Raw genomic sequence first — 144179 nt, forward strand, 5'->3', positions numbered from 1 at the left:
AGGGCAACACCAGGGAGGGGCAGAAGCCGTTAGTAGGCCCTAACCACCATTTTGTTTTTTAAAAACCACTTAATGAGAGCCGGAAGGTTGAAGCTCAGCTTTATTCAGTTGAGGACAACACCAGGCAGGGGCACACAGACAGACACCTTTAGTAGGCCGGAAAAGCCTATTGCATTTTTTAAAATGGTAATTTGGAGCAGAAGGTTGAAGCTCAGCTTTATTTAGTTGAGGGCAACACCAGGCAGGGGCACACAGACAGACACCTTTAGTAGGCCGGAAAAGCCTATTGCATTTTTTAAAATGGTAATTTGGAGCAGAAGGTTGAAGCTCAGCTTTATTTAGTTGAGGACAACACCAGGCAGGGGCACACAGACAGACACCTTTAGTAGGCCGGAAAAGCCTATTGCATTTTTTAAAATGGTAATTTGGAGCAGAAGGTTGAAGCTCAGCTTTATTTAGTTGAGGGCAACACCAGGGAGGGGCAGAAGCTGTTAGTAGGCCCTAACCACCATTTTGTTTTTTAAAAACCACTTAATGAGAGCCGGAAGGTTGAAGCTCAGCTTTATTCAGTTGAGGACAACACCAGGCAGGGGCACACAGACAGACACCTTTAGTAGGCCGGAAAAGCCTATTGCATTTTTTAAAATGGTAATTTGGAGCAGAAGGTTGAAGCTCAGCTTTATTTAGTTGAGGGCAACACCAGGGAGGGGCAGAAGCCGTTAGTAGGCCCTAACCACCATTTTGTTTTTTAAAAACCACTTAATGAGAGCCGGAAGGTTGAAGCTCAGCTTTATTCAGTTGAGGACAACACCAGGCAGGGGCACACAGACAGACACCTTTAGTAGGCCGGAAAAGCCTATTGCATTTTTTAAAATGGTAATTTGGAGCAGAAGGTTGAAGCTCAGCTTTATTTAGTTGAGGGCAACACCAGGGAGGGGCAGAAGCCGTTAGTAGGCCCTAACCAAAGTTGAAGGCCAAATGCAGTTTAATTTCTGATACTATAGGCCGAAAGCCAGAAGGTGGAAGCTCCGATTTAGACAGTGGAGGACAATTTGAATTAGGGACTGCAGACAGACTTAGTAGGCTGTCCCCTGTGGACCATGCATCCAACACATTAACCCATTGCGCCGTAATGGACACGTAATCTTCCGTGGCCATGCCTACAGGTCCATGCATCTGTTGTCAGGTGCACCTTTGTACTCACAGATTGCCAGAGTGCATGGACAATGCGGTCTTCTACATGCTGGTGGAGGGTTGGGATGGCTTTTCTCGCAAAAGAAGTGTCGACTGGTTAGCTTGTAGCGTGGTACAGCGTAGTCCATCATGGCCTTATTAATAGTAAATAAAATATATAACTAGGCTCTATGAACTTTTAAATAGGTTCCAGGGGTACACGGGCAGCATTGGTGTGGTCAGTGGAGGAGTATTGCAAGTAGGGGCTGCAGACAGGCTATCAAAGGCCTAAAATACCAAACAGTAGGCACTCATGGCAGTTTTACATCGGTTACATGGATACACAGGCAGGCAATCCAGGCAGCATTGTGGTCAGTGGAGGAGTATTGCAAGTAGGGGCCGCAGACAGGCTATCAAAGGCCTAAAATAACAAACAGTAGGCAGTCATGGCAGTTTTACATCGGTTACATGGATACACAGGCAGGCACTCCAGGCAGCATTGTGGTCAGTGGAGGAGTATTGCAAGTAGGGGCCGCAGACAGGCTATCAAAGGCCTAAAATAACAAACAATAGGCTCATTGCAGTTTTACAGCGGTTACATGGATAGACGGGCAGGCAGCTTGGTGGTGAGTGGAGGAGTATTTAAAGTAGGGACCGCAGACAGGCTTCAAAGGCCTAACATAAGAAAATGGGCTGGCTGTAGGCACTTTATAATTGGTTCCAGGGGTACACGGGCAGCAGTGGTCTGGCCAGTGGAGGACTAGTGGAAGGAGGGACCGCAGACAGGCTTCAAAGGCCTAACATAAAAAAATGGGCTGGCTGTAGGCACTTTATAATTGGTTCCAGGGGTACACGGGCAGCAGTGGTCTGGCCAGTGGAGGACTAGTGGAAGGAGGGACCGCAGACAGGCTTCAAAGGCCTAACATAAAAAAATGGGCTGGCTGTAGGCACTTTATAATTGGTTCCAGGGGTACACGGGCAGCAGTGGTCTGGCCAGTGGAGGACTAGTGGTAGGAGGGACCGCAGACAGGCTTCAAAGGCCTAACATAAAAAAATGGGCTGGCTGTAGGCACTTTATAATTGGTTCCAGGGGTACACGGGCAGCAGTGGTCTGGCCAGTGGAGGACTAGTGGAAGGAGGGACCGCAGACAGGCTTCAAAGGCCTAACATAAAAAAATGGGCTGGCTGTAGGCACTTTATAATTGGTTCCAGGGGTACACGGGCAGCAGTGGTCTGGCCAGTGGAGGACTAGTGGAAGGAGGGACCGCAGACAGGCTTCAAAGGCCTAACATAAAAAAATGGGCTGGCTGTAGGCACTTTATAATTGGTTCCAGGGGTACACGGGCAGCAGTGGTCTGGTCAGTGGAGGACTAGTGGAAGGAGGGACCGCAGACAGGCTTCAAAGGCCTAACATAAAAAAATGGGCTGGCTGTAGGCACTTTATAATTGGTTCCAGGGGTACACGGGCAGCAGTGGTCTGGTCAGTGGAGGACTAGTGGAAGGAGGGACCGCAGACAGGCTTCAAAGGCCTAACATAAAAAAATGGGCTGGCTGTAGGCACTTTATAATTGGTTCCAGGGGTACACGGGCAGCAGTGGTCTGGCCAGTGGAGGACTAGTGGAAGGAGGGACCGCAGACAGGCTTCAAAGGCCTAACATAAAAAAATGGGCTGGCTGTAGGCACTTTATAATTGGTTCCAGGGGTACACGGGCAGCAGTGGTCTGGCCAGTGGAGGACTAGTGGAAGGAGGGACCGCAGACAGGCTTCAAAGGCCTAACATAAAAAAATGGGCTGGCTGTAGGCACTTTATAATTGGTTCCAGGGGTACACGGGCAGCAGTGGTCTGGTCAGTGGAGGACTAGTGGAAGGAGGGACCGCAGACAGGCTTCAAAGGCCTAACATAAAAAAATGGGCTGGCTGTAGGCACTTTATAATTGGTTCCAGGGGTACACGGGCAGCAGTGGTCTGGCCAGTGGAGGACTAGTGGAAGGAGGGACCGCAGACAGGCTTCAAAGGCCTAACATAAAAAAATGGGCTGGCTGTAGGCACTTTATAATTGGTTCCAGGGGTACACGGGCAGCAGTGGTCTGGTCAGTGGAGGACTAGTGGAAGGAGGGACCGCAGACAGGCTTCAAAGGCCTAACATAAAAAAATGGGCTGGCTGTAGGCACTTTATAATTGGTTCCAGGGGTACACGGGCAGCAGTGGTCTGGCCAGTGGAGGACTAGTGGAAGGAGGGACCGCAGACAGGCTTCAAAGGCCTAACATAAAAAAATGGGCTGGCTGTAGGCACTTTATAATTGGTTCCAGGGGTACACGGGCAGCAGTGGTCTGGTCAGTGGAGGACTAGTGGAAGGAGGGACCGCAGACAGGCTTCAAAGGCCTAACATAAAAAAATGGGCTGGCTGTAGGCACTTTATAATTGGTTCCAGGGGTACACGGGCAGCAGTGGTCTGGTCAGTGGAGGACTAGTGGAAGGAGGGACCGCAGACAGGCTTCAAAGGCCTAACATAAAAAAATGGGCTGGCTGTAGGCACTTTATAATTGGTTCCAGGGGTACACGGGCAGCAGTGGTCTGGTCAGTGGAGGACTAGTGGAAGGAGGGACCGCAGACAGGCTTCAAAGGCCTAACATAAAAAAATGGGCTGGCTGTAGGCACTTTATAATTGGTTCCAGGGGTACACGGGCAGCAGTGGTCTGGTCAGTGGAGGACTAGTGGAAGGAGGGACCGCAGACAGGCTTCAAAGGCCTAACATAAAAAAATGGGCTGGCTGTAGGCACTTTATAATTGGTTCCAGGGGTACACGGGCAGCAGTGGTCTGGCCAGTGGAGGACTAGTGGAAGGAGGGACCGCAGACAGGCTTCAAAGGCCTAACATAAAAAAATGGGCTGGCTGTAGGCACTTTATAATTGGTTCCAGGGGTACACGGGCAGCAGTGGTCTGGTCAGTGGAGGACTAGTGGAAGGAGGGACCGCAGACAGGCTTCAAAGGCCTAACATAAAAAAATGGGCTGGCTGTAGGCACTTTATAATTGGTTCCAGGGGTACACGGGCAGCAGTGGTCTGGTCAGTGGAGGACTAGTGGAAGGAGGGACCGCAGACAGGCTTCAAAGGCCTAAAATAACAAACAATAGGCTCATGGCAGTTTTACAGCGGTTACATGGATACACGGGCAGCTTGGTGGTGAGTGGAGGAGTAGTGCAAGGAGTGTCTGTCCCAGTACTCCCAAAATATAAATAGATGTTAATGTCTTGCAAAACAACCAAAACAAAAAAAAAGGTGGCATACTTAGGTACAGGGGTGGGCTCATCTGCTGAGTTTCTGACATAGTAATTTGGCAGTAACTATTTAATGGTGCCAATATAGGACACAGACACAGACTACTTTAAGTTGCATCATAGATGTCTACAAATGTGTATTGTCAGTGCCAGACATTGAATGATGTCAGCGAATAGACTAAAGATTGGTGGAGCTGTGCGACATAATTTTGCATGTGGTAGAGCACATTTTGAGCTGGGGTAGGGGGGAACTCTCTAGAGGCCGGCGGGACCGCCCCAGGGCCCCTCATGTTACAACGGTGTGTCTGACGTTGGGTGCGCACCACCACCGCCAGAGACACTACATTGTACTATGAGGGACCCAGTAGCAATGCCGTCAACCAAAAGCGAGCACACCCACCTCTTCAGACAAACAGCAGTCTCACGGGTGCTTGCGCCAAGTCGCGATACCACGGCCCCGTGTGGGGAGTTTGGCCATTTAGGGAGGTGTAAACATGTCGTATGCTGTACAATCAGCTGCAGCAAATTAGACATTAGAAAAGTAATTCACAGGCAAGAGCCTTTCATAGGAAAGCTAGGTGTCGGCCGGGCAAGGTGGGGCAAAAGATTTCGAAATCCAGTTGTGGTTCATTTTAATGAATGTTAGATCGTCAACATTTTGGGTAGCCAGACGAGTCCTTTTTTCGGTTAATATTGAACCTGCAGCACTGAATACTCTTTCTGATAGGACACTTGCTGCCGGGCAAGCAAGCTCCTGCAATGCATATTCTGCCAATTCTGGCCAGGTGTCTAAATTGGAGGCCCAGTAATCAAATGGGAATGACGGTTGAGGGAGAACATCGATAAGGGATGAAAAATAGTTAGTAACCATACTGGACAAATGTTGTCTCCTGTCACTTTCAATTGATGCAGCAGTACCTGTCCTGTCTGCGGTCATAGCAAAATCACTCCACAACCTGGTCAGAAAACCCCTCTGTCCAACGCCACTTCTGATGTGTGCACCCCTAACACTCCTAGTCTGCTGCCCCCTGGAGCTCGTGTGAGAACGATCATGTGCGCTGTGTGCTGGGAATGCCTGAAGCAAACGGTCAACAAGAGTTGATTGTTTGGTTGCTAATATTAGTTCCAAGTTCTCATGTGGCATAATATTTTGCAATTTGCCTTTATAGCGTGGATCAAGGAGGCAGGCCAACCAGTAATCGTCATCGTTCATCATTTTCGTAATGCGTGTGTCCCTTTTTAGGATACGTAAGGCATAATCCGCCATGTGGGCCAAAGTTCCAGTTGTCAAATCTCCGGTTGTGATTGGTTGAGGGGCAGTTGCAGGCAAATCTACGTCACTTGTGTCCCTCAAAAAACCAGAACCCGGCCGTGACACGCAACCAATTTCCTGTGCCCCCGGGAAAGGTTCGGCATTAAAAATATACTCATCCCCATCATCCTCCTCGTCCTCCACCTCCTCTTCGCCCGCTACCTCGTCCTGTACACTGCCCTGACCAGACAATGGCTGACTGTCATCAAGGCTTTCCTCTTCCTCTGGTGCAGACGCCTGCTCCTTTATGTGCGTCAAACTTTGCATCAGCAGACGCATTAGGGGGATGCTCATGCTTATTACGGCGTTGTCTGCACTAACCAGCCATGTGCATTCCTCAAAACACTGAAGGACTTGACACATGTCTTGTATCTTCGACCACTGCACACCTGACAACTCCATGTCTGCCATCCTACTGCCTGCCCGTGTATCCTCCCACAAATAAATAACAGCACGCCTCTGTTCGCACAGTCTCTGAAGCATGTGCAGTGTTGAGTTCCACCTTGTTGCAACGTCTATGATTAGGCGATGCTGGGGAAGGTTCAAAGACCGCTGATAGGTCTGCATACGGCTGGCGTGTACAGGCGAACGTCGGATATGTGAGCAAAGTGCACGCACTTTGAGGAGCAGGTCGGAGAACCCAGGATAAGTTTTCAATAAGCACTGCACCACCAGGTTTAAGGTGTGAGCCAGGCAAGGAATGTGTTTCAGTTGGGAAAGGGAGATGGCAGCCATGAAATTCCTTCCGTTATCACTCACTACTTTGCCTGCCTCAAGATCTACTGTGCCCAGCCACGACTGCGTTTCTTGTTGCAAGAACTCGGACAGAACTTCCGCGGTGTGTCTGTTGTCGCCCAAGCACTTCATAGCCAATACAGCCTGCTGACGCTTGGCAGTAGCTGGCCCATAATGGGACAACTGGTGTGCAACAGTGTCATCTGCCGATGGAGTGGTTGGCAGACTGCGTTCTGTGGAAGAGCTGTAGCTTCTGCAGGAGGACGAGGAGGAGGAGGAGGAGGGGGTGCGAACGCCTACAGCCAACTGTTTCCTAGACTGTGGGCTAGGCACAACTGTCCCTAAATTGATGTCGCCTGTGGACCCTGCATCCACCACATTCACCCAGTGTGCCGTGATGGACACATAACGTCCCTGGCCATGCCTACTGGTCCATGCATCTGTAGTCAGGTGCACCTTTGTACTCACAGATTGCCTGAGTGCATGGACGATGCGCTGTTTAACATGCTGGTGCAGGGCTGGGATGGCTTTTCTGGAAAAAAAGTGTCGACTGGGTAGCTCGTATCGTGGTTCAGCGTACTCCATCAGGGCTTTGAAAGCTTCGCTTTCAACTAACCGGTAGGGCATCATCTCTAACGAGATTAGTCTAGCTATGTGGGCGTTAAAACCCTGTGTACGCGGATGCGAGGATAAGTACTTCCTTTTTCTAACCAGAGTCTCATGTAGGGTGAGCTGGACTGGAGAGCTGGAGATCGTGGAACTTTCGGGTGTGCCGGTGTACATGGCAGACTGAGAGACGGTTGGAGACGGTATTGTTTCCGCCGGTGCCCTAGATGCAATATTTCCTCCTACAAAACTGGTGGTTCCCTGACCCTGACTGCTTTTGGCTGGCAAAGAAACCTGCACAGATACTGCCGGTGGTGCAGAAAATGGTGGCCTTACAGTGACGGAAGGGATGTTGCGTTGCTGACTAGCTTCATTGGCCGAGGGTGCTACAACCTTGAGGGACGTTTGGTAGTTAGTCCAGGCTTGAAAATGCATGGTGGTTAAGTGTCTATGCATGCAACTAGTATTTAGACTTTTCAGATTCTGACCTCTGCTTAAGCTAGTTGAACATTTTTGACAAATGACTTTGCGCTGATCTGTTGGATGTTGTTTAAAAAAATGCCAGACTGCACTCTTCCTAGACTCGGATCCCTTTTCAGGGATTGCAGACTGAGCTTTAACCGGATGGCAACGCTGTGCTCCAACAGGTTTTGGCTTTGACACGCGTTTTGGGCCAGATACGGGCCCGGCAGATGGAACCTGTTGCAATGTTGATGCCTGCTGCGGCCCCTCCTCCACCTCCGCTTCTGAACTACTGCCGCCTGCACCCTGTTCCCCCAATGGCTGCCAATCGGGGTCAATAACTGGGTCATCTATTACCTCCTCTTCGAGCTCGTGTGCAACTTCGTCTGTGTCACTGTGTCGGTCGGTGGTATAGCGTTCGTGGCGGGGCAACATAGTCTCATCAGGGTCTGATTGTGGATCTGTACCCTGAGAGGGCAATGTGGTGGTCTGAGTCAAAGGAGCAGCATAGTACTCTGGCTGTGGCTGTGCATCAGTGCACTCCATGTCAGAATATACTTGTAATGGGCATGGCCTGTTAAATGTTTCACTTTCTAAGCCAGGGACGGTATGTGTAAAGAGCTCCATGGAGTGACCCGTTGTGTCGCCTGCTGCATCCTTCTCTCTTGTTGTAGTTTTTGCTGAGGAGGACAAGGAAGCGACTTGTCCCTGACCGTGAACATCCACAAGCGACACGCTGCTTTTACATTTACCAGTTTCGTAAGAGGAGGCAAAAGAGCTAGAGGCTGAGTCTGCAATGTAAGCCAAAACTTGCTGTTGCTGCTCCGCCTTTAAAAGCGGTTTTCCTACTCCCAGAAAAGAGAGCGTTCGAGGCCTTGTGTAGCCTGACGACGAAACTGGCTCCACAGCTCCAGACTTAGGTGGAATATTTTTATCCCCACGACCACCTGATGCTCCACTACCACTACCATCATTACCAGCTGACAATGAACGCCCACGACGACCTCTTGCACCAGACTTCCTCATTGTTTTAAAATCTTAACCAAAGTAACTTTATTTGTTGCTGTCAAACAACTTACACGGTGAGCTATAACTTCAGTATGATTTCAATATCCCTTAACAGGTTGGTGAGACCACAAGGAAAATCAGGCACAATGTTACACACTCTGTTTTCTGTGGCACAAAATCACAGAGATGACACACACGCAGGACTGTCACTCAAGCACTAATGTCAATATTAATCTCCCACCTAATTTATTTATTTTTTTTTCTCAGGGAGACTTTAGAAACCAGATAATATTAAAAAAAAAAAAAAAAAAAAGGCTTTCTATGGCCCACAATTAGAGAGAGAGAGGTGGCACACCCAGGAGTCAAGACTGGCACACAAGCTGAAAGGGCAATATTACTCTCCCACTGTTTTTTTATGTATTTTTTGTTTTTTAAGGGAGACTTTAGAAACCCAATAATATTTAAAAAAATAAATAAATAGGCTTTCTATGGCCCACTGAATGAGAGGGAGAGAGGTGGCACACCCAGGAGTCAAGACTGGCACACAAGCTGAAAGGGCAATATTACTCTCCCACTGTTTTTTTATGTATTTTTTGTTTTTTAAGGGAGACTTTAGAAACCCAATAATATTTAAAAAAAAAAATAAATAGGCTTTCTATGGCCCACTAAATGAGAGGGAGAGAGGTGGCACACCCAGGAGTCAAGACTGGCACACAAGCTGAAAGGGCAATATTACTCTCCCACTGTTTTTTTATGTATTTTTTGTTTTTTAAGGGAGACTTTAGAAACCCAATAATATTTTTAAAAAAAAATAAATAGGCTTTCTATGGCCCACTGAATGAGAGGGAGAGAGGTGGCACACCCAGGAGTCAAGACTGGCACACAAGCTGAAAGGGCAATATTACTCTCCCACTGTTTTTTTATGTTTTTTTTTTTTTTTTCAGGGAGACTTTAGAAACCAAATAATATTAAAAAAACCAAAAAAAAAAATAGCCTTTCTATGGCCCACTGAATGAGAGAGAGAGGTGGCACACCCAGGAGTCAAGACTGGCACACAAGCTGAAAGGGCAATATTACTCTCCCACTGTTTTTTTATGTATTTTTTGTTTTTTAAGGGAGACTTTAGAAACCCAATAATATTTAAAAAAAAAAAATAAATAGGCTTTCTATGGCCCACTGAATGAGAGGGAGAGAGGTGGCACACCCAGGAGTCAAGACTGGCACACAAGCTGAAAGGGCAATATTACTCTCCCACTGTTTTTTTATGTATTTTTTGTTTTTTAAGGGAGACTTTAGAAACCCAATAATATTTTAAAAAAAAAATAAATAGGCTTTCTATGGCCCACTGAATGAGAGGGAGAGAGGTGGCACACCCAGGAGTCAAGACTGGCACACAAGCTGAAAGGGCAATATTACTCTCCCACTGTTTTTTTATGTATTTTTTGTTTTTTAAGGGAGACTTTAGAAACCCAATAATATTTTAAAAAAAAAATAAATAGGCTTTCTATGGCCCACTGAATGAGAGGGAGAGAGGTGGCACACCCAGGAGTCAAGACTGGCACACAAGCTGAAAGGGCAATATTACTCTCCCACTGTTTTTTTATGTATTTTTTGTTTTTTAAGGGAGACTTTAGAAACCCAATAATATTTTTAAAAAAAAATAAATAGGCTTTCTATGGCCCACTGAATGAGAGGGAGAGAGGTGGCACACCCAGGAGTCAAGACTGGCACACAAGCTGAAAGGGCAATATTACTCTCCCACTGTTTTTTTATGTATTTTTTGTTTTTTAAGGGAGACTTTAGAAACCCAATAATATTTAAAAAAAAAAATAAATAGGCTTTCTATGGCCCACTGAATGAGAGGGAGAGAGGTGGCACACCCAGGAGTCAAGACTGGCACACAAGCTGAAAGGGCAATATTACTCTCCCACTGTTTTTTTAGGTTTTTTTTTTTTTTTTTCAGGGAGACTTTAGAAACCAAATAATATTAAAAAAACAAAAAAAAAAAATAGCCTTTCTATGGCCCACTGAATGAGAGAGAGAGGTGGCACACCCAGGAGTCAAGACTGGCACACAAGCTGAAAGGGCAATATTACTCTCCCACTGTTTTTTTAGGTTTTTTTTTTTTTTTTCAGGGAGACTTTAGAAACCAAATAATATTAAAAAAAAAAATAAAATAAATAGGCTTGCTATAGCCCACTGAATGAGAGATAGCACACACAGCAGTGACACACAAGCCCTGACTGAGGCCAATATTTTTCTCCCACTGATTGATGTAGTGTTTTTGTGTTGAGGTAGAATTTAGAACACAAATCACGGAAAAAATAAATAGGCTTTCTATGGCCCACTCAGTGAGAGATGGCACACACAGGGATGGCACTGTAGCAGAAATGCCAATCTTAATCTCCCACAAAAAAAACAAAAAAAAAACAGGGACTGTCCTACAATTACTATCTCCCTGCAGTAATCTAAGCCAGGTATGGCAGGCAGCAATAGGAGTGGACTGATGCACAAATTAAATAAAAAGTGTGGACAAACAAAAAAGATAGCTGTGCAGAAAGGAAGGAACAAGAGGATATGTGCTTTGAAAAAAGCAGTTGGTTTGCACAGTGGCGTACACACAGCAATACAGCTATCACGGAGCCTTCTAGGGCAGCCCAATGAGCTACAGCGCTGAGGGGAAAAAAAAAAAAAAATAGCTTCCACAGTCCCTGCACACCGAAGGTGGTGTTGGACAGTGCAAATCGCTGCAGCACAAGCGGTTTGGTGGTTAGTGGACCCTGCCTAACGCTCTCCCTGCTTCTGACGAAGCGGCAGCAACCTGTCCCTAAGCTCAGATCAGCAGCAGTAAGATGGCGGTCGGCGGGAACGCCCCTTTATAGCCCCTGTGACGCCGCAGACAGCAAGCCAATCACTGCAATGCCCTTCTCTAAGATGGTGGGGACCAGGATCTATGTCATCACGCTGCCCACACTCTGCGTTCACCTTCATTGGCTGAGAAATGGCGCTTTTCGCATCATTGAAACGCGACTTTGGCGCGAAAGTCGCGTACCGCATGGCCGACAAGCACAGGGGTCGGATCGGGTTTCATGAGACGCCGACTTAGCCAAAAGTCGGCGACTTTTGAAAATGATCGACCCGTTTCGCTCAACCCTAGTGTTGAGCGATACCATCCGATACTTGAAAGTATAAAAGTATCGGCTGATACCGGCAAAGTATCGGATCTAATCCGATACCGATACCCGATACCAATACAAGTCAATGGGACTCAAGTATCGGAAGGTATTCCTGATGGTTCCCAGGGTCTGAAGGAGAGGAAACTCTCCTTCAGGCCCTGGGATCCATATTAATGTGTAAAATAAAGAATTAAAATAAAAAATATTGCTATACTCACCTCTCCGACGCAGCCTGGACCTCACCGAGGGAACCGGCAGCGTTTTTTGCTTAAAATGCGCGCGTTTACTTCCTTCCGTGACGTCACGGCTTCTGATTGGTCGTGTGCCGCCCATGTGGCCGCGACGCGACCAATCACAGCAAGCCGTGACGTAATTTTCAGGTCCTGACTGCCTAATTCTAGGCATTCAGGATTTTAAAATTACGTTCCGGCTTGTGATTGGTCGCGTCGCGGTCACATGGGCGACGCGACCAATCACAAGCCGTGATGTCACGGGAGGCAGGAAACGCGCCCATTTTTAAAATTACGTCACGGCTTGTGATTGGTTGCGTGCCGCCCATGTGACCGCGACGCAACCAATCACAAGCCGGAACGTAATTTTACGTAATTTCAGGTCCTGAATGCCTAGAATTAGGCAGTCAGGACCTGAAAATTACGCCACGGCTTGCTGTGATTGGTCGCGTCCCGGCCACATGGGCGGCACACGACCAATCAGAAGCCGTGACGTCACGGAAGGAAGTAAACGCGCGCATTTTAAGCAAAGAACGCTGCCAGTTCCCTCGGTGAGGTCCAGGCTGCGTCGGAGAGGTGAGTATAGCAATATTTTTTATTTTAATTCTTTATTTTACACATTAATGTTGTTTCGATACCGATACCCGATACCACAAAAGTATCGGATCTCGGTATCGGAATTCCGATACCCGCAAGTATCGGCCGATACCCGATACTTGCGGTATCGGAATGCTCAACACTAGTCAATAGCCATGATCTGACTATGGACCATACAGGAACTATGGTAGTGATGACACCCAGTCAATTTCCCAAATAAACATATGCATCCAGGTACTCTAAAGGTAACATCTCCTTTGACTGATTTGTTCTCTTTCTTTTTGTCTCCATCTTGTCCAGGTGCCATGATGACTTTTCCACAGGTCGTTTTTGAAGACTTGGCTCTTCTTTGGTCTTCTGCAGCATGCCCCGACATGATGACATTAAAAATTAGAGTGGAATTAAAATATTTACCAGAATATGTCATAAATAATTCCCTTATGGTATTTGGCCTCCACATTGTCTGCCCTTATGAGCTACATCTGCCACACTGTCCATCTTAATGAGTGTAGTGCAGCGGGGTTGGGGCAGTGCGACAGATAGGCATTGACTACAGAAAAGTTTAAAACAAAGTGTCTTTAATGTCGAATTTAACTCACAAATGGAAAACAAATGATATCCTCCAGACCACAGCCAGGGCGTCAAGTCCGTCTGTATCCAAGACTGGTTGCCATGGGCGACTGAGCCACCGTGTCACACTGAGGGGTGCCAGGCATTTTGGCTTCACTTGGCTCCGTGTTGCTTCACACAAGCCCAATCTTGCAGAGCCACCTGCTCTGCAGTTTGCAAACCAAGACTGACACACCAAAACCTTTGCTGCAGGATTTTTAAATGTAATCTGTGGAAACGGTCTGGAGGGAGCAAACCACTACATTACCATCCTGTAGTTCACTCAAAAAATAAAAGCCCTTAACGTTTTTTCCTAATAATTGCCTTGGTCAAATAACTCGACCAGGTCCACACTTACTTTCATTTTGCACTGCAGCCACAGCTATATCTATGACTGCAATGCACTCCAACAGGTTTAATAAGACTCCATTCATATCCTGGGGGACACATATCAATCCTCAAATATGATCCCCCTCACTGCCTCACATACCCCCTGTTCAAATTTGTGGGGTTGAACACTTGTCACCATACAGGGCGCCCGGGACAGGGCATCCGCATTCCCTTGCGCCTTCTCTGCGTGTTTTTCCATGATGAAATTTTGAAAGGACAGGAACTATCTGGTGACCCAAGCATTCCTTTCCTTTGCACTTCGCATCCAGACCAAGGGTGAATGATCTGTCACCAAGTGAAACTATTGACCGAGCAAATAATAGCATAGGGACTCCAAGGCCCACTTAATGGTCAGGCACTCCTTCTCCACTATGCTATAATTTTTCTGAGTTTCCAACTTAGGTAGAGGAATGGATGTTCTTTACTGTTCACCTCCTCCTCCTAGGCCAATGTTAGATGCATCTGTCTACATGATGAAGTCTCTCTTGAAGTTGGGGCTGATGAGGACAGGCTGTTCGCACAGCACCACCTTCATAGATTGGTATGCTTCCTCTGCTTGAGAGTTCCAGCTCACCATGACCTACAGTACAGACCAAAAGTTTGGACACACCTTCTTATTTAAAGATTTTTCATGACTATGAAAATTGTACATTCACACTGAAGGCATGAAAACTATGATTTAACACATGCGGAATTATATACTTAACAAAAAAGTGTGAATCAACTGAAATTATGTCTTATATTCTAGATTCTTCAAAGTAGCCACCTTTTGCTTTGATGACTGCTTTGCACACTCTTGGCATTCTCGTGATGAGCTTCAAGAGTTAGTCACCGGGAATGTTTTTCACTTCACATGTGTGCCCTATCAGGTTTAATAAGTGGGATGTCTTGCCTTATAAAACGTGTTGGGACCTTGAGTTATGTTGTGCAGAAGTCTGTTGGCTACACAGCTGACAGTCCTACTGAATAGACTGTTAGAATTTGTATTATGGCAAGAAAAAAGCAGCTAAGTAAAGAAAAATGAGTGGCCATCATTACTTTAAGAAATGAAGGTCAGTCAGTTTGAAAAATTGGGAAAACTTTGAAAGTGTCCCCAAGTGCAGTGGCAAAAACCCTCAAGCGCTTCAAAGAAACTGTCTCACATGAGGACCGCCCCAGGAAAGGAAGACCAAGAGTCACCTCTGCTTCTGAAGATAAGTTTATCTGAGTCACCAACCTCAGAAATCGCAGGTTAACAGCAGCTCAGATTAGAGACCAGGTGAATGCCACACAGAGTTCTAGCAGCAGACACATCTCTACAACAACTGTTAAGAGGAGACTTTGTGCAGCAGGCCTTCATGGTAAAATAGCTGCTAGAAAACCACTGCTAAGGACAGGCAACAAGCAAAAGAGACTTGTTTGGGCTAAAGAACACGATAGTTCACTTCCCCCATATTTCCTGAACCTCATATGGACCTTGCCACTTGGCCATAAATTTACTCTCCGCGATGGGCACTAGCACTAATACCCGATCCCCTTCTTTAAAGGATCTGACCATGGCTCTTTTATTATATGTGTGTTTCTGCACTGCCTAGCCATCCATTAGATGGTCTTTTATTATGGGCATGACTGCCGCAATCCGGTCCTGCATACTTGCCATGTGCTTGATTACACTCCTATGCGGTGTCGGCTCTTGTTGCCACGTCTCCTTGGCTGCAACTAGCAACACCCTTGGATTCTTACTGTACAATAGCTCAAAAGGGGAGAAGCCCGTAAAGACCTGTGGTTCCTTTACAGATAGTGAACATCAGATAGGGCAATAACATGTCCCAATCTCTCCCATCCTTGGAAACCACCTTTTTCAGCATCGATTTAATGGTTTTATTAAATCTTTCCACCACCGATGTGTGCAGCTGTTTAATCCGGAGCAGTTTACATAACTTCCTTGTCACCTTGGACATAAAAGGAGTCCTGGTCTGTAAGGATCTCCTTTGGTAGTCCAAGGTGGCAGAACATTGAAAACAGCTTGCGGGCAATCAGTTTTGCCAAAGTGTGGTAAAGTGGAATTGCCTCTGGATAGCAAGTGGCATAATACACCACGGCTAGGATATGCTGGTGGGCCACAGGTGGACTTGACTATAGGCCCACTAGTTACATTGCTATCTTCTTAAAAGTTATCTCTATAACAGGCAGAGGTACCAATGGACTCCGGAAGACTGCTGCAGAATACATTTTTGGGCTTCCTTTACCCCTAAGTGCCCCCCCAGCATTTGGGCGTGTGCCATTTCTAGCACTGCTAGACAGTATGTCTGGGACACTACCAGCTGTTCCACCACTTCATCAAGGATTTTATCTTCCCTGTATAACAAATCATGGTGGATAACCATGTGGGAGAAAACTGTCTCTGCACCCGGGTGCTGAGCCACCCCATTTGTTTCTATCACCCTTTCACATGCCTGGGCCAGAGTGGGATCCTGAAGCTGAGCGCTCCTGAACATACCAGGTGGCACTTCCAGCTCAGGGATCGGTGACGTCTTCTCGACCTCTCTTGCCAATACCTCTAGGGGAAACCTATCAGGGTTACACTCTGTCCCTAGGTTGGCGACCCCTACGGCAGGTATCCCTCAGGATCTTCAGGTTCCAAGCTTGGAATAGAATTTACCCTGGGAGGGTTATTCCAGGCTCCTCGGCTGGCAGTGTCTGATGTGACAGCCGAAGTGAAGCAGTGTCCCGTATAAAGTCATTAGTGGCCATATACCACTCAATCAGTCAAACCACATGGTCCAGAGTGCCCAGGTCCCCTTGCCCCACCCAATGCTGTATGGCTGCTGGAAGAACCTTCACCAGCTGGTCGACCACCACCCTCTCCACCATCTGGAAAAGGGTTAAGGTCTCAGGCTGAAGCCATTTTTTTAACAGCTGCAGCAAGTCATATGCCTGAGACCTGGTGGGCCGAGTCTTCACAAAGGACCATTGGAACACCTTTTGTGTACGTACATATGTGTTAACCCCCAGTCGGGCAAGGATCTCACCTTTCAGCTTCCCATATTCCAGGATGTCATCCCGACTGAAATCCAAGTAGGCTTTCTGGCATCTACTGTCAGGAAGGGGGCCACCACTTTAGCCCTCTGGGAAAGCAGCAAGCTCTCCTGCTCTGCTGTGTGCTCGAACAAGGTAAAGAAAGCATCCATATCATCCTCAGGTCTCATCTTCCTCAGTGCTGACCAGATCTTGTACCGGTCCTCTTAAAAGATCAGGGTCACAGATGATGGCGCCTCTCGCAGGGCTGCAATCTGTTGCAGTATCAAACTGTTGGTCTGCTGCTGCTGGTACAACTCCTGCTACTGCCGCTGATGAAGGACTAAGTGCTTCAGTAGCACCTCCATTTTGTCAGTAGTTTTGGGCTGCAGCATTGCAGGCCTAATAATCGACATGCAGCGGGCTTTGTGTAAGCCTCAGTTCACACTGCCCACATTCTCCAATCATATGTAGTGCAGTGGGGTTGGTGCAGCGCAGCAGATAGGCATTGACCACAGGAAAGTTCAAAACAAAGTGTCTTTAATGTCCAATGTAACTCAAAAATGGTAAACAAATAGTATCAGCTGCTGGGGTGTCAAGACAGTCTGTATCCAAGACCGATTGCCGTGGGTGAGTGTGTCACGCTGAGGGGTGCCAGGCGTTTTGGCTTCCCTTGGCTCCATGGTCCTTCACACAAGCCAAATCTTGCAGAGCCACCTGCTCTGCAGTTTGCAAGCCAAGACTGACACACCCAACCCTTTGCTGCAGGGTTTTTAAATGGGATGTGTGGCCATGGGCCACTTGTAAGACCCAGCTGGAGAGAGTGAACTGCCCCTCTACCATCCTGTAGTTCACTCCAAAAATAAAAGCTCATGCTGGGTTTTCTTAAATGTGTCTTGGGCAAATAGCTTGTCCAAGCCCGCACTTACTTTTCTTCTGCATTGCAACCACAGATAGATACATAGTGTCCCTCGCATATAATACCTGTCACTGCCTCACAAAACCTAAAGCACATTAGAAAAAATTATAATTTAATTTGTAATTATAATATTACTGTGCTCCTACTGGAAATGCAAGAAAGAAACAGAGTTAACTTTCACACGCACCTAGCCCAGATCAGCTAGGACCCCTGCACTGCACAACCCATAGGCCCAGTATGTTCTATCTAGTACACTATAATTTGCCTGACCTATGGTTCTGCCTAATTCAGTAACCGGGAGTTATTCAGAGCAAGATTGTAATTAGATGAGTGCAAGAGGCGGCCCCTGCAGTGGTGCAGCACAGAGATTCACAAACTTAACAATTCTCTAAAATTACAATTCTGTTATGCTATCTATACACAGGCTCATCCACTGAGTGGAATATCTAGCTAAGGTTCACACAGCCCTCTTAGCAAACAATGACTCTAACTGAGAATTTAGGTTTGGAGTTAGGGTACTGTCACACAGTGGCACTTTTTTCGCTACGACGGTACGATCCGTGACGTTCCAGCGATATCCATACGATATCGCTGTGTCTGACACGCAGCAGCGATCAGGGACCCTGCTGAGAATCGTACGTCGTAGCAGATCGTTTGGAACTTTCTTTCGTCGCTGGATCTCCCTCTGTCATCGTTGGATCGGTGTGTGTGACACCGATCCAACGATGCGTTCGCTTGTAACCAGGGTAAACATCGGGTTACTAAGCGCGGCCCCGCGCTTAGTAACCCGATGTTTACCCTGGTTACCCGGGGCCTTCGGCATCGTTGGTCGCTGGAGAGCGGTCTGTGTGACAGCTCCCCAGCGACCACACAACGACTTTCCAACGATCACGGCCAGGTCGTATTGCTGGTCGTGATCGTTGGAAAGTTGCAGAGTGTGACAGTACCCTTAAACTTTCTTTAAAGCCTGCGTGCATTCACCCACCGGGATCCCTGTGTTGGGGCCTGAGCTCAGGACTTACCAGCTATTAACTGAACACAGAAATGGCTGTCTAATCATTTGAATGGCCGATTAGCTGCGAGACCATGGAGTGGAGCCTGGGCTTGTTACCTGGAGAACAGTTTTTGCCTTACAGGCTACCAGAAGGCCATTCACTTCACAGTTGATGCTTCGGGTGGAATCCAACTCTGCTCTGCATCCAACCTTAGTCGCCTCCCCAACGTGATTCTTCTTCTCTGACAGGAATCACAGGGACAGTTGCACCTTTCCTCAGTAATCTGACCAGCTCCTGTCACATATGTCTCTTACTAACTGCAACCTAAGATGGCCGCTTGCAACTCTCAGTCATCCTTCAGTTTTTCCAACTGTCTCTAGGGGCGGCTCAAACTGGTTATTTCCCGGTGTGCCAACTGACATACAGGTGACAGTCATATAAATCTGCAAACCGCTGCCATCTAGTGGCTAAAACACCAATAACATCTTTTATGTTTACACAGGTAATCATACAGTTGTGCTCAAAAGTTTACATACCCTGGCAAAATTTTTGATTTCTTGGCCTTTTTTCAGAGAATATGAATGATAACACCAAAACTTACCAAGTTATCAGCCCGGAAGCTGCGCATGGGACATACTTGAATGTTTCAATATAACAACGATCCAAAACACAAGGCCAAGTTGACCTGTCATTGGTTACAGCAGAATAAAGTGAAGGTTCTGGTATGGCCAGCTCAGTCTCCTGACCTCAATTTCATTGAGCCACTCTTGGGAGATCTAAGCTCACAGCTCACGCTGGACAGCCCAGAAATTTAAAAGAACTGGAAGAATTTTGCCAAGAAGTGTGGGCAGCATTACCATATAAGATCATCCACAACTACCACAAAAGACTTTAAGCTGTCATTGATGTCAGTGGGGGCAATACACGGTATTAAGAAATTTGGTATGTCAACTTTTGGTCAGGGTCATTTGGATGTTTTGGGTTGTCATTATGATTTAAAAAGAGAAAACACAGTAGTTTGACAATAAATGGCTTCACCCAGCCACTAACCATGAGTGGAGAAAATGTTTTGGTGTTATCATTCATATGGTCTGAAAAAAAGGCCAAGAAAGCAAAAATTCTGCAGGGGTATGTAAACTTTTTAGCCCAACTGTTTCTTTTAAAACAGCTTTAGAAGGGGTGTGGAGTGGGATTCTTCAACCTCCCCCTCACACATGACTGATTTCTGCTGTACCTTGTTACAATTTGTACTGTTGGTGAATTGAATCGACTTTCCTGGTGTCTGTTGCTCCTTTGATGTGTTTTGTCAGCTTTTGGGGTCATTAGAAGGTGTTGTGCATGCGTTTGTTTTCGCCTCTCATTAACTTGAATGATGTATGGCTATGTTCGGCGCATATTAGACGAATAAATCTTTAAATACTGCAAATTCGGCGATCAAAAAGCGAACCGAACATTGAAATATTCGCTCATCTCTACTCATGAGTAGAGATGGGCAGACACCTGTATGTTCAGGTCCAGTGGATTCTGCTGAACAGTTACAAAAAGTTTGGGTTCGGGTACCAGAACAGTACCCAGACCTGAACCCGTACCTGGACCACATTTAATTTACAGTTTTGCAATTTTTTTTTTCGCTCCCCTCCTTCCCAGAGCAATACATTTTTTATTTTTCCATCAATATGGCCATATGATGAGGGCTTATTTTTTGCAGGACGAGTTGTACTTTTGAATGACACCATTGGTTTTACCATGTCGTGTACTAGAATACAGGAAAAAAATTCCAAGTGCGGTGAAATTGCAGAAAAAGTGCAATCCCACGCTTACTTTTTGTTTGGCTTTTTTGCTAGGTTCACTAAATGCTAAAACTGACCTGCCTTTCTGATTCTCCAAGTCATTATGAGTTCATAGACACCTAAAATGACTAGGTTATTTTTTATCTAAGTGGTAAAAAAAATCCAAACTTGGCTGAAAAAAAAAATTGCGCAATATTCCGAGACCTGTAGCATCTCCATTTTTCATGATCTCGGGTTGGGTGAAGGCTTATTTTTTTGCATGCTGTGCTGACGTTTTTAATGATACCATTTTGGTGCTGACACAATCTTTTGATCGCCCGTTATTGCATTTTAATGCAATGCTGTGGCAACCAAAAAACAATTCTGGTGTTTTGAATTTTTTTCTCGCTACGCCGTTTAGCAATCAGGTTAATTCTTTTCTTTTATTGATAGATCGGGCGATTCTGAATGCGGCGATACCAAATATGTGTAGGTTTGAATTTTTTTATTGTTTTATTTTGAAAGGGGCGAAAGGGGGGTGATTTGAACTTTTATTTATTTATTTTTTTCATATTTTTAAAAACATTTTTTTTTACTTTTGCCATCTAATATATAATTGCCTAGAATACTACTTCCTGCAATTTGTGCCAACTTCCGTGGCTTTGTCCGGAGCTAATGTCCGGAGCTAATGTCCGGAGCTAATGTCCGGAGATAATGTCCGGAGATAAGTGACGTCACCAGTGTCCTACACCCAGGCAGAGCACAGGGGCCCCAGGCAGCATATGGGGCCCCAGGCAGAGCACAGTGGCCCCAGGCAGAGCACAGGGGCCCCAGGCAGCATATGGGGCCCCAGGCTGAGCACAGTAGTCCCAGGCAGAGCACAGGGGCCCCAGGCAGCCTATGGGGCCCCAGGCAGAGCACAGTGGCCCCAGGCAGCCTATGGGGCCCCAGGCAGAGCACAGTGGCCCCAGGCAGAGCACAGAGGCCCCAGGCAGCATATGGGGCCCCAGGCAGAGCACAGGGGCCCCAGGCAGCATATGGGGCCCCAGGCAGAGCACAGTGGCCCCAGGCAGAGCACAGGGGCCCCAGGCAGAGCACAGGGGCCCCAGGCAGAGCACAGGGGCCCCAGGCAGCATATGGGGCCCCAGGCAGAGCACAGGAGCCCCAGGCAGAGCACAGGGGCCCCAGGCAGCATATGGGGCCCCAGGCAGAGCACAGGGGCCCCAGGCAGCATATGGGGCCCCAGGCAGAGCACAGTGGCCCCAGGCAGAGCACAGGGACCCCAGGCAGAACATGGGGCCCCAGGCAGAGCACAGGGGCCCCAGGCAGAGCACAGGGGCCCCAGGCAGCATATCGGGCCCCAGGCAGAGCACAGGGGCCCCAGGCAGCATATGGGGCCCCAGGCAGAGCACAGTGGCCCCAGGCAGCATATGGGGCCCCAGGCAGAGCACAGTGGCCCCAGGCAGAGCACAGGGGCCTCAGGCAGCATATGGGGCCCCAGGCAGAGCACAGTGGTCCCAGGCAGAGCACAGGGGCCCCAGGCAGCTTATGGGGCCCCAGGCAGAGCACAGTGGCCCCAGGCAGAACATGGGGCCCCAGGCAGAGCACAGTGGCCCCAGGCAGAGCACAGGGGCCCCAGGCAGAACATGGGGCCCCAGGCAGAGCACAGGGGCCCCAGGCAGCATATGGGGCCCCAGGCAGAGCACAGGGGCCCCAGGCAGCATATGGGGCCCCAGGCAGAGCACAGTGGCCCCAGGCAGAGCACACACCAAATCGGAGGCCGAGGGGCCAGGCCAACCAAATCGGAGGCCGAGGGGCCCCGCCAACCAAATCGGAGGCCGAGGAGCCCCGCCCACCAAATCGAAGGCCGAGCGGCCCAGCCCACCAAAGCGGAGGCCGAGGGGCCCGGCCCCGCCCACCAAAGCGGAGGCCGAGGGGCCCCGACCACCACATCGGAGGCCGAGGGGCCCCGCCCACCAAATCGGAGGCCGAGGGTCCCCGCCCACCAAATCGGAGGCCGAGGGTCCCCGCCCACCAAATCGGAGGCCGAGGGTCCCCGCCCACCAAATTGTAGGCCGAGGGTCCCCGCCCACCAAATCGGAGGCCGAGGGGCCCCGCCTACCAAATCGGAGGCCGAGGGTCCCCGCCCACCAAATCGGAGGCCGAGGGTCCCCGCCCACCAAATCGGAGGCCGAGGGGCCCCGCCCACCAAATCGGAGGCCGGGGGTCCCCGCCCTCCAAATCGGAGGCTGAGGGGCCCCGCCCACCACATCAGAGGCCGAGGGGCCCTGCCCACCAAATCGGAGGCCGAGGGTCCCCGCCCACCAAATCAGAGGCTGAGGGTCCCCGCCCACCAAATCGGAGGCCGAGGGTCCACACCATCCAAATTAGAGGCCGAGGGGCCTCGCCCACCAAATCGGAGGCCGACGGGCCCCACCCACCAAAGCGGAGGCCGAGGGTCCCCGCCCACCAAATCGGAGGCCGAGGGTCCCCGCTCACCAAATCGGAGGCCGAGGGTCCCCGCCCACCAAATTGGAGGCCGAGGGGCCCCACCAACCAAATCGGAGGCCGAGGAGACCCGCCCACCAAATCGAAGGTCGAGGGGCCCCGCCAACAAAAGCGGAGGCTGAGGGTCCCCGCACACCAAATCGGAGGCAGAGGGACCCCGCCCACCAAATTGGAGGCCGAGGGGCCCCGCCCACCAAAGCGGAGGCCGAGGGTCCCCGACCACGAAATCGGAGGCAGAGGGTCCCCGCCCACCAAATCGGAGGCCGAGGGTCCCCACCCACCAAATCGGAGGCCGAGGGTCCCCGCCCACCAAATCGGAGGCCGAGAGTCCCCGCCCACCAAATCGGAGGCCGAGGAGCCCCACCCACCAAATCGAAGGCCGAGCGGCCCCGCCCACCAAAGCGGAGGCCGAGGGGCCTGGCCCCGCCCACCAAAGCGGAGGCCGAGGGGCCCTGCCCACCACATCGGAGGCCGAGGGGCCCCGCACACCAAATCGGAGGCCGAGGGTCCCCGCCCACCAAATCGGAGGCCGAGGGTCCCCGCCCACCAAATCGGAGGCCGAGGGTCCCCACCCACCAAATCGGAGGCCGAGGGTCCCCGCCCACCAAATCGGAGGCCGAGAGTCCCCGCCCACCAAATCGGAGGCCGAGGAGCCCCGCCCACCAAATCGAAGGCCGAGCGGCCCCGCCCACCAAAGCGGAGGCCGAGGGGCCTGGCCCCGCCCACCAAAGCGGAGGCCGAGGGGCCCTGCCCACCACATCGGAGGCCGAGGGGCCCCGCACACCAAATCGGAGGCCGAGGGTCCCCGCCCACCAAATCGGAGGCCGAGGGTCCCCGCCCACCAAATCGGAGGCTGAGGGTCCCCGCCCACCAAATTGGAGGCCGAGGGTCCCCGCCCACCAAATCGGAGGCCGAGGGTCCCCGCCCACCAAATCGGAGGCCAAGGGGCCCCGCCCACCAAAGCGGAGGCCGAGGGGCCCGGCCCCGCCCACCAAAGCGGAGGCCAAGGGTCCCCGCCCACCAAATCGGAGGCCGAGGGTCCCCGCCCACCAAATCGGAGGCCGAGGGGCCCCACCAGCCAAATCGGAGGCCGAGGGGCCCCGCCCACCAAATCGGAGGCCGAGGGTCCCCGCCCACCAAATCGGAGGCCGAGGGTCCCCGCGCACCAAATTGGAGGTCGAGGGTCCCCGCCCACCAAATCGGAGGCCGAGGGGCCCCGCCCACCAAATCGGAGGCCGAGGGTCCCCGCCCACCAAATTGGAGGCCGAGGGTCCCCGCCCACTAAATCGGAGGCCGAGGGGCCCCACCCACCAAATCGGAGGCCGGGGGCCCCGCCCACCAAATCGGAGGCCGAGGGGCCCCGAACACCACATCGGAGGCCAATGGGCCCCGCCCACCAAATCAGAGGCCGAGGGTCCCCGCCCACCAAATCGGAGGCCGAGGGTCCCCGCCCACCAAATCGGAGGCCGAGGGTCCCCGCCCACCAAATCGGAGGCCGAGGGTCCCCGCCCACCAAATCGGAGGCCGAGAGTCCCCGCCCACCAAATCGGAGGCCGAGGGGACCCGCCAACCAAATCGGAGGCCGAGGGGCCCCGCCAACGAAATCGGAGGCCGAGGAGCCCCGCCCACCAAATCGGAGGCCGAGGGTCCCCGCCCACCAAATCGGAGGCTGAGGGTCCCCGCCCACCAAATCGGAGGCCGAGGGGCCCCGCCCAGAAAATCGGAGGCCGAGGGTCCCCGCCCACCAAATCGGAGGATAAGGGGCCCGCCCACCAAATCGGAGGCCGAGGGGCCCCGCCCACCAAATCGGAGGCCGAGGGTCCCCGCCCACCAAATCGGAGGCCGAGGGGCCCCGCCAACCAAATCGGAGGCCGAGGGGCTTCGCCAACCAAATCGGAGGCCGAGGAGCCCCGCCCACCAAATCGGAGGATAAGGGGCCCGCCCACCAAATCGGAGGCCGAGGGGCCCCGCCCACCAAATCGGAGGCCAAGAGTCCCCGCCCACCAAATCGGAGGCCGAGGGGCCCCGCCAACCAAATCGGAGGCCGAGGGGCTTCGCCAACCAAATCGGAGTCCGAGGAGCCCCACCCACCAAATCGGAGGATAAGGGGCCCCGCCAACCAAATCGGAGGCCAAGGGGCCCCGCCCACCAAAGCGGAGGCCGAGGGGCCCGGCCCCGCCCACCAAAGCGGAGGCCGAGGGGCCCCGACCACCACATCGGAGGCCGAGGGGCCCCGCCTACCAAATCGGAGGCCGAGGGTCCCCGCCCACCAAATCGGAGGCCGAGGGGCCCCGCCCACCAAATCGGAGGCCGAGGGGCCCCGCCCACCAAATCGGAGGCCGAGGGTCCCCACCCACCAAATCGGAGGCCGAGGGTCCCCGCCCACCAAATCGGAGGCCGAGGGGCCCCGCCTGCCAAATCGGAGGCCGAGGGTCCCCGCCCACCAAATCGGACGCCGAGGGTCCCTGCCCACCAAATCGGAGGCCGAGGGGCCCCGCCTACCAAATCGGAGGCCGAGGGTCCCCGCCCACCAAATCGGAGGCCGAGGGTCCCCGCCCACCAAATCGGAGGCCGAGGGGCCCCGCCTACCAAATCGGAGGCCGAGGGTCCCCGCCCACCAAATCGGAGGCCGAGGGGCCCCGCCTACCAAATCGGAGGCCGAGGGTCCCCGCCCACCAAATCGGACGCCGAGGGTCCCCGCCCACCAAATCGGAGGTCGAGGGTCCCCGCCCACCAAATCGGAGGCCGAGGGTCCCCGCCCACCAAATCGGAGGCCGAGGGTCCCCGCCCACCAAATCGGAGGTCGAGGGTCCCCGCCCACCAAATCGGAGGCCGAGGGGCCCCGCCCACCAAATCGGAGGCCGAGGGGCCCCGCCAACCAAATCGGAGGCCGAGGGGCCCCGCCCACCAAATCGGAGGCCGAGGGGCCCCGCCCAGAAAATCGGAGGCCGAGGGTCCCCGCCCACCAAATCGGAGGATAAGGGGCCCGCCCACCAAATCGGAGGCCGAGGGGCCCCGCCCACCAAATCGGAGGCCGAGGGTCCCCGCCCACCAAATCGGAGGCCGAGGGGCCCCGCCAACCAAATCGGAGGCCGAGGGGCTTCGCCAACCAAATCGGAGGCCGAGGAGCCCCGCCCACCAAATCGGAGGATAAGGGGCCCGCCCACCAAATCGGAGGCCGAGGGGCCCCGCCCACCAAATCGGAGGCCGAGAGTCCCCGCCCACCAAATCGGAGGCCGAGGGGCCCCGCCAACCAAATCGGAGGCCGAGGGGCTTCGCCAACCAAATCGGAGGCCGAGGAGCCCCGCCCACCAAAGCGGAGGCCGAGGGGCCTGACCCCACCCACCAAAGCGGAGGCCGAGGGGCCCTGCCCACCACATCGGAGGCCGAGGGGCCCCGCCCACCAAATCGGAGGCCGAGGGTCCCCGCCCACCAAATCGGAGGCCGAGTGTCCCTGCCCACTAAATCGGAGGCCGAGGGTCCCCACCCACCAAATCGGAGGCCGAGGGGCCCCACCAACCAAATCGGAGGCCGAGGGTCCCCACCCACCAAATCGGAGGCCGAGGGTCCCCGCCCACCAAATCGGAGGCCGAGGGTCCCCGCCCACCAAATTGGAAGTCGAGGGTCCCCGCCCACCAAATCGGAGGCCGAGGGGCCCCGCCCACCAAATCGGAGGCCGAGGGGCCCCGCCAACCAAATCGGAGGCCGAGGGGCCCCGCCCACCAAATCGGAGGCCGAGGGGCCCCGCCCAGAAAATCGGAGGCCGAGGGTCCCCGCCCACCAAATCGGAGGATAAGGGGCCCGCCCACCAAATCGGAGGCCATGGGGCCCCGCCCACCAAATCGGAGGCCGAGGGGCCCCGCCAACCAAATCGGAGGCCGAGGGGCTTCGCCAACCAAATCGGAGGCCGAGGGTCCCCGCCCACCAAATCGGAGGCCGAGGGGCCCCGCCCACCAAATCGGAGGCCGAGGGGCCCCGCCCAGAGAATCGGAGGCCGAGGGTCCCCGCCCACCAAATCGGAGGATAAGGGGCCCGCCCACCAAATCGGAGGCCATGGGGCCCCGCCCACCAAATCGGAGGCCGAGGGGCCCCGCCAACCAAATCGGAGGCCGAGGGGCCCCGCCAACCAAATCGGAGGCCGAGGGTCCCCGCCCACCAAATCGGAGGCCGAGGGGCCCCGCCAACCAAATCGGAGGCCGAGGGGCTTCGCCAACCAAATCGGAGGCCGAGGAGCCCCGCCCACCAAATCGGAGGATAAGGGGCCCGCCCACCAAATCGGAGGCCGAGAGTCCCCGCCCACCAAATCGGAGGCCGAGGGGCCCCGCCAACCAAATTGGAGGCCGAGGGGCTTCGCCAACCAAATCGGAGGCCGAGGAGCCCCACCCACCAAATCGAAGGCCGAGCGGCCCCGCCCACCAAAGCGGAGGCCGAGGGGCCTGGCCCCGCCCACCAAAGCGGAGGCCGAGGGGCCCTGCCCACCACATCGGAGGCCGAGGGGCCCCGCCCACCAAATCGGAGGCCGAGGGTCCCCGCCCACCAAATCGGAGGCCGAGGGTCCCCGCCCACCAAATTGGAGGCCGAGGGTCCCCGCCCACCAAATTGGAGGCCGAGGGTCCCCGCCCACCAAATCGGAGGCCGAGGGTCCCCGCCCACCAAATCGGAGGCCGAGGGGCCCCACCAACCAAATCGGAGGCCGAGAGGCCCCGCCCACCAAATCTGAGGCCGAGGGTCCCCGCCCACCAAATCGGAGGCCGACGGGCCCCGCCAACCAAATCGGAAGCCGAGGGGCCCCGCCCACCAAATCGGAGGCCGAGTGTCCCCGCCCACCAAATCGGCGGCCGAGGAGCCCCGCCCACCAAATCGAAGGTCGAGGGGCCCCGCCCATGAAAGTGGAGGCCGAGGGTCCCCTCACACCAAATCGGAGGCAGAGGGACCCCGCCCACCAAATCGGAGGCCGAGGGGCTCCGCCCACCAAAGCGGAGGCCGAGGGTCCCCGACCACCAAATCGGAGGCCGAGGGTCCCTGCCCACCAAATCGGAGGCCGAGGGTCCCCGCCCACCAAATCGGAGCCGAGGGTCCCCGCCCACCAAATCGGAGGCCGAGAGTCCCCGCCCACCAAATCGGAGGCCGAGGGGCCCCACCAACCAAATTGGAGGCCGAGGGGCTTCGCCAACCAAATCGGAGGCCGAGGAGCCCCGCCCACCAAATCGAAGGCCGAGCGGCCCCGCCCACCAAAGCGGAGGCCGAGGAGCCTGGCCCCTCCCACCAAAGCGGAGGCCAAGGGGCCCCGCCCACCACATCGGAGGCCGAGGGGCCCCGCCCACCAAATCGGAGGCCGAGGGTCCCCGCCCACCAAATCGGAGGCCGAGGGTCCCCGCCCACCAAATCGGAGGCCGAGGGTCCCTGCCCACCAAATCGGAGGCCGAGGGTCCCCGCCCACCAAATCGGAGGCCGAGGGTCCACGCCCACCAAATCAGAGGCCGAGGGTCCCCACCCACCAAATCGGAGGCCGAGGGGCCCCACCAACCAAATCGGAGGCCAAGGGGCCCCGCCCACCAAATCGGAGGCCGAGGGTCCCCGCCCACCAAATCGGAGGCCGAGGGGCCCCGCCAACCAAATCGGAGGCCGAGGGGCCCCGCCCACCAAATCGGAGGCCGACGGTCCCAACCCACCAAATCGAAGGCCGAGAGTCCCCGCCCACCAAATCGGAGGATAAGGGGCCCCGCCAACCAAATCGGAGGCCGAGGGTCCCCGCCCACCAAATCGGAGGCCGAGGGTCCACACCATCCAAATTAGAGGCCGAGGGGCCTCGCCCACCAAATCGGAGGCCGACGGGCCCCACCCACCAAAGCGGAGGCCGAGGGTCCCCGCCCACCAAATCGGAGGCCGAGGGTCCCCGCTCACCAAATCGGAGGCCGAGGGTCCCCGCCCACCAAATTGGAGGCCGAGGGGCCCCACCAACCAAATCGGAGGCCGAGGAGACCCGCCCACCAAATCGAAGGTCGAGGGGCCCCGCCAACAAAAGCGGAGGCTGAGGGTCCCCGCACACCAAATCGGAGGCAGAGGGACTCCGCCCACCAAATCGGAGGCCGAGGGGCCCCGCCCACCAAAGCGGAGGCCGAGGGTCCCCGACCACCAAATCGGAGGCCGAGGGTCCCCGCCCACCAAATCGGAGGCCGAGGGTCCCCACCCACCAAATCGGAGGCCGAGGGTCCCCGCCCACCAAATCGGAGGCCGAGAGTCCCCGCCCACCAAATCGGAGGCCGAGGGGCCCCGCCAACCAAATCGGAGGCCGAGGGGCTTCGCCAACCAAATCGGAGGCCGAGGAGCCCCGCCCACCAAATCGAAGGCCAAGCGGCCCCGCCCACCAAAGCGGAGGCCGAGGGGCCTGGCCCCGCCCACCAAAGCGGAGGCCGAGGGGCCCTGCCCACCACATCCGAGGCCGAGGGGCCCCGCACACCAAATCGGAGGCCGAGGGTCCCCGCCCACCAAATCGGAGGCCGAGGGGCCCCGCCCACCAAATCGGAGGCCGAGGGTCCCCGCCCACCAAATCGGAGGCCGAGGGGCCCCGCCAACCAAATCGGAGGCCGAGGGGCCCCGCCCACCAAATCGGAGGCCGAGGGTCCCAACCCACCAAATCGAAGGCCGAGAGTCCCCGCCCACCAAATCGGAGGATAAGGGGCCCCGCCAACCAAATCGGAGGCCGAGGGTCCCCGCCCACCAAATCGGAGGCCGAGGGTCCACACCATCCAAATTAGAGGCCGAGGGGCCTCGCCCACCAAATCGGAGGCCGACGGGCCCCACCCACCAAAGCGGAGGCCGAGGGTCCCCGCCCACCAAATCGGAGGCCGAGGGTCCCCGCTCACCAAATCGGAGGCCGAGGGTCCCCGCCCACCAAATTGGAGGCCGAGGGGCCCCACCAACCAAATCGGAGGCCGAGGAGACCCGCCCACCAAATCGAAGGTCGAGGGGCCCCGCCAACAAAAGCGGAGGCTGAGGGTCCCCGCACACCAAATCGGAGGCAGAGGGACCCCGCCCACCAAATCGGAGGCCGAGGGGCCCCGCCCACCAAAGCGGAGGCCGAGGGTCCCCAACCACCAAATCGGAGGCCGAGGGTCCCCGCCCACCAAATCGGAGGCCGAGGGTCCCCACCCACCAAATCGGAGGCCGAGGGTCCCCGCCCACCAAATCGGAGGCCGAGAGTCCCCGCCCACCAAATCGGAGGCCGAGGGGCCCCGCCAACCAAATCGGAGGCCGAGGGGCTTCGCCAACCAAATCGGAGGCCGAGGAGCCCCGCCCACCAAATCGAAGGCCAAGCGGCCCCGCCCACCAAAGCGGAGGCCGAGGGGCCTGGCCCCGCCCACCAAAGCGGAGGCCGAGGGGCCCTGCCCACCACATCCGAGGCCGAGGGGCCCCGCACACCAAATCGGAGGCCGAGGGTCCCCGCCCACCAAATCGGAGGCCGAGGGTCCCCGCCCACCAAATCGGAGGCTGAGGGTCCCCGCCCACCAAATTGGAGGCCGAGGGTCCCCGCCCACCAAATCGGGGGCCGAGGGTCCCCGCCCACCAAATCGGAGGCCGAGGGGCCCCACCAACCAAATCGGAGGCCGAGGGGCCCCGCCCACCAAATCGGAGGCCGAGGTTCCCCTCCCACCAAATCGGAGGCCGAGGGGCCCCACCAACCAAATCGGAGGCTGAGGGGCCCCGCCCACCAAATCGGAGGCCGAGTGTCCCCGCCCACCAAATCGGAGGCCGAGGAGCCCCGCCCAGAAAATCGAAGGTCGAGGGGCCCCGCCCACGAAAGTGGAGGCCGAGGGTCCCCTCACACCAAATCGGAGGCAGAGGGACCCCGCCCACCAAATCGGAGGCCAAGGGGCCCCGCCCACCAAAGCGGAGGCCGAGGGTCCCCGACCACCAAATCGGAGGCCGAGGGTCCCTGCCCACCAAATCGGAGGCCGAGGGTCCCCGCCCACCAAATCGGAGGCCGAGGGTCCCCGCCCACCAAATCGGAGGCCGAGAGTCCCCGCCCACCAAATCAGAGGCCGAGGGGCCCCGCCAACCAAATCGGAGGCCGAGGGGCTTCGCCAACCAAATCGGAGGCCGAGGAGCCCCGCCCACCAAATCGAAGGCCGAGCGGCCCCGCCCACCAAAGCGGAGGCCGATGGGCCTGGCCCCTCCCACCAAAGCGGAGGCCGAGGGGCCCCACCCACCACATCGGAGGCCGAGGGGCCCCGCCCACCAAAGCAGAGGCCGAGGGTCCCCGCCCACCAAATCGGAGGCCGAGGGTCCCCGCCCACCAAATCGGAGGCCGAGGGTCCCCGCCCACCAAATCGGAGGCCGAGGGGCCCCACCAACCAAATCGGAGGCCAAGGGGCCCCGCCCACCAAATCGGAGGCCGAGGGTCCCCGCCCACCAAATCGGAGGCCGAGGGGCCCCGCCAACCAAATCGGAGGCCGATGGGCCCCGCCCACCAAATCGGAGGCCGAGGGTCCCCACCCACCAAATCGGAGGCCGAGAGTCCCCGCCCACCAAATCGGAGGATAAGGGGCCCCGCCAACCAAATCGGAGGCCGAGGGGCCCCGCCAACCAAATCGGAGGCCGAGAGTCCCTGCCCACCAAATCGGAGGATAAGGGGCCCCGCCAACCAAATCGGAGGATAAGGGGCCCCGCCAACCAAATCGGAGGCCAAGGGCCCCCGCCCACCAAAGCGGAGGCCGAGGGGCCCGGCCCCGCCCACCATTGCGGAGGCCGAGGGGCCCCGACCACCACATCGGAGGCCGAGGGGCCCCGCCTACCAAATCGGAGGCCGAGGGTCCCCGCCCACCAAATCGGAGGCCGAGGGGCCCCGCCCACCAAATCGGAGGCCGAGGGGCCCCGCCCACCAAATCGGAGGCCGAGGGTCCCCACCCACCAAATTGGAGGCCGAGGGTCCCCGCCCACCAAATCGGAGGCCGAGGGGCCCCGCCTACCAAATCGGAGGCCGAGGGTCCCCGCCCACCAAATTGGAGGCCGACGGTCCCCGCCCACCAAATCGGAGGCCGAGGGGCCCCACCCACCAAATCGGAGGCCGGGGGCCCCGCCCACCAAATCGGAGGCCGAGGGGCCCCGAACACCACATCGGAGGCCGATGGGCCCCACCCACCAAATCAGAGGCCGAGGGTCCCCGCCCACCAAATCGGAGGCCGAGGGTCCCCGCCCACCAAATCGGAGGCCGAGGGTCCCCGCCCACCAAATCGGAGGCCGAGGGTCCCCGCCCACCAAATCGGAGGCCGAGAGTCCCCGCCCACCAAATCGGAGGCCGAGGGGACCCGCCAACCAAATCGGAGGCCGAGGGGCCCCGCCAACGAAATCGGAGGCCGAGGAGCCCCGCCCACCAAATCGAAGGCCGAGCGGCCTCGCCCACCAAATCGGAGGCCGAGGGGCCCCGCCCACCACATCGGAGGCCGAGGGGCCCCGCCCACCAAATCGGAGGCCGGGGGTCCCCACCCACCAAATCGGAGGCAAGGGTCCCCGCCCACCAAATCGGAGGCTGAGGGTCCCCGCCCACCAAATCGGAGGCCGAGGGTCCCCGCCCACCAAATCGGAGGCCGAGGGTCCCCGCCCACCAAATCGGAGGCCGAGGGGCCCCACCAGCCAAATCGGAGGCCGAGGGTCCCCACCCACCAAATCGGAGGCCGAGGGTCCCCGCCCACCAAATCGGAGGCCGAGGGTCCCCGCGCACCAAATTGGAGGTCGAGGGTCCCCGCCAGGGCCGGACTGGCCATTGGGCACTTCTGGCAAATGCCAGAATGGCCGGTCCCTCTAATGGGCCGCTCGATCACCTCCACTCCCTCTTCAGCGTGCATGTCGGGCAGGCGCAGCATTAGCTTGCCTGCACACACAATCACGCTGCACTGATGAAACCAGCAGGACCAGGAAAGGGCGGCACTGTGCTGTTCTGTGCCGCCCCTTGGCTCTGCTGATTTCAATTCTGCAGCGCGATCATGCACGCAAGCAGGGGGCGCTGTGCAGGTCTGCCCCGTGCAGAAGTTTTAGGCCTCCCGGCACTGTACTGTACCATCAAGTTGTACAAGTGCCGGCCCGGAGATCCCAGGATTGCAGACACACCACATGATGGAGGGTGGACGTCACCTGAGAGCCGGCTGGGCTGAGAGGAGCTTCAGTGATGAGGTCAGCAGAGCAGGGGGCCGGGGCAGGAGGTCTCTGACAGAGTCGGATCTTGTCTTGCCGTGGTGACTGCAGTCAAGCTGAGGCCGGTGAGATGATTTATTGTCCAGCTTGAAGCTTGACACAGATGGGGTCGCGCTGTCAGTGGGGTCATCAGCTCCAGTGTGTCCTGATCTGTGTGCAGGAACAAGCTGCAGCAATAACTCCCAGCAGACAGCTGTATACAGGATCATAGGCTGACTGCTCCTGAGCCTGGCTGCAGGACATCATACACTGTATATATATATATATATATATATATATATATATATATATATATATAGATAGATATAGATATATATATAGCCACTGTATATTATATCATGTATGTCCTGTGGCCCGATCCAGGAGCAATCGGTCAATGCATATATCATAATATACAATACACAGTGCACATAGTACACATACTGTACAGGAGAATATGTCACTCATATCCTATACTATGTGCACAGACATCTGATCTTATATACAGGATAACATGTGATGATATAAGATCTGATGTCTGTGCCCATAGTGTAATATACAACATGACATATAATCCTGTATATAGCATCTGATGTCTGTACACATAGCATAGGATATATCAGAGATATGATATAAGTGGTGCACAGACATCGGATGTTATATACAGGGAACTATGTGACTGGTGTAACGTCTTATGTCTGTAGCCACAGTATACAGCAGCTACCAGGGTGCAGAGTGGACGGTTACCCTGGGCCTCAGGGGGCGCACCCAAAGCTGCACAACCCTTAATTAATCAGCATGTATAATGTGCATATACAGTTGAGCCCTGCAGTAGATCTCCCTGCACTACCGCTCTCTGTTCTGTAGACCGCAGATCACTTTATGCCTCAGGTCTACAGAACCACCAAGGCACCGACGCACACTGCGGACGTCAGAGTCCTGGCGCATGCTACACTGCGTTGCCTTGCCACTGGACTTGTCAGGATCCTGGGTTAGATGAGTATATGATTTTTTTTTTAATTAAAACTTGTGATGTGATGTGGGGGCATCATAAACAATGGGAGACCCTTCTACGTAGTGTGTGGGACTCTGATACTTTGTGGGGGGGCCTCATACAATTCAGGGACTAATTCAGCATCTGTTATACAGCTTGTGGACTAATGCAAGGGTCACTATACAGCTTGGGGACCAATGCAGGGGCCATTATACAGCTTGGGGACTAATGCAGGGGCCATTATACAGCTTGGGGACTAATGCAGGGGCCATTATACAGCTTGGGGACTAATGCAGGGGCCATTATACAGCTTGGGGACTAATGCAGGGGACATTATACAGCTTGAGGACTAATGCGGGGGCCATTATACAGCTTGGGGACTAATGCAGGGACCATTATACAGTTTGGGAGCTAATGTGGAGGAACATTATAGTGTACAGTTTGTGAGCTAATGTGCGGGAGCCATTATGCAGTTTGGTGACAAATTTGGAGGCCATTATACAGTCTGAGGGCTACTGTGGTAGTCAGTATTTTGGGGGAGCAGTGGGGACATCATACTCTGTATAGCGGAGCTGTGGGCCCAATATACTGTGTATAGGGGAGCTGTGGGACCACCATACTGTGCATTGAGAAGCTGTGGGCCCACCATACTGTGTATTGGAGAGCTGTGGGCCCACCATACTTTGCATTGAAAAGCTGTGGGCCCACCATACTGTGTATTGGGGAGCTGTGGGCCCACCACACTATGTATAGTGGAGTTTAAGGCCCATAATGCTGTGTAGAGGGCAGTTGTGGGAACATCATATTGTGTATAGAGTAACTGTGGGTGTATTATACTGTATATAGGGGAGCTGTTTGCCCATCATAATGTATATAAAGGAGTTGTACATTGGGGACTCAGGGGACTTTAGTAGATGTTAACTGGACACTTAAGAAGCATCATTGTTATAGGGGCACTCAGAGTATTATGGCAGTCATGTGCACAAGGGGCATTATTACTTTCTAGGGGAAAAATGTGGATACTGTTTTCAAGTGCATTTGCACAGTGCATTAATATTTTCTAGTGGGGGCAATTTTACCATATAGAGGGCACAAAGGCATTATTACTATTTAAAGGGCACAGTGGTGGCATTATTATGTAGGGCAGTAAAAGGAGTGCTGTTTTTGTACCACACAGCAGGTGCAGTAATAGGGACACATATGGCAGCAGCGGCTCAGTATTGGAGTATCAGGTGCAGTAATAGGGACACATACGGCAGCAGCAGCTCAGTATTGGGGTATCAGGGGCAGTAATAGGGACACATACGGCAGCAGAGGCTCAGTATTGGGGTATCAGGTGCAGTAATAGGGACACATACGGCAGCAGCGGCTCAGTATTGGGGTATCAGGGGCAGTAATAGGGACACATACGGCAGCAGCGGCTCAATATTGGGGTATCAGGGGCAGTAATAGGGACACATACGGCAGCAGAGGCTCAGTATTGGGGTATCAGGGGCAGTAATAGGGACACATACGGCAGCAGCGGCTCAGTATTGGGGTATCAGGGGCAGTAATAGGGACACATACGGCAGCAGCGGCTCAGTATTGGGGTATCAGGGGCAGTAATAGGGACACATACGGCAGCAGCGGCTCAGTATTGGGGTATCAGGGGCAGTAATAGGGACACATACGGCAGCAGCGGCTCAATATTGGGGTATCAGGGGCAGTAATAGGGACACATACGGCAGCAGCGGCTCAGTATTGGGGTATCAGGGGCAGTAATAAGGACACATACGGCACCAGCGGCTCAGTATTGGGGTATCAGGGGCAGTAATAGGGACACATACGGCAGCAGCGGCTCAGTATTGGGGTATCAGGGGCAGTAATAGGGACACATACGGCAGCAGCGGCTCAGTATTGGGGTATCAGGGGCAGTAATAGGGACACATACGGCAGCAGCGGCTCAGTATTGGGGTATCAGGGGCAGTAATAGGGACACATACGGCAGCAGCGGCTCAGTATTGGGGTATCAGGGGCAGTAATAGGGACACATACGGCAGCAGCGGCTCAGTATTGGGGTATCAGGGGCAGTAATAAGGACACATACGGCAGCAGCGGCTCAGTATTGGGGTATCAGGGGCAGTAATAGGGACACATACGGCAGCAGCGGCTCAGTATTGGGGTATCAGGGGCAGTAATAGGGACACATACGGCAGCAGCGGCTCAGTATTGGGGTATCAGGGGCAGTAATAGGGACACATACGGCAGCAGCGGCTCAGTATTGGGGTATCAGGGGCAGTAATAGGGACACATACGGCAGCAGCGGCTCAGTATTGGGGTATCAGGGGCAGTATTAGGGACACATACGGCAGCAGCGGCTCAGTATTGGGGTATCAGGGGCAGTAATAGGGACACATACGGCAGCAGCGGCTCAGTATTGGGGTATCAGGGGCAGTAATAGGGACACATACGGCAGCAGCGGCTCAGTATTGGGGTATCAGGGGCAGTAATAGGGACACATACGGCAGCAGCGGCTCAGTATTGGGGTATCAGGGGCAGTAATAGGGACACATACGGCAGCAGCGGCTCAGTATTGGGGTATCAGGGGCAGTAATAGGGACACATACGGCAGCAGCGGCTCAGTATTGGGGTATCAGGGGCAGTAATAGGGACACATACGGCAGCAGCGGCTCAGTATTGGGGTATCAGGGGCAGTAATAGGGACACATACGGCAGCAGCGGCTCAGTATTGGGGTATTAGGGGCAGTAATAGGGACACATACGGCAGCAGCGGCTCAGCATTGGGGTATCGGGCAGTAATAGGGACACATACGGCAGCAGCGGCTCAGTATTGGGGTATCAGGTGTAGTAATAGGGACACACGGCAGAGGCTCAGTATTGGGGTATCAGGGACAGTAATAGGGACACATACGGCAGCAGCAGCTCAGTATTGGGGTATCAGGTGGAGTAATAGGGTCACATACGGCAGCAGCGGCTCAGTATTGGGGCATCAGGTGCAGTAATAGCGACACATACGGCAGCAGCGGCTCAGTATTGGGGTATCAGGTGGAGTAATAGGGTCACATACGGCAGCAGCGGCTCAGTATTGGGGTATCAGGTGTAGTAATAGCGACACATACGGCAGAGGCTCAGTATTGGGGTATCAGGGACAGTAATAGGGACACATACGGCAGCAGCGGCTCAGTATTGGGGTATCAGGTGCAGTAATAGGGACACATACGGCAGCAGCGGCTCAGTATTGGGGTATCAGGTGGAGTAATAGGGTCACATACGGCAGCAGCGGCTCAGTATTGGGGTATCATGGGCAGTAATAGGGACACATACGGCAGCAGCGGCTCAGTATTGGGGTATCAGCAGGATGAGGAGTTTGCAGTTTGGGAATAGATGGTGATGGGGCTGGAATATGAGAAACGTGTCTTTGGTGTATTCTCTGCAGACGAGTTGTGGCTGGAGAAGTTGTCATGTCGGTCTGGGCCAGATGGAAAAGATGTGAAAAGTGAACGAGTCAATCAGAAAGAAAGTAATCTGTAAGTCATTATCTGTAACTGTGCTGTGATCTCTTATATGTTATGCAGAGCAGATATCTAGTGCTATATGGTAACGATATGGCGCTAATACAGATCTTGGCCTTTGTAGAGATTTTTGGTGGCTCAGTGGTTAGCACTGTTGCTTTGCAGCGCTGGGGTCGTGAGTTCAAATCCCACCAATGACAACATCTGCAAGGAGTTGTATGTTCTCCCCATGTTTGTGTGGGTTTCCTCCGGTTCTCCGGTTTCCTCCCACATTCCAAAGACTCATAGGGAATGTAGATTGTGAGCCCCAATGGGGACAGTGATGATAACGTCTGTAAAGACCTGTGGTGCTATATCAGTGAGTAAAATAAATACATAAATATTAGCTCATTGGTATCTGACCCTTTGCATCACTGTCCATCAGCTACTGTGTATGAAGAGGCCGCAGCACCATGTAGAGCGCAGCATCATCTTCATTATCTATGAGACCCCACTCTGTGTGTAAAATAGCAGTTTTGCCCGCTCCTGCACCTAAGAGCAATAAATAGGACTGAGCTGTAATACTGGGCACAGCTGTGATTATATGTTATATAGTCGTGTTACACTCCCCTCACTTCTTGTAACCTACAAGTGTACAAAGATATTACATATTCACCATGTGACAAGTGGGCCTGTGTACCTTCAAATGCCAGGGCTGAATTTTAGTCCCAGTCCGGCCCTGGTCCCCGCCCACCAAATCGGAGGCCGAGGGGCCCCGCCCACCAAATCGGAGGCCGAGGGGCCCCGCCCAGAAAATCAGAGGCCGAGGGTCCCCGCCCACCAAATCGGAGGATAAGGGGCCCGCCCACCAAATCGGAGGCCGAGGGGCCCCGCCCACCAAATCGGAGGCCGAGGGTCCCCGCCCACCAAATCGGAGGCCGAGGGGCCCCGCCAACCAAATCGGAGGCCGAGGGGCTTCGCCAACCAAATCGGAGGCCGAGGAGCCCCGCCCACCAAATCGGAGGATAAGGGGCCCGCCCACCAAATCGGAGGCCGAGGGGCCCCGCCCACCAAATCGGAGGCCGAGAGTCCCCGCCCACCAAATCGGAGGCCGAGGGGCCCCGCCAACCAAATCGGAGGCCGAGGGGCTTCGCCAACCAAATCGGAGGCCGAGGAGCCCCACCCACCAAATCGAAGGCCGAGCGGCCCCGCCCACCAAAGCGGAGGCCGAGGGGCCTGGCCCCGCCCACCAAAGCGGAGGCCGAGGGGCCCTGCCCACCACATCGGAGGCCGAGGGGCCCCGCCCACCAAATCGGAGGCCGAGGGTCCCCGCCCACTAAATCGGAGGCCGAGTGTCCCCGCCCACTAAATCGGAGGCCGAGGGTCCCCACCCACCAAATCGGAGGCCGAGGGGCCCCACCAACCAAATCGGAGGCCGAGGGTCCCCACCCACCAAATTGGAAGTCGAGCGGCCCCGCCCACCAAAGCGGAGGCCGAGGGGCCTGGCCCCGCCCACCAAAGCGGAGGCCGAGGGGCCCTGCCCACCACATCGGAGGCCGAGGGGCCCCGCCCACCAAATCGGAGGCCGAGGGTCCCCGCCCACTAAATCGGAGGCCGAGTGTCCCCGCCCACTAAATCGGAGGCCGAGGGTCCCCACCCACCAAATCGGAGGCCGAGGGGCCCCGCCAACCAAATCGGAGGCCGAGGGGCCCCGCCCACCAAATCGGAGGCCGAGGGGCCCCGCCCAGAAAATCGGAGGCCGAGGGTCCCCGCCCACCAAATCGGAGGCCGAGGGGCTACACCAACCAAATCGGAGGCCGAGGGGCCCCGCCAACCAAATCGGAGGCCGAGGGGCTTCGCCAACCAAATCGGAGGCCGAGGAGCCCCGCCCACCAAATCGGAGGCCGAGGGTCCCCGCCCACCAAATCGGAGGCCGAGAGTCCCCGCCCACCAAATCGAAGGTCGAGGGGCCCCGCCCATGAAAGCGGAGGCCGAGGGTCCCCGCACACCAAATCGGAGGCCGAGGGTCCCTGCCCACCAAATCAGAGGCCGAGGGTCCCCGCCCACCAAATCGGAGGCCGAGGGTCCCCGCCCACCAAATCAGAGGCCGAGAGTCCCCGCCCACCAAATCGGAGGCCGAGGGGCCCCGCCAACCAAATCGGAGGCCGAGGGGCTTCGCCAACCAAATCGGAGGCCGAGGAGCCCCGCCCAGCAAATCGAAGGCTGAGCGGCCCCGCCCACCAAAGCGGAGGCCGAGGGGCCTGGCCCCTCCCACCAAAGCGGAGGCCAAGGGGCCCTGCCCACCACATCGGAGGCCGAGGGGCCCCGCCCACCAAATCGGAGGCCGAGGGTCCCCGCCCACCAAATCGGAGGCCGAGGGTCCCCGCCCACCAAATCGGAGGCCGAGGGTCCCCGCCCACCAAATCGGAGGCCGAGGGTCCCCGCCCACCAAATCGGAGGCCGAGGGTCCCCGCCCACCAAATCAGAGGCCGAGGGTCCCCGCCCACCAAATTGGAGGCCGAGGGTCCCCGCCCACCAAATCGGAGGCCGAGGGGCCCCGCCAACCAAATTGGAGGCCGAGGGGCCCCGCCCACCAAATCGGAGGCCGAGGGTCACCACCCACCAAATCGGAGGCCGAGAGTCCCCGCCCACCAAATCGGAGGATAAGGGGCCCCGCCAACCAAATCGGAGGCCGAGGGGCCCCGCCAACCAAATCGGAGGCTGAGAGTCCCTGCCCACCAAATCGGAGGATAATGGGCCCCGCCAACCAAATCGGAGGATAAGGGGCCCCGCCAACCAAATCGGAGGCCGAGGGGCCCCGCCCAGCAAAGCGGAGACCGAGGGGCCCGGCCCCGCCCACCAAAGCGGAGGCCGAGGGGCCCCGACCACCACATCGGAGGCCGAGGGGCCCCGCCTACCAAATCGGAGGCCGAGGGTCCCCGCCCACCAAATCGGAGGCCGAGGGGCCCCGCCCACCAAATCGGAGGCCGAGGGGCCCCGCCCACCAAATCGGAGGCCGAGGGTCCCCACCCACCAAATTGGAGGCCGAGGGTCCCCGCCCACCAAATCGGAGGCCGAGGGGCCCCGCCTACCAAATCGGAGGCCGAGGGTCCCCGCTCACCAAATTTGAGGCCGAGGGTCCCTGCCCACCAAATCGGAGGCCGAGGGTCCCCGCCCACCAAAATCGGAGGCCGAGGGTCCCCGCCCACCAAATCTGAGGCCGAGAGTCCCCGCCCACCAAATCGGAGGCCGAGGGGCCCCGCCAACCAAATCGGAGGCCGAGGGGCTTCGCCAACCAAATCGGAGGCCGAGGAGCACCGCCCACCAAATCGAAGGCCGAGCGGCCCCTCCCACCAAAGCGGAGGCCAAGGGGCCCCGCCCACCACATCGGAGGCCGAGGGGCCCCGCCCACCAAATCGGAGGCCGAGGGTCCCCGCCCACCAAATCGGAGGCCGAGGGTCCCCGCCCACCAAATCGGAGGCCGAGGGTCCCCGCCCACCAAATCGGAGGCCGAGGGTCCCCGCCCACCAAATCGGAGGCCGAGGGGCCCCACCAACCAAATCGGAGGCCAAGGGGCCCCGCCCACCAAATCGGAGGCCGAGGGTCCCCGCCCACCAAATCGGAGGCCGAGGGGCCCCGCCAACCAAATCGGAGGCCGAGGGGCCCCGCCCACCAAATCGGAGGCCGAGGGTCCCCACCCACCAAATCGGAGGCCGAGAGTCCCCGCCCACCAAATCAGAGGATAAGGGGCCCCGCCAACCAAATCGGAGGCCGAGGGGCCCCGCCAACCAAATCGGAGGCCGAGAGTCCCTGCCCACCAAATCGGAGGATAATGGGCCCCGCCAACCAAATCGGAGGATAAGGGGCCCCGCCAACCGAATCGGAGGCCGAGGGGCCCCGCCCACCAAAGCGGAGAACGAGGGGCCCGGCCCCGCCCACCAAAGCGGAGGCCGAGGGGCCCCGACCACCACATCGGAGGCCGAGGGGCCCGCCTACCAAATCGGAGGCCGAGGGTCCCCGCCCACCAAATCGGAGGCCGAGGGGCCCCGCCCACCAAATCGGAGGCCGAGGGGCCCCGCCCACCAAATCGGAGGCCGAGGGTCCCCACCCACCAAATTGGAGGCCGAGGGTCCCCGCCCACCAAATCGGAGGCCGAGGGGCCCCGCCTACCAAATCGGAGGCCGAGGGTCCCCGCCCACCAAATTTGAGGCCGAGGGTCCCTGCCCACCAAATCGGAGGCCGAGGGTCCCCGCCCACCAAATCGGAGGCCGAGGGTCCCCGCCTACCAAATCGGAGGCCGAGAGTCCCCGCCCACCAAATCGGAGGCCGAGGGGCCCTGCCAACCAAATCGGAGGCCGAGGGGCCCCGCCAACCAAATCGGAGGCCGAGGAGCCCCGCCCACCAAATCGAAGGCCGAACGGCCCCGCCCACCAAATCGGAGGCCGAGGGTCCCCGCCCACCAAATCGGAGGCCGAGGGTCCCCGCCCACCAAATCGGAGGCCGAGGGGCCCCACCAACCAAATCGGAGGCCAAGGGGCCCCGCCCACCAAATCGGAGGCCGAGGGGCCCCGCCCACCAAATCGGAGGCCGAGGGTCCCCACCCACCAAATCGGAGGCCGAGGGGCCCCGCCCACCAAATCGGAGGCCGAGGGGCCCCGCCTACCAAATCGGAGGCCGAGGGTCCCCGCCCACCAAATTTGAGGCCGAGGGTCCCTGCCCACCAAATCGGAGGCTGAGGGTCCCCGCCCACCAAATCGGAGGCCGAGGGTCCCCGCCCACCAAATCGGAGGCCGAGAGTCCCCGCCCACCAAATCGGAGGCCGAGGGGCCCCGCCAACCAAATCGGAGGCCGAGGGGCCCCGCCAACCAAATCGGAGGCCGAGGAGCCCCGCCCACCAAATCGAAGGCCGAGCGGCCCCGCCCACCAAATCGGAGGCCGAGGGGCCCCGCCCACCACATCGGAGGCCGAGGGGCCCCGCCCACCAAATCGGAGGCCGAGGGTCCCCACCCACCAAATCGGAGGCCGAGGGTCCACGCCCACCAAATCAGAGGCCGAGGGTCCCCGCCCACCAAATCGGAGGCCGAGGGTCCCCGCCCACCAAATCGGAGGCCGAGGGTCCTCGCCCACCAAATCGGAGGCCGAGGGTCCCCGCCCATCAAATCGGAGGCCGAGGGGCCCCACCAACCAAATCGGAGGCCGAGGGGCCCCGCCCACCAAATCGGAGGCCGAGGGGCCCCGCCCACCAAATCGGAGGCCGAGGGTCCCCACCCACCAAATCGGAGGCCGAGGGTCCCCGTCCACCAAATCGGAGGCCGAGGGTCCCCGCCCACGAAACTGGAGGTCGAGGGTCCCCGCTCACCAAATCGGAGGCCGAGGGGCCCCGCCCACCAAATCGAAGGCCGAGGGGCCCCGCCAACCAAATCGGAGGCCGAGGGGCCCCGCCCACCAAATCGGAGGCCGAGGGGCCCCGCCCACCAAATCGGAGGCCGAGGGTCCCCGCCCACCAAATCGGAGGATAAGGGGCCCCGCTGTTGTGAAATTGGATTTTGGGCTCCCCCGGTGGCCACTGGTGGAATTGAACTTGTGTGCATCATCCCCTCTGTTCACCTGTTCCCATCAGGATGTGGGAGTCGCTATTTAACCTTGCTCCTCTGTCACTTCCATGCCGGTCAACATTGTAATCAGAAGCCTTTCTGTGCATGTTCCTGCTACCAGACAACTTCCAGCTAAGTCGGACTTTTGTCCTTGTTTGTTTTTTGCATTTTGTTCCAGTTCACAGCTGCAGTTTCGTTTCTGTGTCTGGAAAGCTCTTGTGATCTGAAATTGCCACTCTGATGTTATGAGTTAATACTAGAGTCTTAAAGTAATTTCAGGATGGTGTATTGATAGGGTTTTCAGCTGACCATGAAAGTACCCTTTCTGTCTTCCTGCTATCTAGTAAGCGGACCTCGATTTTGCTAAACCTATTTTCATACTACGTTTGTCATTTTCATCTTAAATCACCGCCAATATATGTGGGGGCCTCTGTCTGCCTTTCGGGGAAATTTCTCTAGAGGTGAGCCAGGACTATATTTTCCTCTGCCAGGATTAGTTAGTCCTCCGGCCGGCGCTGGGCGTCTAGGGATAAAACGCAGGCTACGCTACCCGGCTACTGTTAGTTGTGCGGCAGGTTTAGTTCATGGTCAGTTTAAGTTTCCATCCTTCCAAGAGCTAGTTCCTATGTATGCTGGGCTATGTTCTCTTGCCATTGAGAACCATAACAGTTTGACCGGCCCACAAAGGGTTAAATTAATTGGCAGAGAAAGGAGAGAAAAAAGAAGTCTGCTGAAAATTTTTTTTTTTTTTTTTTTTCCTTCAGTTCTGAGTGTGCTTTCAATTGAATCACTTGCAAGTCTGCCTATATTGCAGCCTTCCTCTCTCTCTCTCCTTCTAATCCTGGAATGGCTCTGTGTTCACCTGTTTAAAATGGATATTCAGAGTTTAGCTGCAGGTTTGAATAATCTCACCACGAAAGTTCAAAATTTACAAGATTTTGTTGTTCATGTTCCTATATCTGAACCTAGAATTCCTTTGCCTGAATTTTTCTCGGGGAATAGATCTTGCTTTCAAAATTTCAAAAATAATTGCAAGTTGTTTTTGTCCCTGAAATCTCGCTCTGCTGGAGATCCTGCTCAGCAGGTCAGGATTGTGATTTCCTTGCTCCGGGGCGACCCTCAAGATTGGGCTTTTGCATTGGCTCCAGGGGATCCTGCGTTGCTCAATGTGGATGCGTTTTTTCTGGCCTTGGGGTTGCTTTATGAGGAACCTCATTTAGAGCTTCAGGCGGAAAAAGCCTTGATGTCCCTATCTCAGGGGCAAGATGAAGTTGAAATATACTGCCAAAGATTCCGTAAATGGTCTGTGCTTACTCAGTGGAATGAGTGCGCCCTGGCGGCAAATTTCAGAGAGGGTCTCTCTGATGCCGTTAAGGATGTTATGGTGGGGTTCCCTGTGCCTGCGGGTCTGAATGAGTCCATGACAATGGCTATCCAGATCGATAGACGTCTGCGGGAGCGCAAACCTGTGCACCATTTGGCGGTGTCTACTGAGAAGACGCCAGAGAATATGCAATGTGATAGAATTCTGTCCAGAAGCGAACGGCAGAATTTTAGACGAAAAAATGGGTTGTGCTTTTATTGTGGTGATTCAACTCATGTTATATCAGCATGCTCTAAGCGTACTAAGAAGCTTGATAAGTCAGTTTCAATTGGCACTTTTCAGTCTAAGTTTATTCTATCTGTGACCCTGATTTGTTCTTTATCATCTATTACCGCGGATGCCTATGTCGACTCTGGCGCCGCTTTGAGTCTTATGGATTGGTCCTTTGCCAAACGCTGTGGGTATGATTTAGAGCCTCTTGAAACTCCTATACCTCTGAAGGGGATTGACTCCACCCCATTGGCTAGTAATAAACCACAATACTGGACACAAGTAACTATGCGAATTAATCCGGATCATCAGGAGATTATTCGCTTTCTTGTGCTGTATAATCTACATGATGTGTTGGTGCTTGGATTGCCATGGCTGCAATCTCATAACCCAGTCCTCGACTGGAACGCTATGTCTGTGTTAAGCTGGGGATGTAAGGGGATGCATGGGGACGTACCTTTGGTTTCCATTTCGTCATCTATTCCCTCTGAGATTCCTGAATTCTTGTCTGACTATCGTGACGTTTTTGAAGAACCTAAGCTTGGTTCATTACCTCCGCACCGGGAGTGCGATTGTGCCATAGATTTGATTCCGGGTAGTAAATACCCTAAGGGTCGTTTATTTAATCTGTCTGTGCCTGAACATGCTGCTATGCGAGAATATATAAAGGAGTCCTTGGAAAAGGGACATATTCGTCCTTCGTCATCTCCCTTAGGAGCCGGTTTTTTCTTTGTGTCTAAGAAAGATGGCTCTTTGAGGCCGTGTATTGATTATCGGCTTTTGAATAAAATCACGGTTAAATATCAATATCCGTTGCCACTGCTGACTGATTTGTTTGCTCGCATAAAAGGGGCCAAGTGGTTCTCTAAGATAGATCTCCGTGGGGCGTATAATTTGGTGCGAATTAAGCAGGGGGATGAGTGGAAAACCGCATTTAATACGCCCGAGGGCCACTTTGAGTATTTGGTGATGCCTTTTGGCCTTTCAAATGCCCCTTCAGTCTTTCAGTCCTTTATGCATGACATTTTCCGTGATTATTTGGATAAATTTATGATCGTGTATCTGGATGATATTCTGATTTTTTCGGATGACTGGGACTCTCATGTCCAGCAGGTCAGGAGGGTTTTTCAGGTTTTGCGGTCTAATTCCTTGTGTGTGAAGGGTTCTAAGTGCGTTTTTGGGGTTCAAAAGATTTCCTTCTTGGGATACATTTTTTCCCCCTCTTCCATCGAGATGGATCCTGTCAAGGTTCGGGCTATTTGTGATTGGACGCAACCCTCTTCTCTTAAGAGTCTTCAGAAATTTTTGGGCTTTGCTAACTTTTATCGTCGATTTATTGCTGGTTTTTCTGATGTTGTTAAACCATTGACTGATTTGACTAAGAAGGGTGCTGATGTTGCTGATTGGTCCCCTGCTGCTGTGGAGGCCTTTCGGGAGCTTAAGCGCCGCTTTTCTTCCGCCCCTGTGTTGCGTCAGCCTGATGTTGCTCTTCCTTTTCAGGTTGAGGTCGACGCTTCTGAAATCGGAGCTGGGGCGGTTTTGTCGCAAAGAAGTTCCGACTGCTCCGTGATGAAACCTTGTGCTTTTTTTTCTCGTAAATTTTCGCCCGCCGAGCGGAATTATGATATTGGGAATCTGGAGCTTTTGGCCATGAAGTGGGCTTTTGAGGAGTGGCGTCATTGGCTTGAGGGGGCTAGACATCAGGTGGTGGTATTGACCGACCACAAAAATTTAATTTATCTTGAGTCCGCCAGACGCCTGAATCCTAGACAGGCGCGCTGGTCGTTGTTTTTCTCTCGGTTTAATTTTGTGGTGTCATACCTACCGGGTTCTAAGAATGTTAAGGCGGATGCCCTTTCTAGGAGTTTTGAGCCTGACTCCCCTGGTAATTCTGAACCTACAGGTATCCTTAAGGATGGAGTGATATTGTCTGCCGTTTCTCCAGACCTGCGGCGGGCCTTGCAGGATTTTCAGGCGGATAGACCTGATCGTTGCCCACCTGGTAGACTGTTTGTTCCTGATGATTGGACCAGTAAAGTCATTTCTGAGGTTCATTCTTCTGCGTTGGCAGGTCATCCTGGAATCTTTGGTACCAGGGATTTGGTGGCAAGGTCCTTCTGGTGGCCTTCCCTGTCACGAGATGTACGAGGCTTTGTGCAGTCTTGTGACGTTTGTGCTCGGGCCAAGCCTTGTTGTTCTCGGGCTAGTGGATTGTTGTTGCCCTTGCCTATCCCGAAGAGGCCTTGGACGCACATCTCGATGGATTTTATTTCGGATCTTCCTGTTTCTCAGAAGATGTCTGTCATCTGGGTGGTGTGTGACCGTTTCTCTAAGATGGTCCATTTGGTTCCCCTGCCTAAGTTGCCTTCTTCTTCCGAGTTGGTTCCTCTGTTTTTTCAAAATGTGGTTCGTTTGCATGGTATTCCGGAGAATATCGTTTCTGACAGAGGAACCCAATTCGTGTCTAGATTTTGGCGGGCATTCTGTGCTAGGATGGGCATAGATTTGTCTTTCTCGTCTGCTTTCCATCCTCAGACTAATGGCCAGACCGAGCGGACGAATCAGACTTTGGAGACATATTTGAGGTGTTTTGTGTCTGCAGATCAGGATGATTGGGTTGCTTTTTTGCCTTTAGCGGAGTTTGCCCTCAATAATCGGGCCAGCTCTGCCACCTTGGTGTCTCCTTTTTTCTGTAATTCGGGGTTTCATCCTCGATTTTCCTCCGGTCAGGTGGAATCTTCGGATTGTCCTGGAGTGGATGCTGTGGTGGAGAGGTTGCATCAGATTTGGGGGCAGGTGGTGGACAATTTGAAGTTGTCCCAGGAGAAGACTCAGCTTTTTGCCAACCGCCGGCGTCGGGTTGGTCCTCGGCTTTGTGTCGGGGACTTGGTGTGGTTGTCTTCTCGTTTTGTCCCTATGAGGGTTTCTTCTCCTAAGTTTAAGCCTCGGTTCATCGGCCCGTACAAGATATTGGAGATTCTTAACCCTGTGTCCTTCCGTTTGGACCTCCCTGCATCTTTTTCTATTCATAATGTTTTTCATCGGTCATTGTTGCGCAGGTATGAGGTACCGGTTGTGCCTTCCGTTGAGCCTCCTGCTCCGGTGTTGGTTGAGGGCGAGTTGGAGTACGTTGTGGAAAAAATCTTGGACTCCCGTGTTTCCAGACGGAAACTCCAGTATCTGGTCAAATGGAAGGGATACGGTCAGGAGGATAATTCTTGGGTGACTGCCTCTGATGTTCATGCCTCCGATCTGGTCCGTGCCTTTCATAGGGCTCATCCTGATCGCCCTGGTGGTTCTGGTGAGGGTTCGGTGCCCCCTCCTTGAGGGGGGGGTACTGTTGTGAAATTGGATTTTGGGCTCCCCCGGTGGCCACTGGTGGAATTGAACTTGTGTGCATCATCCCCTCTGTTCACCTGTTCCCATCAGGATGTGGGAGTCGCTATTTAACCTTGCTCCTCTGTCACTTCCATGCCGGTCAACATTGTAATCAGAAGCCTTTCTGTGCATGTTCCTGCTACCAGACAACTTCCAGCTAAGTCGGACTTTTGTCCTTGTTTGTTTTTTGCATTTTGTTCCAGTTCACAGCTGCAGTTTCGTTTCTGTGTCTGGAAAGCTCTTGTGATCTGAAATTGCCACTCTGATGTTATGAGTTAATACTAGAGTCTTAAAGTAATTTCAGGATGGTGTATTGATAGGGTTTTCAGCTGACCATGAAAGTACCCTTTCTGTCTTCCTGCTATCTAGTAAGCGGACCTCGATTTTGCTAAACCTATTTTCATACTACGTTTGTCATTTTCATCTTAAATCACCGCCAATATATGTGGGGGCCTCTGTCTGCCTTTCGGGGAAATTTCTCTAGAGGTGAGCCAGGACTATATTTTCCTCTGCCAGGATTAGTTAGTCCTCCGGCCGGCGCTGGGCGTCTAGGGATAAAACGCAGGCTACGCTACCCGGCTACTGTTAGTTGTGCGGCAGGTTTAGTTCATGGTCAGTTTAAGTTTCCATCCTTCCAAGAGCTAGTTCCTATGTATGCTGGGCTATGTTCTCTTGCCATTGAGAACCATAACACCCCGCCCACCAAATCGGAGGCCGAGGGGCCCCGCCCACCAAATCGGAGGCCGAGGGGCCCCGCCCACCAAATCGGAGGCCGAGGGTCCCCGCCCACCAAATTGGAGGCCGAGGGGCCCCACCAACCAAATCGGAGGCCGAGGAGCCCCGCCCACCAAATCGAAGGTCGAGGGGCCCCGCCCACGAAAGCGGAGGCCGAGGGTCCCCGCACACCAAATCGGAGGCAGAGGGACCCCGCCCACCAAATCGGAGGCCGAGGGGCCCCGCCCACCAAAGCGGAGGCCGAGGGTTCCCGACCACCAAATCGGAGGCTGAGGGTCCCTGCCCACCAAATCGGAGGCCGAGGGTCCCCGCCCACCAAATCGGAGGCCGAGGGTCCCCGCCCACCAAATCGGAGGCCGAGAGTCCCTGCCCACCAAATCGGAGGCCGAGGTGCCCCACCAACCAAATCAGAGGCCGAGGGGCCCCGCCAACCAAATCGGAGGCCGAGGGGCTTCACCAACCAAATCGGAGGCCGAGGAGCCCCGCCCACCAAATCGAAGGCCGAGCGTCCCCGCCCACCAAATCGGAGGATAAGGGGCCCCGCCAACCAAATCGGAGGCCGAGGAGCCCCGCCCACCAAATCGAAGGCCGAGCGTCCCCGCCCACCAAATCGGAGGCCGAGGGGCCCCGCCAACCAAATCGGAGGCCGAGGAGCCCCGCCCAACAAATCGAAGGCCGAGCGGCCCCGCCCACCAAAGCGGAAGCCGAGGGGCCCGGCCCTGCCCACCAAAGCGGAAGCCGAGGGGCCCCGCCCACCAAATCGGAGGCTGAGGGTCCCCGCCCACCAAATCGGAGGCCGAGGGTCCCTGCCCACCAAATTGGAGGCCGAGGGGCCCCACCAACCAAATCGGAGGCCGAGGAGCCCCGCCCACCAAATCGAAGGTCGAGGGGCACCGCCCACGAAAGCGGAGGCCGAGGGTCCCCGCACACCAAATCGGAGGCAGAGGGACCCCGCCCACCAAATCGGAGGACGAGCGGCCCCGCCCACCAAAGCGGAGGCCGAGGGTCCCCGACCACCAAATCGGAGGCCGAGGGTCCCTGCCCACCAAATCGGAGGCCGAGGGTCCCCGCCCACCAAATCAGAGGCCGAGGGTCCCCGCCCACCAAATCGGAGGCCGAGAGTCCCCGCCCACCAAATCGGAGGCCGAGGGGCCCCACCAACCAAATCGGAGGCCGAGGGGCCCCGCCAACCAAATCGGAGGCCGAGGGGCTTCGCCAACCAAATCGGAGGCCGAGGAGCCCCGCCCACCAAATCGAAGGCCGAGCGTCCCCGCCCACCAAATCGGAGGATAAGGGGCCATGCCAACCAAATCGGAGGCCGAGGGGCCCCGCCAACCAAATCGGAGGCCGAGGAGCCCCGCCCAACAAATCGAAGGCCGAGCGGCCCCGCCCACCAAAGCGGAAGCCGAGGGGCCCGGCCCTGCCCACCAAAGCGGAGGCCGAGGGGCCCCGACCACCACATCGGAGGCCGAGGGGCCCCGCCCACCAAATCGGAGGCCGAGGGGCCCCACCCACCAAATCGGAGGCCGAGGGTCCCCGCCCACCAAATTGGAGGCCGAGGGTCCCCGCCCACCAAATTGGAGGCCGAGGGTCCCCGCCCACCAAATTGGAGGCCGAGGGGCCCCGCCCACCAAATCGGAGGCCGAGGGTCCCCACCCACCAAATCGGAGGCCGAGGGTCCCCGCCCACCAAATCGGAGGCCGAGGGTCCCCGCCCACCAAATTGGAGGCCGAGGGTCCCCGCCCACCAAATCGGAGGCCGAGGGTCCCCGCCCACCAAATCGGAGGCCGAGGGGCCCCACCAACCAAATCGGAGGCCGAGGGGCCCCGCGCACCAAATCGGAGGCCGAAGGTCCCTGCCCACCAAATCGGAGGCCGAGGGGCCCCGCCAACCAAATCGGAGGCCGAGGGGCCCCACCCACCAAATCGGAGGCCGAGGGGCCCCGCCCACCAAATCGGAGGCCGAGGGTCCCCGCCCACCAAATCGGAGGATAAGGGGCCCCGCCCACCAAATCGGAGGCCGAGGGGCCCCACCAACCAAATCGGAGGCCGAGGAGCCCCGCCCACCAAATCGAAGGCCGAGCGGCCCCGCCCACCAAAGCGGAGGCACAGGGACCCCGCCCACCAAATCGGAGGCCGTGGGGCCCCGCCAACCAAAGCGGAGGCCGAGGGTCCCCGCCCACCAAATCGGAGGCAGAGGGACCCCGCCCACCAAATCGGAGGCCGAGGGGCCCCGCCCACCAAAGCGGAGGCCGAGGGTCCCCGCCCACCAAATCGGAGGCCGGTCCCCGCCCACCAAATCGGAGGCCGAGGGTCCCCACCCACCAAATCAGAGGACGAGGGGCCCCACCAACCAAATCGGAGGCCGAGGAGCCCCGCCCAACAAAAGTAAGTGCGGCCCCAAAAGTAAGTGCGCCCCCGGGTGCAAAAGTAAGTGCGCCCCCGGGTGCAAAAGTAAGTGCGCCCCCGGGTGCAAAAGTAAGTGCGCCCCCGGGTGCAAAAGTAAGTGCGCCCCCGGGTGCAAAAGTAAGTGCGCCCCCGGGTGCAAAAGTAAGTGCGCCCCCGGGTGCAAAAGTAAGTGCGCCTCCGGGTGCAAAAGTAAGTGCGCCCCCGGGTGCAAAAGCAAGCGCGCCCCCGGCCCCGGGTGCAAAAGTAAGTGCGCCCCCCAGTCCCGTGTGTGAAAAGTGCTGCTGTAAAGCTGGTAGCGCTGTTCAAGCACCATGTATTTCCTTCAGGAAATGCCCATCTAATATATAATTGCCTAGAATACTACTTCCTGCAATTTGTGCCAAGAAAGAACATACCAATATACATAGTTATTGATACATATTATTTATTATTTACATTATTGTTCTTAAGCATAGAACCGTTGTTGTGGCATTTGCCACAACACGCAAAGTTGTCGTCTGATGTCTTTCATCCCTCTCCTCATAAGCATGTTCATGGATCCTGTGTAACTGTACCTTAAATAACAAGAATTGTCAAGAGCTGGTGAGTGCAGCCATTTTTTGTTCTTTCTTGCTATTATTTATTAATTGTATTATTCTTACATTTGAATAAATAAAGTATATATGGATTCTAGACTCCCGATTCTTTAGAATCGGGCTGCCATCTAGTGCTTCAATAACCTCCATGGGCTAGAAGCTGGCATAACCTGATTGGCTCTGCTACATAGGGACGATGCTCAGATCGTCCCTATGTAGCTGAATTACAGCATTGCTATGAGCGTCGACCACAGTGTGGCGTTCACAGCAATATGGCATCAACAACCATAGAGGTATACAGGAGACCGCTGGTTGCTATGCCGACGCATCACTGATCCCCGATCATGTGACGGGGTCAGTGATATGCGCATTTCCGGTCGGATGGCTGGAAGCGCTTGTTAAATGCCGCTGTCAGAGTTTGTCAGAGGGCATTTAACTGGTTAGTTAAGGTGTGGGCGGATCGTGTTTCCACCCGCGCCTATTGTGGGCACATGTCAGTTCTTCAAAACCGGCTTTAATTTGGGCTCACGGCCGGAGCCCACATCAAAGCGGGGGTTCTGCCATCGGACGTACTATTCCATCCAAAGGCAGAAAGGGATTCAAAATAACAAACACAGTTATTTTACCTGACCCCCATTCTATTGAATCCTAATGCTCCTGTAATAAAACAAAAATAAAAAACAATGTCCCTCACCTGACCATCATTCTGTCCCATGCCATAATCCATTTGTGGGGGATAAACAGTTTTCAAATGAGACAGCACCAAGATGTGACCGTCCAGGCTGAGAACCACTGATGAATGAACTGCCTTGAGCTCAGCGCTAGTGACCACAGAGACTGCATTCCCAGCCGGGCATGTGGATGGCTTCAGGTAGGATTGCTATACATTACAAACAAATGTAAACTCACTTTTCAGTGCCAATGTAGAGAGTCAATTTAACGTCTAGCATGAGATGTCTAACAAGCCTCATGAGTGATGATCACTATGCTTGGGGACTTATTTTAGAGCATTCCTCATATGTATGAGATGCTAAATGATTGCAGTACTCACGTGATGCAACTGTCATGGTCCAGGCCGGCTTTTGAGTTCTGTTTTCCCTTTTTCCCTGGCTGGTCATATCAAGAGTTAACCTTTCTCAGTCTCTGTCTGGGTTCAGTTTGGCTTTTTGGAACTGCTGCTTAGTGCAGGCGATGTCAGTTATAATTTTTGTCCTGCTGCATTTGCTGTCTGAAACCGTGTCTCTGTTCTCCACTACTCCCGTCTTATCTCAGTGTTTCCCTTTAGTGTGCAGACTCAATGGTTTTGACTCGGCTTGTATCCTGACCTGTCTCTGGTCTTTGTCTTTTGGCTTATCCACTCCTGACTGTTACTGACCCCCTGGCTTGTCTCTGACCGCAAGTTTCTTATTCCTTTGGTACTGCGTTACAGTCTAGGATTTGACCCGGCTTGTTTGACTATTCTGCTGCCACCTGTGGTAGCCTCACTGCTGCACTACAGGTCAGCTCAGTTTAGGTGCAGACTTGCTTCCTCTCTACTGCCATCTAGTGAAGCCTGCACCTACCTGCATTGCAGCAGCATGACAGTAATCATATCATGTGAGCCTCAGGAGATGGTGATGTAGGGGAGATGTAGATCAATAAATGAGGGCTGTCTCATGTTAAAAATTAAAGTTACCCTTTACCCTGGCACTGAAAAGTGCATATGCATTTGTATGTCATGTATAGTCACCCTAATCTTGGCTCCCATTGCTTCCTCCACTGCAATTCACATTTTGGTCCTCCACCATCCAAGATAGCTTTGGCAGTGGCATGGAATACACAGTGGTGAGTCTAAACCATGCTTCAGCTGCCTTTCCTATGAAGGCTTGATTTAAACTTATTACTGCTCACTATGCTCTTGTGGCAGCCACGTTGAATGCAGAAAATGTTGAAAGCAGATTTCAGCAGAAGAGTCAGTCGGAACTAAATGTCGGGCACCAGGTTGGGTGATTATTTGACAAATGTATAGTCCCTTTTCACTTCCAGTGTGTAGGGTCACATTAATGCCATATTTTTAGAATATTCAATTAATGTCCAACAGCTTTGACATCTACAGATCACTCAAATGAAGAAGCATTGGGAATTGGAAAGCAATATGATACTCATGATAATTTTACGTTTAGACAGTCATTATACAAAGTGACCAATGACTTGGCCTCTGGAAAAATGTACAACTGCATCAGAGGGTTTTGGTATGATATTAAGCAGATTTGGTATAATATTAAAATATTAAGAGTGTTAAAGAAGCACTCCCACTAACATTTGTATTCATTAAATGTGTGGATATGTGCATTTAATGTAGAGTAAGTGTATTAATATACTCACCTACCACCACTCCCTCCAATGTCCAGTGCCATTTGTCTGTGCTTCTTAGTGAAATAAATGATATTGCAACTAGCCAACTCTCTCTATTTTCTATGCTTGAGATGAAAGTCTCTTTTACAGTTAAAGCCTATGTTGCCTCATTCTGACGTTCCATAGACTTACATTGTAAAAGTCACTTCTGAGTCACGCAGAATAACACATGACCTGGAGAGCCTGCAGAGCGGTGACATCACTGAAAAACACAAGATACCGGAGAGAGGAGCGGTAGGTGAATATATTAATTGCGCTACATTATCTGCACATTTACACATTTAATGGATAAAAAATATTAGTGGAAATGCTTCTTTAAATTTGCTAAACGTAGAAAATAATGCAGATGCTAAAATATGGCACTCCCAGTGCAGAGACTGCCTCAGTTATTTTACAGTATATTAAGATCTATTTTATGATGTGCCTTTATATTGGATTGTTTATCCTGCAGAAAGCTTCTATATGGTCAGTTACTTCCATATGTGCTAGATGTGACTTTTCTCTTTTTCTCTGGTTGTTCTGGAAAAGGATTACAAGCCTCAGTACATTTTTCTCCACTGATTAGCTGTTAAAGGTTCAATGTTTTATTAAGGTCAGTGGTTCTGAAAATTGCTTTGGGTTTGCCCTTTAGAGAACAGTAATCTCAATAGGGATTGATCCTTTGGTTTCATGTCATAAATGTAAGTGTTTTGCCCTAACTTAACATATGTTTGTTATTTGTTTTTGTTTTTTTATTTTGGCAGCTTTTACTATTATATAAGTATGCGTCATGACAGAGACTTTTGTTTCCAATCTCATAAATCAAAAAAACAGTAAGTGTTGGGCTCTTCAAAATTCATAAATAAACTCAATCAGGTAGGGGGTCACCTGTTATGATCCTAGTGGCAAGGATCGCAGGTCGGACTAGCTAAGTAACTGAACAGACTACTAGCTCTGGGGAAGTGGTAACTAGATTGACCGCAACCTGATCCTATCCGCAAACAACTATAGGCAGCCGTGGAACGTTACTTAAAAATCATAGACGTCTCGTCACGGCCTGAGAAACTGACTATTCCTGGAGGGAAAGTAAGTCCTCACTTGCCTCAGTGGAAGACCCCAAAGATATAGAATAGCCCCCCACAAATATTAACGGTGAGTTAAGGGGAAAGCACAAACGCAGAGATGAAATCAGATTTAGCAAATGAGGCCCGCTAATACTAGATAGCAGAAAATAGGAAGGAAACTGTGCGGTCAATAAAAAACCCTATTCAAAATATCCACGCAGAGATTGCTCGAGCCCCCGCACCAACTAACGGTGCGGGGGAAGCAACTCCGTACCCCAGAGCTTACCAGCAAAAAGAAATCACATGTTAGCAAGCTGGACTAGACTCATCATACACAGAAATCATATTGCAGGCAGATGAGCAAAAAATATTCAAACAGAACTTAGCTTATCCTGAAGAGGCAGAAAACGAGATAATCAGGAGTAATCAGAATAGCACTGAATACATTGACAGCCGGCAACAAGTGGAAGTGAAGCAGAGCTAAATAGGAGCCTCCCTGGTGAATAACAAGGCAGCTGATCCAGCAGACCCGCAGGATAATAAACCAAACCACCAGGGGGAGCCAAAAAACCAAAGTCACACAATACCATCTGTGACCACAAGAGGGAGCCTGAAAATGGAGTTTACAACAGTACCCCCCCCCCCTTGAGGAGGGGTCACCGAACCCTCATCAAAACCCCCAGGGCGATCAGGGTGAGCCACATGGAAGGCACGAACCAAATCGGCCGCATGAACATCAGAGGCGACAACCCAGGAATTATCCTCCTGACCATAGCCTTTCCACTTAACCAAATACTGAAGCCTCCGTCTAGAAATATGAGAATCCAAGATCTTCTCCACCACGTATTCCAATTCTCCCTCAACCAGCACAAGGGCAGGAGGCTCAACCGAAGGAACCACAGGCACCACATACCTCCGCAACAACGACCGATGGAACACATTATGAATAGCAAACGATGCCGGGAGGTCCAAACGAAATGACACAGGGTTAAGGACTTCCAAAATCTTATAAGGACCGATAAACCGAAGCTTAAACTTAGGAGAGGAGACCTTCATAGGAACAAAGCGAGAAGACAACCACACCAAATCCCCAACGCGAAGTCGGGGACCCACACAGCGACGGCGGTTGGCAAAGCGCTGAGCCTTCTCTTGTGAGCTTCAAATTGTCCACCACATGATTCCAAATCTGATGCAACCTATCCACCACAACATCCACTCCAGGACAGTCAGAAGACTCCACCTGACCCAAGGAAAAACGAGGATGAAATCCTGAATTACAAAAAAAAGGCGAAACCAAAGTAGCAGAACTAGCCCGATTATTAAGGGCAAACTCGGCCAATGGCAAAAAAGTCACCCAGTCGTCCTGATCAGCAGAAACAAAACATCTTAAAGAGGTTTCCAAAGTCTGATTAGTGCGCTCGGTTTGGCCATTCGTCTGAGGATGGAAGGCCGACGAAAAAGACAAATTAATGCCGATCTTAGCACAAAAGGTCCGCCAAAATCTAGACACAAACTGGGATCCTCTGTCGGAAACAATATTTTCAGGGATCCCGTGCAAACGAACCACATTTTGAAAAAACAGAGAAACCAACTGGGAGGAGGAAGGCAACTTAGGCAAGGGCACCAAATGGACCATTTTAGAAAAACGATCACACACCACCCAAATGACCGACATTCTCTGAGAGACAGGGAGATCTGAAATAAAATCCATGGAAATGTGCGTCCAAGGCCTCTTCGGGACAGGCAAAGGCAACAACAAGCCACTGGCACGAGAACAGCAAGGCTTAGCCCGAGCACAAATTCCACAAGACTGCACAAAGGAACGCACATCCCGCAACAAGGAAGGCCACCAGAAGGACCTAGCCACCAAATCTCTGGTACCAAAAATCCCAGGATGGCCTGCCAACACCGAAGAATGAACCTCGGAAATAACTCTGCTGGTCCATCTATCCGGGACAAACAGTCTCTCCGGCGGACAACGGTCAGGTCTATCCGCCTGAAACTCCTGCAGCACTCGTCGCAAATCTGGGGAGATGGCAGACAAAATCACCCCTTCTCTGAGGATACCAGCTGGCTCTGAATCACCAGGAGAGTCAGGCACAAAACTCCTAGAAAGAGCATCAGCCTTCACATTCTTCGAACCAGGCAGGTATGAGACCATGAAATCAAAACGAGAGAAAAACAACGACCAACGAGCCTGTCTGGGATTCAGCCGCTTGGCCGACTCGAGATAAATCAAATTCTTGTGATCAGTCAAGACCACCAAACGATGCTTAGCTCCCTCGAGCCAATGTCGCCACTCCTCAAATGCCCACTTCATAGCCAACAACTCCCGATTACCAACATCATAATTCCACTCGGCAGGCGAAAACTTTCTTGAAAAGAAAGCACATGGCTTCATCACAGAGCCATCAGAGCTTCTCTGCGACAAAACATCCCCTGCTCCAATCTCAGAAGCATCAACCTCGACCTGGAAAGGAAGGGAGACGTCTGGCTGACATAAGACCGGAGCCGAAGAAAACCGGCGCTTCAGCTCCCAAAAGGCCTCCACAGCCGCAGGAGACCAAATAGTAACATCAGAACCCTTCTTGGTCAAATCCGTCAATGGCTTAACAACACTAGAAAAATTAGCGATGAAGCGACGGTAAAAATTAGCAAAACCCAAGAACTTCTGAAGACTCTTAACAGATGTAGGCTGAGTCCAGTCATGAATAGCCTGAACCTTGACTGGGTCCATCTCAATAGCAGGAGGAGAAAAAATGAAACCCAAAAAAGAGACCTTCTGGACTCCAAAAAGACATTTTGAGCCCTTCACAAATAAAGCATTGGCACGCAGGACCTGAAACACCATCCTGACCTGCTTAACATGGGACTCCCAATCATCCGAAAAAACCAGAATATCATCCAGATACACAATCATAAATTTATCCAGATATTCGCGGAAGATGTCGTGCATAAAGGACTGAAAGACAGAAGGAGCGTTAGAAAGTCCAAAAGGCATCACCAAGTACTCAAAATGGCCTTCGGGCGTATTAAATGCAGTTTTCCATTCATCACCCTGCTTAATACGCACAAGGTTATACGCACCACGAAGATCTATCTTGGTGAACCAACTAGACCCCCTAATGCGAGCAAACAGATCAGATAACAATGGCAAAGGATACTGAAATTTGACCGTGATTTTGTTTAGAAGGCGATAATCAATACAAGGTCTCAAGGAACTATCCTTCTTAGCCACAAAAAAGAACCCCGCACCAAGAGGGGAGGAGGAGGGGCGAATAAGTCCTTTCTCCAAAGACTCCTTTATATAACTCCGCATAGCAGCATGCTCCGGCACTGACAAATTGAAAAGTCGTCCCTTAGGAAACTCACTACCAGGAATCAAATTTATAGCACAATCACAATCCCTATGAGGAGGTAGAGAACTGAGTTTGGGCTCATCAAATACATCCTGGTAATCTGACAAAAACGCAGGGACCTCAGAAGGAGTGGATGAAGCAATTGACACCACAGGAGCGTCGCCATGAATTCCCTGACAACCCCAACTTGACACAGACATTGCTTTCCAATCCAGGACTGGATTATGAGTCTGCAACCATGGCAGGCCCAACACGACAACATCATGCAAATTATGCAATACAAGAAAGCGAATCACCTCCTGATGAACAGGAGTCATGCACATGGTCACTTGTGTCCAGTACTGAGGTTTATTCGTAGCCAATGGTGTAGCATCAATTAGTGGAATAGGGAATTTTAAAGGCTCCAAAACAAAACCACAGCGCCTGGCAAATGACAAATCCATCAGACTCAGGGCAGCACCTGATTCCACAAAAGCCATAACCGGGTAAGATGACAGGGAACAAATCAGGGTAACAGACAAAATAAACTTAGGCTGTAAAGTACCGATGGTGACAGATTTATCAATCTTTTTTGTGCGCTTAGAGCATGCTGAGATAACATGAGCTGAGTCACCACAGTAAAAGCACAACCCATTTTGCCATCTATAATTTTGCCGTTCACTTCTGGTCAGAATTATATCACATTGCATAGACTCAGGTGTCTGTTCAGAAGACACCGTCAAATGGTGCGCAGGTTTGCGCTCCCGCAAACGCCGATCAATCTGAATGGCCAGAGTCATTGACTCATTCAGACCTGCAGGCGTAGGGAATCCCACCATGACATTCTTAATGGCTTCAGAAAGGCCTTTTCTGAAATTTGCAGCCAGGGCACACTCATTCCATTGAGTAAGCACCGACCATTTCCGAAATTTCTGGCAGTACACCTCTGCATCATCTTGCCCCTGAGAGAGGGCCAACAACGCCTTTTCAGCCTGGTTCTCAAGATTAGGTTCCTCATAGAGCAATCCAAGGGCCAGAAAAAACGCATCCACACTGAGCAATGCAGGATCCCCTGGAGCCAATGCGAAAGCCCATTCTTGAGGATCGCCACGCAAGAAAGAAATAATAATCTTAACTTGCTGAACAGAATCCCCAGAGGAACGAGGTTTCAAAGAAAGAAACAACTTGCAATTGTTCTTAAAATTCAGGAACCTAGATCTATCTCCAGAAAACAACTCCGGAATAGGTATTCTAGGCTCTGACATAGGACTGTGCACAACAAAATCCTGAATACTTTGTACCCTTGCAGCAAGATGATCTACACTGGAGGCTAAACTCTGGATATCCATATCATCAGCTGAACTCAGAGCCACACCAAGATTAAGAGGAGGAGAGAAGCCAGACACACAGCAGCTAGACACACGGCAGCAAAAAAAAAAAAAAAAAATCTCCAAGCTTCTTTTCTCCTGCTTCTGCCATGCAATTAACACTTTATAGGCTGGCTGTACTGTTATGATCCTAGTGGCAAGGATCGCAGGTCGGACTAGCTAAGTAACTGAACAGACTACTAGCTCTGGGGAAGTGGTAACTAGATTGACCGCAACCTGATCCTATCCGCAAACAACTATAGGCAGCCTTGGAACATTACCTAAAAATCCTAGACGTCTCGTCACGGCCTGAGAAACTGACTATTCCTGGAGGGAAAGTAAGTCCTCACTTGCCTCAGTGGAAGACTTCAAAGATATAGAATAGCCCCCCACAAATATTAACGGTGAGTTACGGGGAAAGCACAAACGCAGAGATGAAATCAGATTTAGCAAATGAGGCCCGCTAATACTAGATAGCAGAAAATAGGAAGGAAACTGTGCGGTCAATAAAAAACCCTATTCAAAATATCCACGCAGAGATTGCTCGAGCCCCCGCACCAACTAACGGTGCGGGGGAAGCAACTCCGTACCCCAGAGCTTACCAGCAAAAAGAAATCACATGTTAGCAAGCTGGACTAGACTCATCATACACAGAAATCATATTGCAGGCAGATGAGCAAAAAATATTCAAACAGAACTTAGCTTATCCTGAAGAGGCAGAAAACGAGATAATCAGGAATAATCAGAATAGCACTGAATACATTGACAGCCGGGAACAAGTGGAAGTGAAGCAGAGCTAAATAGGAGCCTCCCTGGTGAATAACGAGGCAGCTGATCCAGCAGACCCGCAGGATAATAAACCAAACCACCAGGGGGAGCCAAAAAACCAAAGTCACACAATACCATCTGTGACCACAAGAGGGAGCCTGAAAACGGAGTTCACAACAGTCACCACAGCTGACAAGAAGTGAATCCAAACCAAATCAAAATAAAACAAATGTATTTTTAATAAGTTAACAAAATGTAAAAATAGTTTAAAAAAAGAAAAGGCAAAAAAGACCTCTAATTGAGGAGGGGAAACACCACATACAATTACCAAAAGATGTAAGCATGACTGGGAAGGCAAAGGGAAATAAAAGGATGGGGGTCTTTAGATTTATGCAATCTTATTTCAATGTAAGTGGAAAGCTAACAAAAAGTGTAAAAGGAAACAGGAGTATACCAGAATTACCAGTGGAATTCCCTGTAAATCATGGCCCTGAATGGACCAATCCTATTTAGTAATGTAAATCAATGCAGTGATTGTTGTTATGATCCTTAGTGGTTGAGGATCACAAATTACTCCAGCTAAGTAACAAACATAGGACAAGCTCTAGGGAGGTGGTAAACTGGACTGACCGCAAAACTGAACCTATCCAAACACACTAGAGATAGCCGGTGAATGTGCCTAAAAATCCTAGACGTCTCGAGCCAGCCTGAGGAACTATCTACCCCTAGAGAGAAAGAAAGACCTCTCTTGCCTCCAGAGAAATAATCCCCAAAGATAGAGAAGCCCCCAACATGTAATAACGGTGAGGTAAGAGGAAGGCACATATACAGGGGTAAAAACAGATTCAGCAAATGAGGCCCACTAATACTAGATAGCAGAAAATAGAAAAGGGGTCTGTGCGGTCAGTAAAAAACCCTTACAAAATATCCACACTGAGATTTCAAGAACCCCCGCACCAACTAACGGTGTGGGGGGAGAAACTCAGTCCCCTAGAGCAACCAGCTGCTAGTGAGGGGTTGATCCTCTATGGCGTCTCCCAGAAGAAACGCATGTGGAACCTTTATTCCGGAAATGAAGAGGTGGGTTCTTTTGGATAAATGGTGGAGACAAGAGCGGCGGCAGACCGCAAGACGAATTCAAATAGGAAGGCTGTTTATTCCCTGTGAGGAAAACACCTTCTCCCCGAGTTGGCAGTTTATTTATTCCTCCCCTGATGATGAAAGGAAACGCGTCGGGAGGCCAGGGGGTTAACAATTACCTCGAGTTGAGGATCCAACTGGTGGGTTGAAATTTGGTGGTGTGCACGTCCATCCCCCATCTGTGGACCAACAGAGGAATTGTATGGAGCATTTCTCGAGACTAGGAGAGTCTGCCGAGCATGATAATCGGGTGAGACTGTTCCATTTTTTATAGATGCTTCTTTGTATGAAATTAATATCACCATGCGGCAATTTATTTAGCAATATGGTTCAGATTTAACATAAACAACATTTCTACATGGTGCCAATTGACAGTTGTAGACTATTGGAAATATCTGGTACAATCACATATGGTTCAGTAAGAATCAGCATGGTGAAAAAGAGCATCTGTCTTTATATTGCTTTGATATATTACATATGAGGTTATCTTCTGAGAGATAAAAAGTACTCAATTAAGCAATATTAGTGCCCACACCTACCATTAATGATTGGGCATAGTGGGTGTCTTCTATTTTTATGTTTGTTGGTTTGTTGTTCTTGTCCTAATTGGTTTTAAATAATATAATTAAAAGTTACTTTTTAGCCCAATTTATTACCACTACTACCTTGCTGGCAGCTAATTTTTGGATTGGTAGAAAATCATTTCAAATTATAAACCCCTAGAGCAACCAGCAAGCGAGGAGATCACATTTTAGCAAGCTGGACAAGAAACATGATGAATGCTGATAATCAAAAAATGAACAAACAAAAACTTAGCTTGTCTTGGAGAGACTGGGAGCAAGGTAGTCACAAGGAATCTGAAGAGCACTGAATACATTGACAGCAGGCAAGGAACTGAGTATCCAGGTGAGCTAAATAGGAAACCAACCAAGGATAACGAACCAGCTGATGCAGCCAACCTGCAGAAAGACAACACTACACAGTACCGCTTGTGACCACTAGAGGGAGCCTAAAAATAGAGTTCACAACAGATTGTATAGGGGAGTGTATCATAACAGAGAAATTCCACATTGAACATGTGGCTTCAAAAAAACCCCATCTTTAACCCAAATCTATGTTGAATTGAATGTCCATACTTTACCAACACAAGGAAAGTCACAGGGCAGAGTGCGGCGTTCCCCTCTCAGCCCCATGACTTTCCTTGGGTAGGTACAATATGGACATTCAGTCCAACAAAACCTGATACATGCATTTTTAGATGCGTTTTTGCACTTACCCATTGCTTTCTATTGGTGAAAAAATTCTGAAAGATGTGGCATGCTGCAGTTTGTAAAAACGCAACATTTTTCCAAATCAGGAAAAAAAAAAACAACGTGTGTGCATGAGGTTTCTGAAATATCATACCCTTTCCTGATACTGAAAAATGCAGCTTAAAATTTGCATGAAAAACCGCAGTAGCAAAAATGCAACATGTGAGCATACCCTTATTCTAAAAGCATAGGCATTAATATGATGTTTGTCCCACTTTGAAATTAAAACAACTTTGGCTCTTCTAAGAAGGCATTTTACAAGATTTTTAAATGTGTTTGTGTGAATTCATGCCTGTTGATCTATAAGAGTATTTGTGATATCAGACAATGATGTTGGATGAGATGACTTGGCTTACAATATCCATTGATAGTCTAGTTTGCAATGGGGTTGACATCATGGCTCTGTGTGACCAGTCAAGATCTTCCACATCAATCTCATCCAACCATGCTTTGATAGAACTTGCTTTGTGCACTGGGAAGCAGAAAGGACATGCTGGAACAGAAAAGGCCCTCCCAAAGCTGGATCTGAGGGCCTTAATCAACCATTGGAAAAACAAGCCCCACAGCATTATCCCTCCTGCACCAAACTTTACATTTACATTCTCCTGGCATTCAACATATGCAAACTTTTCCGTCAGACTTCCAGCAAGGTAAGCATGATTATTCACTCTACAGACCATGTATTTACTGCTTCAGGGTCCAACGGCGGCATGCTTTACGCTACTCTATTCAATGCTTAGCATTGTTGTTAGTAATGTAAGTCTTGCCTGATGCTCCTGACATACACCTCGTGCTGATAGTAATACCAGTGGAGGTTTGGAATTCTGCAGCCATGAAGACAGCAGAGCATTTGCAACGTTTACTCACAATATGCCTCACCACTCGGTGATCCCACTCTGGAACTTTACATGATCTTCCACAGTATGGCTGAGTTCCTAAAAGATTCCATTTTTCAATAACAAATAGAGCTGAACATGGTATGTTAAGGTGGGAATTAATTTCACAAACTGACTTGTTACAATGGTGACATCATTCTACAGGACCATGCTCAAATTCAGTGAGCTCTTTATAATGACCCATTTTTTCATTGTTTGCAAAGCATATTGAATGGCTAGGGACTAGATTTTTTTGTACCTGTGGTAATAAAAAACAATGAGTGCAATAATTAAGGGTGATTTTACATTAAATTCTTGCCCACATTCAGTGTTCCCATTGGGGTTTGCATCCAACCCCCAGCAAAATGGGATTCAAGCGTTTGTGCCAATGGGCCATAGACTATCATTATGTCGACACAGTCAACGTGTTCTCTGATCATTTTTGATTGCATATGCCTACTAAAAGTGGACACTCAGACAATCTACTACATCTGAGTGTCTGCCTACAGTAGGTGTAAATGCATGAAAATGATGCACGTTAAAGTACACATAGACCCTGTCGGCACCATTATAGCATATCGCACTGTTAGCGCATACGCCTGAATCCCATTTTGTGGGGTGTTCAGAAGCAAGCCTCAATGAGATCACTGAATGTGGGTGTAACAAGGTGTACCGGGTGGTAGTCCAGACCAAGCTCACCCACTAAACACAGTTTGTAGACACCCCGACTCCTTGTGCATGCAATCTGGGATGGATTCAGCTTTCCTCCAAAAAAGAGTTACATTCTCTGTTCTGGTCGCAGCAGTGCAGGCGATTAATGTTCCAGAAAGACAGCTGTTCTCCAACAGGGAAAAACGATACTTTTAATAAACAGGAATGGAGTAGAATAGCAGAAGCATAGAGCTCTGGATTCCTGATCTCTCCCTGGCATGCTTCACAGTTGCACAAACAGCAGCTGTAGCAGCCACAGATAGACAGTAGTCCACAGTCTGGGATTACCCCTTCAGAAGCGGGGGCCGTTCCAGAGTTCTAGGGCCCGTGTTGTGATCTTCAGTGCTTTGATCCTTCCATCCGGGGAGGTCTGGCAGTGCCCCATCTGACAATCATGTCTGCCCTGGCCAGAGTCCCAGGCAGTTCTGATGAAGCATCAGCTTCCTCTCTCCTATTGGCTGCAAGTCCAGCCTCCCTGCTGCTGCTGGACCAGCCCCTATCTTTAACTGTTGCTTTCCCTAAGCTAACAACAGTAATACATATTGAACATTACTGACATGGCAAAAGGTTACAGGGCAAACACAGCACAGCATATTACATCAGGAACAATGCCAACATTACATTGCATGACGAGCTTCACATTACAATACAAATACAGCATAATGAGTGACACATAAAACATACAGGCAATTAACATATGTACATGAGGTGCAGGGGGAGTCACACGGCAGAAGGAGAGGGTGAAACTGAGGGGACCAGCCACCTCCTTACATGGGCAAGAACGCAATGTGAAAGGAACTAAGAAGCATGTCAATACTTTTCTCTATATAGTGAACATTTATATATCATTCATTGGTGGTCCTTGGGTAACTGAGTAGATCTAATAAAACATAAACATTTTATTGGTATGCAATAACTACTCTGTTCTATTTAAATATTATTTCATTATGATTCGTGCTAAAGAGGTTAGTATGAATTTGTCTTCTTAGATCTTAAGGCTGATTTCAAAGGTGTGAACAGAACATAAAAGCCTAATGCAATTTGAAGTCAGTCAAACCACTGATACCAGAAGCCTTCCAACTCAATTACTGGTCCCTTTTGTTTTCTGGAAGATAAGCCACTGTCACAGCTTTTTGGCAGAGGCTTTCTCCTTTTTGCTCATTGAAAACATATGAATGTGTGTGTGTAATGTATAAAAGAATCAAATGCCCATTTCTTCTCTCTCCAAAAATCATCTGTCAGGTGAGTATCAGGAGACCCCCATGCATGTTAGATGGTGGGTCTGCACAACCACATTTACTCTAATGAGTAAAGGAGTAAAGGAACTAATAGGGTTGATTTACATAACCATTAGCAGAGAATGCAGTACATGTTTTTAAATTAAAGTTTTCTTAAAATCATTTTTCTTGGGACTATCAGTGAAGCATACTGTATGAGATATTGGGGGAACAATTTTATTTTAACATCAGAGAAGCAGTGCTGGTTATATGTTAGAAAATTGCTGCATATGCACTACCCTAATACACAATAAAATGTAGGCAAATCTAAAAATGCACATTATGAAATGCTGACATGAAAAAAGCAATAATTCTAGAAAATAAATACAATAGTAAAAAATAATAAAATTCTCTTGATTACTTTAGCTCATCTGTTTAGATGAGCATTAGATATTCATGAATATCATGGCATGACATGGAGTTATAATACTAAGCATTATAGTTATGTACTCAGCATTCCAGACTTCATGTTGGACTGAAAAACAAATTCTCGGTGGAGAAGACTCATGAATAAAAGTGGCTGCCATATTGACTTTCCTCTGGGCACATTAAATGAAAGCTACACTAAACAAATTGGAGTTAAATGCTTTGAGACTCGTGATGAAATGTGTTTTGAGACTCCCAGAATGACTATAAATAAGGCAATGGATGAGTAGCTGGAGACATAAAGAGAAAACACATTAAATGTTATATGGAAAAGGAGGATGGGGATGACACATATGATCAAGATTTCATATTGAATTAATAATTTCTTTAAAAATACAAGCAAATTAAGCAATATGGCTAAGAAGGTTTATGCTTTGGAGATTTTCTTCTAACTGGCACAAGCTCCAGTGAACAGCTGCAGCCGCCCCTTTGTGATGATAATATTCCGCACTACTCCAGCAGAAAGATATTTAAGAATAATAACAGTTGGGATGGCAGATTTCTCTATGTAACCAATAATCAAATCATGCGATGTTTTAGCACTTTTCAGGCCAGCGAAATTCCACTGTGGTCTATTAAAATAGGTTAAACCAGTCTTAGTAGACTAACTACTTTCTAACTGTAGAACGCCAGTTCACATCTCACCAGAGTGCATGGTTTCCAGAGGTAATTTTTGGATTTTGTCCTTGCCTAATTATCACTGGGATAATTTTGGATGTGGAACATAAGGGTCTTTTTTCTAAATCATCTCCCTTTTTTGGTTGGAAATAAAAGGGCATGTTTAATACAGAGTATTTGCAATATAATGTCTATGCAGAAAAAGACAATACGATGCAAGTAAATGAGCTTTAGAAAATCAATTTCTTATGTAGTAGTATTTGAGATGATTTATAAACTACCGTATTTTCCGGCGTATAAGATGACTGGGCGTATAAGACGACCCCCCAACTTTACCAGTTAAAAAATAAAATCTTCTTAAAAGTCGGGGGTCTTCTTATACACCGTATGTCGTCTTATAGGGCCGGTGAATATGTGCCTTTTGGGGGGGGGGAGTGATCCTGATGACGACGAGGGGGCGTCTCACAGGAAAGTGAGTATCCCCCATTACCTTATCATAGCGCTGCAGCGTGGGGTCTCTGTGCTGGGAGCGGCGGCTGCTGTGCTGTGGTGCGGCGGCTCCTCTTCTGCAGTGTGGGGCCTCTGTGCTGTGGGGTGGCGGCGGCGGCGTATCTTTATGCAGTCGGGGCTCCTCCGGCATCTCATTAAAGCCTGGAGGCCCTGCCGGCAACTCCATCGGTACAATGCGGTGGCCTCCGGGAAAATAGCCGCTGCTCAGATTCAGATCTCGTCCCGAGATCTCGGGAGACGAGATCTGAATCTGAGCAGCGGCCATTTTCCCGGAGGCAGCTCAATAGGTGCGATGTGGTGGCCTCCGGGAAAATGGCCGCTGGGGGCTGCGCATGCTCAGATTCAGATCTCGTCCCGAAATCTCGGGACACGAGATCTGAATCTAAGCAACGGCCATTTTCCCGGAGGCCACCGCATTACACCGATGGAGTTGCCGGCGGGGCTTCCAGGCTTTGAGATGCCGGAGGAGCCCCGACTGCATGAAGATACGCCGCCGCCACCGCCCCACAGCACCAGAGGCCCCACACTGCAGAAGAGGAGCCGCCGCACCACAGCACAGCAGCCGCCGCTCCCAGCACAGAGACCCCACGCTGCAGCGCTACGATAAGGTAATGGGGGATACTCACTTTCCTGTGAGACGCCCCCTCATCGTCATCAGGACCATTCCCCCCCCACCCACCATATACACCCAGCGTACAAGGCGATTCCCGGCGTACAAGACGATCCCCGACTTTTAAGAAGATTTTCAGGGGTTAAAAAGTCGTCTTATACGCCGGAAAACACGGTACTCTGTTTGAAAGAAAAAATCGTGGCACATTTATCACAAAATATGCATGTCTATAGCGGTTGTATATGCCTTAAAAGGCATCTGTCAGTTGAATTAACCCTCCTAAGCCATCTATATGGGCATGTAGGTCATAGGAAACTGAATAAAATGGTACCTGGATAACTGAGGTCAGATGTCTTATTCCATAAAAAATCCATCTTTTTCTTAATATGTAAATGAGCCGTTAAGATCTATGAGCCGGACACAGATCTCCCTGAGAATTTGCCTTCAGAGCTTATTTTAATTTTGAAGGTGTGAGACATGAAATGCCTGACAATCTGCTCTCCTGATCTGTGTTTCTCATACTGATAATGGCCATGAATAAGGGTACCGTCACACATTGAAATTTTCATCGCTGCGACGGCACGATTCGTGACGTCGCAGCGATCGTATGATTATCGCTCCAGCGTCGTAGACTGCGGTCACACGTTGCAATCACGGCGCTGGAGCGATGCCGAAGTCCCCGTGTAACCAGGGTAAACATCGGGTAACTAAGCGCAGGGCCGCGCTTAGTAACCCGATGTTTACCCTGGTTACCAGCGTAAACGTAAAAAAACAAACCGTACATACTCACCCGTCGGTGTCCTTCAGGTCCCTTGCCGTCTGCTTCCTGCTCTGAGTGCAGCCGTACAGTGAGAGCAGATCGCAGCACCGCTGCGCTCTGCTCTCACTTTCCGGCCGGCACTCAGAGCAGGAAGCAGACGGCAAGGGACCTGAAGGACACCGACGGGTGAGTATGTACTGTTTGTTTTTTTACGTTTACGCTTGTAACCAGGGTAAACATCGGGTTACTAAGCGCGGCCCTGCGCTTAGTTACCCGATGTTTACCCTGGTTACAAGCGAAGACATCGCTGGATCGCTGTCACACACAACGATCCAGCGATGTCAGCGGGTGATCAAGCGACGAAAGAAAGTTCCAAACGATCTGCTACGACGTACGATTCTCAGCAGGGTGTCTGATCGCAGTAGCGTGTCAGACACAGCGATATCGTAACGATATCGCTAGAACGTCATGAATCGTAACGTCGTAGCGATGGAAATTTCAATGTGTGACGGTACCCTTAGACGCTTGTCGAAACGCATAGGCTCATGCTGTTATAGTGCAATATGCTGTGATATGTTGATGTGGTATTTTTTGTGGTGCTCCATGAAAATATTTTTAAATGATATGGACTAATGAAAGTTTACACTTTATGGAAGCACTTTTTCCCTGCTGGATCGTTCTTCATTGATTTTTTTGTTAATTATTATAATTTACTGAGATAATGACTTTGGGGTTTTCATTGGCTGTAAGCCATAATCATTAGTGATGAGCGAATGCATTCGACACTATTTGTTACTCGCACAACTAGTACTCTATTAGGGTTATATGTTAATCCGCGAATAATTTGGTATTCGCCTCGGCGACCCGCTCAGCATATTGGGTGCTTTATTTGCTTGCCAATCACAGTGATGCTGGCACCATCTTTGGTGTGGCATTACTGTGACTGGCTGTCCGAACACAAGGTGTTGTTGTGCTGTCATGTACATGACAGCACGGCAAACACCGCTACTGATCGGTGGTGAAATCATCCCCGCCAGTCAGAGAGCAACGGTTTCCATGCTGTCAAAAAACAGTGTGAGAGCTCAGCTGTGATCGTAGGTATAAAGCTTACCTCCGGTCAATTATGTCAGCTGATGGGAATACAGTGACAGCAGGAGCAGCTGATGGGAGGAATCAGCAGCAGCTCCTGCGCTGTAAATAAATAATTTTAAAAAATTGGCATGGGTTCCCCAGTATTTTTGATAACCAGGGAGGCAAAACTCACAGTTGGGTTCTGCAACTCTCAGCTGTCATCTTCAACAAGGCTGGTTATCAAGAATTGAGGGGTCCCCACTGTGTATATTTTAATTATTTAAATAAATAATAAACCAGCGTGGGATCCCCCCATTTTTGACAACCAGCTTTGCTAAATCAGATAACTGGGGGCTAGTATTCTCAGGCTGGTAAAAGGCCATGGATATTGGCCCCCCAGCCTAAAAAAAGCAGCCCGCAGCCACCCAGTAAAGGTGCATCTATTAGATGTGCCAATTCTGGCACTTTGCCCGGCTTTTCCTGCCTGTCTTGTAGTGGTGGCAAGTGGGGTTCATATTTGTGGTGTTGATGTCACCTTTGTATTGTTTGTGACAACAAGCCCACGGGTTAGTAATGGAGAGACACCTATCCATTACTAATCCTATAGTTATATGGTAAATAAAGACAGCCAGAGTAAAATCTTTTATTTGAAATAAAACAAAACACAGTATTCCTTTTTTATTTAAAAATAATTTGCTGCTGGATCATTTTTTTTCTCATAGACTTGTATTAGCGATGGATTGTGACAGATGGTCTTCCGTTTCATCCGCCGTTTGATGGATCTGTTGTAAATTCTGTGTCCGTCGCCCAGAGACAACGGACATAGTAACGTTTTTGTGTATGTCAAAAAATCATACAGCGACGGATCCTGCACTGTCCGTCATTGGCTATAATGGAAGCCTATGGATGCAGGATCCGTCGCTGTCCGTCAAAAGACGGAATCCAGCGTTGGACTCCGTTTTTTTAAACTGAGCATGCCTGGAAGAATTTCTAATTCCTGTAATTTAACCTATTTCTACATTCAGGGAAAAATCTCTCTCTCTCTCTGTCTCTATCTCCAGAATTTTGTTCCTTTTTGCGCTCCCGCAACCGCCGGTCGATTTGAATAGCCAGGGCCATAGAATCATTCAGACCTGTGGGAATGGGAAAACCCACCATCACATTCTTAATGGCTTCAGAAAGACCATTTCTAAAATTTGCAGCCAATGCACACTCGTTCCAATGTGTCAGCACGGACCATTTCCGAAATTTTTGGCAATACACTTCAGCCTCGTCCTGGCCCTGAGACATAGCCAGCAAGGCTTTTTCTGCCTGAATCTCAAGATTGGGTTCCTCATAAAGCAAACCGAGCGCCAGAAAAAACGCATCTATATCAGCCAATGCCGGATCTCCTGGCGCCAGCGAGAAAGCCCAATCCTGAGGGTCGCCCCGTAAAAAAGAAATAACAATTTTCACTTGCTGAGCGGAGTCTCCAGAGGAACAGGGTCTCAGGGACAAAAACAATTTTCAATTATTCCTGAAATTTCTAAACTTAAATCGGTCTCCGGAAAACAGTTCAGGAATCGGTATCTTAGGTTCTGACATAGGATTTCTGGTAACATAATCTTGTATGCCCTGCACACGAGCAGCAAGCTGGTCCACACCTGTAATCAAGGTCTGGACATTCATGTCTGCAGCAATCACAAGCCACTCAGAGGTAAAGGGGAAAAGAAAAAAAAATGAGAGAGAGAAAAAAAAAACCTCAGAACTTTCTTTCTTATAATCCCGCTTCTGCAATGCATTTAACATTTAATACTGGCCTGGCAAACTGTTATGACCCCAATGGCGAGGGTCTCAAAGATATCAGCAAGTCTGCGAAGTACAAAAATCCAGCTCATAGGGCAGTGGTAACTGGGTTGACCATATATCTACTCCTAACGCCAACACTAGAAGTAGCCGGGGAACATGCCTACGTTGGTCGCTAGATGTCTCGCGCCAGCCGGAGGACTAACTACCCCTAGAAGATGAAAACAAAGACCTCTCTTGCCTCCAGAGAATAGACCCCAAAAGTTGGATACAAGCCCCCCACAAATAATAACGGTGAGGTAAGAGGAAATGACAAACACAGAGATGAACTAGGTTTAGCAAAGAGAGGCCCACTCACTAATAGCAGAATGTAGTAAGATAACTTATATGGTCAACAAAAACCCTAACAAAAATCCACACTGGAGATTCAAGAACCCCCGAACCGTCTAACGGCCCGGGGGGTGAACTCCAGCCTCCCTAGAGCTTCCAGCAAGGATAGGATACAGATTATGTACAAGCTGGACAAAAATGCAAAACAAAAACAATAGCAAAAAGCAAGAAAGCAGACTTAGCTTAATCAAGCAGGAACCAGGATCAGTAGACAAGAGCACTACAGATTAGCTCTGATATCAACATTGCCAGGCATTGAACTGAAGGTCCAGGGAGCTAATATAGCAACACCCCTGACCTAACGACCCAGGTGAGAATACAAGGGATGATAGACATACCCAGAGTAAAAACACTAGTAGCCACTAGAGGGAGCCAAAAGGTAAATTCACAACAAATTGGTCATGTCATTCCATGCGCCCATCGGCTCGCCTTTTACGTGATCATGGGATGCTGATGGGTTGCTATTAGTGTTGAGCGATACCTTCCGATATCCAAAAGTATCGGTTTGGATCGGCCGATATCCAAAAAATATCGGATATCGCCGATACCGATAGCAATGCAAGTCAATGGGACACAAATATTGGAATGGAAATAAGCCCTTTCTGTCCTTCTACATCCTGTTCCGGAGGGGGGAAGAGTGTGGGCGGTGCGTGGGCGGACACTGTGCGTGTCTGTGTGTGCGGGCGGAGTCTGTGGGGCCTGCCTGGGCTCTGTGCGTGCCTGCCAAGGATCTGTACGGGCCTTCTGGGAATCTGTACTGGCCTCTTGGGGGTCTGTGCAGGCTGCCGGGGGTCTGTGCGTGCCTGCTGGGGCTCTGTGCAGGCTGCCAGGGCTCTGTGCGTGCCTGCCGGGGCTCTGTGCAGGCCTGCCAGGGCTCTCTGCATGCCTGCCGGGGCTCTATATGGGCTGCTGGGGCTCTGTGCGGGCTGCCGGGGCTCTGTGCGGGCCTGCCGGGGCACTGTGCTGCCAACCGGGGCTCTGTACGTGCCTGCCAGGGCTCTGTGCGTGCCTGCCGGGGCTCTGTACGGGCTGCCGGGGCTCTGTGCGTGGCTGCTGGGGGTCTGTGCGTGCCTGCCAGGGCTCTGTGCGGGCTACCGGGGCTCTGTGCGGGCTGCCAGGGCTCTGTGCGTGCCTGCCGGGGCTCTGTGTGCCTGATGGGGCTCTGTGCGTGCCTGCCGGGGCTGTGTGCGGGCTGCTGGGGGTCTGTGCGGGCTCCCAGGGGTCTGTGCATGTGTGCAGGCATCGTCTGATGGGACTACAAGTCCCATCGGACAATGCCTGCTACAGTGACAGTGATTGACGCATTAGCCAATGATGGGACAGTAGTAGTCCCATCATCCGGCTAATGTGTTGAATGTAAAAAAAAACATACATACATATATACATACTACATACATACTACATACATACATAAATACATACATACTACATACATACTACATACTACATACATACTACATGCATACTACATACATACTACATACTACATTCATACATTACATACAATACAGTACATTCATACATTACATACAAAACATACATACAGACATACAGTACATTAAACATAGATTTCATACTCACCATTACTTGTCATTTTGATCCCCGAAGCCAGTGTCATCTGTAAAAAATATTAAAATAACAAACAACCAATATACTCCCTGATCCACAGAAATCGACGAGTGTCCCACGACGATCTCCCGTGGAGAACAGCAGCATCAGTTAATGCGACCGCTCTCCAGGGGCTCCAGGAACACAATGATGGGAGGAAGGCATCCTTCCGCACTGTATTCCTCCGCCACTGTAAAAAAATAGTCCCTAGTCTCACTTTTGGCATTGCTGTGTGAGAATTTTTCCCACGCAGCAATTGCCATAAAGTGAGACTTTGAACTATAGTAACCTCAGTTATGCACTGCAGGAGCCATTGTCTCCTGTCAGTGTGTCACTGAGGGTCCTATAGAGCAGTGACATCACCTGATGTCACTGTTCTATAGGGGAGATCATCGTGGGACCCTCGTTATTAATTGGACTACGGTGGACAGGTAGTATATGGTTTATTATTTTACGTTTTTTGCAGGCGCTGAAGTATGGTAAGTATGGTTAAATGAAGAATATTAAAATACTTTTTTTCCTAATGTGAATGTGTGTTTTATTAACCCTTTACTAGTATTGGATTAATAATGGATAGGCGTCTTATAGACGCCTCTCCATTATTAACCCGGCTTAATGTCACCTTACAATAGCAAGGTGACATTAACCCCTTATTACCCCATATCCCACCGCTACACGGGAGTGGGAAGAGGGGGCTAAGTGCCAGAATTGGTGCATCTTACAGATGCGCCATTTCCGGGGCGGCTGCGGACTGGTATTGTAGCCGGAGGGGCCAATGTCCATGGCTGCATAGCCTTTCTGGCAATAAAATATAGGGGGACCCCACGTCATTTTTTTGGGGGGTCCCCCTATTTTAATAGCCAGTAAAGGCTACACAGACAGCTGTAGGCTGATATTCATAGCAGGCTACAAATATTGGCCCCCGACTGTCGGCTTTCCCCCTCTGGCACAGAAAATTTTCGCCGGAGCCCACACCATTTTTTTCCATTTTTCTTTTAAATTCAATGCTCATTAAGGCCTCTTTCACACTTGCGTCGGTATGGGTCCGTCGCTATGCGTCGGGCCGACGTACCGATGCACGTTGTGAAATTCGTGCATGACGTGGGCAGCGGATGCAGTTTTTCAATGCATCCGCTGCCCATTCTGAAGTCCGGGGAGGAGGGGGCGGAGTTTCGGCCGCGCATGTGTGGTAGAAAATCGCGGACACGACGGACAAAAAAACCTTCACTTGAATGTTTTTTCATGCCGATGGTCCACCAAAACATGACAGATCCGTTGCACGATGGACGCGACGTGTGGCCGTCCGTCGCGACCCATCGCTAATACAATGCTGGGTTAATAACGGAGAGGCGTCAATAAGACCCCTATCCATTATTAATCCAATAGTAATAAAGGGTTAATAAAACACACACATTAGGAAAAAAGTATATTAATATTCTTCATTTAACCATACTTATCATACTTCAGTGCCTGCAAAAAATGTAAAATAATAAACCGTATACTACCTGTCCGCCGTAGTCCAATTAATAACGAGTGTCCCACGACGATCTTCCTTATAGAACAGTGACATCGGGTGATGTCACTGCTCTATAGGACCTTCAGTGACACGCTGACAGGAGACAATGGCTCCTGCAGTGCATAACTGAGGTTACTATAGTTCAAAGTCTCACTTTATGGCAATTGCTGTGTGGGAAAATTTCTCACACAGCAATGCCAAAAGTGAAACTAGGGACAATTTTTTTACAGCAGCGGAGGAATACAGTGCGGAAGGATACCTTCCTCCCGTCATTGTGTTCCTGGAGCCCCTGGAGAGTGGTCGCATCAGCTGATGCTGCCGTTCTCCATGGGAGATCGTCGTGGGACACTCGTGGATTTCTGCAGACAGGGAGTATATTGGTTTTTTGTTGTTTTAATATTTTTTACAGATGACACTGGCTTCGGGGATCAAAATGACAAGTAATGGTGAGTATGAAATCTATGTTTAATGTACTGTATGTCTGTATGTATGTATTGTATGTAATGTATGTAATGTATGAATGTATTGTATGTAGTATGTATGTAGTATATATGTATGTATGAGGTATGTATTTAGTATGTAGTATGTACTGTATGTAGTATGTATGTATGTTGTATGTATGTAGTATGTATGTAGTATGTTTGTTGTATGTATGTAGTATGTATGTAGTATTTATGTATGTAGTATGTATGTAGTATGAATGTAGTATGTATGTAGTATTTATGTAGTATGTAGTATGTATGTAGTATGTATGTAATATGTATGTAGTATGTATGTAGTATGTATGTTTTTTTCTTTTTTCTTTACATTCAACACATTAGCCGGATGATGGGACTACAACTGTCCTTTTTTTGGAAGTGCATTTGAACAGCAAGGTGGATTGCTGTTGAGGGGAAATAGAGAAAAAAAATCTATAAATCTTCAGCATAGCAAGTGTGAGCGAGCTGAGTGTGACCTGAGCGTAAGTGTGACTTGTGATTCAGTGAAGAGGTATTTGGAAAGCCTTTAACAAATACCTGTGTGAATTGGTGTGGGTTGCTGAATTGGGAGTAGCTATATTCACAAGGGGTTAACTTAGGGTGAGGGCTAATAATTAAGGGGTTATAAGGGGAAGCTGTTTGGGGCTCAAGTTCTATTTGGAAGTGCATTTGAACAGCAAGGTGGATTGCTGTTGAGGGGAAATAGAGAAAAAAAAATCTATAAATCTTCAGCATAGCGAGTGTGAGCGAGCTGAGTGTGACCTGAGCGTAAGTGTGAATGGCAGTAAGTGTGACTTGTGATTCAGTGACTTTGGAATCAGGGAGTTTCCAAGGGAGGAATTGCTGTCTGTTTTTTATTAATACTTTGTATTTATTTTTTATTTAACGTTTCTGTGTGGTGCAATCCCCATTAGGAAATGTGCTCCACTATTGTTAATGCCATCCAGTGCACATCTTGCCACATGTATGCAATCCTTGATCAGCCGGTCGAGGGTGCATACTGCTGTGCGAGATGTGAGCATGTTGAGCATTTGGAAGCCCAGATTCTGGATCTAAATGTGCAGCTGGCAACTGAGATCCATTGACAACATGGAAAGGAGTCTTCTGCTCACTGAGCAGACGCTCAATGGGATAGATGAGGGGGGGATGGTAGGATAGAGCTGTAGGACAGTGAAGTAGCAAGCTGGGTGACATTTAGGAAGCAGGGTAGAGGGAAGAGTGCCAGGGAGGCTAGTCCTGATCTGGCACACCCTAACAAGTTTGCTAAGTTGGCAGATGAGGGGGATGCCAGTACAGGGGTAGCACTGCTGCAGCCAGGCATGTCCTCTGAAAGCCCGAGGAGTGACTGCTCCAGTAAGGAGGGAAATAGGAGAGCAGGGCAGGCCAGACAGGTGCTGGTAGTGTGGGACTCAATTATTAGGGGAACAGATAGGGCAATCTTTCACAAAGACAGGGATCGTCGAACGGTGTGCTGCCTACCTGGTGCTCGAGTCCGACACATCGCTGATCGGGTGGACAGATTACTGGGAGGGGCTGGTGAGAACCCAGCGGTCATAGTGCACATGGGCACAAATGACAAAGTTAGAGGTAGGTAGAAGGTCCTTAAAGATGATTTCAGGGAATTAGGCTGCAAGCTGAAAGCAAGGACCTCCAACGTGGTATTTTACGAAATACTGCCTGTACCACGTGCCACGCCAGAGAGGCAACGGGAGATTAGGGAGGTTAATAAGTGGCTCAAGAATTCCCGACGCATGTTTCGGAGTTGTCCTTCTTCAGGGGGCGTGTCATGACATTTCCGCACATATAATATATAGCCGTCAAAATTAAGGACCGACCAATAAACCATCACCCCACAATCACACGGCACACAGGTCGGCACCTGGAAGGCACGGGCCCATGCAATCCGGCGCCAGACCGCGATCCGGAAGAGAGGGGGCGGAAATTGGGAGTGCGCATAAACGGCTATATATTATATGTGCGGCAATGTCATGACACGCCCCCTGAAGAAGGACAACTCCGAAACGCGCGTCGGGGTGGGTCTGGAGTGGACACGTTTCCCGCATCATCCGCCGGTATGATATGCATTTAGGTGACTACTCTTTATATTCTTAACTATACATGATTTCATTATCTTTACCTACATGCTCCTGCTTTGTTATTTTTACTATTACAAATGGAGCAGGCTGTGATTACTATATGGCCTGTGGTCCCTAATGCACTGCACTCGGCCGTTGGTGTGGGTTACTCTGTCTGACTCCATGCGGTTTATACGCTGTGTTTGCAGTTTTTAAACTCACCATTACTTTCATTCCTTGTATTATTTCATGCATATTTAATAAAGATTTTGTATTTTTATACTCTTGACTATTGCACCATTTTTTGAGTGGATTGCTTTTGAGCATTTGGTGTGTCTTACACTATTCCATCCACATTATCTGCTATTTCTTTTATGTCTCTTTATGACAATATGATCAGAAGATATGCATATTTTTGCCTGTTATGTTTTCCTTGTTTATATCTATTATAATTATAGATAAGCGAGGGGGAGGGGCGTGTCTATATGTAAAATCGTCCTTAAAACCCATCCTGCTTGATAATATAGGTGAATTTAATGAAAATGTAGAGTCCCTGTGGGTGGAGATAAGGGGAGGGGGAAAAATAATAAATTACTGATAGGGGTTTGTTATAAATCTCCAAAAATAATGGAAGCAATGGAGAATATTCTCGTAAAGCAAATAGATGAAGCTGCGACTCAAGGAGAAGTCATTATTATGGGGGGACTTCAACTACCCTGAAATAGATTGGGGAACAGAAACCTGCAGTTCCAGCAAAGGTAATCGGTTTTTGACAACTATGAGAGACAATTACCTTTCACAACTGGTTCAGGACCCAACAAGAAGGGGGGCACTGCTAGACCTAATATTAACCAACAGGCCAGACCGCATATCAAATATAAGAGTTGGGGGTCACTTGGGGAATAGTGATCACAAAATAATAAGTTTTCGTGTATCCTTTAATAAGATGTGTAGTAGAGGGGTGACAAGGACACTAAACTTCAGGAGGGCAAATTTCCAACGGATGAGAGAGGATCTTGGTGCAATTAACTGGGACGATATCCTGAGACACAAAAATACACAATGAAAATGGGAGACGTTTATTAGCATCCTGGATAGGACCTGTGCACAATATATACCGTATGGGAATAAACATACTAGAAATAGGAGAAAACCAATATGGCTAAATAGAGCTGTAAGGGGCGCAATAAGTGACAAAAAGAAAGCATTTAGAGAATTAAAGGAAGTAGGTAGTGAGGAGGCATTAAATAAATACAAAAAATTAAATAAATTCTGTAAAAAGCAAATCAAGGCAGCAAAGATTGAGACAGAGAGACTCATTGCCAGAGAGAGTAAAATAATCCCAAAATATTCTTTAACTACATAAATAGTAAGAAATAAAAAAAATGATAGTGTTGGCCCCCTTAAAAATAGTCTGGGTGAAATGGTGGATGAGGATGAGGAAAAAGCCAATATGCTAAATGACTTTTTTTCATCAGTATTTACAAAAGAAAATCCCATGGCAGACAAAATGACTAGTGATAAAAATTCCCAATTAAATGTCACCTGCTTAACCCAGCAGGAAGTACGGCGGTGTCTAAAAATCACTAAAATTGACAAATCTCCGGGCCCGGATGAGATACACCCTAGAGTACTGCAGGAATTAAGTACAGTCATTAATAGAGCATTATTTTTAATCTTTAAAGACTCCATAATAACAGGGTCTGTACCACAGGACTGGCGTGTAGCAAATGTGGTGCCAATATTCAAAAAGGGGACAAAAACTGAACTCGGTAATTATAGGCCAGTAAGCTTAACCTCTACTGTGGGTAAAATCCTGGAGGGCTTTCTAAGGGATGCTATACTGGAGTATCTGAAGAGGAATAACCTCATTACCCAGTATCAGCACGGGTTTACTAGGGACCGTTCATGTCAGACTAATTTGATCAGCTTCTATGAAGAGGTAAGTTCCGGACTGGACCAAGGGAGCCCAGTGGATGTAGTGTATATGGACTTTTCAAAAGCTTTTGATACGGTGCCACACAAAAGGTTGTTACATAAAATGAGAATAATGGGGATAGGGGAAAATATGTGTAAGTGGATTGAGAGCTGGCTCAGGGATAGGAAACAAAGGGTGGTTATTAATGGAGCACACTCGGACTGGGTCGCGGTTAGCAGTGGGGTACCACAGGGGTCAGTATTGGGCCCTCTTCTTTTTAACATATTTATTAATGACCTTGTAGGGGGCATTCAGAGTAGAATTTCAATATTTTCAGATGACACTAAACTCTGCAGGGTAATCAATACAGGGGAGGACAATTTTATATTACAGGATGATTTATGTAAACTAGAAGCTTGGGCTGATAAATGGCAAATGAGCTTTAATGGGGATAAATGTAAGGTCATGCATTTGGGTAGAAGTAATAAGATGTATAACTATGTGCTTAATTCTAAAACTCTGGGCAAAACCGTCAATGAAAAAGACCTGGGTGTATGGGTGGATGACAAACTCATATTCAGTGGCCAGTGTCAGGCAGCTGCTACAAAGGCAAATAAAAAAATGGGATGCATTAAAAGAGGCATAGATGCTCATGAGGAGAACATAATTTTACCTCTATACAAGTCACTAGTTCGACCACACTTAGAATACTGTGCACAGTTCTGGTCTCCGGTGTATAAGAAAGACATAGCTGAACTGGAGCGGGTGCAGAGAAGAGCAACCAAGGTTATTAGAGGACTGGGGGGTCTGCAATACCAAGATAGGTTATTACACTTGGGGCTATTTAGTTTGGAAAAACGAAGGCTAAAGGGTGATCTTATGTTAATGTATAAATATATGAGGGGACAGTACAAAGACCTTTCTGATGATCTTTTTAATCATAGACCGGTGACAGGGACAAGGGGGCATACTCTACATCTGGAAGAAAGAAGGTTTAAGCATAATAACAGATGCGGATTCTTTACTGTAAGAGGAGTGAGACTATGGAACTCTCTGCCGTATGATGTTGTAATGAGTGATTCATTACTTAAATTTAAGAGGGGACTGGATACCTTTCTGGAAAAGTATAATGTTACAGGGTATATACACTAGATTCCTTGATAGGGCGTTGATCCAGAGAACTAGTCTGATTGCTGTATGTGGAGTCGGGAAGGAATTTTTTTCCCCAAGGTGGAGCTTACTCTTTGCCACATGGGTTTTTTTTGCCTTCCTCTGGATCAACATGTTAGGGCATGTTAGGTTGGGCTATGGGTTGAACTAGATGGACTTAAAGTCTTCCTTCAACCTTAATAACTATGTAATATCATTGGCTAATGTGTCATTCACTGTCATTCTAGCAGGCATCGTCTGATGGGACTTGTAGTCCCATCGGACGATGCCTGCACACACGCACAGACCCCCGGCAGCCCGCACAGAGCCCTGGCAGGCACGCAGAGCCCCGGCAGCCCGCACAGAGCCCCGGCAGCCCGCACAGAGCCCCGGCAGCCCACACAGGCCCCGACAGCCTGTACAGATCCCCAGCAGCCCGCACAGACCCCCGTCAGCTCGCACAGAGCCCCGGCAGGCACGCACAGAGCCCCGGCAGGCATGCACAAACCCGGCCCATACACACAGACCGCACCCGCACACACACACGCAGTCTCCGCCCATGCACTGCCCACACTCCATTATCCACTGTCATTCTAGCAGGCATCGTCTGATGGGACTTGTCGTCCCATCGGACGATGCCTGCACACACGCACAGACCCCCAGCAGCCCTCACAGAGCCCTGGCAGGCATGCACAGAGCCCCGGCAGCCCGCACAGAGCCCCAGCCCCAGCAGGCCGCACAGACCCCTGGCAGCCCGCACAGACCCCCGGCAGCCCGCACAGACCTCTGGCAGCCCGCACAGAGCCCCGGCAGGCATGCACAGAGCCCCGGCAGGCACGCACAGACCCCGCCCGCACACACACACGCAGTCTCTGCCCATGCACCGCCCACACTCCATTATAGTGCATAATTACACTATAGGAACTTCCGATTCCGGTATCCGATATCGCAAAAATATAGGAACTCGGTATCGGAATTCTGATACAGCGAATATCGGCCGGAATGCTCAACACTAGTTGCTATGATAGCCGGGGGTCTGCTGAAGACCTTCATGTTTGTTATAATGATTCTACGGTGAAAGCCAGCAGTTAGCTGGCATTCAAAAGAAATGGTGATTTTTTTTCTATGCATAGCAGTGCTGATGCACAGTTACTATATGTAAAGTTCATTCCCGTCTTTTGAATATTTGTGATTAGTAAAGTGAAGCAAATTCTTGGTGTATGTGATGTTTCTCTGAGCACACCTGGTGACGTGGATTCGCCAAGCCCTAGGTCAGGGAGTTGACACTGACCGGAGGTATTGATGCAATGTAACCAGATGATACATCAAACAGCAAGGACACTATAGCTTCATATACAGAATGGCAGGTGGCTCAGCAGAGCTAGAACTATTATGTTTAGCAGGGCCAAATTTATGGACAGCATCTGGATGCAGGAGTGCACATAGCATAGAGGAACAGCAGATTTGAGTGGGCAATCCACTCAACCTTGTTGTTGAAGTGTCGATTGCACATAGAAACAGCAGAGATGAGTATCTGTCTGTCTGGACAAGCGAAAAGGACATAGACTGCAAGATATGACCACTAGTGACGTGAGCATAATTTACATATCAATAAAAGCTGAATTTCAGTGCAATGGCGCAACAGATATTTTCTTAAACGGTATCTCTGATAATATTCTCCACTGCCCTATCTGTATTACATCAACTTACATATGGAAAATGTTACTGACAGGTTCCCTTTAAAGTATATAAACATAATAGGAGACCAACAGGTAAAATGTGAACAGTAACATAACATTTGTCACTATAATCAAGCTAAAGGAGGATTTCTATTCTGCGACTGTAGTTACCTATTGTTACCCCTTCATAACCGGAAGTATTTTCATTTTTGTTTTTTAAGCCCCTTCTTCTCAGAGCCATAACTTTTTTTATTATTGGTCAACATGGCCATGTGAGGGCTTGTTTTTTGCAGGACAAGTTTTACTTTTGAACAATTGGTTTTAACATATCGTGTACTAGAAAATGGAAAAAAAAATCTCAAGTGCAGTGGAATTGAAAAAAAATGCAATTCCACACTTGTATTTTATTTTGTTTTTTTACCATGTTCACTAAATGCTAAAACTAACCTGCCATTGTGATTCTCCAGGTCATTATGAGTTCATATACACCAAACATGTCTAGGTTCTTTTTTATTTATGTGGTGGAAAAAAAAAAAAACTTTGGTAAAAAATGGTGCCATGTTCCAAGACCTGGAGCATCTCCAATTTTGTGATCTGGGGCTGGATGAAGGCTTATTTTTTGCACACTGAGCTGACATTTTCATTAATATCATTTTGGTGTAGATACGATCGTTTGATCGCCCACTATTGCATTTTATTGCAATGTAGCAGCGACCAAAAAACTGTAATTCTGTCGTTTTTAATTTTTTCTTGCTACATCATTTAGTGATCAGATTAATTCAATTTTTTATATTGATAAATTGGGCGATTCTGAAAGCGGCGATACCAAACATCTATATATTTGATTTTTTTTTGTTGCTTTATTTTGAATGGGGCAAAAGGGGGATGACTTGAACTTTTATATTTTTTTTATATTTTTAAAAACATATTTTTTTTTTGCATGCTTCAATAGTCTCCATGATCAGGTGATGATCAGATTGCCTGTGTATAGCAGAAATGACCTCTGGTTGTAATACCGACTCATTGGTGACCTGCGATCATGTGACAGGGTTACCGATGGGCGGGATTTCAAAAGCGCTTCCGGAAAGTGTGAGTTAAATGCAGCTGTCAGAGATTGAATTTAACAGGTTAACAGCCGCGGGAAGATCACGATTCCACCTGCGGCTGTTAGAGGCACATGTCAGCTGTTCAAAACAGCTGACATGTGCCAGACAGTTGTGGGCTCAGTGCCAGAGTCCACATCAAAGGGAGAGATTCCGACATGGGCGTATTATTACGCTCAACATCGGAAAAGGCTTAAAAATATTATTTTTGGCCACCTCTGAACATTTATTAGTCCATCTAATTTTTTTCTTTCAGATTCCATATAACAAATGTTTATGCCTTAATATGAAGTTAATATTTTTAGGTATTGTATATCTGTTCTGCACAACTCAAAGGATGTGTGGAGACATAATACAGTTGTGTGCATGAAGTCTTAGTCTGCAGCTTATATTTACAGAATGTCTATTTTTTTATTCATGTAAATATAGTTTTTGTAAGAAAAATATTTCACTTGAATTACAGTACTTGCTTGAGATTTTTTTGTTAAAGCACAAGAGCTGAACGAAAAAAAAATATACAAGAATATGGCTCCAAATGTAGGTCAAAAGTGTCAATGTGATTCCATTTCAAGTCAGAACTTTTATGTTGACATGGAGACTAGAAGGGGTGAAAAACTGAATGTTAATACATCTCAGAGATATTAGTGTTAATGAGAAAAGGAGTTCTGCAGTAAGACATGAATTCAATGCATTTGGGATATGCAAAATTATTGAAATTCATAAGGACAGCAGATCAAGCTAGGGATCAGAATAAGTGGCTTGGAAAAATGCTGAGGAAGCTTTAAATTCAATAGATTTATAAACTGTATACTGAGAAGCCCTATGGAACTAGGGAATTTTCTGCTCAGCACTTTTTAGTCTAGAACTAATGTCTACACATTGATCGCTGTGAAAAAACATTTATGATACATTTCTGCTCTATGGACAATAAAATTATTGTGTATTCTTAGGACTTTAGTGTGTAATTTAACAAATTAATATAAAATATATCAATGTCATTCAAAAAATTGTTTACTGAAATAATTCACTGTATATTTTTTATTCCTTTGGGCCTGAAATTTAAAATGTTTCCCAGTGAAGCCGCTCACTATTTAATTAAGCAGTAATATATTGTCAAGATGTCATCCTCTTAATATATTTCAATTATCATATTATATAGCACCGTGTACTTACAATTGCTAACTTTTTCCCAGTATATTTACTCAGTAAATTCTTCTCTTTCCCATTAAGTTTATGACATCACGCGATTAAAAACAGACTAGCTGAAACATGCTAAGCTCTGTAGAAAAAGAAAGTCAATTTTCCCTGCAGGAGTCATGAGTCACGGCAAAAAATCCTGACTGAGGGAGGAGGGAGCAGCTGAGTCAGGAGTTGAAGAGTGGTACAATTTTGGCGGGGAAAAGAGACTTCCTAATTCTACATAGAGCAGAGAAAAGAGAAGAATTAGCTGAGTAAAAAGGCAAAATGAGCAATTGTAAGTACACAGTGCTATATAATATGATGATTACAAGATTTTACGAGATTAAAAAGTTTGATTGCAGTGCTTCTTTAAGGGACATTCCATGACATTTGACTATTGTGGGCAATGCCCCCTGATATCAAGCCTCTTGACTCTACCCAGACAGATAACAATAAGGAGAGAGATCAAACATGTTCAATTTTGTTTGACAATCCTTTAATTCTCTGGGAACCAGAGCCACTATTGTAGACGTCTGCCAGCGGCTCTCTCATAAAAAAAAAAAAAACAACAAGCGCTCTCAGATAGGCACTCCTGTTTGGATGAGCTTTAACAAGCAGCTATTCACTGAACAATCATCAATGATAAGCCATCAATATCAGATCGGTAAAGCAATGACACTCATCACAACAGTTTGCAGCTCCCAAGGAGGTCTGATGTACAAAGTGTACAGAGCCAAAACAGCACACTGTAGTAGCCATTCTCAGGTGTTGCAGTTCATATCATATTCACTTCAATAGAAACTAAGCTACAGCACCCAAAAACAGACACTACACAGTGTACGGCTACATATACTGGTACAGCGAGAGCAGCAAAAAGCTGATAGGTGGAGGTCCCAGATACGTTTAAAGGGAACCTGTCACCAAGTTTGGCTGATTTGAGATGCGGCCACCGCCTTTCAGGGTTTATATACAGCATTCTATAAGCTGTATATAAGCCCCCAACCCAACCTAGAAGAACTGAAAAATAACTTTTATTATACTCTGGAGTCTGGACAATTCTTGGACCGGATTGCCCTGCAAGTGAGTATAATAAAATTTATATTTCAGCTCTTCTAGGTCGGGCTGGAGGCAGATATACAGCCTTATAGAATGCTGTATATCAGGCTTGAAAGGCAGTGGCCGCATCTCATATCTGCCAAACCTGGTGACAGGTTCCCTTTAAGAGAATTGTTTTTGCATTGTTTTTCTCCTCAGTGAAGAGAGAATATGAAATGTATTAATTGCTACAGAACCAAATGGCAAAAATACTAATGTCACAGGCCTAACCTTCCATTGCTTTTTCAAAAATATTTATTTTTACCTTTCATGCCTGTGTAGGAGTGGTGGAGATGATGTTCTACTCTCTAACACCCCAAGTGGCTAAATGTATTTTATAATAATGTATGTTATCTGAAAGTAAAACCCTTTGGTGCTGAAATTTAGCCCAGACAGGGCTTACTTTGATGGCCAGCCCAGATTGGGAAGGGGGAACTGAGAATTAGTGCCAAATTCAGAAAGTGTCAGGTTCAGTTAGAGAAAGTGTGGTGAAGTAGCAGCAGTGGTCATAGGCAGTAGGCCGCTAAGGTCAACGTGAGCCTGTTACTTGGGGAAATGGATTTCCATAGAACCCTTCTGTGGAAATCCATCTGTCTGCCTAGGAACCTCCAGATGGATGTCGGGGCCCATGGGCACACATAGCCAGCTTAGCTGCAGAGAAAGATGAACTTAAACTCTCAGAGGAAGGAATTAATGGAATGCGGATACACTGCTTGAGGTAGAGAAGAATTCCTAGTGCTAGGGGAGTTAACAAGAGGGATGCTCTTCCCATACCAAGAACTATGGCTGAAGTTATGTCCGATACCTGTGAGAAAGGCTAATCCATTGGGCCCTATTTTATATGCTTTACTGTAATGATTGTAATCTGGCAGGAAAAAATTTGACTTTTTTAGCTAATTCAGTGTCCCCTGGATTGTTTGCTGTGAAGGTTTTGGAAGATGAAAGCCTGGAGCCAGTGGATGCCTATGGGCCAATAATAAGTGTGATGTACCCCACACATAGCAGTACACCGGGATTAGGACAAGATTTTCCTGTAAGGTGCCAGAACGTGCAGAAGCAGCACCTTGCCCATGACTTCCTCACTCAGGCACCTTATATTGGGCACATTCGGCAGGATGTGAGCTCCTCAGACAAGAAAGAGAGGTAAGGAAGACCCGTGGCACCAATGGAAGATCACCGGAATATGTGCAACCCAAGATGGCATCCAGAAGCATGGATTCAAAGATGGCAACGGCGGCAGTGAAATGAAGAAAAAGGACTGCCTATCATGAGAATGGACGTTACCCGAGAGCACGAATATATACCCATCCGTCAAGAGTGTTAGCTTGAAAAAGGACATGCCCTGCAGCCAGGATCCAGCCCAAAATGGGAGGTGCATTCTGGAAATTGACGCAATGCAGCATGAAGCACAGCCCATCGGGTGGTAGACGACAATGACGAGGCCAAAGGTGCAGTTGCCAGGAGTAAAGCATGACTTGACAATCACTTCAGAAGTCCAGCCTAGGAAGAGGCGGAGCTGGACACATAGGAAGTGCATCATCGGGGAGCAACGGCGCTATTTTCTTAACACACGAGGAGTGATGGCAGCCAGTGTTCAACTCTGAACTATGATTAAGAACCAGTCAGTTTGAAATGCGTAAGGCCATGAGTTTCCTGGGTCACTTGCCTGTTTTCTAAACTAATGGTTTTATACCATAATTTTAACCATGTTATACATTAAAGATTCTTGTTTTTAAATAATTATTCACAGATGGATTTGTTGCTGGATACCTTTCCTTCTTCAACCCAGAGACCGCCAATATGGGAAAAAACTCCCTGAAGAGAGCAAACATGCCCTAGCCTGGTGGTTCCCCATTACGGTCCCTGCCAGGAAGGTGCCTGTGGAGGAGGTAAAGCAGGTCAGGTCTGACATCAGCATGGCAGAGGTAAGGCAGGATGAGAGGAAGGTCCCTCATATTAACTGGCAGGATATAGACAGGAACTTCAACTCACCACTGACCGACAGCCCACCTGACTACCAACCAAGGTGCTTGACTGAACGTTCACCCAAGATGGATGACTTGTTGACCCTTAAGAAGTAGACAGATATTTAGCTCAGGAGGTGGCTGGAAGGGTCTAACAGTGCCCAACGGGAGGCAGTGAAAGATGCCCAGACCAGAGATCGAGTGATAGAATTCGACATCAAGAGGGGATTCAGGTTCCTGGAAGAAGAGTGTACTGAGCACAAGGGCTATGTGAGCCACGATGTGGTGAAAAGGAAATATCTGCACTTCCAGCTCCAAAAGCTGACGTTTATTTCATCCTCATTTTTGTTTGTTTCTGTTGTGCCTGTTTGTTTTTCTGATATCCTCAATAACAGAGACTGTGCATTTTCTGGACTCTGTCACTCACAAATATTATCCTCAAGAGACTTTTTGAGGACTGTGCCCTTGGACAAAAGGGCTACTGTTGTGTTGGCCTACAGGCCCCAGTTCAAAATACGGACATGGACACTTAGCTTCCAGGGTCCTTACAGAGAAGTTCTAAGTTATGGACTACATCGCTTGCTGTTCTGAGGCCCTTAACCAAGAAGTGCCAGGTATCCACTAAGAAGAAGGAGATGTTGGGACAAGATTTCAGCCAAATGTTTGTTTGCAAGTTTTTGTGATATATGCACTAAGTCTTCCTGTAAGGTCTAGTATGGTTGAGGACCACCATAATTAAAGTGTGGGGAACTGTAGGTGGGATGGAAATGATGTTCTACTCTATGTCACCCAAAGTGGTTAAATATATTCTATAGTAATCTATGTAATCTGTAGTTTTGGCCAGACAGGGTTAACTGTAATGGCCAGCCCAGATTTGGTAGGGGGAACTGAAAATTAGTGCCAAGTTCAGAAAGCGTCAAGTTCAGTTAGAGAAAGTGTGGTGAAGTGACAGCAGAGGTCATAAGCAGCAGGCTGCTAGGGTCAACGTGAGCCTGTTACTTGGGGCAATGTATTGCCGTATAACCCTTCCGTGTGAATCCATCTGTCAGCCTAGGAACCTCCAGATGGATATAGGGGCCCATGGGCACACATAGCCTGCTTAGCTGCAGAGAAAGATGGACTCAAACTCTCAGACGAGGAAATTAATGGAATCTGGGTACACTGCTTGAGGTAGAGAAGAATTCCTAGTGCTAGGGGAGTTAGAAAGAGGGATGCTCTTCCCATACCAAGAACTAGGGCTGAAGTTATGTCCGGTACCTGTGAGAAAGGCTAATCCATTGGGAACTTCGAGATGGATGTCAGGGCCCTTGAGCACACTAAGCCCGCAGAGCTTCAGGGAAACATGGATTCAAACTCTCAGAGTAATATTGCATAAAAAAGCACAAACTGAATAAAGTCCTTTTATTGAAAGAATGATGCAGGTTTAAGGAATCTAAATTAAACCATACTCATGTCATCCCCCAGTCCATAGAAGACAATGTCTCCTGTAACAGAATTAAAATAATAAACAATATTACTCACCTGTCTGCAGAGAAGATAATAATCAATTTGTCCCGTGACAGATCTAGCTCTGCTACATCTAGATGGCAGGCTGCATTGTTGCATGATGCGACTATACAGCCTGCCATCCAGCAGAGACACTGAGCAGAAAGATCTCATGCTCATGGTGTCATTAGAAAGATCCTGGGAGTTCACAGCCAATTAACTCAGTTCAACTCATTGATGTCAGATAGTCTGTTTTTTTGAACTACCACATTTGTACACCTGTAGCAGGCCAATTTTGTTTTTTATTTCAAACCAATGAAATTGCACAAAAAGCAGGTTTCACATTATATTAACAATAGTAAATTTTTTGAACAAAAATATTTTGTGAACTGTTCCAAGCCAAGCAGTGTTTAACAATTTGAGCCCACCATAATTTTAAGCAAAGCGCGTTAAACTGTGTGAATGACTAATTGAATTCTTATAAAAATTTGGAAGGATTTTTGGAGTTTTATATACCACCGTGATATAACAATAACCACTTTAATCTGTATAGATGAATAATTGAGTCCATCAAAATTTTTATAACCACCTTAAAATGTATGGATGACTAGTTGAATCTAAAAAAAATTGAAACTTTTTTTTGGAGTGTTATATACCATAGTAATTTCACACAAAGCACGTAATTCTGTGTTGATGAGTAAGTGAATCCAGACAAATTTTTCAACACTTTTTTGGAGAGTTATTCAAACCACCGAAATTTAACAGAGCACACATAATACTCTATAAATGACTAACTGAGTCCAGAAAAATATTTAATAGATGTTTTTATAGTCTTATATACCACCCTAATGTAACAGAAAGCACCTAGCACTCTATAGATCAGGGGTGTCAAACTGCATTCCTCAAGGGCTGCAAACAGGTCATGTTTTCAGGATTTCCTTGTATTGCACAGGTGATCATTTAATCACCTGCACAGAATGATTCCAGCACCTTGTGCAATGAGAAGGAAATCTTGAAAACACGCATGGTTTGAGGCCCTCGAGGAATGCAGTTTGACACCCCTGCTATAGATGACTAACTGAATATAGACAATACTTTTTTTGTAGTGTTACATATCACCAAAATGTAACAGAAAGCACCTAATACTCTATGGATAACTAATCTAATCCAGACTCATTTTTAAATGTTTTTTTCAGTGCTATATACCACCCTAATGTCACAGAAAGCACATAATACGCTATGGATGGCTAATTGAATCCAAATTTTTCAGTGCTTTTTTGGAGTAATATATACCCCCTAATGTCAGAGAAAACACCTAATATTCCAAGGATCCTGGCTCCCATATCTGCAGTCTTCAAGAACCCAAGGGGTGAAACAAGAAACATTTTACAACACTTTTTTTGTAGTGTTATATACTACCAAAATGTATCACTCAGCATGTAATACTGCATGAATGAGTAATTGAATCCAGAAAAAAATTTCACCACTTTGAGTGTTATAAAACACAGAACTGTATGGATGAGTAATTGAAACAAGAAACATTTTTAAACGCTTTTTTGGAGTGTTATATACCACAAGAATGTACAGCAGAGCATGTAATACTAACAATAATATTACAAGTAATACTAGTAATAATAATATGGGGGAGTAATTGAATTAAAATAAAGGACTCTGATTTGTTATACTGTGCATACTCACAGTAATGCTAATACCTAGATGGCTATGGCATTACAGTGACAATCCCCACATGATTATTGGCTGTGTAACAGTCGTTAAACATGAGGGGCAGGGATTTGAACTTCAAATTTTAGCAAGTGCTGAGTATATCTGAGCACCCAGATACTCGAGTGATATCTGAGTAACACTAAGGACGTTCGCTCAACCCTAATAAAGGTACTGAGATCCCTGACGCTTGTTGCTATTTCTTGTGGGTCCCTGAGTAGGGGTTATCTCTGTAGTGCTCGTATAGAGCTGTTAGTGAGTGGTGGCAGCGGTTGGATTTGGCGCTCCTGTCGATGACCCGGGTGTGACATCACCGCCGGTCGGCGTCACGTGACGCTGGTTCACACCCACATCCGACACATCAGGATGAGGTGGCGAGTCAGCAGCAACACAGACGCGTCTCCACCATGGCGACACTATGCACTTTATGTAGTCTCTGTACTGACATGTATAACCCATTGTGTATGTTCAGCAGCTTCTATTTATAGCACAATTAGGAATAGCCTTGAGTATATTATATATATATATATATATATATATATATATATATATATATATATATACACAAACTGGTGGCAAATTTACTTTTTGAACATTAGACTCATAGAAAACCAACTTGCCTTTAGGAGTACCACTCGTTATCAACAAATCTGGATTTATATATTTCATGGATGTGATGTGTGTCACGCTCACGCCCTGACTGGTGGGTGTGAGCTCGGGGGGTTTGTGGCCCCACTGTGCCATGAACCAGACTAGAGCAAAAGAAAATGGAGTAAAACAGTCCAAAGTAACATAATTTAAAAAACAAGTACAAAATTTATTAATCAATAACAATTACATCACAAACACATATGTATATCTGCTGTATGCAATATATACCAAACAGGAAAATGAAGTAGGGAGAACATGACGGTACGTCAGGTGGCATGTGGTTTAACAGGAAATCATCCCTAGAAGATACACACAGTGTAAAACTATATCAATGGGTCAAGGGAATAGCAAACAGCTTAACAAAGCATCAATGGCACATCAGACTATTCCAAAAATAATGACCATACAACGCATAGTTGCGCTATCAATTGTGCATACTTACCGATAAATCAGAGGGAAACCTGACCACACTGCACCTGACTGCCCCGGACGCATGGGTGCGGCATGTGCCCCGTCGTATGCAAATTGGACTGTTTTACTCCATTTTCTTTTGCTCTATTATTTCTGGAGTTGTCCAATTGTGTGCATGCCCTTGGGGCATTCGGGGAGAGTTTTATACTCTCAAATTGACTATAGATTGGTGCTTTCTGATTATGTTTATATACATGAACCAGACTACCCTGGAAGAGGCGTGACTATGACAGATGCCTGGGTTTTCGTTGGAGCCTCTGAAGGTGAGGTCATGATTGTGCGGCAGGCAGCTGCCAGGTGCTACTCCAGGGTGGTGTCTGGCTTTGACTGCAGATCCCACTAGGGAGGCAGGAACACTAGGATAGGTGCGGGCGACTGGCAGATGAGCACTGCTGAAACTTGGACGAGTAGCCAAGTAGGCATGGCAGTGAACACAGGGCTGGCAGACACGGTAGAGAACACAGGGCTGGCTGGTGTGGTGTATGAAGGAACAGGTAGGGACCTGTTCACACAGGAAGTGCAGATACGAATATGAAGTATGAAGGAACAGGTAGGGATCTGTTCACACAGCAGATGCAGGTAAGGAAACAAGCTGGAAGGAAAGGAGTATGAAGAAACAGGTTGGGACCTGTTCACACAGGAAGAGAACCACAAGGCTGCAGATAATAGCGGTAGAGCAGCAAGAGAAAGAGCAGAAACAGAAGCTAGGCAGAGCGGAACCGCAAGGAATGCGGTGAGGAGCTGCAGTGAGAGATCTGCAGCAGCAGGAGCGGAGCAGAGTAGAACAGAGCAGAACCGCAGGAGTGCGGAGCAGAGGCAAAGCCGCAGAGAGACAAGGGTAGAACCACAAAGTGCAGAGCCAAGAGCAGAGTGAAGGCACAGAGTGCAGAGCCAAGGGCAAAGCAAAGGCACAGAGTGCAGAGACAAGAGCAGAGCAAAGTCACAGGTTGCAGAGTAAGAAGCAAAGCTAGGTCGCAGAGTGCGGAGCCGAAAGCAGAGCAGAGAGGCACTGCAGGGAAAAACCACAAACAAGGAGATAGAGATAGGACAAAGTTCAGACAAGGTAATGGAACAAGACAAGGTATAAGAACAAAGACACAGAGACCAGGATATACAGCCCCCTGGAGGGCAGACAAACAAGATACAAGGTAAAGCAAGGAGAACAGCCTTCAGAGAAGGCAAGACAAAGAGCAAGGCCTGGCAGCTCAGAAGCAAAACACAAACTGAGTTAACACATTGCACAGGCCCAGTCCACAGGGTGGAACTGCCCTAAATACTGGAGGCCTCTTGGTAATTGGTCAGGAACAGATTAGACAGGTGCGCCCTGATTCTATAAAAACCAGAGAGTTCTGGCGCCGCCCCCCTATGCACACAGTCAGGAAGCATGCAGAGAGCAGAGACACAGACTATGAAGCTGGCAACAAACAAAAACCACAACATGACCTGGAGCAGTGGGTAAGATAGTGTGAGAGATGAAAGGCCATGCCGTGATGCCAGCAGAGTTGTTACAATGTGTGCCTAAAATACCTTTCTTCTATACTGTCTTGAGGCATCCTATATCTGAATAAGCTTTGAATATTCCTTTAAGACCACTGTGGCTTATTAGGAACTGGTATATCTCTCTGGTAGACAGTCTTTTTGTAATTCTTTTATTTTTTGTATTTTACTTTGGCCTATGCTTCCTTGTTCTGTTTTGGATTGGTAAAAATTAATCCAGTTTGTCGCTTTAATAACATTTTTTTATGCAAAATAAACTTTCAAACTTCATAGGTAATATTACAACGGCAAGATGCATAGATTGTTAGAATAGGTGTGCAGTAAATATGAGATAATAAAGTAATAGAAACTCAAGCAGATAAGGAATACAATTACGGCCGTCAAAATTTCTGGTTATGCATTGTTCTCTAGGTAACAAATATATTGCTCATTACTTACTTGCTCGTGTTAAGCTGACAAAAATACATTTTGTTTCTTTATTTCTAAAAATACGACTGATAAGAATGGACCATTATAAAAATATAACCACAATGGAAAGTTTAATTCATCAATTACTGGCAAAAATCAATGGGAGTGTATAATATGTATTGTTAAAAAACAAAGCGTTTACTAACAATGATAAATATTTCATTTTTTGTTACTTTTTGCAATTATTATTTTATTATAAATCAAATTTAAAAGTATCTTACATTTTCTATGTTCTTCTGCCAATAGAGGAAATTATAAAAATACTGCTAGGTTAATTGCTCCTACATTTTGGGATGGAGGATTGAGTCCATTGAGTAAAGGAACTCATGTGAGTTATAAGTCTACGTTCACATTAGCGTTCGGCGCCGCATGCGTCATGCGCCCCTATATTTAACATGGGGGCGCATGGACATCCGTTGTGCTGCGTTTTGCGATGCATGCCTTTTTTTGGCCGCAAGCGTTGGGCGCAGGAAACGCAGCAAGTTGCATTTTTTTTGCGTCCAAATTTTGGCCAAAAAAGACGCAAAACGCAGCGTTTTAGCGTGCGTTTTGTTGCGTTTTTTGTTTGCGTTGTGAACGTAGAGTTACACAGTCACTAGAGTGCAGCAAAATATGTTGGTTCTGTAGATAACAGGAGGGTAAGAAATGCATAACACGGTTTCTGCTTCTTGAAACACATAGGTTGACACATGACTGCATTCGAGCCAACGAAACAGAGTAGCGCAGCCAAGGGGTGCGAGTAAGAAGAGATTAGGGGCTTTGTAAGGGCTGTTGCTGCTTTAATGATAGTGCACTGAAGATAAAAGGAGATTTGCAAGTTACTTTCAACCTGAATAACATGGCATACTACTGAAGAGTTCACAAAGTGACCATGCAGTGGTAAAAACAGGTTACATTCACAAGTAGCAACCATGATGAGATTAAAAAAAAATGCCAAACACTTTAAATGGGTTTTTCCAGGAGCGTAGTTACCGGTAAGGGGGAGGGGGAAATGGGGGCAGTCACCCTGGGCCTTGCATTCTGAAGGGCCCACCGGAGCTACGCTACTGATAACTGTATCTGAGGTCAGAGCTTGCCCATACAGTTAAGCTCTGCAGCAGAGCAGGGAGACTTGACCTCCCTGTACTGCAACCTGGTTGCTATGGGGCCCGTGAGAGAGAGAAGCCTGGTGTCTGGCGCCCGTCATCGCAGGTTCAACTGGATCGGCTGAATGCTGATACAGTTTAAAGCAATGATAAGAGAGGGAGCATTACGCTCTATCTCCCATCATTCCCCCTCTGCATCTGACGTTGCTGATGCAAACACTGACAGTGGGAGCTATGACGTAAGTAAATAGCGCCAGCTGTGCTGAGATATGCAGGTGCGCGGAACAGCGAGGGAAAGGAGAAAAGGTGAGGTTTTTATGAGGAGTGCATTATACTATATAGAGACCTATGGGGAGTGCATTATACTATATAAAGGACTATAGGGACTGCATTATGCTATATATAGGCCCATGGGGAGTGCATTAAACTATATAGAGGATTATGGGGAGTACATACTATATATATATATATATACATATATATGTATATATATATATATATATAGGCCCATGGGGAGTGCATAATACTATATAGAGGCTTATGGGGAGTTCATTATCCTATATAGAGTCCTATAGGGAGGGCATTATATATGGAGGGCTATGAGGAGTGGATTATACTATATGGAGACCTATAAGGAGTGTATTATAATACATTGAGGCCTATGGGGAGTGCATTATACTTTATATAGGCCTATGTTATGAATTATAATTTAGGGGCCTATGGGGGTGCATTATACTATATAGAGGCCTATGAAGTGAGCATTATACTATAAAGGCCTATAAGGAGTGTATTATAAAATGTAGAGGCCTTTGGGAAGTATATTATACTATACAGAGGCCTATGGGAGAGCAATATACTACATAGAGGTCTATGGGGAATGCATTATACTTTATGGAGTACTATGGGGACTGCATTATACTATATAGAGGCCCATGCAGAGAGCATTATACTGCATAGAGGACTATAGGGAGTTCATTTACTACATAGAGGCCTATGGGGAGTGAATTATACTATACAGTATTAAGTCATATAGGGAGTGCATTATACAATATAAAGGCCCATGAGGAGTGTATTATACTTTATAGAAGCCTGTGGGGAATGCATTATACTATATATATATATATATATATATATATATATATATATATATATATAGGCCCATGTGGAGTACATTATATATTGAGGTCTATGGGGAGTGCATTACACTATAAAGATGCCTATGGGGAGTGCATTATACTGTGGAAACCTATGGTGAGTGCATTGTACTATAGAGAGGCCTATAAGAAGTACATTATACTATAGAGAGGCATATGGGGAGTGCATTATACTATAGAGACCTATGGGGAATGAATTATACTATATAGAGGCCTATGAGGAGTGCATTTTACTACATGTATAGGGCTATGGGGAGTGCATTATATATAGAGGCCTATTAGGAATGCATTATATTATAGCTTAAATTGGTATAATGGTATCAATACTCTGTATGTATTGATCACTAGGCTATATCAATGCATGCAGGTAATCTTAGGTGCAGGAACTATTTTGTAAGCAGCGTGAGTGGTTGGGAAAAAGTGCATGTGCATGTGTCTACATGGGGAGTCCAAGGTCACAGAAGGACCGCTGTGAAGATATACTTGGTATATGTCATAAGGATTGCCCACAGGCTATATCCAGTAATATTCATCAAATAGGACCCTTAATGGACTGTACCTGTATGGCAAAGAGGAGTGAGTGTGGCGATGAAGCATCTTCCCCGATGTGCACTTCGGCGTCTGCCTTCATCAGTGGGTGTGCGGTGGCAAGTGGGGTAAGAGTTGTGGGGTTGATTTCAGCTGTTTTATGTTCATTGACAGGGGTTAGCCATTCCAAACCCCATATTCAAATTTAATAGAGACACAAAGTCCTTTAATTGAAATAAACACTAGTGTTGAGCGATACCGTCCGATACTTGAAAGTATCGGTATCGGAAAGTATCGGCCGATACCGGCAAAGTATCGGATCTAAACCGATACCGATACCCGATACCAATACAAGTCAATGGGACACCAAGTATCGGACGGTATCCTGTATGGTTCCCAGGGTCTGAAGGAGAGGAAACTCTCCTTCAGGCCCTGGGATCCATATCAATGTGTAAAAGAAAGAATTAAAATAAAAAATAGGGATATACTCACCTCTCCGACGCAGCCTGGACTTTACCGCCGTAACCGGGAGCCGTTGTACCTAAGAATGCGCGCTTGAAGGGCCTTAGATGACGTCACGGCACTCTGATTGATCCGTAGCGGTCGCGTGACCGCTACGCGACCAATCACAAAGCAGTGACGTCACCTAAGGTCTTTCAAGCGCTTGAAATACCTTATTCTTTCTTTTACACATTGATATTAATCCCGATACCGATTCCCGATACCACAAAAGTATTGGATCTCGGTATCGGAATTCCGATACCCGCAAGTATCGGCCGATACCCGATACTTGCGGTATCGGAATGCTCAACACTAATAAACACTCTTCGACCCTCTTTTACCCATTTATTCACCAAAAACAAAGTTACACTCAACCTTTCCACTGATAATCAATTAATGACCATGTCCTATGATGATCTGGATGGTTTTGTAAGTGGTAACATCAGTGATGCAACTGTGAAACACACCAGCCGAAACACATTGAGCTGAGCATAAGACCTGCTTCCTGTGACCGGCGGTAACCTTAAAGATGTCACCTCCGGTCACATGCAGCCACATTTTCACACTCAGTTGTGAGCTGATATCAATAGCCTTGGAACTTTTATGGCTATTGGCCCCTTCCCAGAATATTAACATCAGCCCCAGCCATCAGCTTTCCCTTAGCTGTTTTAGAGAAATTATGGGGGACCCCACGTCATTTTTTAATGTATTTACTTTAGCAATGCATACAAGTACAGGAAAATAAGCAAGCAAAGCACTGATTAGAAATCACACTGACATACAAACATATTTTTTCTGTTTTACTAGTAAAATTTTACATCCATGCACACAATAACAGTACAGATCCCTGTTGCAAATGCTGGCTTTTTAGTCATGTAACTACTTAGCATTTCTTATTTTGTCATTTTGGGGGGTACAGTAATTGAATTTTGGTGAAAAAAATAGAAAAAAATGTTGATATTTAGCTGTGCCTGTATGTTTTTGCACACCTGTTTTACTAGTGCAATTTGCCAACTGTACACACCTATAATGCAGCGTGCTGCTATATTTTGATTTCTGTACATGTACCTATGCGGCGCCCCCACTGCCGCAGGGCCGAGGGGCACCCGGTACCGGGCCTCTGAGTCTCTGTTCTGGGGTTGTCACGGTGGCTAGACCTGGTCCGTGACCCTGCTGTGGGGCGGCCAATGAAAGGTGTGGATGGTGATGATGTTATGGTGCGGTGCAGGTCGCGGTAAATAACGAGGACACCAGGTTGCAGTCTCTTTACCTCTTTACTGAAGGCTCCGGCATCCTCAGTCCGGAATATGGTTAACCGGGCTACGTAAGTCCGGCCGGTCCGATGGCACCTCCAGAGTTCCCTTTGCAGGTGGAAATCTGTGCCTACCTTCTAGCGCTTGTGTGTTGCAGTCCTTCCCTGCTGTGCTTACGGGATAGTCCTCACAACTGTTGTGTCTGTTTCTGAAGTTCCCTCACAACTCGATTGTGATGTTTTGTTTCGTCCCCCAGATGATATGGCTAGGACGCACCCGTATGACGGGTGGGCTCGGAGATCTTCCGGGACCCTAGAGTCGCCCCTCTCCAAATGTTGCCCCCTGTGTCTGCTTAGGTGATTTTGGGGTGAGACAGCCCGCCTATAACTGACTGTCCTGCCGTGGGTTTGAAGTAAGGCCTGGAGCTCAATACTTCCTCGGCGTTCCGGCCACCGGCTACGCGCCTCAGTAGGATGTTGCCTCGTCTTACAGCATGACTCCTACTGGTGTTTCTCCTTGTTGCGTTGATCTCGTTTCTCACTCAGCACAATAAACCTCGCTTCTTGTCCTTTCTTGGGGTACCGCCGCGATGAAGTGCAGGCGCGGTCCCGTAACGTTCTTTCTGTTCGCTAGGCCTCTGTCAGGATCCCACCCCTGAAAGGGACCCCCCTGAATCTTCCCCTGCAACACCCTCTGCCACAGGATGTTGTCTGGTTCCAACCCAGTCAGCTTCTGTCTAACTTCCTATCTAACCCCCAGTTTTACCAGATTGTGAGGAGTGGCCTAATACATAGCACCCTTAGCTCCCCCTGGAGGCCAGACTGTGAAGTGTATTGGTGTCTGTGATTCCTGGTCAGGTGAACTCCTTCAGTGCCATCAGACGTACCATAGCCCCCCCTTAGCGGCGGAGCGTCAGTACTGCAACGACCAGGACTCTGGGGCGCTGCACTCCCCCCGGTTAAATCCAGTACTCCTGGACTGGGAGAAAACAACAATACATGTCAGCAAAAAGACATACAATTTTTGAAATGCAATAACAATAAGCAGATTTGAACAGAGCTTCCCTTTATGGGAGGTGGGGACACTTGAACGTTACAAACATGGTTAAATATTTTAAATAACATACTATAAATAACTTCTCTTACCCAACCGGGTATTCTACTTAGTGCAATTTCTGAACAATAATTTAACATTGCCTTTAAGGACGTACACACTGAATCCACTAAAGACCTTCTTATAAAACACTATAAGGCTAATCAACTTTTCTTCATTTTCCATCTTTACATCTGCAGGACCGCCTGTCTATCTGCTCCAGGCCTACTGCCTCTCGCTCTGTTGCAGGACCGCCCCTTTCTGCCCGGGCCTATTGCCCTTCTGCTACTAAACACAGTATAGAACTTATCTTCCTTCTCTCAGTTCAAGATCGCTGAGCCATCTCTGTATGGCTCCTAGGAGGACTCACCGACTAACCCCATCCGGGTTGTAGCAGCGAGAAGACACATAAAATGACGGACAGTTAACTATATACAAATGATGAGGCTTTCTTGCTTACTCAGGTTCTGGCTGAGCAGGTGGCGGCCTCCTTCCGGGTCTCACCTGGCAAACGGGTCGTGGTGGTGTAACAAGGACCGGTCCTGGATTCAACAACGACAGGATTCCTCGTCGGGACACCCTCCTCGCTCGTGGGTGCGCACGACCTGTAGCTACACGGTGGGCCTGGATTCCCTGGGGTTCCGCGGGGGCAGGTTCCAGCACCTTCCCTGCAGGAGGCTCGTCCTCTGACATTCCGGCAGCGGCCTGGAGTGCGACGCACCGCTGGACGCCCCGAGCTATACAGCCAACCTCCCTCCTCTACCGGGTGTAAGTCACTGCATCACCGGGCTCCAGGTCGCGGTCATACCTTCCTCTGCCGAGCTCCACTTCTTCCCGATCCACACGGACCTGCAGTGGCTCTCCAATTTCTTGTATAACTTCCCGTCCTTCCTGGGATTTGAAGAACACCACCACACCCCAGTGTGACGGGGGAACCTCCTCAGCATCCATCAGGTCGATCTGGACCACAGGTTGGGGTCTATTCCTCCACGCCGTCATCAGGCGTCGCAGATGTTCTGCCTCCGGCAAGATCCTCAGGCCCTGTGCCTGCAGCTCGCACTCTGCCACGGCCGGGATGGAGGAATCAGGGGACACCGGTGTTAGGCGGACCTCCGTAGGCTGGCCCAGCCGAGTGGTCACACAAGCGTCGGCCTCCCGGCGGCGTGCTATCTTCCGGGCCTCGGCTGCGGCCACACACTCTTCAGACGGTGGCCAGTTGGATCTGCCCATCGGTGGCTCCGTAAGGGCCAGTGCCTGCAACGATGGCGCATCTGGGGCTGTGTCGGGTGGTGCAGCCTCATGCTGGGTCAGGTCGTCCCCACGCGGTGCTCCCAGCGTCGCCATCTTTGCTTCCTCTCCAGTGTCTTCTTCCCGCGGTCTCTTTCGTGGGCGGCCCCGTCTCCATGGTCTCCACCCTCCAAAGAGGATGAGAAGGCGGACCTCGGCCGCTGACGGACACGTACTCTGGATGCAAAAATATTTAGATTGGGCGGCCATTGTCCTTCGCGCTCTTCAGCTTGTCTACGCCCACTTCCACGCCCTTCTTCTTCTCCTGCACTCTCCTTAGCGCTGTAATTGTGGCGGTTTTAGCGGAAACTTTTGGCGGCAAGTGGCAATGCACAGTCTTTGCAATAAGTCACAGTCCAAGTATAATAAATCACAGTTCCAAGGCACACATGACCTGATTCTTCAGGCTTAAGTAGATCCTGTTCGTGACGCCAAGGTGCGGCGCCCCCACTGCCGCAGGGCCGAGGGGCACCCGGTACCGGGCCTCTGAGTCTCTATTCTGGGGTTGTCACGGTGGCTAGACCCGGTCCGTGACCCTGCTGTGGGGCGCCCGATGAAAGGTGTGGATGGTGATGATGTTATGGTGCGGTGCAGGTCGCGGTAAATATCGAGGACACCAGGTTGCAGTCTCTTTACCTCTTTACTGAAGGCTCCGGGATCCTCAGTCCGGAATATGGTTAACCGGGCTACGTAAGTCCGGCCGGTCCGATGGCACCTCCAGAGTTCCCTTTGCAGGTGGAAATCTGTGCCTACCTTCTAGCGCTTGTGTGTTGCAGTCCTTCCCTGCTGTGCTTATGGGATAGTCCTCACAACTGTTGTGTCTGTTTCTGAAGTTCCCTCACAACTCGATTGTGATGTTTTGTTTCGTCCCCCAGATGATATGGCTAGGACGCACCCGTATGACGGGTGGGCTCGGAGATCTTCCGGGACCCTAGAGTCGCCCCTCTCCAAATGTTGCCCCCTGTGTCTGCTTAGGTGATTTTGGGGTGAGACAGCCCGCCTATAACTGACTGTCCTGCCGTAGGTTTGAAGTAAGGCCTGGAGCTCAATACTTCCTTGACGTTCCGGCCACCGGCTACGCGCCTCCGTAGGATGTTGCCTCGTCTTACAGCACGACTCCTACTGGTGTTTCTCCTTGTTGCGTTGATCTTGTTTCTCACTCAGCACAATAAACCTTGCTTCTTGTCCTTTCTTGGGGTACCGCCGCGATGAAGTGCAGGCGCGGTCCCGTAACGTTCTTTCTGTTCGCTAGGCCTCTGTCAGGATCCCACCCCTGAAAGGGACCCCCCTGAATCTTCCCCTGCAACACCCTCTGCCACAGGATGTTGCCTGGTTCCAACCCAGTCAGCTTCTGTCTAACTTCCTATCTAACCCCCAGTTTTACCAGATTGTGAGGAGTGGCCTAATACATAGCACCCTTAGCTCCCCCTGGAGGCCAGACTGTGAAGTGTATTGGTGTCTGTGATACCTGGTCAGGTGAACTCCTTCAGTGCCATCAGACGTACCATAGCCCCCCTTAGCGGCAGAGCGTCATTACTGCAACGACCCGGACTCTGGGGCGCTGCACCTACCTAGCATTTTTTATTACATCATTTTTGCCAAGAGTTCAATAATTGGGGCGAAATAAAGTATGGTAAAAGAAAGTGCCAAAATAAATAAGAACCTGCAATGGCTGAGAATGTCAGAGCCACTAGCAGCAGCAAATGCACCACCACTGGCACCAGTCAAATTGCAGTTATACTATCAAATGCAGACCACAATACGCATCCTTTGGCTCCAGCAAATGTATTAGTGAGAAAGAAAAGAAAGGGCATTTTGGGATATTTGTAACATCACATCACTCATCTCAAAACAAGATGATGTTATCACTAACGGCGACTCTATTAGTTTGAGTATATGTTCTACACAAAACCATCTGCTTATTCACAAATGACTATGAGGGATAATTTTTGGACCTTTTTTAATTTTAAACACCATTAAAAGTGTGTCAGTACACTGTGTTTTTAAATAGGCTGCTGTTTACTTCCAAGTTAACATCTGTTTCTATGGTGAGGTCACCTTGACATTACTAATTATGTGTTTGCATTAAAGAGATTAAAATGGGATGGATACAAATCTGAGACCTCAGAGTGTTATCCATATCTTTTTAGGCAATTGGAGTACTTGTGGTTTGAATAAAATTAATTTTTTATAAGTTGAGTTAAAAAAAAAAAAGCAAAACTTGACGAACTTGAATTTCAAAATGTGATCATCTCTATTAGCTATTCTACATTGTTAAATATTTTTCACCAACTGAATAAAAGTCTGCTTACTGCAAGAAGCAGATAGACTATATATACTGCATGACACATTGCTGGAATATATCATTGACCATAAACAAGGCAGTCAAATATCTCCACATAAATACAGCAGGCACACATTCAGTTTATTCATGGCATTAAAAATACTTTAGTACATGCATATATTAAATAAGAATTATGCATGCATGTCATATAAGTAACTGCTAAGCACTCTGAATATTATAGCCTCTGCCAATAATAAACGACCGACCTACTACAGGGTAGTTTATTTGACTGTCTAGCTTCTTATCTATTGTATTGAAAGAGAAGCATTTACAACTAGGATAACAAAGTGCTGCTGCAAGCAAATATCAATTATTTGTAAAATACGGAAAGTGACTCTATAATCTTGAGATTTGGAGTATGATGAAGAAAGCTTATCTATTTTTGCATTGTATTTTTAAAGATTTACAGCTACTGCATTTTGGAAATAAATCAATTTAAAAAAAAAATCAAAGTAAAGTAAAAATTAATAATTTGTTAGAGGTGTAGTAAAGATGAACTTATCAATTTAGCAGAGAGGAGTTGAAAGTAGAAAAAAAATCCTCAAGTACCCAAACGAAACTCCACACAAAAAGATCTGCATAAAAATGAGAAAGAAAGCCTAAAGGTACCTTCACACTAAACGATATCGCTAGCGATCCGTGACGTTGCAGCGTCCTGGCTAGCGATATCGTTTAGTTTGACACGCAGCAGCGATCTGGATCCTGCTGTGATATCGCTGGTCGTTGAACAAAGTTCAGAACTTTATTTGGTCGTCAGACCGGCGTGTATCGTCGTGTTTGACACCAAAAGCAACGATACCAGAGATGTTTTACACTGGTAACCAGGGTAAACATCGGGTTACTAAGCGCAGGGCCGCGCTTAGTAACCCGATGTTTACCCTGGTTACCAGTGTAAAATGTAAAAAAAACAAACTACATACTCACCTTCGCGTCCCCCGGCATCCGCTTCTCACACTGACTGAGCGTCGTAAAGTGAAAGTGAAAGTACAGCACAGCGGTAACGTCACCGCTCTGCTGTTAGGGCCGGCGCTCAGTCAGTGCAGGAAGCGGACGCCGGGGGACGCGAATGTAAAGGCCCCGTCTCACATAGCGAGATCGCTAGCGAGATCGCTGCTGAGTCACAAGTTTTGTGACGCAACAGCGACCTCAGTAGCGATCTCGCTATGTGTGACACGTACCAGCGATCAGGCCCCTGCTGTGAGATCGCTGGTCGTGTCGGAATGGCCTGGACCTTTTTTTGGTCGTTGAGGTCCCGCTGACAGCGCTGAATCGGTGTGTGTGACACCGATCCAGCGATGTCTTCACTGGTAACCAGGGTAAACATCGGGTTACTAAGCGCAGGGCTGCGCTTAGTAACCCGATGTTTACCCTGGTTACCAGCGTAAATGTAAAAAATAACAAACAGTACATACTCACCATCTGATGTCCGTCAGGTCCCTTGCCGTCTGCTTCCTGCTCTGAGTGCCGTACAGTGAGAGCACAGCACAGCAGTGACGTCACCGCTGCGCTCTGCTCTCACTGTACGGCACTCAGAGCAGGAAGCAGACGGCAAGGGACCTGACGGACATCAGAAGGCAAGTATGTATTGTTTGTTATTTTTTACATTTACGCTGGTAACCAGGGTAAACATCGGGTTACTAAGCGCGGCCCTGCGCTTAGTAACCCGATGTTTACCCTGGTTACCCGGGTGCTGCAGGGGGACTTCGGCATCGTTGAAGACAGTTTCAACGATGCCGAAGTCGTTCCCCTGATCGTTGGTCGCTGGAGAGAGCTGTCTGTGTGACAGCTCCGCAGCGACCACACAACGACTTACCAACGATCACGGCCAGGTCATATCGCTGGTCGTGATCGTTGGTAAATCGCTATGTGAGACGGGGCCTTTAGTATGTACTGTTTGTTTTTTTTACATTTTACGCTGGTAACCAGGGTAAACATCGGGTTACTAAGCGCGGCCCTGCGCTTAGCAACCCGATGTTTACCCTGGTTACCCGGGGACCTCGGCATCGTTGGTCGCTGGAGAGCGGTCTGTGTGACAGCTCTCCAGCGATCAAACAGCGACGCTGCAGCGATCGGCATCGTTGTCGCTATCGCTGCAGCGTCGCTTAATGTGAAGGTACCTTAAGACAAGCGTGCCATTTAGTCAGATGCTGCATATGAGGAGGAACTGTTCAGAAGAAAAAGATGTTTTAGCTCACATGAGTAAGTGATAGATTAAAGGAAATGGGTATTCTATACAGATCATGGAAGGGGCCAGACATAACACTTGTCAGTCAGTTTTCCAAGCGATGCTACAGATTGCTTGGAAAACTTTAGCATTCTGCAAGCTAATTACGCTTGCAGAATGCTAAAAAAACGCGAAAAAAAACGGAAAAAAAACGCAAAAAAAAAATGCGGATTTCTTGCAGAAAATTTCCGGTTTTCTTCAGGAAATTTCTGCAAGAAATCCGGACGTGTGCACATACCCTTACACAGTATTTTAGATAGTATATCAAAATCCAAGTAGAAAAGAGAAGCAAATGCCAAAGGATAAAAATGAACAGTTTTATTAATTCAAAAACTAAAATGGTTAAACAACCACATAAAAAATGGAGTAGCAATACAAAAAATGTATATAGGACAACCCTATCAAATGGTACAACCACAATGCGTATTGAAAAAATAAATAAAAAATGGAGACATAGGCAAAATAATCCTCGATAATGGCCTTATGTAATGAATGAATCAAATTATATATCAGAGTAGTCTCACACGTATTTTATGCCATATAAAGGGTTAGTGAAAATAACACACAAGTTGCTAGATCATAAATTTGCCCATGATCAACAGTTGTAAATGTACCACATCTCAATACCACATGGACATATTCACCATGATATGCTAAATATAGGTCCCAGTGAGTCAGAAACAATTAATTATAATAAAGTGCATAGTGCTCAAAGTATACAATACAGCGATCCCTTCATATAAATACTGCCACATTGGTATGAGTCATGAATAGTGTTGAGCGATACCTTCCGATACTTGAAAGTATCGGTATCGGATAGTATCGGCCGATACCCGAAAAATATCGGATATCGCCGATACCGATACCCGATACCAATACAAGTCAATGGGACTCAAGTATCGGAAGGTATCCTGGATGGTTCCCAGGGTCTGAAGGAGAGGAAACTCTCCTTCAGGCCCTGGGATCCATATTCATGTAAAAAATAAAGAATTAAAATAAAAAATATGGATATGAGTATATCCATATTTTTTATTTTAATTCTTTATTTTTTACATGAATATGGATCCCAGGGCCTGAAGGAGAGTCTCCTCTCCTCCAGACCCTGGGAACCATACACTGGGAACTTCCGATTCCGATTTCCGATACCACAAAAGTATCGGAACTCGGTATCGGAATTCCGATACCGCAAGTATCGGCCGATACCCGATACTTGGGGTATCGGAATGCTCAACACTAGTCATGAATGCAAAATGCATGTAGGTACCCTGAATATCCCTAGGTGTCAGCAATGAAGAGGCGTGTATGTATAAGCAGGTAATGGCAAACCTGCCAATTATGTTGTCCTAGTGCCCAAGGGGTGAAACATCTCCCACATATAAATATGCTAGGCACCATAGGTTTCCCTGAGATGAGACATGCATATAGATAAAAGTGGTGTACGACCTGATAAGGCTGTCCGGGTGCCCGACGCGCGTTTCGCGTGCAGCTTCTTCAATGGGGGTTTCATGTCATGGCTTGTTGTATGGCTCTGGGAAGCGCCTAATATAAGCCTGTTGATTGTAGGAGTATCTAGATAGTATATCAGTTGGCAAGTCTGTCTTCTTGACCCACCAGACATAAACACTTAAATTCACAAGCCAATATACAGATAAAAAGCCAGTTCTTTTGGTTTGCAGAAAAACATGGTTGTCTGGGAAATTAAGATACAATCTGGTTTCTTCACATATGTTTTTTTGGTCGCCGCAACATTTCATTAAAATGCAATAATGGGTGTTCAAAAGAACGTAGCTGCACCAAAATGGTATAATTAAAATGTCAGCTCGGCTCACAAAAAATAAGCCCTCACCTGACCCCAGATCATGCAAAATGGAGATGCTACGAGTATCGGAAAATGGCACCATTTTTTTTACCAAAATTTGGAAAAAATTTTTCACCACTTAGGTAAAAAAAACTTAGACATGTTTGGTGTATATGAACTTGTAATGACCTGGAGAATCATAATGGCAGGACAGTTTTAGCATTTAGCATTTAGCATTTAGTGAACCTAGCAAAAAAGCCAAACAAAAAACCAGGGTGGGATTACACTTTTTTTTGCATTTTCACCGCACTTGGAATTTTTTTTCCCATTTTCTAGTACATGCCTTGCTAAAACCAATGATGTCTTTCAAAAGTACAGCTTGTCCCACAAAAAATAAGCCCTCACATGGCCATATTGACAGAAAAATAAAAAAGTTATGACTCTGGGAAGGAGGGGAGCGAAAAACGAAAATGAAAACACGAAAATACCCCGGATCATGAAGGGATTAATATCCACTCACAGCTGTTTGTTTAGCATTTACTGGTTATTATAGGGGAGACTCCCCAAATATATTGATGTGTGGTACTCCCTATAATCAAAAACCAGCAAAGGCTAAACAGACAGCTGTGAGCTGATATTAGTAGCCTGGAAAGGGGCCATGGATATTGGCCACCTCCCAGACTAAAAATATCAGCTCTTAGCTGCCCCAGAAATGGCGTATACATAAGAAGCACCAACTCTGGCGCTTAGCCTCCGCTCTTCCCACTTGCCCTGTGGCAGTGGCAAGTAGGGTAATAGGGTTGAGGCTAATGTCACCTTTGTTTTCTCAGGTGACATCAAGCTCATGGTTTAGTAATGGATAGGTGTCTATAAGATGTCCCCATTACTAACTCCATAACTCCACATACTTGCGGTCACATGGCAGCTCGCTGTTGGCAGCAGCAGAGAATCCTCACAATGAATGTGATATGAATATTCACAAGTCTGCAGTCACATAGAGAGACTGCAGACGTTTAGTTTTATACTGGACAAGCCCTTTAATATTGATATTTTGTATATACAGTTTTATTACCACTATTCCACATGACATTCATGGTGGTTTAAAAAAAAATAAAAATGTATAACAATTCATATAATGTACATTACAATATGTGTATTTCAGTTTTCTGAACACATAGAAAGCATCAATATATTATAATGTATAGAGTGATACTGCTGAACAAAGGAAAGCCAGCGCACTATTATTAATATACAAATCATGTGAGGGGTGCAAAAGAGATGGTATGAAATAGTAACACAGACAAAGAGAACAGCACCACTCTATATAAATGCGCACCACTAATAATTAATAAAATAGGAAAACTTTTATTGATACACCATTTAAAAACAATTAAAATGGCAAAATGCCATACACCCCACACTGGCCCGCCAAAAAAAGATTGTGTGTGTTCTTAGCACAATTATAGACAGGTACACCTGGCAGATAATACAAATAACCAAACAATCACTGTAATCCGGTATAAAGCCGTGTGTCCATAGTCTAGTGAGAACACTGGCGCAAAGAATATATAAACATCCCCTTGAAAACACAAAGATTATATGTATATAATATATACAATAAACAATAAACAATGGCACCTAGTAGGAAAACAGTACTGCCCCTAGTCTCAGAATAAAGTGCAAAATGTGCTACACCCCAAAACTGGTGGCCAACATGTAACAGCGATATAAAGAATAGAATAGTGGTGATAGAAACAAACCACTGAATGATCCTGAGGATGGTATAGTTACCACAGAGAAGGGGAACACAGATCATAGGTCCAGCCAGGTAGAGGTACTAAGGGCATGTACCCACAGGTGCCATGACGTCCAAATACAGGGGACTAAGCGCCAAAGGCAGAGCACAGCGTGGGGAGTGGACCCAACGCCTGTCGCCGTCACTGAGGACGGCTTCATCAGGGGAAGGTGCAGGCAGGCAATCGCATAATGTTTAAATACCTTATCGCGCGGTCAGGTGATGGACAGAACGCGCCTGGGAGCCGGAACCGGAAATGACGCGAAAAAAGGGCGGAAACACCCGTGCTGGCAGACGTCTCTGCCAGCACTACACAATGCGCATGCGCCGGAAAAGTCCGGCGTTGCGCATTGCGTGGAGGACATATAGCACCACGGAGATTTATAAGAAGATGGAAAAAAGTTTAAGGACACGGTAACAGGTATCGTATGAGATATAGAGAATGCAGGCATGTCAAAAGTGAAATATATAGAGGAGATGGACCCCATATATATAACTAACTGATCAAATGGAATATAAACATGGAGAATGAATGAATGAAAATAAGAAAATAAGAAAAGAAACACAAGAAAAATGGGACAATTAAATCAGACAAAACATGTAAGGAACCACATATAAGGGAACTTCACTGGGTATGAACACATACAAAAAAAGGGGAAGGAAAGGGGGTTAATTGTTTGAGATATAGCAAAATGGTTACTGATGTAACCCATTGAGAAGAGGACTGTCAGTGGAGATTAAATCAGTGCCCAAAACAAATGAAAACACACAGACCTAGCAACCACCAAGGAGCCCCTTGATGAAGCCTGTGGATGGAAAGATAGTAATCAAGCTGTGACCAGCAACGAACATCTCAAAGGGGTACAGGGATAGGCCAGCCAATCGACCAAGCGATCGGTATAGACATGAAGACCATGAATATGCCAATTTGAAGTACCCCATTGGAGTTTACAAAACAAATAATACTTAGTTGCAGGATATGAGAGACTTAATCAAAGATATATAAAACTTAATCCAACCAGAAAGTTTATTTTGATATTTAGTCAGCTATTTGTCAATGTCTCTCTGATTCCGCAAAAATTGCTCGGTCCATGATATGAATATGACGTATATAATCACAAAAAGGGGGGGGGGAAGGGAGGAGACGCAGAACGCATCCAATGGGGCGAAGAACCAGGGTGCAGACATCAATCCATGGACAGAACGAGGATGAGAGCAGGGCCCGATGACATCTGATGAAACCATCTGAAACAAAAGATCACTTGTTAGACTCAACCCAGAAAGCCAGTGAAAAGAAGGTCCTCATTAATGCCCAGGGGGACCGTGGACCGCAATGAAAAGATCCAACGTGCCTCCACTTGTAGAAGCTTGTTCTCCAACGAGCCCCCTCTACCCGAGCCATACACCCGCTCTAAGCCCACGACTCTGGTACCTGAATATTTGCCCCCATGACACAACAAGAAATGAGCTGACACCGTGGTAAGTAGTTTGCCCTTACAAGAATCAGCCGCTGCAGTGCTAATTGTAGAGAAATGTTTTTGTATGCGTCTACGCAACTCTTGGGACGTTTGTCCCACGTAGACCAGTGGGCAGGGGCAGATGAGGGCATAGATGACATTCGTTGTCTTACAGTTGACATAAGTCTTGAGTAAATGTTTACTTTGATCAATGGGGTTATGGAACAGGTCCCTCACAGGAACCATATATTGGCAGACATTACAGTCACCGCAGGGAAAAGATCCTTTTAATGAAATGCCCCTATTTAGTTTAAAGTTTGGCCTTGTGTAGTGACTTCTTGTAAGGATGTCACGCAGGTTAGGAGCCCTCCTCGCAGTTAGCATAGGGCGCTCACTAACCACCTGCGCTGTCGTTAAATCGGTCGTGAGAATATCCCAATGTGCCTGTAATATCTGCCTTACCTTTGGCCAATATGTGGTAAACTCAGTGATGAAACGGACAGATTTGTCCGGTGGTCTCTTTCTTGAGTCCAGAAGGGAAACTTGGGACTGCGTCTTAGCTCTTTGGTACGCTTGAGAGATATATTTATTGGGATACGTCCTTTTCTTAAACCTCCTGGTCAGATCTTGTGCTTCCCTGTAAAAGTCCTCATCACGTGTGCAGTTCCTCCTTGTCCTGAGGAATTGTCCCACTGGAATACCCCTTTTCAAGTGGGCTGGATGAAAACTCCGGAATTCCAAGAGATTGTTGGTCGCTGTCGGTTTCCGGTACAGACAAGTCGACAAGGTGCCATCCTGGCACATCACATTGAGATCTAAAAAGCTCACTGAGGAGGAAGAACACGAGGAAGTCAGGAAGATATTAAATGGGTTGTCATTAAGAGAGTTGATGAAACTCTCCATCTCATCCAAGGAGCCCGTCCAAATGAAGAACACGTCGTCGATATATCTAAGCCAACATCGTACCTTGGAATGAAACCATGCGGACTTGTAGACGACATTGGACTCCCACCACCCTAAGAATAAGTTTGCCAGGGCTGGGGCACAACGTGCCCTGTTGTGGATTCTGTTTGTGGGCTCCCTCTGGTGGTTACTGCTGGTACTGGGTGACTTTGGTGGGTTGCGGCCTTTGGTTTCCACCTGTCCATCAGTGGCTGGGTGTTTCCTATTTTACCTGGCCTTTCTGTCATTTCCCTTGCCGGCTATCAATGTATTCAGATGTGCTCTGTTTGGTTCCTGCCTACCTGCTCCCAGATCTTTCAGGATAAGCTAAGTGCTGATTTTCAGTTGTTTGGTTTTTAGTCCAGCTTGCTTATTATGTCTCTATGCTAGCTGGTAGCTCTAGTGGACTGAGGTTCTCCCCATGTGCCATGAGTTGGCACATGGGTTCTTGTAATCTCAGGATGGTTTTTTTGATTAGGGTTTTTTGCTAACCGCTCAGTCCCCTTTTGTATCGTTCTGCTTTCTAGTTTACAGCGGGCCTCAATTTGCTAAAACTATATATATCATCTCTATGTGTGTGCCTTCCTCTCATTTCACCGTCAATACATGTGGGGGGCAACTATATCTTTTGGGGTTCATTCCGCTGGAGGCAAGTGAGGTCTTTATTTTCTCTGCAGTGCTAGTTAGCTCTTAGGCTGGTGCGTGGCGTCTAGAACCAACGTAGGCACGCTCCCTGGCTATCTCTAGTTGCGTTTGTCAGGCGTAGGGCAGCGGTCAGCCCAGGTTCCATCACCCTAGAGCTCGTCCGTAATATATTTGTACTTTGCTTGTCCTGTGCTATCCCTAGCCATTGGGATTCATGACAGTATAGCCGGCCCACAAAGTGTTAATTGTTTGGGCTGAAGCAGGAGAAAGAGAAGTGTTTAAGGGAAAATTTTTTTTTTTTATTTTTTTTTCCCTTCAGAGTTTTGCTGCCTAGCCCTTAATTGCTGTCTAGCTGCTTCTTACCTCCTCTTAATCCTTGAATGGCTCTGATCTTAGCTGTTTAACATGGATGTCCAGAGTTTGGCTTCCAGCCTGAGTAATCTCGCGGCAAAAGTTCAAAACATACAGGATTTTGTTGTTCACACTCCCATGTCTGAACCTAGAATTCCTATTCCAGAGTTCTTTTCTGGAGATAGATCTACCTTCCTGAATTTCAGGAACAATTGTAAATTGTTTCTTTCTTTAAAATCTCGCTCCTCTGGAGACCCTGCTCAACAGATCAAGATTGTAATATCTTTCCTGCGGGGCGACCCTCAGAATTGGGCATTTGCATTGGCACCAGGGGATCCTGCATTGCTCAGTGTGGATGCGTTTTTTCTGGCATTGGGATTGCTCTATGAGGAACCTAACCTGGAGATTCAGGCTGAAAAGGCTTTATTAGCCCTCTCTCAGGGGCATGATGAAGCGGAGATATATTGTCAGAAGTTTCGGAAATGGTCGGTGCTTACTCAGTGGAATGAGTGCGCCCTGGCTGCAAACTTCAGAAATGGTCTTTCTGAGGCCATTAAGGATAATATGGTGGGGTTCCCTACGCCTATAGGTCTGAATGAGTCTATGGCTATGGCCATTCAGATTGATCGGCGTTTACGGGAGCGCAAACCCGTGCACCAGTTGGCGGTGTCTTCTGAACAGGCACCTGAGACTATGCAATGTGATAGAATTCAGTCCAGAAGTGAACGGCAAAATTATAGGCGGAAAAATGGATTGTGTTTCTATTGTGGTGATTCAGCTCATGTTATATCAGCATGCTCTAAACGCACAAAAAGGGTTGATAAATCTTTTGCCATTGGTACTCTGCAGCCTAAGTTCATTTTGTCTGTGACTCTGATTTTTTCACTGTCTTCCATTTCCGTCGATGCCTATGTGGATTCGGGCGCTGCCCTGAGTCTTATGGATTGGTCATTTGCTAAACGCTGCGGTTTTAGTCTGGAACCTCTGGAAGTTCCTATTCCTCTGAAGGGAATTGACTCTACACCATTGGCTATGAATAAACCGCAGTATTGGACACAAGTGACCATGCGCATGACTCCCGTTCATCAGGAGGTGATTCGCTTCCTTGTACTTTATAATTTACATGATGTACTAGTGCTTGGTCTGCCATGGTTACAAACTCATAATCCTGTCCTGGACTGGAAAACAATGTCTGTGTTAAGCTGGGGATGTCAGGGGGTTCATGATGATGCACCTCCGATTTCTATCGCTTCATCTACTCCTTCTGAGATCCCTGCGTTTTTGTCTGACTATAGGGATGTTTTTGAGGAGCCTAAGCTCAATTTGCTCCCTCCGCATAGAGATTGTGACTGTGCTATAGAATTGATTCCTGGCAGTAAGTTCCCTAAGGGTCGTTTATTTAATCTGTCACTGCCAGAGCATACTGCTATGCGGAATTATATTAAGGAGTCCTTGGAAAAGGGACATATTCGTCCATCTTCGTCCCCTCTGGGAGCAGGTTTTTTTTTTGTGGCAAAAAAAGATGGTTCCCTGAGGCCTTGTATAGATTATCGCCTTCTGAATAAGATTACAGTCAAGTATCAGTATCCATTGCCATTATTGACTGATTTGTTTGCTCGCATTAAGGGGGCTAGGTGGTTCACTAAGATAGATCTTCGCGGTGCGTATAATCTGGTGCGGATAAAACAGGGTGATGAGTGGAAAACCGCATTTAATACGCCTGAGGGCCTGTTGTGAAATTGGATTTTGGGCTCCCCCGGTGGCCACTGGTGGAATTGAACTGGTGTGCATCATCCTCTCTGTTCACCTGTTTCCATCAGGATGTGGGAGTCGCTATTTAGCCTTGCTCCTCTGTCACTTCCATGCCGGTCAACATTGTAATCAGAAGCCTTTCTGTGCATGTTCCTGCTGCTAGACAACTCCCAGCTAAGTTGGACTTAGTCCTTGTTTGTTTTTGCATTTTGTTCCAGTTCACAGCTGTAGTTTCGTTTCTGTGTCTGGAAAGCTCTTGTGATCTGAAATTGCCACTCTGATGTTATGAGTTAATACTAGAGTCTTAAAGTAATTTCAGGATGGTATTTTGATAGGGTTTTCAGCTGACCATGAAAGTGCCCTTTCTGTCTTCCTGCTATCTAGTAAGCGGACCTCAATTTTGCTAAACCTATTTTCATACTACGTTTGTCATTTCATCTAAAATCACCGCCAATATTTGTGGGGGCCTCTGTCTGCCTTTTGGGGAAATTTCTCTAGAGGTGAGCCAGGACTATATTTTCCTCTGTCAGGATTAGTTAGTCCTCCGGCCGGCGCTGGGCGTCTAGGGATAAAACGCAGGCTACGCTACCCGGCTACTGTTAGTTGTGCGGCAGGTTTAGTTCATGGTCAGTTTAGTTTCCATCCTTCCAAGAGCTAGTTCGTATGTTTGCTGGGCTATGTTCTCTTGCCATTGAGAACCATAACAGTTTGACCGGCCTAAAGGGTTAAATTAATTGACAGAGAAAGGAGAGAATAGAGAAGTCTGCTGAAGATTTTTTTTTTTTTTTTCTTTCTCAGTTCTGAGTGTGCTTGTAATTGAATCTCTTGCAAGTCTGCCTATATTGCAGCCTTTCTCTCTCTCTCTCCTTCTAATCCTGGAATGGCTCTGTGTTCACCTGTTTAAAATGGATATTCAGAGTTTAGCTGCAGGTTTGAATAATCTCACCACGAAAGTTCAAAACTTACAAGATTTTGTTGTTCATGTTCCTATATCTGAACCTAGAATTCCTTTGCCTGAATTTTTCTCGGGGAATAGATCTTGCTTTCAAAATTTCAAAAATAATTGCAAGTTGTTTTTGTCCCTGAAATCTCGCTCTGCTGGAGATCCTGCTCAGCAGGTCAGGATTGTGATTTCTTTGCTCCGGGGCGACCCTCAGGATTGGGCTTTTGCATTGGCTCCAGGGGATCCTGCGTTGCTCAATGTAGATGCGTTTTTTCTGGCCTTGGGGTTGCTTTATGAGGAACCTCAGTTAGAACTTCAGGCGGAAAAGGCCTTGATGTCCCTATCTCAGGGGCAAGACGAAGCTGAAATATACTGCCAGAAATTCCGTAAATGGGCTGTGCTTACTCAGTGGAATGAGTGCGCCCTGGCGGCGAATTTCAGAGAGGGTCTCTCTGATGCCATTAAGGATGTTATGGTGGGGTTCCCTGTGCCTGCGGGTCTGAATGAGTCCATGACAATGGCTATCCAGATCGATAGGCGTCTGCGGGAGCGCAAACCTGTGCACCATTTGGCGGTGTCTACTGAGAAGACGCCAGAGAATATGCAATGTGATAGAATTCTGTCCAGAAGTGAACGGCAGAATTTTAGACGAAAAAATGGGTTGTGCTTCTATTGCGGTGATTCAACTCATGTTATATCAGCATGCTCTAAGCGTACTAAGAAGCTTGATAAGTCTGTTTCAATTGGCACTTTACAGTCTAAGTTTATTCTATCTGTGACCCTGATTTGTTCTTTATCATCTATTACCGCGGATGCCTATGTCGACTCTGGCGCCGCTTTGAGTCTTATGGATTGGTCCTTTGCCAAACGCTGTGGGTATGATTTGGAGCCTCTTGAAACTCCTATACCCCTGAAGGGGATTGACTCCACCCCATTGGCTAGCAATAAACCACAATACTGGACACAAGTAACTATGCGGATTAATCCGGATCACCAGGAGATTATTCGCTTTCTTGTGCTGTATAACCTACATGATGTGTTGGTGCTTGGATTGCCATGGCTGCAATCTCATAACCCAGTCCTTGACTGGAAAGCTATGTCTGTGTTAAGCTGGGGATGTAAGGGGACGCATGGGGACGTACCTGTGGTTTCCATTTCATCATCTATTCCCTCTGAGATTCCTGAATTCTTGACTGAATATCGTGACGTTTTTGAAGAACCTAAGCTTGGTTCATTACCTCCGCACCGGGAGTGCGATTGTGCCATAGATTTGATTCCGGGTAGTAAATACCCTAAGGGTCGTTTATTTAATCTGTCTGTGCCTGAACATGCTGCTATGCGAGAATATATAAAGGAGTCCTTGGAAAAGGGACATATTCGTCCTTCGTCATCTCCCTTAGGAGCCGGTTTTTTCTTTGTGGCTAAGAAAGATGGCTCTTTGAGGCCGTGCATTGATTATCGGCTTTTGAATAAAATCACGGTTAAATATCAATATCCGTTGCCACTGCTGACTGATTTGTTTGCTCGCATAAAGGGGGCCAAGTGGTTCTCTAAGATAGATCTTCGTGGGGCGTATAATTTGGTGCGAATTAAGCAGGGGGATGAGTGGAAAACCGCATTTAATACGCCCGAGGGCCACTTTGAGTATTTGGTGATGCCTTTTGGTCTTTCAAATGCCCCTTCAGTCTTTCAGTCCTTTATGCATGACATTTTCCGTGATTATTTGGATAAATTTATGATTGTGTATCTGAATGATATTTTGATTTTTTCGGATGACTGGGACTCTCATGTCCAGCAGGTCAGGAGGGTTTTTCAGGTTTTGCGGTCTAATTCCTTGTGTGTGAAGGGTTCTAAATGCGTTTTTGGGGTTCAAAAGATTTCCTTTTTGGGATATATTTTTTCCCCCTCTTCCATCGAGATGGATCCTGTCAAGGTTCAGGCTATTTGTGATTGGACGCAACCCTCTTCTCTTAAGAGTCTTCAGAAATTTTTGGGCTTTGCTAACTTTTATCGTCGATTTATTGCTGGTTTTTCTGATGTTGTTAAACCATTGACTGATTTGACTAAGAAGGGTGCTGATGTTGCTGATTGGTCCCCTGCTGCTGTGGAGGCCTTTCGGGAGCTTAAGCGCCGCTTTTCTTCCGCCCCTGTGTTGCATCAGCCTGATGTTGCTCTTCCTTTTCAGGTTGAGGTCGACGCTTCTGAAATCGGAGCTGGGGCGGTTTTGTCGCAGAGAAGTTCCGATTGCTCCGTGATGAGACCTTGTGCTTTTTTCTCGCGTAAATTTTCGCCCGCCGAGCGGAATTATGATGTTGGGAATCGGGAGCTTTTGGCCATGAAGTGGGCTTTTGAGGAGTGGCGTCATTGGCTTGAGGGGGCTAGACATCAGGTGGTGGTATTGACTGACCACAAAAATCTAATTTATCTTGAGTCCGCCAGACGCCTGAATCCTAGACAGGCGCGCTGGTCGTTGTTTTTCTCTCGGTTTAATTTTGTGGTGTCCTACCTGCCGGGTTCTAAGAATGTTAAGGCGGATGCCCTTTCTAGGAGTTTTGAGCCTGACTCCCCTGGTAATTCTGAACCTACAGGTATCCTTAAGGATGGAGTGATATTGTCTGCCGTTTCTCCAGACCTGCGGCGGGCCTTGCAGGAGTTTCAGGCGGATAGACCTGATCGTTGCCCACCTGGTAGACTGTTTGTTCCTGATGATTGGACCAGTAAAGTCATTTCTGAGGTTCATTCTTCTGCATTGGCAGGTCATCCTGGAATCTTTGGTACCAGGGATTTGGTGGCAAGGTCCTTCTGGTGGCCTTCCCTGTCTCGAGATGTGCGAGGCTTCGTGCAGTCTTGTGACGTTTGTGCTCGGGCCAAGCCTTGTTGTTCTCGGGCTAGTGGATTGTTGTTGCCCTTGCCTATCCCGAAGAGGCCCTGGACGCACATCTCGATGGATTTTATTTCGGATCTTCCTGTTTCTCAGAAGATGTCTGTCATCTGGGTGGTGTGTGATCGTTTCTCTAAGATGGTCCATTTGGTTCCCCTGCCTAAGTTGCCTTCTTCTTCCGAGTTGGTTCCTCTGTTTTTTCAAAATGTGGTCCGTTTGCATGGTATTCCGGAGAATATCGTTTCTGACAGAGGTACCCAATTCGTGTCTAGATTTTGGCGAGCATTCTGTGCTAGGATGGGCATAGATTTGTCTTTCTCGTCTGCTTTCCATCCTCAGACTAATGGCCAGACCGAGCGGACGAATCAGACCTTGGAGACATATTTGAGGTGTTTTGTGTCTGCGGATCAGGATGATTGGGTTGCTTTTTTGCCTTTAGCGGAGTTTGCCCTCAATAATCGGGCCAGTTCTGCCACCTTGGTGTCTCCCTTTTTCTGTAATTCGGGGTTTCATCCTCGATTTTCTTCTGGTCAGGTGGAATCTTCGGATTGTCCTGGAGTGGATGCTGTGGTGGAGAGGTTGCATCAGATTTGGGGGCAGGTAGTGGACAATTTGAAGTTGTCCCAGGAGAAGACTCAGCTTTTTGCCAACCGCCGGCGTCTGGTTGGTCCTCGGCTTTGTGTTGGGGACTTGGTGTGGTTGTCTTCTCGTTTTGTCCCTATGAGGGTTTCTTCTCCCAAGTTTAAGCCTCGGTTCATCGGCCCGTACAAGATATTGGAGATTCTTAACCCTGTGTCCTTCCGTTTGGACCTCCCTGCATCTTTTTCTATTCATAATGTTTTTCATCGGTCATTATTGCGCAGGTATGAGGTACCGGTTGTGCCTTCCGTTGAGCCTCCTGCTCCGGTGTTGGTTGAGGGCGAGTTGGAGTACGTTGTGGAAAAAATCTTGGACTCCCGTGTTTCCAGACGGAAACTCCAGTATCTGGTCAAATGGAAGGGATACGGTCAGGAGGATAATTCTTGGGTGACTGCCTCTGATGTTCATGCCTCCGATTTGGTCCGTGCCTTTCATAGGGCTCATCCTGATCGCCCTGGTGGTTCTGGTGAGGGTTCGGTGCCCCCTCCTTGAGGGGGGGGTACTGTTGTGAAATTGGATTTTGGGCTCCCCCGGTGGCCACTGGTGGAATTGAACTGGTGTGCATCATCCTCTCTGTTCACCTGTTTCCATCAGGATGTGGGAGTCGCTATTTAGCCTTGCTCCTCTGTCACTTCCATGCCGGTCAACATTGTAATCAGAAGCCTTTCTGTGCATGTTCCTGCTGCTAGACAACTCCCAGCTAAGTTGGACTTAGTCCTTGTTTGTTTTTGCATTTTGTTCCAGTTCACAGCTGTAGTTTCGTTTCTGTGTCTGGAAAGCTCTTGTGATCTGAAATTGCCACTCTGATGTTATGAGTTAATACTAGAGTCTTAAAGTAATTTCAGGATGGTATTTTGATAGGGTTTTCAGCTGACCATGAAAGTGCCCTTTCTGTCTTCCTGCTATCTAGTAAGCGGACCTCAATTTTGCTAAACCTATTTTCATACTACGTTTGTCATTTCATCTAAAATCACCGCCAATATTTGTGGGGGCCTCTGTCTGCCTTTCGGGGAAATTTCTCTAGAGGTGAGCCAGGACTATATTTTCCTCTGTCAGGATTAGTTAGTCCTCCGGCCGGCGCTGGGCGTCTAGGGATAAAACGCAGGCTACGCTACCCGGCTACTGTTAGTTGTGCGGCAGGTTTAGTTCATGGTCAGTTTAGTTTCCATCCTTCCAAGAGCTAGTTCGTATGTTTGCTGGGCTATGTTCTCTTGCCATTGAGAACCATAACAAGGGCCATTTTGAGTATTTGGTAATGCCTTTTGGACTCTCCAATGCTCCGTCAGTCTTTCAGTCCTTTATGCACAATATTTTCCGTGAATATCTGGATAAGTTTATGATTGTGTATTTGGATGATATTTTGGTGTTTTCTGATGACTGGGAGTCTCATGTTCTACAGGTCAGGAAGGTGTTTCAGGTTCTGCGGGCCAATTCTCTGTTTGTGAAGGGCTCAAAGTGTCTCTTCGGAGTCCAGAAGATTTCTTTTTTGGGGTATATTTTTTCTCCTTCTACTATTGAGATGGATCCCGTCAAGGTTCAGGCGATTTGTGACTGGACACAACCTACATCTGTTAAGAGCCTTCAGAAGTTCTTGGGGTTTGCTAATTTTTATCGTCGGTTCATTGCTAATTTTTCCAGTATTGTTAAACCTTTGACTGATTTGACTAAAAAGGGTGCTGATGTTGCTGATTGGTCTCCTGCGGCCGTGGAGGCCTTTCAGGAACTTAAGCGCCGGTTTTCTTCTGCTCCTGTGTTGTGTCAACCAGATGTTTCACTTCCTTTTCAGGTTGAGGTTGATGCTTCCGAGATTGGAGCGGGGGCGGTTTTGTCACAGAGAAGTTCTAATGGCTCGGTGATGAAGCCATGTGCATTCTTCTCTAGAAAATTCTCGCCCGCCGAGCGCAATTATGATGTGGGTAATCGGGAGCTTTTGGCCATGAAGTGGGCATTTGAGGAGTGGCGTCATTGGCTTGAGGGTGCTAAACATCGTGTGGTGGTCTTGACTGATCACAAGAATCTCATTTACCTTGAGTCTGCCAGGCGTTTGAATCCTAGACAGGCTCGTTGGTCGTTGTTTTTTTCTCGTTTCAATTTCGTGGTTTCATACCTGCCAGGTTCAAAGAATGTGAAGGCAGATGCTCTTTCCAGGAGTTTTGTGCCTGACTCTCCTGGAGACTCTGGGCCTACTGGTATCCTTAGGGATGGGGTAATATTGTCCGCCGTATCCCCAGACTTGCGACGTGCATTGCAGGAGTTTCAGGTGGATAAACCGGATCGTTGTCCACCAGAAAGACTGTTTGTTCCGGATGATTGGACCAGTAGAGTCATCTCCGAGGTCCATTCTTCTGTGTTGGCTGGTCATCCTGGAATATTTGGTACTAGAGACTTGGTGGCCAGGTCTTTTTGGTGGCCTTCCTTGTCTAGGGATGTGCGTACCTTTGTGCAGTCTTGTGAAGTGTGTGCTCGAGCTAAGCCTTGCTGTTCTCAGGCCAGTGGGTTGTTGTTATCCTTGCCCATCCCGAAGAGGCCTTGGACGCACATTTCCATGGATTTTATTTCTGATCTCCCGGTTTCACAGAAAATGTCCGTTATCTGGGTTGTGTGTGACCGCTTTTCTAAGATGGTTCATTTGGTGCCCTTGCCTAAGTTGCCTTCCTCCTCTGAGTTGGTCCCTTTATTTTTTCAGAATGTGGTTCGTTTGCATGGGATTCCGGAGAATATCGTTTCTGACAGGGGATCCCAGTTTGTGTCTAGATTTTGGCGGACGTTTTGTGCCAAGATGGGCATTGATTTGTCTTTCTCGTCTGCATTCCATCCTCAGACGAATGGCCAGACGGAGCGAACTAATCAGACCTTGGAAACTTATTTGAGGTGTTTTGTTTCTGCTGATCAAGATGACTGGGTTGCTTTTTTGCCACTGGCCGAATTTGCTCTTAATAATCGGGCTAGTTCGGCCACGTTGGTCTCTCCTTTTTTTTGTAATTCGGGGTTTCATCCTCGTTTTTCCTCTGGTCAGGTGGAGCCTTCGGATTGTCCTGGAGTGGACGTGGTGGTGGACAGGCTACATCAGATTTGGAATCAGGTGGTGGACAATTTGAAGTTATCTCAGGAGAAGACTCAGCAGTTTGCTAATCGCCGTCGCCGCGTGGGTCCCCGACTTCTTGTTGGGGATTTGGTGTGGTTGTCTTCTCGTTTTGTCCCTATGAAGGTCTCCTCCTAAGTTCAAGCCTCGGTTCATCGGTCCTTATAGGATCTCGGAGATTCTTAACCCTGTATCTTTTCGTTTGGATCTCCCAGCATCGTTTGCTATTCATAATGTGTTCCATCGGTCGTTGTTGCGGAGGTATGAGGTGCCCGTTGTTCCTTCGGTTGAGCCTCCTGCTCCGGTGCTGGTGGAGGGAGAATTGGAGTATGTTGTTGAGAAGATCTTGGATTCTTGTGTTTCCAGACGCAAACTCCAGTATTTGGTTAAGTGGAAGGGTTATGGTCAGGAGGATAATTCCTGGGTGGTCGCCTCCGATGTTCATGCGACTGATTTGGTCCGCGCCTTCCATAGAGCTCACCCTGATCGCCCTGGGGGTTCTCGTGAGGGTTCGGTGACCCCTCCTCAAGGGGGGGGTACTGTTGTGGATTCTGTTTGTGGGCTCCCTCTGGTGGTTACTGCTGGTACTGGGTGACTTTGGTGGGTTGCGGCCTTTGGTTTCCACCTGTCCGTCAGTGGCTGGGTGTTTCCTATTTTACCTGGCCTTTCTGTCATTTCCCTTGCCGGCTATCAATGTATTCAGATGTGCTCTGTTTGGTTCCTGCCTACCTGCTCCCAGATCTTTCAGGATAAGCTAAGTGCTGATTTTCAGTTGTTTGGTTTTTAGTCCAGCTTGCTTATTATGTCTCTATGCTAGCTGGTAGCTCTAGTGGACTGAGGTTCTCCCCATGTGCCATGAGTTGGCACATGGGTTCTTGTAATCTCAGGATGGTTTTTTTGATTAGGGTTTTTTGCTGACCGCTCAGTCCCCTTTTGTATCGTTCTGCTTTCTAGTTTACAGCGGGCCTCAATTTGCTAAAACTATATATATCATCTCTATGTGTGTGCCTTCCTCTCATTTCACCGTCAATACATGTGGGGGGCAACTATATCTTTTGGGGTTCATTCCGCTGGAGGCAAGTGAGGTCTTTATTTTCTCTGCAGTGCTAGTTAGCTCTTAGGCTGGTGCGTGGCGTCTAGAACCAATGTAGGCACGCTCCCTGGCTATCTCTAGTTGCGTTTGTCAGGCGTAGGGCAGCGGTCAGCCCAGGTTCCATCACCCTAGAGCTCGTCCGTAATATATTTGTACTTTGCTTGTCCTGTGCTATCCCTAGCCATTGGGATTCATGACAGTGCCCCCATCGCGAAGCCGGAGACTTGCAAATAGAAATTCCTGTCAAAAAGAAAAAAATTGTGTCTAAGAATAAAGTCAAGAAGGTCAATGATAAAAGAGTCATGCAACCTGTTGGAATTCTGCTGTAAATCAAGAAAAAAAAGGACTGCTTGCAGGCCATGATCATGGTCAATGTTTGAATAAAGAGACTCGACATCGCAAGTCACCATGATCTCACCTTGAGCCAGGGTTATATCTTGTAAAGATGAAATAAAATGGTATGAATCTTTAATGAATGATGGAAGTTCCAATACAAGTGGCTGTAAAAAAAAGTCAACATAAGTACAGGCTTTTTCACAAAGACTCCCAATGCTGGAGACAATGGGACGTCCGGGTGGGCACTGTATGTTCTTGTGCACTTTAGGTAACATGTAGAACGTAGATGTAATAGGATGTTTCACCCAGATAAAGTCCCGTTCCCCTGTATTAATAATACCTAAATCCAGAGCCTTATCAATGAGTGTTCTAAACTTGGCTGAAAAAACACCTGTGGGGTCAGATGGAAGTTTACGGTATGACCTTGGATTGTCAAGTTGCCTATGCGCTTCTTTGATGTATAAATCATGAGGCCAAAGCACAATGTTACCGCCTTTATCGGCTTCGCGTATGATGAAGTCCTTATGGGCCTTAAGATGGGATAGTGCACGCTTCTCGTGTGAGCTTAAATTATCCGTAAAGGGTATCTTACTGGGCAATTCCATAATGTCTTTCTTGGCCATTTCAAAGAAAATCCTTACCGCTGGCACAATAGAAAAAGGGGGAGAAATACGGGACTTATTTCTATAAGGAAATTTGGACCTACCCGTATCCTCATCGCCCTCACGCAACAAATCCATAAGGTCCTGAAAGACCCTCTGTTCAGTCTGATCAGAGAACGGAGTGATGTGAGATTTATTATGAAGAACCTGTAAAACAATTTTTCTACAAAACAAAAAAAGATCTTTAATTAAAGATGGAGATGGAGAGTTTCATCAACTCTCTTACTGACAACCCATTTAATATCTTCCTGACTTCCTCGTGTTCTTCCTCCTCAGTGAGCTTTTTAGATCTCAATGTGATGTGCCAGGATGGCACCTTGTCGACTTGTCTGTACCGGAAACCGACAGCGACCAACAATCTCTTGGAATTCCGGAGTTTTCATCCAGCCCACTTGAAAAGGGGTATTCCAGTGGGACAATTCCTCAGGACAAGGAGGAACTGCACACGTGATGAGGACTTTTACAGGGAAGCACAAGATCTGACCAGGAGGTTTAAGAAAAGGACGTATCCCAATAAATATATCTCTCAAGCGTACCAAAGAGCTAAGACGCAGTCCCAAGTTTCCCTTCTGGACTCAAGAAAGAGACCACCGGACAAATCTGTCCGTTTCATCACTGAGTTTACCACATATTGGCCAAAGGTAAGGCAGATATTACAGGCACATTGGGATATTCTCACGACCGATTTAACGACAGCGCAGGTGGTTAGTGAGCGCCCTATGCTAACTGCGAGGAGGGCTCCTAACCTGCGTGACATCCTTACAAGAAGGATCCACTGTTACGGCTGACGATTTTTTCCATATTAATTCCGGATTGGAAGAGAAATTGGCTAAATTTAAAACCGGATTGGAAGACACCAAAAGGTCCAAGTGGCATAGGGACCTGGATGATTACAGCAATGGCAGGATTTATGGTTGGCAATTTAGGAACTCTGCAGCAAATAGGCCAACATCAGGGCATGGGCGCCCTAGGGGTGCCCCTAAAGGATCGAGGAGAGCTCGGAAAGGATCCAATGCGCAGGCGGCTTTTGGTTTCACAGGTGGAGAATCGGATTCTACGGATGAAGGTGGAGCGTCGAACTCTACTCGTTTTTTAGCCAAAGAACCGGTGATTCCCCAAGGAGACGGAGGGGTCACAGGGGTGGCAAGAAACACAGGAGGAGAGAATCAAGGTCTGGTGACGAGATCCAAAGGGAGGAAGAAATAAGCGAGAGGACTTCTTTGGTGGTAAATATTTCTTCTCTTACTCTTACAGATTTGCAGGTCAGAGTACTCTCTAAGGGGCTGTCATTCTGTCCCACAAGCAGGACAAATTGGTTCAATATTGACAATGACTTGTATTTATTCTTTAGACGGTTGAAATTGACAACATTTTTTTCAGGAAAAGAGAGAACTGTGACATCAGACCCCCAGACACATCTCTCCCTCGATATGTTTGGTCTTTTCAACAAAAGTGACTTTATACCTCCGGTTCATGATCCGGTTGTGGAGACCTTCTGTAAATTAGTAAAGGCTGATGTAGCCAGTTTGAAACAGGAGGGGAGGGGGATTAGTCGCTCCAATCTAACAACTGCAGAGCGTAGAGAGATCCACACTCTAAAGAATAACAAGTCCATCACCATCAAGGCGGCCGACAAGGGCGGGGCCTTGGTGGTGATGGATACTGCGTACTATGTGGGGGAGATTAGATCACAACTTTCTGATATGGAGGTGTATGAGAGACTCCAGGTAAACCCAGCCCAGAGATTTAAATTGGAATTGGATCTGTTAATAGAGGAGGCACTTAACAGTGGATTAATTGATGGTAAACTGGCAAAATATCTTAAGGTGGAACACCCGGTGGTCCCTGTCCTGTACACCCTGCCTAAAATTCATAAGGACTTACAGAGACCCCCTGGTCGCCCGATTGTGTCGGGCAGGGGGTCACTCTGTAATAAGGTAGCGATTTTTTTGGATCATCTGCTGAGAGAATTTGCAATCACTGCACCATCTTACGTCAAGGACACTAGTGATTTCATTAGGTCTTTGGAGGGTGTACAGGTCAGTGAATCCACGTGGTTGGTGTCATTTGATGTGACCTCGTTGTACACATCCATTGAACATGCTAGGGGATTATCTGCTGTCGATGTGGCGTTGGCCGGCTCTGACATGGCTCCGGAATGTGCACGGTTCGCCCTGGCGCTGCTGGAGTTCATCCTGAGGAGGAACTTTTTTCTTTTTGGTGATGACTACTTCCTGCAGCGCCGTGGGACAGCCATGGGGTCCAATGTGGCCCCTACTTATGCTAACATCTATATGGCTGTCCTTGAGGGTGAATACGTGTACAAATCTGAGTTCTGGGGCCATGTCAGGGGCTGGCGACGCTACATCGACGACATTTTCCTAATTTGGGATGGAGGATATGATGAGCTTGTGCACTTCCATTCCTATCTGAATAACATTTACCCTGGGCTGGGTTTCACCATGGAAAGCTCCCAAACAATGATACAATTCTTGGATACAAGTGTCTATAAATATGAGGGACTATTGCATACTGACCTGTTTACCAAACAGACTGATAGAAATAATCTTCTTCACTTCTCCAGTGAACATCCTCGTAGAATGGTGGAGTCTTTGCCATGGAGCCAGCTCCTGAGGGTCAGGAGAATTGTCTCGGATGAGTCTAGGATAGACACCAGACTCAATGAGATGTGCCAAAAATTCCTAATGAGGGGATACCCACAGAGGGATTTAGATAAATTTAAAGTAAAAACGCTGAATAAGGCTAGGGGTGAGCTCCTGACCCCCAGGGCAGCTCTTGACACTGTGAGAAGGATACCGTTTGTCACAACTTTTAATAGTCATAGTGGACAAATTTCAGAGATCATCCGAAGACATTGGTCGGTATTGAGTAGAGGTCATAGGAATATCAATGAGTTTCAATCTCCCCCGCTATTGTCATATAGGAGGAATAGGAGCTTGAGAGATGAGTTAGTGGTTTCAGATGTAGGCAGCTCAAGGAGGGACCTACAGACTACGTTGAGTCATCCCAGTATGGGTAATTTCCCATGTCTGGGATGTGCAAGTTGTAATAATCTCCTCAAGGGGGCAGTTTTTTATCACCCCCAGACTGGAAAGGAATACACAATACGCAAACGCTATACTTGCAAAAGTAGTTTTGTGGTGTACATCCTGAGCTGCCCTTGTGGTCTTTACTACGTAGGAGAGACCACGATGGAGGTCAAGGCTAGGATCTCAAAGCACAAAAGTACGATTAGAAAAAAACTTATTGACCTTCCGGTACCCCGGCATTTTCATGATCGGGGTCATTCGATCAATCAGCTCAGATATCGTGTTATAGACGATGTACCTATGCTCAGACGTGGGGGAGATCGGATCTCTCTTCTCAAAAGGAAAGAGTTAAAGTGGATATATGAGTTAGATACACTTTCCCCAAAGGGTTTGAATATTGACTATCCACAAAATTGTCTTCTATAAACATTCTATGGGTTCATTGCGGCTTCTTCGTTGGTATAATTTTGCTTTTAATCCGTGTTGTATGTTATTTTATTGCATTATCTTGATCGGCCCCCTATGTATGGTGTCATCCCCTATGGATGGATATGTATGCGACTAGTACCTGTATATGGAAGTATATATAGAGGGAGTATTGTATGATTGCTATACTAAGCTGAATGTGTCTGCCCTCGGCAGATTGTAAATGCTAAGCAGCTTGAGGCTAGGCAAGTACCAGCATGGGAGACTGGCTGGGAATCCCTGGTAGGCAGTCGTTATGTATGCATTAGCCACTGTAGGGATTAATATGAGAGGAGAATGGCATTTTTATTTGTTTAAAACCGTTCAGAGTCCATATCCCTCTTGTTGTTGAGGAAACATCTGTTATATGTGTTTTATTTTTTTTGATTGTTGTTTTCTCCCTGCTTTTGTGTTCTCTCATTTCAGGTCCATATGGATTGGTTGAGATCCGATTGGATTGTGATATCCTTACGTATGGACCTGAGATGTTGAAACACTATGAAGTTTAACAACTATTAATTAAGATCGCTCCCTTTAAGTACACACTACCTTGCTCCATTATTATGTCGGGACACGTTTGGTTGCCCGAGGATAGTCTGCGGCTGAATGCGTCAGTGTATCAGATATGTTCCAGCGTGCCAAGGGTGCTGCAGCACCGGACTGTGATTTGTGCACTAAGAGACTTGAGGAGGATGCCGCTATGGACATGCCCATTGTGGAATGAACGCTCTGGAGACTCTAGGGATATGAGCGGTGTAAGGCAGGCTGGACATATGACGCTCAAGTCACATGAGGATTCTGAGGCTTCAATTGGACCAGCGCCGTTATAGACACACCTTGTTATGATGTCAGGGGAATTTTCTGGGGAGGTGATTGGATGGCTGGGGTTATGGACACGCCCCGTTACTATGAACACGGCTGATGCTGCATGTGGATTGGTGCGATCTTTGTTTACTAATAGAACATGTGGGTTGCATATTATGATGTTTTTTTGGGGTTGATTCAATGAGAAGGAGCGATCAGGGTGGGTATTACCCCACTAAAAGTTAGGATATATGGTGGGCCTTTCATGTGATATGGTTTTTAACTATAATTATATATGTATATGTTTTTTGTTTATACTGAACCCTCCCATTGGTTACTAGTTAATTAAGGGGGAGGGATAAATGGTTTATAATGGTGGCTGGATTATTTGTGTATTATGCTTGACAAAGGTCTAAAGGACCGAAACGTTGCAAGAGGTGGAATAAACAAGTGGTTCTTTTTTCACAACTGCTGTGGTGCTGTCCCCCTTCTTTACATTTGGACTTGGATTTGGATACTGGGATGGATCCCCTGGTAAGGACGTGCACCATGTTATCCATATAGATAGCACATGTTTAGGGTGCGGCTGGACTACTATTTTGTGAAGTATCCTTACAAGAAGTCACTACACAAGGCCAACCTTTAAACTAAATAGGGGCATTTCATTAAAAGGATCTTTTCCCTGCGGTGACTGTAATGTCTGCCAATATATGGTTCCTGTGAGGGACCTGTTCCATAACCCCATTGATCAAAGTAAACATTTACTCAAGACTTATGTCAACTGTAAGACAACGAATGTCATCTATGCCCTCATCTGCCCCTGCCCACTGGTCTACGTGGGACAAACGTCCCAAGAGTTGCGTAGACGCATACAAAAACATTTCTCTACAATTAGCACCGCAGCGGCTGATTCTTGTAAGGGCAAACTACTTACCACGGTGGCAGCTCATTTCTTGTTGTGTCATGGGGGCAAATATTCAGGTACCAGAGTCGTGGGCTTAGAGCGGGTGTATGGCTCGGGTAGAGGGGGCTCGTTGGAGAACAAGCTTCTACAAGTGGAGGCACGTTGGATCTTTTCATTGCAGTCCACGGTCCCCCTGGGCATTAATGAGGACCTTCTTTTCACTGGCTTTCTGGGTTGAGTCTAACAAGTGATCTTTTGTTTCAGATGGTTTCATCAGATGTCATCGGGCCCTGCTCTCATCCTCGTTCTGTCCATGGATTGATGTCTGCACCCTGGTTCTTCGCCCCATTGGATGCGTTCTGTGTCTCCTCCCTTCCCCCCCCCTTTTTGTGATTATATACGTCATATTCATATCATGGACCGAGCAATTTTTGCGGAATCAGAGAGACATTGACAAATAGCTGACTAAATATCAAAATAAACTTTCTGGTTGGATTAAGTTTTATATATCTTTGATTAAGTCTCTCATATCCTGCAACTAAGTATTATTTGTTTTGTAAACTCCAATGGGGTACTTCAAATTGGCATATTCATGGTCTTCATGTCTATACCGATCGCTTGGTCGATTGGCTGGCCTATCCCTGTACCCCTTTGAGATGTTCGTTGCTGGTCACAGCTTGATTACTATCTTTCCATCCACAGGCTTCATCAAGGGGCTCCTTGGTGGTTGCTAGGTCTGTGTGTTTTCATTTGTTTTGGGCACTGATTTAATCTCCACTGACAGTCCTCTTCTCAATGGGTTACATCAGTAACCATTTTGCTATATCTCAAACAATTAACCCCCTTTCCTTCCCCTTTTTTTGTATGTGTTCATACCCAGTGAAGTTCCCTTATATGTGGTTCCTTACATGTTTTGTCTGATTTAATTGTCCCATTTTTCTTGTGTTTCTTTTCTTATTTTCATTCATTCATTCTCCATGTTTATATTCCATTTGATCAGTTAGTTATATATATGGGGTCCATCTCCTCTATATATTTCACTTTTGACATGCCTGCATTCTCTATATCTCATACGATACCTGTTACCGTGTCCTTAAACTTTTTTCCATCTTCTTATAAATCTCCGTGGTGCTATATGTCCTCCACGCAATGCGCAACGCCGGACTTTTCCGGCGCATGCGCATTGTGTAGTGCTGGCAGAGACGTCTGCCAGCACGGGTGTTTCCGCCCTTTTTTCGCGTCATTTCCGGTTCCGGCTCCCAGGCGCGTTCTGTCCATCACCTGACCGCGCGATAAGGTATTTAAACATTATGCGATTGCCTGCCTGCACCTTCCCCTGATGAAGCCGTCCTCAGTGACGGCGACAGGCGTTGGGTCCACTCCCCACGCTGTGCTCTGCCTTTGGCGCTTAGTCCCCTGTATTTGGACGTCATGGCACCTGTGGGTACATGCCCTTAGTACCTCTACCTGGCTGGACCTATGATCTGTGTTCCCCTTCTCTGTGGTAACTATACCATCCTCAGGATCATTCAGTGGTTTGTTTCTATCACCACTATTCTATTCTTTATATCGCTGTTACATGTTGGCCACCAGTTTTGGGGTTTAGCACATTTTGCACTTTATTCTGAGACTAGGGGCAGTACTGTTTTCCTACTAGGTGCCATTGTTTATTGTTTATTGTATATATTATATACATATAATCTTTGTGTTTTCAAGGGGATGTTTATATATTCTTTGCGCCAGTGTTCTCACTAGACTATGGACACACGGCTTTATACCGGATTACAGTGATTGTTTGGTTATTTGTATTATCTGCCAGGTGTACCTGTCTATAATTGTGCTAAGAACACACACAATCTTTTTTTGGCGGGCCAGTGTGGGGTGTATGGCATTTTGCCATTTTAATTGTTTTTAAATGGTGTATCAATAAAAGTTTTCCTATTTTATTAATTATTAGTGGTGCGCATTTATATAGAGTGGTGCTGTTCTCTTTGTCTGTGTTAGAGTGATACTGCAGCTCAAATATACTGTATTGGTTTTCATTTTAGCTCAGATATGTTTTCTGCCTGACATTTTAACTGTTGCTGTAAATATGGAAATTCACATTAATGAAAATGAATAATTCACATTTACCATTTAATGCATTTGAAATTTTTGTATAATTACAGTATTTACTTTAAGCATAGAAATATAAAGTAACAGATTTTGTATCGTTACCATTACTGAACCAGACCTTTCTCCACCAAGCAGTTTCATACTTTGATGTTTTACTTTTATAGGCGACACACTAACAATTAAAGAGGCTGTCTGATATAAATAAAATGTGGATGAGGGACAGCCACAGGATGAGGGGTGCAGAAACAATCAGCAGACAGGCACAAAGATTAGTTAATATAAATATTTGCCAACCAGAACAAAATAAAAGTATAGGATGGTAGGTAAACTGTGTATAAGTAACAAATACAATTACAGCAGTTAGTCTCAATAAAACCGACTTAAAGTATATGCCGGTATGCATAGCCAGATATAAACAGTGATATGTGACCAAAATACTACATGACTAACCCTTTCTATGCATAAATCAATAAAATGACAGTATTGTGCCAGTACTTTAGTAATCGCCTACTTGGAGCAGTTTTCAAAGAAGTGTCTCTTACAGAAGAAGACATTTCTCCTAACTTGACCTATATAAGGCTATTTATATGTGTATATATATTCAGATGTAAGGTGGTAGTGATACTTCCTGAAACTAAAGTAGAGAGGTCGTTGCTGGGCTCAGTCCCGAATAATCAGAAACGCCGTCTTGAAGCTCTTAGGGAATGCCGATCTCTCCAATGCAGGGCTTCCCTAAGTCCTTAGAGTTAAAACCTTACGTGGCCTAGCCAAATATGTTATATACTAGGTTGTGCTCACTGAGTCAGCTTTTATTAAGCCAAACAATGAGTCCCATAGTCATTAACAACAGTTCCAGAGTCGTACAACTCTATCGAGATTTTCACCAAGGATATGCAGCTTTTCTTCCACTCTGACTTTATTTCAACTCCTCCTATCCACCCAACTGCCAAAAAACCCTTCTCCAACTTAAGCCTCTCACTGCTGCCCTCTACTGGTCAGATCATATATCACATCACAAATATCCAACAATACAGTAAACTGTAATTAACCCTTACATTCCACCCCACTAACATTTTGATGTCTTGACAAAAACAGCACCAACTGAGATGTGGCCTCAGTCAAAAGTCGATTTAGAGCTACTGTTGTGGAGGGATACCCGCTGTGGGACACTCTGACCTACGCAAGCCAGCAGGATCCAAGGATCTATAAGGCCCTCAGCTTTTCTCTCCCTCTGTAGTTGCAGCTCTGGTTCGGACACCAGAGTTGTACTGTCTGTTAAGCTCAGTGTGACCAGTGCCATTCATCATCATCGTAATCTTCTTCTAGGTGTCTGTTGTTCCTGCTGGACTCAGGCTGAGGTTGTCTCAGGTCGGTTGATAGAACTACAGGGGCGAAGCTTGTTCCAATGCAGTCAGCTTGCTGGACCAGATCAGTCTTCTCGTTTCACATTGTACAATGATCCATTCAGAATAACCTGCTTCAACACCTTGTACTGGTCTGACTCTCAGTGAACGTCCAACTTTCCTATGGTAGTCTTTACACAGACAAGCACTCTGTATCCAAGTGTGAACAGTTCAGTTTGGACTGAACATGGTCTCAGGGTGACTGATTTTGTTGCTTGTCTCCTAACAACTGGTGAATAGCTTTCAGTCTGATTCAGTGTTCCTGCACCCATGAGTCTGGAGTACAATGTTTTTCTTTGGTTGGAATACTCAAGTTAAGTTCAGATACTTCTCTTCCCAGCTGTCCAAATAGTAACATATAGGAAGTGTAACCAGTAGCGCTATGTACTTGGTTATTGAAGGCCCAGAGCAGTTCAGGCAAATAATCTGGTCACCACAATTTCTTGTCTCCCTTCAGGGTTTGAAGCATCAGCAGCAGTGTTTGATTAAATCTTTCACAGGCAACATTTCCCTGTGAGTGATACAGTGTTGTTCGGGACCACCAAATCCCATACATCTCAAAGAACTTTCCCATTAATTTTCCTTGAAAGCATGCTTCTTGGTCAGTGTAAATCATCATCGGACATCTGCATACCTGAATGAAGTGTCTATACCCTATCCTAGCCATCGTCTCTGCAGTTTGGTCGCAGGTTGGTACGGCTACTGCAAACTTTGAAAAGTGATGCGTCATTACTAAACAGTACTGTAGCCTGCCAGGAGCAGGTCCAACTAATAGATACCTGATCATCAAGATCTCCATGGATGCAGCTGATCGGAAGAGTTGAGTTGGCACCCTCTGCTTCGGTGCATTCACCAGCTTGCAAGCTCTGCATTGCTGGCAGACTTCTCAGATGATCTACTCCACCTGACGAAAATACACAAATCGTTGAATACATCTGTAAGTTTTCTCTGAACTGAAATGGGCACTTTTCTCATGGCCCTTTTCAGCTACACTCCAAGCTAGGCTGCTAGGAATCCCAAATTGCTACTTCTTTTCTCTCTCTGATGGCAAATGCACTGTCTTTAACACTTTCCAATTGATGCAGAATCTTCCAGCCATCTGAGGACAATTCAGCCAGAGCCATCACTGAACCATTTCCCTTCTAGTAGCCAGCCCTTGGTCATCCGTATTACAGGGTAATCATCTTGGGTCTGGACACCGGTGGGTGTCTGCTGTTACTCCATTAGTCCTGTCTCACGACAGCTCAGTGCTATAGACTGTGGGAGCTATTACCTCCTGTCAATGTATCCCCAGCTGTCTTTGAAAGCAGTCACATCAGTGACTGCTCTCAAAGTCATGAAGATCATCATGGGACATTATGGATTACCTTCTCTGTGGACAAGTGAGGAATATTGTGGTTTATTTTATTTTTGTTGCAGGAGACATTGGCATTAGTGGATTAGGCGTTCAGTGAGTATTTTTTATTTAAATTCAATAAAGGAGTCTGTGTCATTATTTCAAATGAAGGACTTTCATCTGGGTGTGTGTTTTTTATAATATCCCTATGGGGTTAGTAATGGGGTGTCTTATAAACCCCTCTCCATTACTAACCAGTTGGCTTGATGTCACCTGACATTCCAAAGGTGACATCAACACCCCAACCATTACCCCACTTGCCACCGCTAGAGGGCAAGTGGGAAGAGCGAGACTAAGCACCAGATTTGGTGCATCTTACAGATGTCCCTTTTCTAGGGTGGCTGAGAGCTGATGTTTTTAGTCTGGGAAGGGGCCCTTCCTAGGCTTTAAATATCAACCCACAGCTGTCTGCCTAATCTTTGCTAATTAGTGTCCCCCTATAAAATCTAAGTCATTTTTTTTCTGGAGTCCCCCTGTAAACTAGCCATCAAAGGCTAAGCAAACAGCTGTGAGCTGACATTAATAGCCTGGGAACCTTTATGGCTATTGCTCCTTCCCTTCGGCTTTACATCTGCTGGTTCCGAAAATTACTTGGGAGCCCATGCAAATTTGTTTAATTTTCTTTTATTAACAGTTTCTGTTTGTCACAGCCTATGTATTTTCATTCTGCTAATGCTCCTACATAGGTTGGTTACAGTGTGTGTGCGTGTGTGCATGTGTGTGTGCATGTCCATCTAAGGCTACGTTCACTGTTGTGAATTTGGATTCTGGGCTCCCCCGGTGGCCGCTTGTGGAATTGGACTTGTCATCCTCTTTCCTGTTTCACCTGGTTCCATCAGTAGTGGGTGTCGCTATTTAAGCTCATTTCTCTGGTGGTTTCTTGCCGGTCAACAATGTTATCTGATGCCTCTCAGTGCTTGTTCCTGCTTCTAGACTACTACTAGATAAGTTGGACTTTTGTCCATGTTTTGTTTTGCCTATTTGTTCCAGTTCACAGCTGAAGTTTTGTTACTGTGTCTGGAAAGCTCTCGTTGATCAGGGATTGCTACTCTGGCGTTATGAGTTAATGCCAGAGTTTAAGGTAATCTCTGGATGGTGTTTTGTTAGTGTTTTTCTGCTGACCATGAAAGTATACTATCTGTCTTCTGCTATCTAGTAAGCGGACCTCAAATTTGCTAAGACTATTTTCCTGCTGCGTTTGTTGTTTCATCTGAACTCACCGTCATTATATGTGGGGGGCTACTGTCTTCTTTGGAATATTTCTCTAGAGGTGAGCCAGGTCTTATATTTCCCTCTGCTAGCTATTTAGGTCTTAGGCCAGAGCTGGGCATCTAGCGATAAATAGGAAATGCTACCTGGCTATTTCTAGTTGCGCGGCAGGCTTAGTTCATGGTCAGTATACTTCCATCTTCCGAGAGCTTGTCCCTCTATAGGCTTGCTATGATCTCTGCCTGCAGAGATCATGACAGTTTGACCGGCCCATAAAGTGTTAAAGACCCAGGTTGAGAAAGGAGAGTTATAAGAAGTCTGCTGGAATTTTTTTTTTTTTTTTTTTTTTTTTTTCCTCCAGTCTGCCTTGCTGCAGTCTTTTTTCTCTCTCTCCTCCTAATCTCTGTATGGCTCTGTGTGCACCTGACAATAATGGATCTCCAGAGTGTAACTGCGGGTTTGAATAATCTCATCACGAAAGTACAAAATTTACAAGATTTTGTGGTACATGCTCCGGTATCTGAGCCGAGAATTCCTTTGCCGGAGTTCTTCACAGGGAATAGAGCTAGCTTCCAGAATTTCCGAAATAATTGTAAGCTTTATTTGTCCCTGAAGTCTCGTTCAGCTGGAGACCCTGCTCAGCAGGTTAGGATTGTGATTTCCTTGCTCAGGGGTGACCCTCAAGATTGGGCCTTCTCATTGCCAGCAGGGGATCCTGCGTTACGCGATGTGGATGCGTTTTTTCTGGCCTTGGGCTTGCTTTATGAGGAACCTCATTTGGAACTTCAGGCAGAAAAAACTTTGATGGCACTATCTCAGGGGCAAGACGAAGCTGAAGTTTTCTGCCAAAAATTCCGTAAATGGTCTGTGCTTACTCAGTGGAATGAGTGCGCCTTGGCGGCAACTTTCAGAGAAGGTCTCTCTGATGCCGTTAAGGATGTTATGGTGGGGTTCCCTGTGCCTGCAGGTCTGAATGAGTCCATGACAATGGCTATTCAGATTGATAGGCGTCTGCGGGAGCGCAAACCGGTGCACCATCTGGCGGTGTCTATGGAAAAGACGCCAGAAAGTATGCAGTGTGATAGAATTCTGTCCAGGAGCGAGCGACAGAATTTTAGACGGAAGAATGGATTGTGTTTCTATTGTGGGGATTCTACTCATGTTATATCAGCATGCTCTAGGCGTACAAAGAAGCTTGATAAGTCTGTTTCCATTGGCACCATTCAGTCTAAGTTTATTTTGTCTGTAACCCTGATTTGCTCTTTGTCATCCATTGCCACGGACGCCTATGTTGACTCTGGCGCCGCTCTGAGTCTTATGGATTGGTCCTTTGCCAATCGTTGTGGTTTTGATTTAGAGCCTTTGGAGACTCTTATTCCTCTGAAGGGGATTGACTCCACCCCATTGGCTAATAATAAACCACAATACTGGACACAAGTAACCATGCGTATCAATCCGGATCACCAGGAGATTATTCGTTTCCTGGTGCTGTATAATTTACATGACGATTTGGTACTGGGATTGCCATGGTTGCAGTCTCACAACCCAGTCTTGGACTGGAGAGCAATGTCTGTGTTGAGCTGGGGATGTAAGGGTATTCATGGGGACTTACCTTTGGTTTCTATTTCGTCGTCCATTCCCTCTGAAGTCCCTGAGTTCCTCTCTGATTATCAAGACGTCTTTGACGAACCCAAGCTTGGGTCGTTACCTCCGCACCGTGAGTGCGATTGTGCCATAGATTTGATACCGGGTTGTAAATATCCCAAGGGTCGTTTGTTTAATCTGTCTGTGCCGGAACATGCTGCTATGCGGGAATATATAAAGGAATCTTTGGAAAAGGGACATATTCGTCCATCTTCTTCTCCCTTGGGAGCTGGGTTTTTCTTTGTCTCAAAAAAAGACGGCTCTTTGAGACCATGTATTGATTATCGGCTTCTGAATAAGATCACTGTTAAGTATCAATACCCATTGCCATTGCTTACTGATTTGTTTGCTCGTATAGAGGGTGCTAAGTGGTTCTCTAAAATTGATCTTCGTGGGGCGTATAATTTGGTGCGGATCAGGCAGGGGGATGAGTGGAAGACCGCATTTAATACGCCCGAGGGCCACTTTGAGTATTTGGTCATGCCTTTTGGTCTTTCTAATGCCCCTTCAGTTTTCCAGTCTTTTATGCATGATATTTTCCGCGATTTTCTGGATAAATTTATGATAATATATCTGGATGATATTCTGATTTTTTCTGATGACTGGGACTCTCATGTCCAGCAGGTCAGGAGAGTTTTTCAGGTTCTGCGGTCTAATTCTTTATGTGTGAAGGGGTCTAAGTGCGTTTTTGGGGTCCAGAAAATTTCCTTTTTGGGGTATATTTTTTCTCCCTCTTCCATTGAGATGGATCCCGTCAAGGTGCAAGCTATTTGTGACTGGACTCAGCCCTCCTCTCTTAAGGGTCTTCAGAGATTTTTGGGCTTTGCCAACTTTTACCGCCGATTTATTGCTGGTTTTTCGGATGTCGTTAAACCACTGACTGATTTGACCAGACAAGGCGCTGATGTTGCTAATTGGTCCCCTCATGCTGTAGAGGCCTTTCAGGAGCTTAAGCGCCGTTTTGCCTCTGCCCCTGTGTTGCGTCAGCCTGATGTGAATCTGCCTTTTCAGGTTGAGGTTGACGCTTCGGAGATCGGAGCTGGGGCAGTGTTGTCGCAGAAAGGTTCCGACTGCTCCGTCATTAGGCCTTGTGCCTTCTTTTCTCGCAAATTTTCGCCCGCAGAGCGGAATTATGATGTTGGGAATCGGGAGCTTTTGGCCATGAAGTGGGCGTTTGAGGAGTGGCGCCATTGGCTCGAGGGGGCTAGGCATCAGGTGGTGGTATTGACTGACCACAAAAATTTGATTTATCTTGAGACTGCCAGACGCCTGAATCCTAGACAGGCGCGCTGGTCTTTATTTTTTTCTCGCTTTAATTTTGTGGTGTCATACCTACCGGGTTCTAAGAATGTTAAGGCAGATGCCCTTTCTAGGAGTTTTGACCCGGACTCTCCTGGTAATTCTGAACCCACAGGTATCCTTAGGGAGGGAGTAATTTTGTCGGCCGTTTCTCCTGATCTGCGGCGGTCCTTGCAAGAGTTTCAGGCGGATAGACCGGATCGTTGTCCGCCTGATAGACTGTTTGTTCCGGATGATTGGACCAGCAGAGTCATCTCTGAGGTACATTCTTCTGCATTGGCAGGTCATCCCGGAATTTTTGGTACCAGGGATTTGGTGGCAAGATCCTTCTGGTGGCCTTCCCTGTCACGAGATGTGCGAGTCTTTGTGCAGTCATGTGACGTTTGTGCTCGGGCCAAGTCTTGTAGTTCTCGGGCTAGCGGACTGCTGTTGCCCTTGCCTATTCCTAAGAGGCCTTGGACACACATCTCGATGGATTTTATTTCAGATCTGCCTGTTTCCCAGAAGATGTCTGTCATCTGGGTGGTCTGTGACCGTTTCTCTAAAATGGTCCATTTGGTTCCTCTGCCCAAGTTGCCTTCTTCTTCTGAGTTGGTTCCTCTGTTTTTTCAGAATGTTGTCCGATTGCACGGTATTCCTGAGAATATTGTTTCTGACAGAGGTACCCAATTTGTGTCTAGATTTTGGCGGGCATTCTGTGCTAGGATGGGCATAGATTTGTCTTTTTCATCTGCTTTTCACCCTCAGACTAATGGCCAGACCGAGCGGACTAATCAGACCCTGGAGACATATCTGAGGTGTTTTGTCTCTGCTGACCAGGATGATTGGGTTGCTTTTTTGCCATTGGCAGAGTTCGCCCTCAATAATCGGGCCAGCTCTTCCACCTTGGTGTCCCCGTTTTTCTGTAATTCGGGGTTTCACCCTCGATTTTCCTCCGGTCAGGTGGAATCCTCGGATTGTCCTGGAGTGGATGCGGTGGTGGAGAGATTGCATCACATCTGGGGGCAGGTTATGGACAATTTGAAGTTGTCCCAGGAGAAGACTCAGCGTTTTGCCAACCGTCATCGTCGTGTTGGTTCTCGGCTTTGTGTTGGAGATTTGGTGTGGTTGTCTTCTCGTTTTGTCCCTATGAGGGTCTCTTCTCCTAAGTTTAAACCTCGGTTCATCGGCCCTTATAGAATATTGGAGATTCTTAATCCTGTTTCTTTCCGTTTGGACCTCCCTGCGTCCTTTTCCATTCATAACGTTTTTCATCGGTCGTTATTGCGCAGGTATGAGGTACCTGTGGTACCTTCAGTTGAGCCTCCTGCTCCGGTGTTGGTTGAGGGTGAGTTGGAGTACGTTGTGGAGAAAATTTTGGACTCTCGTGTTTCCAGACGGAGACTCCAGTATCTGGTCAACTGGAAGGGTTACGGCCAGGAGGATAATTCGTGGGTCAATGCATCTGATGTTCATGCTTCTGATCTTGTTCGTGCCTTCCATAGGGCTCATCCTGGTCGCCCTGGTGGATCTGGTGAGGGTTCGGTGCCCCCTCCTTGAGGGGGGGGTACTGTTGTGAATTTGGATTCTGGGCTCCCCCGGTGGCCGCTTGTGGAATTGGACTTGTCATCCTCTTTCCTGTTTCACCTGGTTCCATCAGTAGTGGGTGTCGCTATTTAAGCTCATTTCTCTGGTGGTTTCTTGCCGGTCAACAATGTTATCTGATGCCTCTCAGTGCTTGTTCCTGCTTCTAGACTACTACTAGATAAGTTGGACTTTTGTCCATGTTTTGTTTTGCCTATTTGTTCCAGTTCACAGCTGAAGTTTTGTTACTGTGTCTGGAAAGCTCTCGTTGATCAGGGATTGCTACTCTGGCGTTATGAGTTAATGCCAGAGTTTAAGGTAATCTCTGGATGGTGTTTTGTTAGTGTTTTTCTGCTGACCATGAAAGTATACTATCTGTCTTCTGCTATCTAGTAAGCGGACCTCAAATTTGCTAAGACTATTTTCCTGCTGCGTTTGTTGTTTCATCTGAACTCACCGTCATTATATGTGGGGGGCTACTGTCTTCTTTGGAATATTTCTCTAGAGGTGAGCCAGGTCTTATATTTCCCTCTGCTAGCTATTTAGGTCTTAGGCCAGAGCTGGGCATCTAGCGATAAATAGGAAATGCTACCTGGCTATTTCTAGTTGCGCGGCAGGCTTAGTTCATGGTCAGTATACTTCCATCTTCCGAGAGCTTGTCCCTCTATAGGCTTGCTATGATCTCTGCCTGCAGAGATCATGACAGTTCACATTTGCGATGTGCGCCGCAGCGTTGGGCGCTGCAGCGTCGCCGCATGCGTCATGCGCCCCTATATTTAACATGGGGATGCATGGACATGCGTTGTGTTGCGTTTTGTGACGCATGCGTCTTTTTAGGCGCACGCGTCAGGGCGCAGAGGATGCAGCAAGTTGCATTTTTTTTGCGTCCAAAATCATACAAAAAAAGGACGCATGCGTCACAAAACAATGCGTTTTGCATGCGTTGTGTGTTGCATCGCCAATGCGTCGCCGACGCAACACACAACAACGCAAATGTGAACGTAGCCTAAGTGTGTGTGTATTTACTTACCGATTTAGTAATGAGGGTGTCTGGCTGACACCTTTTCATTACTAAACCAATAGCTTGGTGTCAATGACAGCTGCTGACACCAAGCCCTAATCCCATTACCCTGATGCTATTGCATCAGAATAGAAAAGGTGTTGAACCAAGAAATTACTTCACAACACTTTTTTAAATATCTTTATTTAGCTCAACAAAGCTTTCATTGATGTACAAAAACGCATACAGAATTGCGGCAAAAAAGCGGCAAAAAAGTGGCAAAACGCATGTTTTTGCTGTATCGTTTTTGCTGCCAAGAGATGCAGAAACTGTGCAGAAATTTTTGCAAGCAAATACTCAACGTGTGCACATACCCTAGAGTCACACTAGCAATTTTAAAATCGGTCTGATTTTGTTCCTGCAAATGCAAAGTCGGGCTAGTCTAAAGCAATTGTCATGCATTTTTCATGCGAGTACAATTCAATTTTTTAAAACTAGCACACGATTTACATCCTAAGGCCGGTTTCACACTTCCTGATAATTCTGGTACTGGAAAAAAAAGGTACTGGAGATGTCAGTGACATATACAATGTGTGCAGCTTACTGTACATTTAATTATGAAACGATTATTTTTCTGAAAAAAATGGCTTGGGATCCCGAGTAATTTTCTTAACCACCAGAAGGAAAGCCGACGGCTGGAGGCTGATGTTTACAGCCTGGGAATGGGGTAATACCTATGGAGCTTCCGAGGCTATTAATGTCAGCTCACAGCTGTATACTGTATACTGGCTATTAAAATGTGGGACCCCAAAAAAAGTCATAGGGTCTCCTCTAATTAATAACCAATAAAGGCTGTGCAAACATCTGTGGGCTGATGTTAATAGCCTAGGAAGAGGTCATGGATACTGGCCGCCCCAGGCTAAAAACATCAGCTCTCAGCCACCCCAAAAAAAGGTGGATCTATAAGATGCACCAATTTTGACACTTAGCCTCTTCCCACATGCCCTGTAGCAGTGGCAAATGGCTTGATAACTGGGGGGTTGATCTCACCTTTGTATTGTCAAGTGGCATCAAGCCACAAAGATAGTAGGGGAGAGGTGTCAACTAAACACCCCCATTATAAACCCCATAGTCATATCATATAAAAGCACACACACAGAAAAAAGTCCTTTAATTGAAAGAATGACAGACTTCTTTAATAATACTTAATTAAACCATACTTACGACATCACCCATTCCACCAACGCCCTTGTCTACTGCAAAATAGTTAAAATAAAAAAACAACAATATTCCTCACCTTTCTTTTAAGGAGATAATAATCAATTCATCCAGCAACGAGTGTAGCTCTGCTATATCTAGATGGCAGGCTGCATGGTTACATGATGTGACCATACAGACTGTCATCCAGCAGAAACACTGAGCAGCGTCTGCTATCGCTACCCAGTGTCTTGCAGTGAACTCGATAGACCTGTCTGATGTTACCGTGAGCGTGAGAAAGTGCTCATGCTACCGATGCCATCAGAAAGGTCCTGGGGGTTCACAGCCAATGAATTCACTTTACCTATCTGACATTAGCGTGAGCGCTGTTAGAAGTTTTCCCACAGAGCTCCCGCTAACGTCAAAACGGTACCGAAGATGTCAGTGTCCGTGTGTGTAATACTTGTGGTACATGTGTGGCAACCGTGTGCCGCATTAGTACCACACATCTGGCGCCAGGGAAGCAGTGGTACAGTAAGCGCTGTTTCACGGCGCCAGGTGCTGAAGACGACTCTCATCATTCTCCCATGCTCTGCTGTCGATCAGCACAGGCAGGGGAGAATGATGAGAGTTGTATTCAAGTGAGAACAATGAAAGCAGGCGGCGGCTTTTGGGATTATTACTTCCGTAAGCCTACACATGCTGTTGCTAACAACAGTGACAGTAGAAGCGGCTGATGGGAGTATTCATCAGCTGGCTCCTACACTATAAATAAATAAATAAATGAAAAGCCCTCCATAGGTTCCCCTGTATTTTTTATAACTAGCCAGGCAAAAATAAAAGCTGGGGGCTGCAACCTTCAGCTGTCCGCTTCAGCAAAGCTAATTATCAAGAATAGAGGGGTCTCCATATCGTATTTTTAATTCTTTAAATAAATAATTTTAAAAAACGTCATGGGGTTCCACCATTTTTGACCACTAACCTTGCTAAAGCAGACAGCTTGAGGCTGGTATTCTCAGGCTGGTAAGGGGCCATTGATATAGCTCCCCAGCTTAAAAATAGCAGCCAGCAGACACCTAGAAAAGGGGCATTTATTAGATGCGCCAATTCTGGTGCTTTGCCTGGCTCTTGCCAGTTTGTTGAAGTACCTAATTAAATGGAACCTGTAATGTTGAAAACTGTATTTGATCTGAAAGCAATATATTCTAGAACAGGAGGAACTGATCAGATTGATAAACATCTTTATATAAACATAACCTAGATTATGCATTTTTTTAATCCAAGGATAAAAAGACACATATGCCAAAATGAATATTCAAAATATTAATTTTAATTAATATTAATTTTTTTATTACAACTTAAAAATATGTGTTAAAAATAAGTCAACATTATTGACAGGGAAAACCTCAAAAAGAGATCACCTGTCATGAGTTTGAGAGTCAATAAATGACCCTTTAGACTAGGATAAATCAATGTGTATATATATCCCAAACAATAGCCTATATCAAAGGCACTTACAAATTAGAGCAAATATCCAAAAAACAGAACCAAAACGGAAGCTTTGTGCCAATAAAAACATGAATTTTTATTAATAGTACATTAAAATTCTGATAAAGTCCAAATGACAGTCAGTGGAGATACATAAGACAAAATATACTGTCTGCTAAGGAAAATACACCTATCAAACATCAGTGTTCCCTAATAAATATAATTAGAGCCCAGTAGAAGAGAGGACATATTGAATAAACAATGAAGTATACCAAGCAATAGTAGCCACAGTGCTAAAATAAACAGTACTTCATATACAGTATATGGGCTAAATAAATATGCCTAAAAGGTCACTACATGTCCCATGTCACAAGGGCTAAAGGACATACATAGTCAGAATAATGTTGTTGGCCAATAAACTAACCTAACAAAAGGGGATATAGAAGCCCTAAGAATGTTTTAAATACTATCGCTATGTATATCTATATACTGGCCACATGCTATATATAGTGCACAGTATAAGGCATAGGGAGAGGTGAGGACGTATTTACCTGGGATAGCAGAGCAGTAGATGGACCCCGACGCGCGTTTCGCGGTTAAGCTTCGTCCAGGGGAGTAGTCTTAGCTACAGTGGCCATACAGG

Source organism: Ranitomeya variabilis, chromosome 1 (assembly GCF_051348905.1).
Source record: "Ranitomeya variabilis isolate aRanVar5 chromosome 1, aRanVar5.hap1, whole genome shotgun sequence".
Lineage (NCBI taxonomy): Eukaryota > Metazoa > Chordata > Amphibia > Anura > Dendrobatidae > Ranitomeya > Ranitomeya variabilis.